General features: G+C 39.7%; 2 protein-coding genes across 3 annotated transcripts; one reads left to right on the top strand and one right to left on the bottom strand.

The window, feature by feature from the left end:
- Positions 1–26553: 26553 nt before the first annotated feature.
- Positions 26554–32538, bottom strand: si:dkey-45d16.4 (uncharacterized). Of its 2 annotated transcripts, XM_052600728.1 has the most exons (5): positions 32390–32538; positions 31636–31721; positions 31457–31551; positions 30665–30864; positions 26554–30488 (listed from the first exon to the last, which is right to left on the bottom strand). In XM_052600728.1, the coding sequence occupies exons 1-5, from the start codon at positions 32397–32399 to the stop codon at positions 30154–30156; spliced, it is 726 nt and encodes a 241-aa protein (XP_052456688.1). In that variant the 5' UTR covers positions 32400–32538; the 3' UTR covers positions 26554–30153. The 2 variants fall into 2 exon arrangements, with proteins under 2 accessions (XP_052456688.1, XP_052456686.1); XM_052600726.1 differs by having other exon boundaries at positions 31457–31721.
- Positions 32539–60340: 27802 nt separating this feature from the next.
- On the top strand, positions 60341–119300 carry cygb2 (cytoglobin 2). The gene is made up of 3 exons (XM_052600730.1): positions 60341–60813; positions 90038–90269; positions 116194–119300. Exons 1-3 carry the CDS (start codon positions 60533–60535, stop codon positions 116356–116358), a joined length of 678 nt encoding a protein of 225 aa, XP_052456690.1. The 5' UTR covers positions 60341–60532; the 3' UTR covers positions 116359–119300.
- The last annotated feature ends 7117 nt before the right edge of the window (positions 119301–126417 follow it).

The following is a 126417-nucleotide window of genomic DNA, read 5'->3' as shown; positions in this document are numbered from 1 at the left end:
TCTTACAATTTGATTAAATGCTTTAAAATACTTCTGATACAATGCATGGGGCAGGTGTGTTTTTTATTTGTTTCATTGCTTGATAGCCTCAGTCCCTTTCTACCTACATTGTACATGGGGGGGAAAGGAAACTGCTAGCACCATATCTGTTTATGGTTCAAGACGTAGAGCCTTCACTTTAACATAAACCACATGAGGGCAGTTTGTGGATTACCTCCTCCCTTTCCATTGCTAGGAATAGGTGCAGGAGAGATCTGCAAAAGATACCTGCCTTAACATAAATCAGGTAGATTATGCCATCATCAAGTCTGGAAGCAGATGCAGCCAACATGGGACTGGTACATGACCACAACTAGAACAAAATCCTCATTTTGAGGCACTGTCCAGTGTCCTGGTAATGGCTGGTTGACGGGGTTGAGTAGGAAGTCTATATACAGGCAAAGGTGATTGGTTGGATTGCTTTGATTTGGGAGTATTGTTGGAGTTTCTGGAATTTTGGAAAGTGTGACTAAGTAAGCCATTTAAAGGATACCAGGACTCAGATTTAGACAGATTTATCTTTGTCTAAATGTTGCAGTTGAAAGTTACAAATTTCAGATTGGAAATCCAGTTCACCTTAAACACAGCCAAACAACTTAAAAACATTTAATATGAAGTTAGATAAACACTTCACAATTTTATGTTCATTTGCAGTTGTTACCTGTCAGACTATTTAATATGATCTCAGTGAGATCTTTGGTAAAAGCCATGGGATACTGCACAATTGCAACAAAATTTCTTGAATCATAAGATTTATCATAAGCCAACTATGAGTACAGTCTTACTTCGAAAAACCAGAAGTTGGAAAGTGTGAAGGTAAAAAAAAAAAAAGTTTCTAACATCGTAATAGTTATCATTGTACAGAACACAAAAAGCTGAATACCCTCTGAGCTGATAATATATTTAGACAGAGAAAGGCATGTAAAGGCAACATAATCAGCTATCAAAGAACATGTCCTATTAAGTAATTACAGACTGGTGAGACTTTTATAAAATGGCAAAAGTGTTGGAAAACTAAAACTTTAACTAGTGGCAGAAAGAAAGTAGCTGAAATGTTCAAGCCCAATAACCTGTTAATCAAACTAACTGTATGATACAGGTCCGTTTTATGTTGGTGTTCAACCCAATGCTAATTTACATGCACTACTGTGTATACTCAGACACCTGTCTAAATACAGTGTTTTTTCCATGTGCAAAAGTCCATAATCCGTTACTTTGTCAGTGACCTTTTTCAGGAAATTCAACCAATAAATGTTGTTTTACTCTTTGATGTGGCATGACATATCGTAAATACGCCTCAGTTCATAAGGCAGTGCTTCCTCTTTACTACTAATTTTAGCACAAATTAAACATGAATGATCATTTCTTGCCTCATGTAATCACTTAATCAGCATTTCATCCATAGAAAGATGGCAATAAAACTGCTTGCAAACAAAATGTTGTAGCATTTAATTTACCTCAAGCCCGGCTCACACTGTGGGATCTCAGTTGTCAATAATGTCAGACTGCATGACAGTCAAGACGTGTTAAAAGCGGGTGTGTGCAAGAAAACTTATCTGGAGTTCTACATTATCAACCCATACACGTTAAGTGACTGCGACCTGCATTGCACACGGGTCTGTAATGATGGCTATCAATAAAAGTATATGAATGGCGGCAATACCAGCATATTTATGGGTGTTTCTTCAACTAGGGGCACTTTTAGCCTTGTGTAGTTGAATAAAAAAAACTTGTTCAAAAGTCATGTTTTTAGGTCTGTAAGAGGACAAACTTCAAATGGTCAAATGGACTGTAAGGGTTATATCTCCACTTAACATCTAGTTTGGGGTATTTTGACCCAACTGGTTTATTTGTTTTTCCTCTTCATCGAACTTTCTGGATTCTCGTCTCGTTGTGGTCAGACGGTCATGCACATCGTTGCAAGAAGCATTATAGGGCAAATTAATATGATGATATGATTATTTACCTCTGTTTTTAATAAGTTGTGGTAAGAGCACACTGATTTCACAGTTTTATACAATATTTGATCTATCGCTGTGCAGGATTAGCATTATTTTGTGAATGATTATGTAGCCGCCTCGCTACAAAAATAGCCTCAACCTTCTGGAGTACCTAATAAATTCAACCTAAAAATCCTTTAATAGATTTGGATATTAGAGGCGTATCACTGTGTTATGTGTAAGCCAGGTTAAAGAAGTGGGTTTTTAATCTTGATTTAAACTGACAGTGTGTCTGCCTTCCAAACAATTTTAAGTAGTTTATTCCGGAGTTTGGGCACTAAATAGGAAAAGGATCTGTCATGCGCAGTTGATTTTGATATTCTAGGTATTATCAAATTGCCAACACAGCAGACGTGGAGGACTATAATGTAACAAGAGCTTGTTCAAGAGCTTGCTCAAATACTGAGGTGCTAAACCATTCAGGGCTTTATAAATAATAAGCAATATTTTAAAATCTATACAATGTTTAATTGGTAGCCAGTGCAGTGTTGACAGAACTGGGCTAATATGGTCATACTTCCTGGTTCTAGTAAGAACTCTAGCTGCTCTATTTTGGACTAGCTGGAGTATGTTTAAGTGTGCATATAATCTAACCTTGAGGTCATAAACGCATGGGCTTATGTGGATATGAAGAAGCAATACAGGAGACCTATATTTCCTGTATATGCAAATATATGCACCTCAATTTTGCCTATATGTGGCATATATACACATATATGCAGCATATGCATGTATGCAGTATATATATACGCATATATGCAGTATATATACAGCATATATGCAACATATATGCAGTATATATATATGGCATACAGCAGCATATATGCAGTATATATACGCATATATGCAACATATATGTGCATATACACTGCATATAGGTTTCATATATGCGCATATATCCACATATAGGTTCTTTCCATGTGGGACGTGTTGTCTAACCCCAGTAGAGTTCAAAATGTCTATACATGCTGATCCCAGTGCATATTTTTCATTATCAACATGGATATTAAAATCACCAAGAATTAAAAAATCTTTATCTGTAGCCAGCATTAACGCTGATATAAAATGAGCAAATTCTTTAATAAAGTCTGTATGGTGCCTTTGTGGCCTGTATAAAGTAGCCAGTATAAACATCATAGGGGATTTATCATTAACACTTGTTTCTCTGAATAATGTTATATGAAGCACCATTACTTCAAACCAGTTATACTTGAGTTATACTTCTCCCACACAATTTTCCACTCCAAATTCAACATCCTAGTTGAAAATGTCTTTGCCATGCATGCTACACGATGAGACATTTTGCTGCAGCATTAAAGGCCTTCCCGTTCATCCATGAAATCAAGTATCTGGAGGGAAAAATGTTCAACCAAGTAATGACTGGATGAGGACAGACCAGGGCCCAGTTCCCCAAAATGTTCTTAACGCTAAGTAGTTCTTAACCTATTCCTTAACCTCTCTCTTAACGTTATGTCACGATTCCCGACACGTTCGTAATCTACGTATATCTTCTGTAAGTCACACTTTTGTAAGGTTGGTCTGCACCATTCGTAAGCTCTCTCTTAGCGTTGATTGAGCTCAAGACATAGTCACAGCCTCTGTGCAGCAGTCTTTAGAAATCAGCGCAGCGCAGTACAAGTCAAACTATGGTATGACAACAATGATTTTATGTTATGGACATTTTAAGAATAATAATAAAATATGTTCTTCATGGATACAGGCCTATTTATGAAGCTGACTTTATGTGGTATCAGAACTAATATGGTGATAATTAGCCTAGGGTATTTTGTAATGTCATTAAAGCGTTTAAATTGGCAATCACTTTTGATAATTAAAATCTGGCAAACAATTTGGCTCTAAATGGCTAAGATCTATAAATGGGTAAGCATGGTGGTGTCCAGTAAGCGACCAACTATGACTGGTCTACATCCACCTCTGAAAAGGAGGTTGCCTGGGCCACTAGCTAAGTCTTCACGGTTTTGATTGTTTGCAACAATACTGGAATGCTGTGGAAATACGCATGTACAACATATTTTCCATGTCAATAAAGCACCTAAAAATTGAAACATAGAAACATAAAAACTGAAACATAGAATTAAAGAGTTCACCAAGGACATTACCCATCACACTTTCTATACCCTTATGAAACAAAAATATATTGCAGTATATTGGAAAATATCATGTAATATATTAGGCATATATTCTTATATATATTTATTTTTTCCAATATATTGAAAGCGGCAATCATTTGTATATTTTGCAATATATTATATAATATATGTATCATCAATATATTATTAAATGTATTCAAACATAAAATATTAGAAAATAAAAAGGGAAAATAATATATTACAATATATTTTAAGAAATATATTGGTAAATATATTTTTCTTTCGTAAGGGTATGCTTCTGAAAAGGTGTTATGTTTGGGCCATGTTCTTTCTACCTCATCTGTATGTGTGTATGCTAACACCTCTGTAGGATCAGTACAACCTGATCTGTAGGTTGAACAGATAAACTTATGAGGAGTCTTAAGTTAAAAATGATTCAACATCCATGCTCATCGTCCCTATCCACCAAATCCACCTCACTGAACAATTTACTTCTGACTGTGAAGGAGGTTGTGGGGTCTAACTGACAGTGGATGTGAGTATCATCTATGTGCTTGTGTTAAAGGCTTTACAACATCCACCTTATATTATATGCACAGAATCATTCTTTAGTTCAGTTCATAAAGCACAATAAAACAATAATTGTTGACCATGATGCTGAACAATATTGCTTAAAATAAAAGTACATGACATCCTGTATCATTCGCATGCTGACTGCATGAATGTCCACCAGAGCTGTTGCCAGTGAATTTAATATACATTTTTCTAAGTCTTCCAAAGGCGTTTCAGAGAATTTGGCAGTACATCCAATGGGCCTCACAACCGCAGACCATGTGTAGCCACACCAGCCCAGGACCTCCACATCCAGCATCTTCGCCTCCAAAATTGTCTGAGACCATCCACCCAGCTGCAACAATCGGTTTGCATAACCAAATAATTTCTGCACAAACGGTTAGAAACAGTCTCAGGGAAGCTCACCTGCATGCTCTTCGTCCTCATCGGGGTCTCGACCTGACTGCAGTTCATCGTTGTAACTGACTTGAGTGGGCAAATGCTCACATTCGATGGCGTCTGGCACTTTGGAGAGGTGTTCTTTTCACGGATGAATCCCGGTTTTCACTGTACAGGGCAGATGGCAGACAGCGTGTATGGAATTGTGTGGGTGAATGGTTTGCTGATTTAAATGTGGTAGTGGGGTTATGGTATGGGCAGGCGTATGTTATGGACAAACACAGTTGCATTTTATTGAGATACCGTAATGAGATACTGAGGCCCATTGTTGTGCCATTCATTCACGACCATCACCTCATGTTGCAGCATGAAAATGTAAAGGCCCATGTTGTATGTACAAATTCTGACAGCTGAAAACATCCCAGTTCTTGCATGGACAGCATACTCACCAGACATGTCACCCTTTGAGCATGTTTGGGATGACCTGGATCGACGTATACGACCGGTGTTCCAGTTCCTACCATGATCCAGCAACTTCACACAGCCATTGAAGAGGAGTGGACCAACATTCCACAGGCCACAATCAACAACCTGATCAACTATATGCGAAAGAGATGTGTTGCACTGTGTGAGGCAAATGGTGGTCACACCAGATACTGACTGGTATTTGGACCCCCCATTACAGTAAAACTGCACATTTTAGAGTGGCCTTTTATTGTGGCTAGCCTAAGGCACACCTGTGCCATAATAATGCTGTCTTATCAGCATCTTGATGTGCCACACCTGTGAGGTGGATGGATTATTTCGTCAAAGTGCTCCCCAACAAATTTAGACAGATTTGTGTACGATAATTAAGAGAAAAATAGGCCTTTAGTGTACATAGAAAGAGACCTTTTGTGTACATAGAAAAAGCCTTAGATCTTGGAGTTCATTTTGTGAAAAATTTGGGCAAAACAAAAGTGTTGCATTATTATAATTATAATTTTGTTCAGTACACACACACACACATCCGGAAAGTTTTCACAGCACTTCACTCTTTCCACATTTTGTTATATTACCTACCATGTCTACCTACCCGCCTTATTCCAAAATTGATTAAATTCATTATTTTCTTCAAAATTCTACAAACAGTGCCCCATAATGACAATGTGAAAGTTTGTTTGAAATATTTGGAAATTTATTATTAGAAATATAATGTACATACTGTAAGTATTCACAGCCTTTGCCATGACACTCAAATTTGAGCTCAGGTGCATCCCGTTTCCACTGATCATTCTTGAGAAGTTTCTGCAACTTGATTGGAGTCCACCTGTGGTACACAGTTAACAGTTCATGTCAGAGCACAAACCAAGCCATGAAGTCTAAGGAATTGTGTGTAGACCTCAGAGACAGGATTGAATCGAGGCACAGATCTGGGGAAGGGTAAAGAAAAATTTCTGCAGCATTGAAGGTTCAAAGAAGCATGTAGCCTCTTTTACCCGTAATTGAAGTTTGGAAAAAACAGGACTCTTCCTAGAGCTGGCCTCCTGGCCAAACTGAGCAATTGATGGAGAAGAGCCTTGTCTAAACTGTTTCCAATAATCTGATGATCACTGTAGTTGAGCTCCATGATCATATGCAGATAGGAGAAACCTACAGATGGACAAACATCACTGCAACACTCCACTGATCTGGGATTTATGACAGTGTTTGCCAATCCTTTCCTCAGTGAATACACATGAAAACACACTTGGAATTTGCAAAAAAAAAAAAAAAAAAAAACACCTAAAAGACCTTCAGTCTGTGAGAAGATTCTCTGGTCTGATGAACCTAAATTCTGAGCATCATGTTTGAAGGAAACAAGTTCTGCTAATCACCTGCAGAATAGCATCCCAAAAGTAAAGTATGCTGGAAGCGGCATTATGCTGTGGGGCTATTTTTCAATGGCAGGGACTGAGGGGACTCAGTAGGATGAGTCGGACTCAGTTGCTTTATTTTATCTCTATATGTCATGCATTTTATTTTGTACAGCACTTTGGTCAGTCGGGTGACTGTGTTAAGTGGTGCTTTATAAATAAACAAACTTGAACTTGAACTATGAGGAAAGCTCAATGCACCAAAATATTGAGATTTATTGGAAACACAGTCCAAAGCATTCAGAACCTCAGACTGTGCAGAAGACTCACCTTCCAACAGAACATTGACCCTAACCACCAAGCAAGAGTGGCTTATAGACAACTGTGTCTTTGAATGGCCCAGCCACAGCCTGGGATTGAACCCAATCAAATATTTCAGGAGAAACCTGAAAATGTGCATCTGCCCCCATCCAACCTGACAGAGCTTAAAAAGTGGAGAGGCGAGGAGAAGAATGGCAGATAATTGCAAAATGATCAAAGCATGTCCCATCATACCCGCATTCCCATTGGACCAACCCACTGCTCAATATCCTTCAGCTGCTCTATCCGTCACCCTCACAACACCAGAACCTATGCAAGTGGACTCTCTCCATCTTTCCCGTGAGGAGAGTCAATGTTGCATCCAAAATCATCTGTGCCTATTTTGTGGGTATGAGGGACATCTGATGGGTTTGCATCTTTGACTTGCACAACTGTACCACTAACTACCTCCAAATGCTCATAAGACCTCATAGAGATAGTGGATCAGCTGGCAATTTCATCTCACTTGAACTCCTGCACAATCTATCACTCCGAAAAAGACCTGGTTAGATAAGAATCTACACTCAATCCTGGGAACACTGCTTGGCCATGGCTATTAGGAAATGCACAACCACCATGATGCTCCGCATCGGCTGCATACATCTATAAAAGAGCTTGTTTCTGCTGTTGGAGGGTTTCACTGCAGACATCTTTGGACACCCGTGGATGAACTTATACTCTCTATAAGTTAACTGAAAGAATGGGGAAATCACTCAGTGAGTGAGCACTATCATAAGACTTGTCTTCCTTCCATCAAGAAAATAAAATCTTCAAGAGTCTCACATCAACACCCACCCTCATCTATCACGAACACTGTAGTCAACAACTTGTCAAGAGTCCAGAGTCAACCAATAATACTGACAAAAACATAAATGGACTTAAATGGATTTAACCGAAACTGCCCTGTTCTTGGTTGTTAAAGCCCTATAGACTTCTACTACTGTGCAATTTCAACAATCTTATAAGATCATTACAAATCACACTGTGTGACATGGATCTAATACAATTGGGTACAACATGTATGCAGACTGTACGATAATGACACCTAGTGACTTGTAGGCTACAACGCAAGTTATTATTAAAGAATAAAAGGTCATCAGCATACACTAGTGGTAAACAAAAAGAGCATGATGAATCACAGTTTGGTAGTAATTTTTTTGTGTGTGCTGAAAAAGAGGAAGCTGTGAAACAGCAATGGAAAGGAGTTTTGAGGTAAAGTTTTAGGTTTTAGCATCATGTTACGTTGATTTTAACAACATTAAATGTTGCATTTTTTGGCTGTTTAATAGATGTTAGCAGCAAATGCACTGTACGATGATCATACCGAATTTCTCACACTGTCAGAAAATTATCTCTGGTCACAAGGTCGTGACAATGGCCGTCTTTGAACCTCTCTCACTGTATGATATAGGACCACAATTTCTGTGATCACAATCACAGAAATCACGATTGTTTCACCATGCCAATCTTTTGTCAGAAACAGAAAATCTTAAATACATATCTTGCTGGAACTGTCTGCTGCTTTGACACAGTTAACCAATAGATAGGTCAGAAAAGTCCTTAAAAGTATCTTGGAGAGGTGATGTGTCCAAGTCACAACATCTAGCTAATGTGGTGATTGAGGGCTTAGTTCTTGGACCAGTTTTTTTCTATCTACATTGCATCACTAGGTTCTGTCATTCAGAAACATAGCTTTTCATATGACTGCTATGCTTAGAACACTTAACTCTACCTCTCATTTCATACTGATGTTCCAATAAAAGTTGCTTGCATCTTAACATGTCTATCTTAACTAAAAGACATCTCTTGCTGGATGAAGAACCATCATCTTCAACTCAACCTTGCCAAGCAAAAAATTAAATAAAAACTGCTAGTGGTTTCAGCCAACCCAATACTTAAATCACAAATTCTTCATCTAGCTAGGCACATCAACCATAACGCCTGGACAGGACAGCAAGAAACCTTGGAGTTTTGATTGATGATCAGCTGAATTTCACCACATTGCCTGGTCTTGCAGATTAGGAAGATCAGGCCGTTTCTATCAGAATATGCTACACACAGGGGCACAACTGCCCATTTGCTGAGGGGTATGCAAGATTAGTGTTGCCATCCCCCTGTATTCTAGCCCCTAACACTTTCTGTTAGTCAATAACAAAAATAACATTAACTAGCTTGGGCATGGAAAAATGCAAACTCATCAGGGGTGAAAGATGTGAAAAAGGTTCAAACCCTCTCCCCCATTTTAAATATCATAGGAAAGAAAGGCAAAAAAAAAAAAAAAAAAGTTTTGTATTACATCCCCTTTAACCCCTGATGGTTGACCCCAGACAGTAGAACACATTTTCATTCTTTTTTTAACATTTTCTTCAAACAAATCCAATTATTGCTCACTTTAAGATGTAGTTTTTTGCATAGACATAATTCATGGATTAAGTGGAATAGTTCTAATAGAGTACAATAATACAATTACTGTTAAAATCAATGTAATTATATTTTCATTATGCCCACTAAATGGCAGCAGAGGATCATTCATAGTCTCATTTACGATTTTAACTCTAATATAGCTCTTTTTTTTTTTTTACATGATTTGCTTTAGGGTTTATATTTAAACATTATAAAAACATTATTATAACATTTAACCCTTATGCGTTGTTGGGGACATTTTCGTAACAAATGTTACCTCTTCCCAACAGGGAAAACCACCAACAATCAAGAATCTCTCACACACACACAAACACTATAATGTGCTGTTATACTCATATAACTCCATATACAAGCCAGAAACTAAGCCTTTTTTTGCATAGGCCTATCTAAAGGGTTAATGGTCCCACCTATTGATCAACTGTAAAAATAACAAATTTTACCTTTACCCAAAAGGGAAAACCACAAACAATCAAGAATGATTATATGGTGTCATGGCTTTGCAATCAAAAAATGTTGTTATAATGGAAGTCAATGGGGCAAAAACAGCCACCAACAACAAATGAGGGAGAAAAAATTTAAATCTAATACTGCACAAAATCTAACAATGCATCAAAAACAATGTTGCTACTAATCTTTGACATGCCCAAGACTGTTATAAAAAAAAAAAAAAAAAAAAAAAGCCACAATTACTTTTATATTGAAAATAAGTAATTTAGTTTGTTCAACACCAACATCCCCCCCCCCCCAAAAAAAATCAGTGACATAATTTATGAACTTGGCAATTAAAGAGTTAAAATCTTAAAAAAATAAAACATTTGATAGTTTTCATCAGGACTGAGGTTGATTAAAGGAAAAAAAAATGGAAAAAAAATCTTTATCTGATACATTTTTACAGCAGTTGATGTGGATGTCTTCATCCCGAACATAACAAAAGGGTAGTGAATTTGAACAATGCACAAGGTTTAAAAGTCACTTTGTCAAAGTTCAGGATTGTTTTGGACAAAGTATGAAGTAGCAAGAGTAAAAAAAAAAAAAAACTGATCAGATCTACACAAAATACTGTTTTGAATATAAAAAATTTGCAGAAAACTGGCTTGTTTGTATTGTTAATCTTCTCAGTTCCTCTCAAATTTAAATCAAACTCACATTCACAAAAATAGCATTACTTAGAGCAATAGAGATATTCAGAAATGAACAGGTGTACAGAGAAATTGAAAACCATACTTGAGTAAAAGTACAGATACCTTACAGTGAAAATTACTCTATTACAAGTTAAGACATCGATTTCAATACAACAAGAGTAAATTACTTTGAGTATCTGATTTTAACAGTACTTGAGTATTTTATTCATAAAAACCATGTACTAGTCCTCAACACATAGGACACATACCAATGAAAAAATAAGAAACTGTATATTTGTGAGGACAGTAATTATGTTTATTTTCTAAAATCTAAACACTGAACACCTCAGTGGGTAAAGTGGGCCGTTTAAGCTTGACTGTACTGTGCTCAATGGGTTTACACTTTCAGAGCATAAAAATGGTCTTTAATGCAATGACACTGGTGCAGCGCTCTCAAGTTTTGAACTGAGTTCAGAGTGAGATTTTGGCGGCGGCTGCGATGGCGGCAGGCGGTTGATGGGGAAAGGTGTCTGATTTCATAAATGACACATATTCTTACAAATAAAATAATATTTAATTCAGCATTTGTGTGTGTGTGTGTGAGAGAGAGAGAGAAAATAATCAGTGTTGTTTATTGTAGGTGTTGGTACTTGGTAGCTGGTAGCTGGTTTTGAGGCCAGGGGTTGGTGGCTCCCATTTGAAGCACTGTGGTTCCAGGCCAGCCATGTTTACTATCATGATGGATGACAAGGTTCCATCAAGTGCTAAACTGTTCCTGGTTTTGGTCTTGTTTAATCCCACCATGAAGAAAACCCTCTCAGCGTAGGCATTTGAATGAGGGAGCACTAACACCAATGCAGCTTTTAAGAAATCCTCCCTGCTTGTGTCCCTCACACCTTGATGGACACAGGAGTTCTCTTGTCTGGAGACTAAGCACCAGTAAAAAGAGCTAGTGGTCCCTTTGTGATGAATGGCCATCGGGTTGACCACTCCTTCTTAAAGGAACACCTTTAGGTGGCTGCTCTACTTAACCTTCTCTTTTTCCCTGTTTCCAGTGGGTTCTCCACTGATTCCTCAGTCTCTTCCATGGACCCATCATCTACTGGCACCCTAATTGCCTCCTCCACTGTCTTCTCCACAGTCTCCTCCTCTGACCTAGCCACCTTTTTAGGGAGCTGATCTTAGAGGAAAGCATGAAAGAATCTGTTTTGCGCACGATCCCGTGAAAATCTTACCCAGATACAGCAATGCTATTTTCTGATTGGCTGATCGGTAGCTATATTGTTTTTATTTGATTAGCTGGTGCGTGTCAGGGCCTTCGGGAAACTCACTTGATTTCTCTACCTGTTTCGCTGTTTAAAAAATAGCGCCGCAACTTGGTGGGCATTACTATCCTCGTAATGTCTCTGCGTGAGAAATACAAGGTGTGGCGTGTGAGCGTGTGAACGAGTTAAAATGCGTGGGTCTCACGCCCAATGCGTGAGACTTGAGAGCCCTGCTGGTGGGTGTAGCAACACCATAAAGAAGGACTGCCTCGTGGTGAAAGAAAAAACCCTTTGAAATAAGTGTTTTTATTTATAACTTAAAAGGCTGATCACTGAATTTAAACAAATATTTTGGCTGAATGTGTTAGATAAAATAACCTTTAGTTATTATGCTCAAATTCATTTAATTAACATTCACTGGTTATTTTACAGTTAGGTTTAGGGTTAGAAAACAGAAATAACTCTGCAGTGAGGAAATATAAATCAGAGATGGAAAAAAAAACAAGAGACAATAGAAAGGAAGGTGAGGCATGAAGTTTAATCTGTGAAGTAAAGAAAGGATGAGAGGAGCAAATTGTAGTTGCAAAATATAAAGCTTTAAAATCTGGACAAAATTACAGTTAATTTAAAGCGTTTAGAAAACGCAGACAGATAATTATAGTATATATGTTTTTTAAATGTTCCCTTTGTTGTGGCCAATTTGTTGCATGTGTTATAGTTATAGCCTTATTGACAAGTTTGAGTAAGGTTAAAACGATTTACTGTATATTGAGTAATATTAAAAGATAGTACCTTCAGTGCCCTGTAGATGGCGATCTTTTGTATAGCAGAAATAAACTGCTGCGAAATGTAATTAGTAAATTGCATTAGTCATAACAAATGTAGTGGAGAAAAGAGTACATTTGAACACAATTAAAACGCAAAAAGTGTTTCCTTACATTTAACAACTATGCTTTTGATTATTTATGAATTATTATTAGATAATTTCACAGAATGATTTCGGCAAAATGGCACCTCCCTATGTGTGGTGCACCATGCACTGCATACCCCATTTTTGTGCCACTGGCCACACACACACACACACACACACCTCTTTGTTTAAGCTCTTGTTCTTTCCAGGCTGGACTATTGCAACACTCACTTTACAGGTCTTCCAGGCAATTCTATCTAACCTCTGCAACTAATTCAGAATGCCACAGTAAGAGTACTCTTAACAAGCCAAAAAGTACTCATTTCGCACCTCTGAATTGCAACTGCCCCTTTATAAATAACCAAAAATTGAAATTGAAAATTTCTATAAACCCTGTTGAATTGAAAAGCAAAATAATAAAAAATGCCTATTTCACCTAAAAAGTTCACTACCATCACCTTTATTTATATAGCGCTTTAAACAAAATACATTGCAACAAAGCAACTGAACAACATTCATTTGGAAAACAGTGTCTCAATAATGCAAAATGACAGTTAAAGGCAGTTCATCGTTGAATTCAGTTATGTCATCTGTGTTCAGTTAAATAGTGTATGTGTAATTATTTGCAATCAAGTCAACGATATCGCTGTAGATGAAGTGACCCCAACTAAGCAAGCCAGAGGCGACAGCGGCAAGGAACCGAAACTCCATCGGTGACAGAATGGAGAAAAAAAACCTTGGGAGAAACCAGGCTCATTTGGGGGGCCAGTACTCCTCTGACCAGACAAAACCAGTAGTTCAATTCCAGGCTGCAGTAAAGTCAGATTGTTCAGAAGAATCATCTGTTTCCTGTGGTCTTGTCCTGGTGGTCCTCTGAGACAAAGGTCTTTACAGGGGATCTGTATCTGGGGCTCTAGCCTCCTGAAACCCGAGAGATTGCCTGTTGTGCATTTTATAATTTTTCTTGCTATTTGGGATATGTAGGACCTAATAAGTATAATACCTAAAATTTGTTTTTGTACAGGAAGTAGTTTTCCCAGAAAAAAGATGTCCTCATGTGAGGACAGTGGGTCTATCATGATGTGAAATGCTGCAAAGCAGTTTCATTCACTTTGCAAGCACAGATGCACATTGCATGTCATGCATCGCACACAGGATTTCCCAGTGCAGCCTTGTGCTCTGCATTCATGCATTTCATTTATAAAGTTATGTTATGTCCTCGGCAGAGGACATCGGGACTCAATTTCTAAAAAAAAAATTAAAAGACATGAATGAAAATGCATAGGCAAAAACAATAGATTTTTTTAAATCACCAATAAATTTTTAATGTTCAAGATTTTTTTTTTTTTTTTTACCAAACTTTGTATAAAGATGATTCTCAACTATGGTATAACAGAATAATTCAGTATAACATTTTTCTTTCTGCAAAATGTGTGTAAAATTACCATTAATGGGTTTTCTAATTATATACAATGTATCTATAAACTAAATCTAATTTGCATATAAATGTGTTTTTGGGGCAACATGTAATGAAAAAAGAAGTGTAATAATGTGAGTAATAATTGTCAAGATTTTCATAATAATATATAATATTTCATAGAATATTGAAATATAATTTCTTTCTCTATTCATTTGTTATGTCTCCAAAAATGCGTCATAAGCATGCGTTTAGTCCCGGTGTCCTCATCTGAGGACATGTATGAAATCAATGTCCTGTTTAGTAACAGAAAGTCATATTTTGATTTGAAACCCCATAACATATTTCTGAGATGTTGATTTATGACACAGAATTTAAAAATTAGACAGATTTAAATGATAACTACAATATATTATAGAAATATTATCATATTTCTATAAGAGTGTCACTAAATTAATTTCAGACATTTTGATGACCAAGGAGAGGGAGTGGTCATGTGAAACATCCAATCATTTGGTATCTCTGAAAAGCCCTGAATGTGCTCTGTACAGGACATCCAGATCTAAAACTGTGGCATGAACAGACTCAGAGAAATTCACAAAAATATAATGTCCTCATATGAGGCCACAGGGTCTCAAGAGGCTAGATGACTGCAGTGATCCTCTGATCTGGACACAGACTGGATCTGGTGGCCACAGTGACCTCGGAACAAGAGAGAAACAGACAAATATTAGCGTAGATGCCATTCTTCTAATGATGTAGCAAGTACATAGGGTGTTATGTGAAGTGTTTCAGGTTCCGGTTTACCTAATTAATGAAGCCTAAAAATCCTTTAACGGATTTGGATATTAAAAGCATATTATGATGTTATGTGTATGCCAGGTTAAAGAGATGGGTCTTTAATCTAGATTTAAACTGCAAGAGTGTGTCTGCCTCCCGAACAATGTTAGGTAGGTTATTCCAGAGTTTAGGCGATAGATAGTGAATGACAATATACAAATGACAATTGTAGGCAGGTATATTACAAAATGAAGTTATGTATGTACATATATATTGTGTGCAAAATTTAAGTGTATACTAAGTATGTGTGTTAGATAAATAAAGTGTGTGTGTATATAAATATAAAGTGTAGTGTGTTTGCCGTTATTATCAGCTGTTTATAAGATGGATTGCCTGAGGGAAGAAACTGGTCCTGTGTCTGGTCGTTCTAGTGCTCAGTGCTCTGTAGCGTCGACCAGATGGCAACAGTTCAAAGAGGGAGTGTGCTGGATGTGAGGGGTCCAGAGTGATTTTGACAGCCCTTTTTCTCACTCTGGATAAGTACAGTTCTTGAATAGATGGGAGAGTTGAACCGATGATTCGCTCAGTAGTCCGGACTACTCTCTGTTGTCTTCTGAGGTCAGATTTAGAAGCTGAGCTGAACCAGACAGTTACTGAAGTGCAGAGGATGGATTCAATGAGGGTGGAGTAGAACTGTTTCAGCAGCTCCTGTGGCAGGTTAAACTTCCTCAGCTGGCGGAGGAAGTACAACCTTTGCTGGGCCTTTTTCACAGTGGAGTCAATGTGAATGTCCCACTTCAGGTCCTGAGAGATGGTGGTTCCCAGGAACCTGAATGACTCCACTGCAGTCACAGTGCTGTTCATGATGGTGAGTGGGGGGAGTGCAGAGGGGTCTCTCCTGAAGTCCACGATCATCTCCACTGTTTTGAGCGTGTTAAGCTCCAGGTTGTTGAGACTGCACCAGACAGCCAGCTCTTTTACCTCCTGTCTGTAAGCAGACTCGTCACCGTCCTGAATGAGGCTGATGAGTGTGGTGTCGTCTGCAAACTTCAGGAGCTTGACAGAGGGGTCCTTAGATGTGCAATCGTTGGTGTACAGGGAGAAGAGCAGTGGGGAGAGAACGCAGCCCTGGGGAGCTCCGGTGCTGATTGTACGGGTGCTGGATGTGTATTTTCCCAGCCTCACTAGCTGCTGCCTGTCTGTCAGGAAGCTGTTGATCCACTGACAGATGGAGGTGGGCACGGAGAGCTGATTTAGTTTGGGCAGGAGGAGGTTTGGGATGATCGTGTTGAAGGCCGAGCTGAAGTCCACAAACAGGATCCTCACATAAGTCCCCGGTCTGTCTAGGTGTTGCAGAACATAATGCAGTCCAATGTTTACTGCATCGTCCACAGACCTGTTTGCTCTGTAGGCAAACTGAAGAGGATCCAGCAAGGGCCAAGTGATGTCCTTCAGGTGGGCCAGCACCAGTTTTTCAAATGACTTCATGACTACAGACGTTAGAGCCACAGGCCTGTAGTCATTTAGTCCTGTAATTTTGGGTTTCTTAGGGATGGGGATGATGGTGGAACGTTTGAGGCATGAAGGGACTTCGCACAGCTCCAGCGATCTGTTGAAGATCTGTGTGAAGATTCAAATACTGAGGTGCTAAACCATTCAGGGCTTTATAAGTAATAAGCAATATTTTTAAATCTATACAATGTTTGATAGGGAGCCAGTGCTGCGATGACAGGACCGGGCCATAATTTAGATATATTTTTGAGATGGAAAAATGCAGTGTTACAAATGCTAGAAACGTGGCTTTCTAAGGAAAGATTGCGATCAAATAGAACACCAAGGTTCCTAACTGATGACGAAGAATTGACAGAGCAACCAACAAGTCTTAGACAGTGTTCTAGGTTATTACAAGCAGAGTTTTTCGGTCCTATAATTAACACCTCCGGGCCGCGAAGAAATACAGAGCTTAACCTTCCTTAAGCGTAAAGGAGCAACTGTATTTAAAGTGCTAGAAAAGAGAGCATCATCAAGTTGTTCTGAGGTTTTGGATATGCTAAGGAATTTGGATACATCAGGAAGATAACTTATAAAGCAGTCTTTTGTGGTAGAAGTGATGGTTCTTCCATACTTGTAACAAGAAGTAGAACTTACAATTTTTGCTATATGAAGTTTGCACAGAACTAAATAATGATCTGAGATATCATCACTTGGCTGAATAATTTCATCACTATCAACATCAATTCCATGTGACAGTATTAAATCTAGAGTATGATTTCGACAATGAGTAGGTCCTGAAATGTGTTGTCTAACACCAGTAGAGTTCAGAATGTCTATAAATGCTGATCCCAATGCATCTTTTTCATTATCGACATGGATATTAAAATCACCAACTATTAAAGAGCCAGTAAGATTAAAATTCTAAGCTTCCTATCACAGTTTATAAGTCCTGTACATTAGGTTTAAATCCATCCAAGGTTAAAAAACATTGTCATTTTGTCAAAATATCATTTTAAAATTACCTCAATTCTCAGAGATCCCCAAACGGTTCGCGCGAAGCTGTTCAAAAGATTCAGTTTCCTTAAACCCAACCTTTCGGTAGCATACTGTGTTCTGATTGGTCAACTGACATAGTCTTGATTGGTTGTTCCGCACACAACTTCATGGTAAACAATGCGTTAGCATCTGTTTGGGGTGAATTATGTCTTATTCCTCTCACCGCGAAGCAAACAGTAAAATAAAAAACTTGAACAGTCTCGCTGCTTTTTCTTCTGTGTGGTCGTATTCAAGCCGCGCGCTTCAGTTTGAATCTGAATAGCACGTTCAACGCGGGGGGGTGTGGTCACATTAGATATAATGAAGGGAGACATGAAAAGCAGACATCGCGTTGTTTTCATATGGATTACTTTATCACAGAATATCTGTTTTCTGCAGCACTTGTTTAGTTTTAAAGTAGACATGTCAAGCTTTCTATAGATATCTCTCTCATGTCTCTTCGTTGAGTATTCACAGAGTTACACTTCATTTTAATGACGTGTTTGTAAATGAAGATCAGCGCAGACAGGCTGCAGACAGCACACATACTGATAAGACGCTCGGGAGAAAACAAACACATAACTTCATAATCATACTTCGCGTTGTGATTCGGAGATGCCCGTTGGTCTAAATAAAGTTGGAAATGAACCCTCTTTTATGGCCAAACGCTTTGAAAATCCCGCCTTGTACTCACCGAGATTAGAAAAGCAGTCATCAGTGAAATGTTGTGAACACAACAAGGATTTGTTGTACTTCTCTGGTACTGTGGTAAAAATGAATTTTAGCCATTGGTTCTTCTGATCTTCATTCTTTGGCAGTGAAAATAAAACAAACTTGCCTTTACAATTAAAAACACACTGTCTCCTCGACATGATGCTATCAGACCAACCAGAGCGTCTGTATGGGGGGGTGGGGCAGGTCAGAGTTCCGTTTCTCCCAAGACGGTAGGCGGAGATTATTATGCAAAGTGTTCCTAGTGACTTACATAGAGATGAGCAAAAGATTTGAAATCTATAACGACTCGTTTCAGCGATTCAGAGTCGACTCCTTGCTTTAGAAACCAATAATTTTATAAATTGTGTACTTTTTGGTTTAATTACTTTGCACATTGTTTACACTGATGGACAGCTACATCATACACTGTAATACTCGGATGTAAAATCACCAAACTCTTTAAATAAAGTCTATATGGTGGCCTGGTGGCCTGTATACAGTAGCCACTACAAACATAACAGGGGATTTATCATTAACATTTGTTTCTCTGGATAATGTTATATGTAGCACCATTACTTCAAACGAGTTTTACTTGAAGCCTGCCCTCTGAGAAATCCTGAAAAAGTTGTTATAAATTGAAACAACTCCTCCCCCTTTGCCTTTTAGACGTGACTTGTGTTTATAACAGTAATCTTGGGGGGTGGACTCATTTAAAATAATGTAATCATCAGGTTTTAGCCAGGTTTCTGTCAAACAGAGTACATCTATATTTTAATGAGTGATCATATTATTTACAAAAAGTGTTTTCGTAGAAATGGATCTGATATTCAATAAGCCAAGCTTTATCATTTGTTTATCCATATTGCATTTGTTTTTTATTTGTTGAACCTCAATTAAATTGTTTACCTTAACTTGGTTTGGACGTTTTTTGTATTTTCTAGTTCGGGGAACAGACACAGTCTCTATAGTATACTACCATCCAAGCGTTATCTTGTTACTGAAATTTCATGCAGCTAAAAGTACTTTGTTTCCGCTGCTATATAAGCAACAATGAAAATTGGATTGCCATGCAGACTGCTTGCTAGTATTTGACATTGCATCTGAATTTGTCATGCATGTTGCTGCTATTAAAAATAACTAAATTAACAATATGAATAGCGATGCATGCTGCTGTAAAAATGCACTTAATTGCTATAAGCGTCTTTATTAATCAGTAAACAAAATAAAACGCCCAATTCACCCTGAATTCACAAGATATACTAAGATAAGCAACTAAAGCACTTTTTGCCACTGCTACGTATATTAGCAACAATTTGACTTCCTATGACAGTCCTATATATATATTTATATATATATTATATCTGTATGCCCTGTTAAATGAATAGTAATAGAATCCCATTTCAATTTTAAAGAGTTACTCACCCCATGTGTTATCTATTTCATGAAACCAGGTGTCATGATTCTGCCTTCATGTCCTGACTTTTCTCTAGTCTTGAGGCAGGATCATGACAGACCCGTGTTTTGTGTACAAGCACATGGCCTTGTCTTTGGGCCATGTGCTTGTGTTGTCTCGTTCCCTTGCCCCGCCCCCCTTGTTATCCTAGTGTTATCGTGATTGCCGTATCTGTGTCACCTGTCGTGTCTTGATTAGTTCCCCTATTTAGATCCCCTAGTGTGCTCTGTCTTTTGTCGGTTCATTGTTCCACTGAGATTGTTCCACATTGTGATTGTGATTGTGATTGTGATTGTGATTGTGATTGTTCCTACATGTGAGTGTTTACCATATCGTGAGTGCCTCAATATGTTTCTGAATCCCTGAAGAAGTCTTTGTATTACCGTGAGTGTTTGTATATAGTTGGTGTTTAGAGTTCTTGTTTATCTTGTCAGCCCAGTCCTGTTTGGTTATTTTGTATCTACCCTAGTCAGTGTTTTCCCCTTCGTGGGTTTTGTTTTCCCCTTTTGTGTTAATAAACCCTCTGTGTAACCTGATTCCTGTCTGCACTTGAGTTCCTCCTTTGCCGAACCCTATGACAGAATGAACCGACCAAACCGGAACTCAGCAGACAGGAGGCCGTCCGATCATCAGCAGCAGTGGGAGCCTCTTAGGCGCTGCTGGTGGTCATCCCCGACCGACATGAAGAGGTTTGCCCTCCCATACTCGTCAGAAGGCGAGTGGATCCTGCGGAACTATGCCCAGCTGTGGGAGAAGTTCTCCCAGGAGGAGCCGCAGGTTTCCCCCTCGAGGTCCCCACCTTCGGCCAAGCTGACAGAGATCCCAGAGGGTCGTATCCTGGCCGTGGCCGCTCTGGGGGATCAGGCACATCCCTCACCAAGTCCTGAGGCGCCTCCCACACCCGTCAGTCTCCCCAGGAAGCGAGGGAGACGGTTTTCGTGGGAGTCTGCCTCAGAATCGTCGGCGTCAGAGTCTGCCCTGCCTGAGACCGAACCCCCCCCAACCAGTAGCAGACCCAGCCATGACCTCTGCACCGCGGCCAAGAGCGCTGGCGTGCCCGAGCCAGCAGCGGAGAGCGTTGGCGTGCCCGAGCCAGCAGCGGTGACCCTTGACCCCGAGCCAGCGACTAGGAGAACTGTTTCCAAGTCCGCAGTCATGAGGGCGGAGGAGAGAGCCGCGGCCGACTCTGCAGCAGAAACATTACTGAAGTCTGTCTCATCTCGTAAGGAGATGCCGGTTATTATTGCAGCCAAGACTTTGTCTGATTATTTGTCTCGTCTTGCCCAGATCCTTCAAGTCCCTACCAGTCCTGTCTTGTCCCCAGACCCTGTCCCCAGAGATCCCAAGCCAGCCGCAGTTCCTGACCCAGTTTCTTTCTCCACTGATGTTGTCCCCCCGTGTCCAGTAGATGTTGCCTCCCCGTGTCCAGTCGATGTTGCCCCGTGTCCTGTGACCTCTCCTGCTAAGTCCTCTGTCAGTTGTCCTGAGACCAATCCCCACCCTAGACCACCCAGACCGACCCGTACCCACCGTCGTCAGCCCTCGTCCCGTCCTTCTAAGATTCCTGCCCCACCCACCCACCCTGGTCTGTCCCCCATGAACTTTGTTGTCCCGCCTCCTCCCCTTCCCTGTTTGTTTTTTTTGATTTGCCACCCTAACCCTGCCGTTGTGTCTTCATGTTTGCCTTTGTTGTTGTTTGTCATGTCTTGTTGGTTTTTGTCTCTGTACCAGTCAGTCATGTCCCGTGTCTGATGTTCCCTTGAGGGAGGGGTCCTGTCATGATTCTGCCTTCATGTCCTGACTTTTCTCTAGTCTTGAGGCAGGATCATGACAGACCCGTGTTTTGTGTACAAGCACATGGCTTTGTCTTTGGGCCATGTGCTTGCGTTGTCTCGTTCCCTTGCCCCGCCCCCCTTGTTATCCTAGTGTTATCGTGATTGCCGTATCGGTGTCACCTGTCGTGTCTTGATTAGTTCCCCTATTTAGATCCCCTAGTGTGCTCTGTCTTTTGTCGGTTCATTGTTCCACTGAGATTGTTCCACATTGTGATTGTGATTGTGATTGTTCCTACATGTGAGTGTTTACCATATCGTGAGTGCCTCAATATATTTCTGAATCCCTGAAGAAGTCTTTGTATTACCGTGAGTGTTTGTATATAGTTGGTGTTTAGAGTTCTTGTTTATCTTGTCAGCCCAGTCCTGTTTGGTTATTTTGTATCTACCCTAGTCAGTGTTTTCCCCTTCGTGGGTTTTGTTTTCCCCTTTTGTGTTAATAAACCCTCTGTGTAACCTGATTCCTGTCTGCATTTGAGTTCCTCCTTTGCCGAACCCTATGACAGAATGAACCGACCAAACCGGAACTCAGCAGACAGGAGGCCGTCCGATCATCAGCAGCAGTGGGAGCCTCTTAGGCGCTGCTGGTGGTCATCCCTGACCGACATGAAGAGGGTTGCCCTCCCATACTTGTCAGAAGGCGAGTGGATCCTGCGGAACTATGCCCAGCTGTGGGAGAAGTTCTCCCAGGAGGAGCCGCAGGTTTCCCCCTCGAGGTCCCCACCTTCGGCCAAGCTGACAGAGATCCCAGAGGGTCGTATCCTGGCCGTGGCCGCTCTGGGGGATCAGGCACATCCCTCACCAAGTCCTGAGGCGCCTCCCACACCCGTCAGTCTCCCCAGGAAGCGAGGGAGACAGTTTTCGTGGGAGTCTGCCTCAGAATCGTCGGCGTCAGAGTCTGCCCTGCCTGAGACCGAACCCCCCCAACCAGTAGCAGACCCAGCCATGACCTCTGCACCGTGGCCAAGAGCGCTGGCGTGCCTGAGCCAGCAGCGGAGAGCGTTGGCGTGCCCGAGCCAGCAGCGGTGACCCTTGACCCCGAGCCAACGACTAGGAGAACTGTTTCCAAGTCCGCAGTCATGAGGGCGGAGGAGAGAGCCGCGGCCGACTCTGCAGCAGAAACATCACTGAAGTCTGTCTCATCTCGTAAGGAGATGCCGGTTATTATTGCAGCCAAGACTTTGTCTGATTATTTGTCTCGTCTTGCCCAGATCCTTCAAGTCCCTACCAGTCCTGTCTTGTCCCCAGACCCTGTCCCCAGAGATCCCAAGCCAGCCGCAGTTCCTGACCCAGTTTATTTCTCCACTGATGTTGTCCCCCCGTGTCCAGTAGATGTTGCCTCCCCGTGTCAAGTAGATGTTGCCTCCCCGTGTCCTGTTGTCTCCCTGTGTCCAGTCGATGTTGTCCCGTGTCCTGTGACCTCTCCTGCTAAGTCCTCTGTCAGTTGTCCTGAGACCACTCCCCACCCTAGACCACCCAGACCGACCCGTACCCCCCGTCGTCAGCCCTCGTCCCGTCCTTCTAAGATTCCTGCCCCACCCACCCACCCTGGTCTGTCCCCCATGAACTTTGTTGTCCCGCCTCTTCCCCTTCCCTGTTTGTTTTTTTTGATTTGTCACCCTAACCCTGCCGTTAGGTAATCATGTTTGCCTTTGTTGTTGTTTGTCATGTCTTGTTGGTTTTTGTCTCTGTACCAGTCAGTCATGTCCCGTGTCTGATGTTCCCTTGAGGGAGGGGTCCTGTCATGATTCTGCCTTCATGTCCTGACTTTTCTCTAGTCTTGAGGCAGGATCATGACAGACCCGTGTTTTGTGCACAAGCACATGGCTTTGTCTTTGGGCCATGTACTTGTGTTGTCTCGTTCCCTTGCCCCGCCCCCCTTGTTATCCTAGTGTTATCGTGATTGCCGTATCTGTGTCACCTGTCGTGTCTTGATTAGTTCCCCTATTTAGATCCCCTAGTGTGCTCTGTCTTTTGTCGGTTCATTGTTCCACTGAGATTGTTCCACACTGTAACTGTGATTGTGATTGTTCCTACATGTGAGTGTTTACCATATCGTGAGTGTCTCAATATGTTTCTGAATCCCTGAAGAAGTCTTTGTATTACCGTGAGTGTTTGTTTATAGTTAGTGTTTAGAGTCCTTGTTTATCTTGTCAGCCCAGTCCTGTTTGGTTATTTTGTATCTACCCTAGTCAGTGTTTTCCCCCTCGTGGGTTTTGTTTTCCCCTTTTGTGTTAATAAACCCTCTGTGTAACCTGATTCCTGTCTGCACTTGAGTTCCTCCTTTGCCGAACCCTATGACACCAGGTGCTTTCTGCTGCTGCAATAAACAACAGTGATAATTTGACTTGATTTTCTATGCATACTGCTATTAACAATTCTCTAATAATGCAATCTGGATTCAATGACACTGTTGCTACACTCCATGAAGTACTATAATTGCTGTAAGCCCAAATTAACACACAAATAGTAAATCCCAGTTTAAGTATGTGATCCTATTAGCTACATTGTACATGGCTACTGATTGGAAATTATTATTAGTAGTATCTTTATATTTTAAACAAATTCATGATAACTTTAAACTATCACTAAATATGAATTATAAACTCTTCACGATCACTTAACCAAAGTAGCAAGTGAAATAGAGATATGGCCCCTTTAAGGATGAGCGCTCCCTCTTCTAAATACAGTGCAATGCAGCACAAGTACGAGCAGGTATTTTACTGCCTCATCCAACATCAGAATTGAACTGTTTAATACACAATCCCTCACAAACAAATCTTGCTTTATACATGATCAGATTCAGGAAGAAAAACTGGACATAATGCATCTCACAGAAACCTGGCAACAACAAGATGTTTATAAATGAGACCTGTTCTCCTGGCTTTTATTACCTCCAAAAAGCACTGTGTACTGGACAGGGTGGCGGCCTAGCTGTCATCATCCAGGTGGATGCTGCACACTGGTGGTGGATGAGGAGATACCCCCTGACAAAGTAAAGTGCTTTGAGTGCTTAGAAAAGCGCTATATAAATGTAAGGATTTATTATTATTATTAGTATTAGTATTATTAACCACAGTCATCTATAGCTGTCCCCTTTGACCATCCCTGAGCTGTCTTTCTTTGAATGTCTGGCATTTAGTTGTAAGCCCCCTTCCCAATGACAGTATTACTAATTTGCAGACTTCCCAAAACAAACAAACACAGGTCTCATACAATTATTTGAGTTATACAATGGTCTTTTAACTTTTTATACAACTTCATCAAATATATTAATACTTGGCGATATTGATACTTAGAGATTATAATATAAGTCAACCACCCCACTTGTCACTTTGCCTCAGAATTTCTCATATTAAGGGGAACACTCTCAACTTGGTGATTACTGAATCTGCCTCTCTACAAAGCATCTGGACTTACAGTTCACAAGCTGGCTTATCGGGATCCCCAAAAATCTTACTCAAAGTTCAAAGCTGCACGGTCAGAGCATTATTCACACATCATTCAAAATAGTCATGTAAATTCCAAACAGTTGCTCTCCACCATAAATCATCTTCTCAAACCACAAACTGCTCTGCTCAAAGGAGCTTCAGCCAGCTTCTTCAGCAAATCTTTGTGTCTTACACTCCTTGTGAAGGGTGTCAATGATTGTCTTCTCCATGATTGTGTACCTAGTGAACAAAACTGAGAGACCAATTTAAAGGCTCAGGAAACCTTTGAAGGTCTTTTGAGTTGATTAGCTGATTAGCATGTCACCATATTTTACTTTGTTGAGATTTGTGAATTGGTGGGTTTTTGTTAAATGTGATCCAAAATCATCACAATTAAGAAGGCCTTTACACTGGGTTTTTTAGCTGTGGTCCGAGCTGGAGCGGGATTGTTCCCAGCGCCGCCTGCAGAGTTGGACTGCTTTCATACTCAATAGTTGTATCGAAACCAGGTGCGTTTGCAGTCACCTACCATCATCACAAATGCACACGGAAAATGCATGGAGAACACAACACGACTGAGCATAGTTAAGAATTTTTTTTATTTGTAACATTTTAATTATTCTAATTATTTAATTTTAATTAATTTAATTCTGACTTTTAGGAGTGTGTGGAATCAACCACGGCTCTCTCATGTGTTGAGGAAACAATGATATCGACAGTGTTACGCATACACGGGATACTTTACTTCCTGAACAAGTGTGCACCCGAGTACGTGTTGCGTGAAGTGAAGTGAAAGTGACATTCAGCCAAGTATGGTGACCCATACTCAGAATTTGTGCTCTGCATTTAACCCATCCGAAGTGCACACACACACACGCGCACACGCGCACACACACATCGCACAGCACACACAGCACACACACAGAGCACACACACACAGCACACACACACACACACCCGGAGCAGTGGGCAGCCATTTATGCTGCGGCGCCCGGGGAGCAGTTGGGGGTTCGATGCCTTGCTCAAGGGCACCTAAGTCGTGATATTTATTGAAGGTGGAGAGAGAACTGTACATGCACTCCCCCCACCCACGCACGGCCCGGGGACTCGAACTCACAACCTTTCGATTGGGAGTCCGACTCTCTAACCATTAGGCCACGACTTCCCCACATTGCACATTCAAGCGAACAGTGCCACCGCTTGGGAGCAACCAAACTCAGACCACCTTCTCCAGGTAGTCTCGGGTTTGGTACCCCAGTGCGCACCATGGTCCGATTACAGCGTTCACATTAGCATTTTTTCATGCAAACAGTCCCACGTTCCGCACTAAACTGCCAGTGTGAAAGCCCCCTAAAAGAATCAAAGACTTAAACTACTTCAGTCTGAGTGCATTGAATTTATTTAATAAACAAGTTTCACAATTTGAGTTGTATTAACGAAATAAATTAACTTTTCCAAGACCTTCTAATTTATTGAGAAGCACCTGTATGACATTTATGAAAGGCAGTTATATGGGTTCACCTTTTACTTAAAGTGTAAACAACTGTGAAACGCCAACTGCAAACCGACCCCACTAGTGAGGTTTGCACCTAAAAATGATCCGTTCATGGTAAATGTATAAATGAATGCCTACAGAAGATATCAAAAGCACTGGTGATTTTGGAAAAATAAGATAACCCCCAATTCACTTTACTATTTTAAATCTGTGATGCTTGCTGTTATTTTCTCACATACATAAACTAGAAAAACTGTTTGCTGTTGCTAATGCTATTATATGAACAAGACACGTTTTGTAATTACTCCTCAAGCGAATAACCTGTGTGTAGTTTTACACTTTGTATGTTTTCTAGTTTTCTAGCAAAAATTTACATTTGACGAACCTAATGATCCACTTAATAAAATTGAAGTCCGTTAACTTATTTTGGCTGTTTAGTTTCAGAGAAACTCTGAAAAGTGCTGTAGGAATCTTAGCTACTTAACTCTGAAAAGTGCTGTTGGAATCTTAGCTCGCTAGCCAGCCATGTTACACTTAATGAATAAGACTTATTCTGGTATCATTTACATTACATTTACATTTAGTCATTTAGCAGACACTTTTTATCCAAAGCTACTTACAAATGAGAACAATGGAAGCAGTTAAAATAAACAAAAGAGCAAAGATATGCAAGTGCTATAACAAGTCTCAGTCAGCTTAATGCAGTGCACATAGCAAGGTTTTATTTTTATTATATAATAAATAAAAAGAAAACAGATAGAATAGAAAAAGAACAGAGAATGCTGGTGTTAGAGGGCTTTTTTTCCAAGAAAACAAACACTTAGTAAATGAATAGAAGGGGCTAAAAGGGGCAGTTTTTTTTTTTAAGAATAGAATTAGAATAGAGAGTGCTAAAGTTAGAGGGTCAAATATAGATGGAAGAGATGAAGATGGCCAAGGACTCAGCTGCTCAGATTATGCTTGATTATGCTTGGCAGGTCATTCCACCAGGAAGGAACATTTAATTTATAAGTCAGTGAAAGTGATTTTGTGCCTCTTTGAGATGGCACAATAAGGGCCCTATGATCTCACGATGCAGAAAATGTGGACTGAATTGCGGAATCCAGTCATTAAAAATGGAATTCACAGTTTAACGCGAAATGTCATGGTATTTGTCAAATTTTTAATGAGTTAATAAAAAGTAGGTCATTACATTTAAATCAAATCACGATATGGAGTGGTATCTGTAAATATGAAGCCAGAAAAGTCGATTTAAATATGAATCCTGCATGTTCTGCATGTCTTTGTTAATGAATGGTGCAGAAGCGCAGTCTATTACACACATGGAAGTGCACATGATGCTCGCGGTGATTTCAGCGTCTGCTGTCTCTCTAAATAAGGATATGAACACATGAGGACATCTCCAGAACTTTTCTGAGAGTGACTTCATGAGCATTTGACTGTTTGATTTGAGTAAAACTAGCATCATATCACATACACAGAACTGTAATTGTTTTCACGGCACCCCGTCAAAATAAAGGTCTGGTTTAGTTTAAAGAAAAGTATTTGCCAGAAATGTATTACTATTATTCAGCAGAATCTACATCCTACTACTACTAAAAATAAACAAACATTATTTTTAAGGAAAAATCAATCAACATTTTTTCCATGTTTTAATTTTAATAGTAAATCCCCTTTGTTTACCAAAACATAAAGTTTGCTTAATTTTCAGTATTTAAAATAGAAATTAAATGTTTTATGTCTTCATTTGGAACTAGAAAAATGTAAAAACACAACAGGATTCCTGAGGGGGACAAAAAAAAAAAAAAAAAAACATTTCATAAGGCTACTTTAAGAAAAAATTGAATAAATTAAGTTATGCATTTAAATAATTAGACATGTTAAAACACAGAGTTAGTTAACAATTAAACATGGTGAAGAAAAAACTTTTCATAGGGCTCTAAAAATATAATTTTTGTTAAACTTTTAATAAATTGATGTGAAAATGCATACTTCAAATATTTCCTGATTTTAAAAATAATTAGAGATGCTTTTTGATTACTTACATTTAATTTAACCATTAAAAAAGTCTATTTAATAGAAAAAAAAAAAAAAACGGAATCCAGAAAAATGAAAACAGAAAAAATGGGATTTGGAAAAAACTAAAATGGAATTTGGGAAAAAATTAAACTGATGGTAAAGGGGTGAAAAGTCAGTGGTGGTTTTGTAGGCAATCATTAATGCTTTGAATTTTATGCAAGCAGCTATTGGTAGCCAACAGACGTGTGACGTGCATTCTTTTCGGTTCATTAAAAATGTATCTTGCCTCCACATTCTGGATTCATTGTAAAGGTTTGAGAGAACTGGCTGGAAGACCTGCCAAGAAAGCATTGCAATAGTCCAGCTTGGATAGAACAAGAGCTTGAACAAAAAGTTGTGAATTATGTGCCGAAAGAAAGGACCTGATCTTCTTGATGTTGAATAAAGCAAATCTGAAGGGCCGGGAAGTTTTAGCAATGTGATCTGAGAAAGTCAGCTCATCATCAATCATAACTCTGTTTCTGGCTGTTTTTGAAGGAGTTATGATTGATGTGCATCACTGGATGGTGAAATTGTGATGAAACAAGGGTTTTGATGGAACTACAAGCAGTTCTGTGTTGGCAAGGTTGAGTTGAAGGTGATGACAAGCTGAGATGCGTGCAGCTATTGTCGGATAATCAGGATGGAATGAGAGGTAGAGGTGAGTGTCATCAGCATAGCAGTGATATGAAAAGCCATGTTTCTGAATGACAGAACCTACAGTAGAGATGCCATGCAAACAGAGAAGAGAAGTGCACTTATGGTTTTATAAATGAAGAATGTGGCAAAATTGTCAGCTGTTAAAGCTGATGATGGTGGAGAAGGAGGAAAAAGTTTTAAAGAGCATGCAAGGGTTAGACGAACTGTCAACTTTGTTATTTTCATGTATTGCTATGTTTTATTTATTTACTATCATTTATTTAATTATTGTTCATTAATTATTTTTTGTATCACAGTTATAACAGCTTTCATTACACACAGCTTTCAGTTCAATGCAGTCTGTGTGGGTTTATCCAGAATATTAGTGTGAATGGCTTTCATTCATTTTCAAGCTTAATTTTAAACATACCTGTCATGCTAAAGAAGAAATAATGGCTGTTTATGTAACTCCTAGTACAGCTCTTTAAGGGCACAATAGTGCTACTGGTTTCCAAAATCAGAAAAAGGCAATTGTTCTCGAACATTCAATTATCTCAGGATACCTATACTGCATCAAATCTATTATTTTAGTTACTAAAATTCAGTATTTTACCAGGTGAACTACTGAATGCAAACCTATCACCAGGCATTTAGCTATTTTATTCAATGTTATGACAATCAACTATAATATTATGGGCTTATATTAAAAATTCAAACAGGGAAAGCAGAATATAACATTGGCTGGAATGACAGTTCAACATCAAAGACTGAAACTAAACATTTCTAATTTCAGTCAGAGTTCCGTTCATTTTTTAGGACCTTCTCTTTTAACAAATCCAGTATAACCTGCCTTTCCTGACTCTCCAGCTCAAACCGACGTTCCCGTTCTTTTCTTTCTGCTCCGATACGCTCCCGATCCAGGGCAATCTTACTCCTCTGGACTTCTAGCTCTTCTCTTCTCAGTGCCATCTCCTCCTCTCGCAGACTCTGCTCTGCTTCAAATCGCTTTTCTAGGAAGCTCAGGATCTCTGAGTAAGTCTGGCAGCAGCACTGACATGGCCGTTTGGCTGTGGGAGCTGTGAGCTCAGCCTCCTCCTGCTCCTCAGGTTCTGGGCTGGCTACCACTGATAGAAAAAAAAACAAACAAACACAAATGTCAGAGTATGTAAAATACTATGTTTATGTATCTTAAGAATGTTTATGTAAGATATAATAAAATCTTAACATCTACAATCATGGCTTGTTGTTAAATGATCTATGAAATGTGGTTATAATAATTTCTAAACTAAAGACTCCTTACCAGTGGTGGGAGCTGTTGTTACTGATAGCACAGTGGATTTGTCAGGCTCAGGCGATGATAATTCCTCCAGTGTTCTCTTCCTGAGTTCATCATCTTGGTATTTACTTTCCCCACTCGAAAGGAGATTCTTCTCTGCCTCCAATTCCAGAACTTCATGTAAAAGGTCTTCTTTCTGTGCATACAGGCGTTCCGTACCAAACCTGAACACCAACAACACAGATCTAATAGCTTCTGTATACAGAAAAAGATACTAAACCTGTAACATATTTCTTATTTTAAAAGCATTTTTCGGAGAACATTTAAATGACCAGTGTCAAGACATACTGTTTACCTCTTTTAATTAAGGAACCCTGAAATACAATTAATCATAACATTTATAACCATTTCATGAATAGAAATGTACTAAATAATATTTCTTGTTTTACAGTTTGAAACAGGAGTGTTTAGGACACTTGCAACATCAAGCAACAGCAAATGTTTTCAGTTACAGATACCATTTTAGAAATATTCTATTTAACACTTGTTGTTCTACAAACAAACTGTGTTACCAAGATAACGTGAGTAGTATTTAATTGATCTTCACATGTGATTATAAGAGTAAAGTACTTCACATATTTAAGAGTAAAGAACTGTTCATTTATTTACTTCAATTCACTTATGTATTTACTTTTAATTAATTTATTTATTTTCACTTTATTAAAATTAAAAACTAAATTCACTTATTTAAACTGAAAAAAGGATGTAATGCACTTCAAGGCAAGTAAAAAAAAAAGGAAGTTGACCTCTTCTAACCTGCGTAGACTTGCAAAGTCCTGTTTTTTATAATAATCCAGCAGTAGCATGGTTCTCTCCCTGCATCTGCGTCCATCCACCTCAAAGTTCTCATCCTGTAAGGTCGCAGTAATAATTTCACCCACCCTTGCCCAGATCCGGCCTGACTCTTTAGAAGTGAAGGGGTTCTGTGCTATCACCTCACGGAGGAGCAGGATGTCATGACGTGCTGAAAATCGCACCTGACGTTTACGAGGATTAGAAGAAGGCCCAGCAAGAGAAAAACCTGCACAAGGGCAGAAAGAAGTTAGAGACTGAAAGTAAAATTTGGCAGTGGGTTTTCAAACATGTATGCAAATGTATATCTGTAAATTTTCTTTTTTTAGCAGCATTAATATACATTTATATTTATCAATTTCCACATGGCACCAGTAAAAGTTTATTTGTTATTATTTTAATGATTTAAAGTCAATGCATGTCCATACATTTGTTTCTTTTGCACCCCCACCCCCTTTCCCCCCAGTCCAAATCCAGTCCTATGATCAGGGTCATATGTTGTATTACCCAATTAAAAAGGTTTGTGTGTTTGTGTGTGTGTGTGTATGTGTACTTTCTGAGTTTAGGCAATTGTTTTGACTTTTACACTTCTTAAGACAAATGCACCGTTTTACTGTAACACAGAGCGTGTTGCTTTATTAATTACTGACACAAGTGGACAGTGCAGGCTTTTACAGCGCGTTGACTGTATAATGTCGCTTAGCATTGCAGTGCAATGCAAAAGTACCTCTGCAATAGAGAGAATCTGAATAAAACCGATTTTAATGATATCAGACTCAATATCAGAATCAGTGTGTTTATTCTATTAAAAGGTTGACTAGAATGGATACTATACATTCTGGATTCAAGAATAGATTCCATTTTATTCAAACGTTGCTGTTTTTCGGCAGGTCTTACCGCGTTCCATGTTTTCCCGTCTGTGAATGTGTGTCAGCTGATACGCACAAACTGCTGAGGTCACTGTACACGTCCGCTCACCAGTACAGGTTCCATTCTGACGTGTACCTCAACTTCTCGGGAAATCTGGCATAACTGGGAGAGAAGGGAATGCAGGTGCGCCTTTCATCCTCAAGAGGGCAGAAGATGGTCAAATAAAGTGATTTTAGATTAAAAACGGGGGCTGTTTTTTATTTTTATTTTTTTGTCACCACATCGAAAACACAAACGTGTTTTCAATTCGTATGAATTTACTTATTTATTTAGTATTTAGTTATTTTTCAGTAGAGATGACCATCTCACTAACCAGTAAACACTTCTCAAGTGGGTTAAGTTTATCATGAATATGAAAATGCCTATACAGTCCCATATACAGTCCTTCAAAAAGTACTGATTTTAAAGCTGCTATGTGTAATTGATTCTCCACCACACACACACAGCAAACAATATTGAGCCCGAATGTGGCCTCAAGCTGGCACTTCTGGCCTCCTGTTGGCAATGGCATGTAGGCTACCCTTTCAGCCAGAGCTGGGCCATGTGTGACAATGATGCAACAGTGTGGAACACGGCAAACAATATGTGAGTTGATTGTTATTGGGAGGAGTGTGGCCCAGATAAATTCAGAGATGTCATCCATTCATGTGGCCCAAATAAGGCTTGTGACATGACAGCATATTATGACTCATGGTCAACAAGATAAATAAATTATTGCTTGATAAAGGTTAAATGATCACATGAATTTTAATGAAGTGTAGTATTGTTTAATTTTTTATTTATTTTTTTTATTTTGAAAGGGCAAGTTAAGAATAGAAAGTAATTTACATAATAATAATAATAATAATAATAATAATAATAATACACTAAATTATAAATTACCATGGGGCACAGCATTTTATAAATATGCTGCCATGCACAAACATTCAATGAAATTATAATAAAAGTATTTAAATTTTATCAAAATGTTCCCCACACATTAGTTTTTAGGTTATATTTTTTGTAACCATAAAATAATGTTCCCAGAACGTTGCATGTTGGTTATTTTAAATAACCTAAAAATAACTTATAATGTTCCCTAATGGTTATTTTTAGTTTTTTTTTTTTTTTTTTTTTTTTTTTTTTTTTGCAACCATAAAAAAACGTTCCCAGAACATTGGGGTGGTTATTTTTAAAATAACCTAAAAATAAAGTATAGAGAACGTTCCCTAATGGTTATTCTCAGGTTATTTTTATTACCTTATAAAACTTCTTATGAAAACGTTGCAGATGTTAATGTGTAATGACCTAAACAGAGCCCCGAAATTTGTTTAATGCAGCATTTATTAAAATACAGAAAATAGATAAATCAAAACGTGTTGAGTAATAACAGAAATCAAACATTCGTCTTCTGGCTGGCTGACTCACTCATTTATCGATCTCTTTATTGAATGATTACTTAAAATTAATATATTTATGAGAGTAAATATGATTTCAAAGGGATTTAAAATAACCAAAAACTAACGTTCTGGAAACGTTAAGAAAACTTTCCTGGCTAACCATAAATGAACTATAAAAAATAACATTCTGGGAACCAAAAACTAACGTTCCAGGAATGGTCTGGTAGCCAAAAATCGTTCGCTAGGTGGTATCCATGTGATGCTTTGTGTAAGGAACTGATCCAAATTCATCAATATATTTCTGATCCTCTGTAGCTATACAGTGCGTCCGAAATCGCATACTGCTTACTAGGTACTACATGTGAATTTGAACGTACTACTTGACCATTAAAAAAGTATGTTCTATATAGTATGAATGTGGGAACAGCGTGAAAATTTAAAGAGCCCACTCTACTAAGCGAATATCGGCGATGTTTTTAATTATTCTTACCGCTTTCGTCTGCATTTTACGTCATTTGAATTAACAGTTCAAAGCAGGCATCGGTCAGCTGCTCGCAGATCACGCCTTCGTTGACAGCTTGTAAATATTTTACTAAATATAAATTTACCTCGTAATTTTTAACCTCAGAATAACAGCAGCTACAGCTGTGAAAAAAGTTGATACATTGTACAAATTGTGAGTAAAAAAGAAATGTATATTTTAAAACTTATATTTTATTCACAATAGAATATAGATAACATATCAAATGTTGAATGTGAGACATTTTGAAATTTCATGACAAATATTGGCTCATTTTGGATTTCATGAGAGTAGGGACAGGTAGCGATAAGAGACCGGAAAACCTAAATGTACATATAAGGAACAGCTGGAGGACCAATTTGCAACTTATTAGGACAACTGGCAACATGATTGGGTATAAAAAGAGCCTCTCAGAGTGGCAGTGTCTCTCAGAAGTCAAGATGGGCAGAGGATCACCAATTTCCCCAATGCTGTGGCGAAAATAGTTTCTTGGAGAAAAATTGCAAAGAGTTTGAAGTTATCATCATCTACAGTGCATAATATCGTCCAAAGATTCAGAGAATCTGGAACAATCTCTGTGCGTAAGGGTCAAGGACAGAAAATCACACTGGATGCCCGTGATCAACAACATGGGCTCAGGAAAACTTTCAGAAAACATTGTCGGTGAGCACAATCCACCGTGGCATTTGACATTGCTGGATAAAACTATATAGGTAAAAAAGAAGCCATATTTAAACATGATCCAGAAGCGAAAAGGCATTTTCTTTAGGCCATGGCTCATTTAAAATGGACTGTGGCGAAGTGGAAAACTGTTTTGTGGTCAGACGAATCAAAATTTGAACTTCTTTTTGGAAAAGTGGGATGCCATGTCATTTGGACTAAAGAGGACAAGGACAACCCAAGTTGTTATCAGCACTCAGTTCAGAAGCCTGCATCTCTGATGGTATGGGGTTGCATAAGTGTGTGTGGCATGGGCAGCTTACACATCTGGGGTCTCATTTATAAACATTGCGTATGCACAAAATATTCCGCAATTTTTTACACACATATCGGGATTTATAAAAAATAAACGTAAATATGAAATATGCACCACACGGACATTATAAACCATGCATATGAACTCTATGAGTGAGAAAATTAATGAAGTAAACAATGACTTCAAACTCTGTTTTCATGTCAATGTACACATTTACATTAAATATTCCACTCGCATTAAAAAAGAATAACAATAAAATTACATAATTTTACAAACAAAATAATTTTCCTGTGACAAGTTATTTTTTTTAAAGCGAGTAGTGCTATAGGTGCACAATAATTAATCTTTAAACTAAACTACAGACCACATGTTATGAGAAATATTTTAGCGAGAACAATGATCAATGATGCATACTTACTGCGATATTATGGCGTACACTGCTGGATTACTGTACAACCACAGCTGCACGGTGTTAATGTTGTGTAAAGTCATCTCTACAACATTATGAAAAAATCTACTATATTTGAAGGACATAACTAGGAGAAAACAGTAAGATTTGCATGTTTCCTTGTGAGGCACTGAATCAGACAATACACTGCAATAAATATGCGTTTATCTGTTTCCACTAAAATAGCTAAAATATGTTTATTTTATCAGCAAAACAGCATTCATTTCATTTGAAATAATAAAAATTCTATTTGGCCAGTGTAAAAGAACTATTTGAAACCATTTTGTTTTTATGGATATTTTCATGTATTTATTCTAAAATATAGCAGGGATACGATTTCCCTACTGTTTCTGTGTTAAACTTATTAAATCATCTAAACCAACAACATGTATGTTAGACCCTATACTATCTAAGCTCTTAAAAGAGGTGCTTCCAGAAGTCATAGGTCCTCTTCTGACTATTATTAATTCCTCATTGTTATTAGGACATGTCCCCAAAACCTTCAAACTGGCTGTTATTAAGCCTCTCATAAAAAAGCCACAACTTGACCCCAGAGAACTAGTTAATTATAGACCAATCTCGAATCTCCCTTTTCCGTCCAAGATACTAGAAAAGGTGGTATCCTCACAATTATATTCCTTCTTAGAGAAAAATGATATATGTGAGGATTTCCAGTCAGGATTTAGACCGTATCATAGTACTGAAACTGCTCTCCTTAGAGTTACAAATGATCTGCTCTTATCATCTGATCGTGGGTGTATCTCTCTATTAGTTTTATTGGATCTTAGTGCTGCGTTTGACACAATTGACCACAACATTCTTTTGCATAGACTTGAACACTTTGTTGGCATCAGTGGAAGTGCATTAGCATGGTTTAAATCGTACTTATATGACCGCCATCAGTTCGTAGCAGTGAATGAAGATGTATCATATCGATCACAAGTGCAGTATGGAGTACCTCAAGGCTCAGTTCTAGGGCCGCTACTCTTCACGCTTTATATGTTACCCTTGGGAGATATCATCAGGAAACATGGTGTTAGCTTTCACTGTTATGCTGATGATACGAAGCTCTATATTTCCTCGCAGCCCGGTGAAACACACCAATTTGAAAAACTAATGGAATGCATAGTCGATATAAAAAATTGGATGACGAGTAATTTCTTACTGCTAAATTCAGAAAAAACAGAGGTGTTAATCATAGGGCCTAAAAACTCTACTTGTAATAACCTAGAACACTGTCTAAGACTTGATGGTTGCTCTGTCAATTCTTCGTCATCAGTTAGGAACCTAGGTGTGCTACTTGATCGCAATCTTTCCTTAGAAAGCCACGTTTCTAGCATTTGTAAAACTGCATTTTTCCATCTCAAAAATATATCTAAATTACGGCCTATGCTCTCAATGTCAAATGCAGAAATGTTAATCCATGCATTTATGACTTCAAGGTTAGACTATTGTAATGCTTTATTGGGTGGTTGTTCTGCACGCTTGGTAAACAAACTACAGCTAGTCCAAAATGCAGCAGCAAGAGTTCTTACTAGAACCAGGAAGTATGACCATATTAGCCCGGTCCTGTCCACACTGCACTGGCTCCCTATCAAACATCGTATAGATTTTAAAATATTGCTTATTACTTATAAAGCCCTGAATGGTTTAGCACCTCAGTATTTGAATGAGCTCCTTTTACATTATACTCCTCTACGTCCGCTACGTTCTCAAAACTCAGGCAATTTGATAATACATAGAATTTCAAAATCAACTGCGGGCGGCAGATCCTTTTCCTATTTGTCGCCTAAACTCTGGAATAACCTACCTAACATTGATCGGGAGGCAGACACACTCTTGCAGTTTAAATCTAGATTAAAGACCCATCTCTTTAACCTGGCATACACATAACATACTAATATGCTTTTAATATCCAAATCCGTTAAAGGATTTTTAGGCTGCATTAATTAGGTGAACCGGAAACACTTCACATAACACCGTACTTTCTACATCATTAGAAGAATGGCATCTACGCTAATATTTGTCTGTTTCTCTCTTGTTCCGAGGTCACCGTGGCCACCAGATCCAGTCTGTATCCAGACCAGATGGTGGATCAGCACCTAGAAAGGACCTCTACTGCCCTGAAAGACAGCGGAGACCAGGACAACTAGAGCCCCAGATACAGATCCCCTGTAAAGACCTTGTCTCAGATGACCACCAGGACAAGACCACAGGAAACAGATGATTCTTCTGCACAATCTGACTTTGCTGCAATCTGGAATTGAACTACTGGTTTCGTCTGGTCAGAGGAGAACTGGCCCCCCAACTGAGCCTGGTTTCTCCCAAGGTTTTTTTCTCCATTCTGTCACCGATGGAGTTTCGGTTCCTTGCCGCTGTCACCTATGGCTTGCTTAGTTGGGGTCACTTCATCTACAGCGATATCATTGACTTGATTGCAAATAAAAACAGACACTATTTCAACTGAACAGAGATGACATAACTGAATTCAATGATGAACTGCCTTTAACTATCATTTTGCATTATTGAGACACAGTTTTCCAAATGAATTTTGTTCAGTGCTTTGATGCAATGTATTTTGTTTAAAGCACTATATGAATAAAGGTGATTGATTGATTAAACATGGTGTCACGTGCATGGGAATTTGCATGTAAATTATATGCATATGAGGTTATGCATAGTAAAACAAGGCATTCTAAGCTCCATATATGGTGATTTCGGGGAGGAGATGAGGTGTAAATGCACGTACACACAATCTTCCCCTGACTGGGATTTATAAAGAGATTTTTGCACATAGTTCTATAAATCTGAAAACTTTTGGGCGTACGTAAAATCTGGCTTTTGTGCTTACGTAAAATTTTTGGATGAAATCTTCTGAGAGTTTTACAAATGAGATCGCTGGAAAGGCACAATCAATGCCAAAAGGTATATCCAAGTTCTAGAACAACATTTGCTCCCATCCAGACATCGTCTCTTTCAGGGAAGACCTTGCATTTTCCAACATAACAATGCCAGACCACATACTGCAACAATTACAACATCATGACTACGTAGAAGGAGGACCCGGGTACAGAAATGGCCAGCCTGCAGTCCAGATCTTTCACCCATAGAAAACATTTGGCACATCATAAAGAGGAAGATGTAACAAAGGAGACCTAAGATAGTTGAACAACTAGAAGCCAAGAATGGACAAGAATGGGACAGCATTCCTATTCCTAAACTTGAGCAACTTGTCCCCTCAGTCCCCAGACGTTTGCAGACTGTTATAAAAAGAAGAGGGGATGCCACACAGTGGTAAACATGGCCTTGTCTCAACTTTTTTGAGAAGTGTTGATGCCATGAAATTTTAAATAAACTTATTTTCCCCTTAAAATTATAAATGTTCTCAGTCTAAACATTTGATATGTCATCTATGTGGTATTCTAAACAAAATAATAAAATTTGAAACTTCCACATCATTGCATTGTTTTTATTCACAATTTGTACAGTGTCCCAACTTTTTTGGAATGGGATATCTATCTATCTATCTATCTATCTGTTCAGAATCAGAATTAGCTTTATTCGCCAGGTGTGTGCAAAAACACAATTAATTTGTTGTGTGTGTGTTTTTTTAAGGTGCTGCTGGTACATACAAACATGCATACATACACATCTGACATGAGAACAAAAAATTAAAATACATTTAGGAAGACTAAGCAATAAATAATGTGAAAGAATCTGGAACAGTATTTTGATTTATGTACACATTTGTTACAGATGTGAATTTTTGCTCTATATAGATCTGAATAAATAATATAGATATCCATATGTATTTACATAATACTTGAGAAGACAGTAATTAAAGATGTAGAATGATTTACGGAAATGAATTACAGAACACAGAATTACAGAACACAAGTAATGATTCATATGCTAACCTTTTAACCTTTTAAGCTGGAGATGTCATGGGGGAAAAAAACAGTTTTTAAGTCTAGATGTTCTAGTGCCCTATCTAGATGTTCTAGAGATCTATAGCATCTGCCTTAGGCGAGAAGTGCAGACAGGTTGTATCCAGGGTGTGAGGAGTCTTTGATGATGTTACCTGCCCGTTTCTTCACTCTGGAGCTATACAAGTCTTGAAGACTGGGCAGGTGCACACCAATGATCCCTCTGCAGTCCTAACAATCCATTGCAGTCTTCTTAAATGTCATTTTCTGGCTGACCCAAACCAGACAGTTACAGAAGAGCTAAGAACAGACTCAGTAATTGCAGAGTAAAACTGTGTCATCTGTGCCTGTGGCATATTGAACTTTTTCAGCTGATAAAGGAAGTACAACCTCTGCTGGACCTTTTTCACAATGGAATCAATGTAAATGTCCCACTTCAGGTCCAGAGAGATGGTTGTGCCCAGGAACCTGAATGACTCCACTGCAGCCACAGTGGTGATTGGGGGGAGAGCAGGGGGGTTTTCCTGATGCCCACAATGATTTTAACAGTTTTAAGCATGTTGAGCTCCAGGTTGTTGAGACTACACCAGACAGCCAGCTGCTTAACCTCTTTTCTGTAAGCAGACTCCTCACTGTCCTGAATGAGGCCAATGACTGTGGTGTCATCTGCAAACTTCAGCAGCTCAACAGAGGGCTATTTAGAGGTGAGTTCATTGTGTAAAGGGAGAATAGCAGTGGGGAGAGAACGTAGCCCTGGGGAGCTCTGGTGCTGATGGTGCGGGTGTTGGATGTGATTTTTCCCAGTCTCACTAGCTGCTGCCTGTCTGTCAGGAAGCTGGTGATCCACCGACAGATGGAGGTGAGTACAGAGAGCTGTGTGAGTTTATTCTGAAGGGTGTCCAGGATGATGGTGTTGAAAGTGGAGCTGAAGTCCACAAACAAGATCCCTGCATAGTCCCTGGTTTGTCCAGATGTTGGAGGATATAGTGCAATCCCATATTGACTGCATCATCCACAGACCTGTTCGCTCAGTAAGCAAACTGCAGGGGGTCCAGCAAGGGCCCAATATTGCCCTTCAAATAGCCCAGCATCAGTCTCAGCACATTACTTCTTGTCCACAGATGTTAAAGCAACAAGTCTGTAGTCATTAAGTCCTGTGATTTTTGGTTTCTTGGGTAAGGGGATGATGGTGGAGCATTTTAAGCAAGAGGGGACTTAACACAGCTCCAGGAATCTGTTGAAGATCAGTGCAAAGATCGGTGATAGCTGGACAGCACAGGCTTTGAGGCAGGCTGGAGAGACACCGTCTAGGCCTTTGGCTTTCCTTATCTTCTGCTTTCTGAAGATGTTGCACACATCCTCATCGAAGATCTTGAGTACAGGCTGAGAAACAAGAGCGGGGAGGGAGGGTGAGGGTGTTGATGGCTGTGGTGTCAGACCGTCAGAGCGGGTGTGGTGTGTCAGACAAGGCTTTTGCTTTTCAAACCTGCAGTAAAACTCATTCAAGTCTTCTGCCTGGTGTTGATTGGCCTCAGTGCTGGGGGATGGGGTCTTTTAGCTGGTGATGGCTTTCCGGGCGTTCCACACTGATTTAGAGTCTTTACTTAAAAGCTGTTGTTTTAGCTTTTCAGAGTAGTTTAAATTTGCCCCTCTTGTCTCCCTATTCAGTGTGTATTTGGTCTGTTTGTACAAGTCTTTGACCCTACTCCTGTAGGCGTCCTCTTTGGCCTGGCGAAGCTGTTTGAGTTTTGCACTGAACCAAGGTTTGTCATTGTTAAAAGATAAATAAGTCAAACACATCACTTTGGGAAAACACATGCTCTTACAGAAACTGATGTAAGATGTCACGGTGTCAGTAAGCTAATCTGCAGAATTAAAAACACTCCGATCAGTAAGTTCAAAGCAGGCCTGTAAATCTTGCTCTGCTTCAGCAGTCCATCTCTTTATAGTTTCAACTATAGGGGTCCCACTTTATATTAGGTGGCCTTAACTACTATGTACTTACATAAAAAATAAGTACAATGTACTTATTGTGTTCATATTGTAGGACCTCGGTGAACAGTCACGTAAATAACTGCAGAATCGGCTGCTTCGGCCAAAGTAATTATAAGAGCCTACTTCCTCCAATCTGTGATCTGAACACAGTTAATGATTAGCTGAGGAAAACAATGCTCAAGATTGTCTGGACCCCTTTTTGTCAGGGTAACAAATGGCTAAAGGACACTGCGACATTAAGCGAAGTGATAACGTGATAAAACAACAGAGGAAAGGTCTGTTGCAAAATGCACCCGCTCATGAGGAAACTAATGGTACATTGACATCCTGAGTCCCTAAAAAGGAGCTGATGTAATTAACTCTTTTAACAAGATACAAGGACCCTGTGTGTCACAGCATCACATGATCCCAATGTATGGAAACGCCCCAGGAATTGTTAATAATTAGTGGACCTCAACACAAAGAACCAATACAGGATCATCCCATGACTTTGCTTCCTGCTTGCATGAGAATCTTTCTACGAACTGTAATTTTCAACAAACTATCTCAAAAGAACAACCATTAAGAAATCTGAAGGTTTAACTAGAGTCACAAATAATGTTTTATGCCTTTTATATATGTTTGATGTGCTCAAGGTAATTGGTGCAACTTTCACCAATGTTTTATGTATGGTTTTTATAACTTTAACAGAGAGTGCTATTAAATGTGTGTAAGATATGGAAAGTTTAGTATTGAATGAAAGCTCACATTATTTATCTAAACTTGGAGTAAATGAAATTTCCAGATTCTGTATTGTCAATCAATCAATCAATCAATCACCTTTATTTATATAGTGCTTTAAACAAAATACATTGCGCCAAAGCACTGAACAACAGTATTGTGTGCATATTATGACACTTTATAAGGTATTAACTCAAAGATCCATCACACATGACAATGCCACATGATGTTTAATCGAGAAACAGTACAGGGCGTGTCTAAGCTCTGCAACAGCATCCCATTGGGAGATCGCACAGTGGGATGGACCAAATCTGCTTTGATAAAACCCCAATGCTCCAGTCTAGTCTCGAGTCTAGTCTCCAAGTGTGTCATCTCTTGTCGAGGGTGATGTCGTGTATCGTGTCGCTTAAATGCGGTGCGGTGCGCTACGCTGCTCTTCCATCTAGACCATGGCTTGAACTACCTACACGCTGCTAGCGTTCTTGCCATCCAGAACTCAAAACCACTCCGTTGAAACTTCGTGACAGTGAAACCATGTTTGCTTGCCCCTCTTCAACCCTGGCTTCTAGCCATCAGCGTGCTTGCAAGTCATAAAAAGCTTCAACTTTCCGTGACAGAATCTTCAAAGCTCACGCTGCACAAACGAGAGGACTCGGAAGAAACTTTGTCCACCGTCAAGGCAAGAGCTGTTGAATCTCTCAAAATCGCCGGGCAGTCAACCAACCAATCAAGGCAAAGGGCATCCCCAGACGTCATCTACGCAACCGCGAATCCCAGCCGGGATTCCCCATTCAGATCAACGCGAGCCAAGGAGACGAAACGACACCGCGGCCAGCAGCACAACCACAAGTAAAGGCAAACAAACCTCTATCTATTGCTGAAATGGTGCAAGGTCGTTATTAAGTTGTAAAGATAAACTAGGGCTCTGCTTTTATTGATTCTTGATACGCCTGTGAGTTTGGTAGAGATTTTCTCATTAACTCACCTCTGTTGCAACTGTGTGTGTATGTATGTTTGTGTGTGTGTGTTCATTTAGTTTAGATCCATATAATCTATAGAATAGCTCAATAAATTCTTGTTTCATTTATAAAGAAGTATTGTCTTGTGTGATGTATTTTAAGATTAAACTTTGCCCAGATCCTGTGCTACCTAGCCTGTAGCGTATAAATTTTCTTTCTGTTTGTATTATCTTGTTCATGAAGTAAACTCAAACAGATTTTAAGGATATACTGAATTTTAAGTTCGCTGGACGAACCGTTGATGAAGTATAAACCAAATCAATTTGGACTCAGTTCAAGGAAAGCAATTCGAATCTTTAGATCTGATTCTTCTCAGAATAAATGAGCTAATATTTCCTTACATATGGTTACATATGAAAGCGGGCAAATTTGACCTAAAAATACATAATACCAAAACATTTTGCATTGTATTTGTTCTATTTTATCCGGAAGAATAGATCAAAGACAGAAAAACAGTTTGTTGTGCTATTATAGGTACTTTATTATGGCATGCCAGTGTGTGAATGAATGACTCGAGTTGATGTTTGAATCTGAACTGCAGTAAAGCATTTAATTGTCCTCCGAGACAAAATAAGTCGCCCTAAAAGCGCATAAGAAAGAAGCAAGGGTGCTCCTTGTTTTCCTTTCTTTTAAGATAAAGGCCTCCATAGTTCGATTTGTTTGTGCGTGTCCCACATCAAATTCGTCTATGTTATCTCCCCGGTTAGAGAGATTAATCTAGCTAATTAATGTTCTCTTGCCAGTTAATTCACTAAAAATAGTGAATTTGGGAACGCGGTGCTCAGAGAGAGTGTCTGAATGTTATGTTATGGGAGAATTATGAAATCTTGATCAAGTAAATCATTGTGGTTAAATCCATGTGTTTTTGTCTGTGGACTTAAACAAATGCTGAGAACCGCCGAGATCTTAATAACGTATTTTATTAATTACAGTAAATCTGTAGATTAGTTTATCTCACTTTAAAGAGCTGAGATGGTTCAGCGCTCAGTATACATTGCCATAGTAACAGCCGTAACCCGGAAGTTCTAAGAAACTTTTACCGGGGCAGTTTGAGCTATTTTTAAAGAAATAGCATAGCATGAGCTAAGCTATCCGAAGCTAGAGCCTTTGTATTGAAGCATATGCAAACGTAAATAGCCTTAAAGGCTAGCAGTTAGTACATAGCATTTTTGTGGGTTTAAATGCAGTGTGTTTCGCAGTGTTTGAAGTGTTGAAGTGACTTTACATCTGAACTTTAACTCATTTTCACCTCATTCTTTCTCTTTTACCTTCATTAATCTCCCTTCTCCTCTCCTCCCACTGGAAAGAACATTGACAGATACAAAATTAATGAACGCTAGTTTGTTTACTCTTATCAATTGAAACGCTGTTGTTTTATTGATAATTAATGATGGTTCTCATCCCCATAACTTTAATGATGCGTTGTGATTAATTCAGCTATAACATTTATAATTTAAATGACATCAGCAGATATTATGAAGCTAAGCAATTATGGTTTTGAAATTTTAATTTAATTTCATATTTAATTACAGATTTGGAATTTTTATTTAATTTCATAAATTAATTTCAGTTCCGGCTTTGACATAGTAACAATATTTGCTGATAATTGAATTATAATTGCTCTTATAATCTAATGAAAACAACATTAAAGATTTTTAAATACTTAAACTGTCATTATTGCTCTCAAATTTTAATTTCTTCTGCAATTTATTAGAGTTTGGGCTACCCTGTTCCAAGATACTTATTGAGTAATTTAATTTGAACTTCTCTTAGCAGTTGTTAAGAATTTAATTAATCAAATGTTAATCAGGAAATACCTTTACTAATTTGAAATTTGAATTTAATTTGCAAGTTAGTTTTGGGTCTATCTGCTTGGACTTCTTTTCCCTTTCAGTTATTTAATTTCTATATAAAATTTTCATAGGTTTGCCCATTTGGCTTAAGCCTATTAGTGGCAAAACCCAAAAAAGGAAAATTTGGATTTTCCTCAATACTTAGGTTAGTTAGTGTTATCCCTGCTAACACAGTAAAACCAACCTCTAGGTGTATCGACTCAACAGCGCTACCACCCTGTCATCTTTCCTAAACATTGGGAGCAAAAACGTTCTTCTCTTTCTCTCTCAGCTATCCTCTTCTGATTTGACTACCGTTGCCATTTTGGGTTGTACCTGTGAGAATCATAAAAGCAGAGAACTATAGAAACATTTAATCAAAATTTTTTGTAAAATTGAACACTTCATTTCAGAATTGTCTGACTCTCACCGTACCTTCCCTTCTCACCCTGGGAGCCCTACCCAGCCAAGGCTAACGTAGGTCAACAAGAGAACCGATAGGCGTCCGCCAAATATTGAACACGCAGCTAGAAACGCTCTGATTTATGTTTGGTTGTCAATCCTACTTGCTGAGAAACCAAAACGGTCATTGCTATTGTTCTCTTCCGCACTGAGGAATTTTAATATCAATTTAGAAATCCCCATTTCAAAAGCCCTGTCTAGAAGCATCCTTCTAAATCAAACTTAAATTTTTTTTATTTGTCCTCATTCGGTGTTGTCTTCCTCATTCTTATCTTACCATTGGCTCTTATCTTTCTTTACAAGAAAAAGAAAACCCTTTCTTTTATAGGCAAATTGGAAGCTGACAAAAGATATTTTGTTCCTTGCTCTTTTTTCCCCTCTTCTTTTATCTCTCTGTTCTCTAGCTGTTCTATCTTTGTGTGCTCATTTATTTTCCCCACAGAAATTACAAATTAGAAGCACACCCACCAGAGATTCACAGTCACTGAGAACTAATCTTGCCTGCCCATTACACACCCCACATCAACCAACACGTGACATTGCACCTTTACACCTCTGTTGTCTTTGTTTTGTTTTCTCCTCTTCAAGTTCTGTGTCAGTCTAGGTTCTAGATCTCCCTAAAAGCGGCAAAACATGTCTTGCACAACAGACCCTGTTGGCCACTGGGAGGACCTCGAGACTTGGCTAAGTGTCACAACAGACAGCCTCCTACCTAAGGCTGCTGAAACACTGAAACATCAGACACAGGACCAGCTGGATGACAACATAACAAACCTCATGAGACAAGACCCAAGTCAAAGCTACAGTCACAAAGAACTAGCCAAGATCACTGGCTCCTTAAGCCACACACTCATCGCCACCCTCAAGCTGAGCGACAGGCATGCTGCCCATCTCCAGCAGGAGCTAACACGCGCACAACGACGCATCTCGCAGCTAGAACTGGAGGCTCAGGAATAACGGGAAGAACCAGATGAAGTGGAACAAGGCACAGAGGAGGAGATCACCAGGCTAAAAGAGACACTCGTAGCTACTACAAAAGAAATGGAACAAGTCAAGGAAGACTACGCTGATCTCTCCAACAAGCTACAGTATGCGGAGCAGCTCCTGGAAAAGACCAAGGCCGACTTCAGAGACAAGAACGGCAGAATTAAAGCCCTTGAAACTCACTTGGATGAGTCAAGAAAGGAGATCAGCCACCTAACACGACAGCTGGACTACATCAAAGAGGAGTCAGTCAGCTTCAGAGAGGAACTCAGACATGCCTACGCGCTGCGTTCTGAACCTCCAAGGACACAGTGGGCACCAGTCTCACCCCTGCCAAGCAGGCCAGGGTCCCCTGTTCCTGGACTGACATGTGATAAAAAGGGGGAGGGGGCAGTGCCGAAACACTCACCAGCTCCCTCTGAAGAACTTCACGTAACGTCAAAGCTGAAAGAAATGGCTCCAGCCAGCCATAGATCATCACGTGGCTTGGACCTCAAGGACCTCGACAAACTCGCCAGGAACATTGGCAAGTTTACCCCAAATGGGCCAGGCAGTCAGGGGATCAAAGGATATCTGCAAGATGTCGACTTTCATCTGGAAATGAGACCCAGCGTCACCGACAAAGATAGACTTTATTTGATCCGAGCAACATCCAGCTCAGAGGTTCGCAGTTTCCTGGACCGCCAGCCGGCCCACATAAAGACTGATTACCAGCTGCTCCGAGAAGCCCTCATCAAAGAATTTGCTGACCCTGAGTCGGAACAAGGACTAGTGGCTGCCCTGGAGACAAAACAAGGTCGTCAGGAGCCATCCCAATTGTTCTACGGCCGACTCAGACAAGCTTACTTCGGGACTCGCAATGAACAGAATATGGAGGAGGATGAAAATTTTAAAACCCTCTTCCTGAGGAATCTTCATCCCGGGGTAAGCCACCATCTTGGCGTCCTTGCATGTCCACGCACAATGAGTGCTCAACAACTGCGAGACTTGGCACATAAGGCCTACGCTAAACAGAAGATGACTTCAGAAAAGAGCAATAAAACCATGGCAGTTCTCGACTTCAACACTCAGAGTCAAGGGCTGGCCCTAGAGGGCATCCAACATCAAGATCATGCCAAGGCAACACCCAGAGAGTGGAATGCACCCTCGTCCAACAGAGAACGGGACTCCCACACCGGTACACAACCTAGACAAAGGAACAACCACTGGGGTGGACCGCATTTGCGACAACGCTCACCTGGACGTCACTGGGAAAACTCATGGGACCAAACAAGACCTCATGAGAGACATAGGGAAAGATCGTGGAACCAGCCAAGCTCATTTGGAAACTCAAGAGATAAAAACTCATGGGAATTCAACGAAAACTCCAAGGGAAACCAGCTCAACCTGAATCCACACAAGAACAAAAGACTTCACCGTGCTTTGACTCCCAAGAGCTGATGAAGATGATGATGAAAGAGTTCTTCCATCGAAAGGAGGAAGACCGAAAGTGGGAAAAGAAAGAGAAACCAGATACAGCCTGACTAACAGCCGGACGAGAAGACAGCGACCACCTGACCCAACAAACCACAGAGAACAGCACTCCTTCACCTCACTCTCAAGGAACTATAACTACCCTAACTTCAGATGGACAAGCAATCGTACCTGAAAACCCAGCCACAGAGTTAGTCCCTAACTCAACACCTGATGCTCCAGATCATAGCAGAGCTACCCAATCAGTCCTGACATCTTACCTGTTTCCTCCCAAACTCCAGTCCCTCAACTCCTAGGCGACCTCATTGAGAAAGGTATAGCAAGAAAGTTTTACCTCTCCATCATCATCGAACGCCACATCAAAGTCGAAGCCCTTCTCGACACGGGAGCCGACATCACTCTAATGTCGTCAGAACTCCTTGAAGAAGTCCAAGAAAGAACAAAGAGGTCTAGTAGCACCCTCAAACTTCAAAGGTGTGAACTGAACCTCCAGGCATATTCCCACACGGGCCTAAAACTAAAACATGTGGCCCCAATTAACCTAACTGTGGGACCAATGAATCTCGTCCACCCAGTGTACGTTTCACCACTCCACACCTATCCACTCCTCATCGGGAAAGACCTGCTTAATCGCTTTGAACCTTTGATAGACTTCAAGCACCTGAAGATCTGGACTCAAGTCCACAAGCCTCTGCCCTTCCAGTCGGTAAACCCCAACGAGTCACAGTTTCAAGCCACGGACACCGCCCCCCATTCACTGACTGACGATGCAAAGTCAAAGCCAAGAGCAAGCTCAACTCTGAGTAGCAAGAACCAAAACCCTTTCCTCTGCCCATTGCAAGCATCTGACTCAGACTCAGGTTCTCTTCAAATCATGACTGCCATAAACGTTCAAGACACACCAGTGTCTGATGCAGCACTAGCCCTGTAGTCTGAAAACTCAGCCATCAGCCTAAAGCTTTTCAAAACATTAAAGCAGAGACATCAGAGCCTACCACATGTCTCAAAGCACAGCCGCTTCTCTCTCAGTCCATGGTCAACAACCATGGCTACCTCAAAGATTGTCTGCGCTGTAGACCTACGCTGGAACAACAGACTCTTGAGTCACTACTTCCTCGTTGTCCCCAACCTACATCATGACATCTACATAGGAGCAGACATCATGGTTCGTCTCAATGCCTACATTGACACAGTGAATGACGTCATATGGGCTCCCCCATCACAGCAACGGACCACTTCAGTCAATCTCAAGAACCTTCGATCTGGCCAAACAATCCCAGATGCGTGTGCAATGATCAGTGAGCAAGAGGTCACAATACCTGCCTACAGCAAGAGTGTCAGCATACGCCTCAACATGCAACCTGGCCAAACTCTCAACAGTAAGCTAGGTTTCTTCCAACCTTCCAGGACCTACCTAAGACTAGGACTGACCTTGGAGGCCACACCTCTCATGGAAGTATCATCTCGTGCCATGTATGTGTTGATCAACAACTGTACGGCCAAGGACATCAACATTCCCAAAGCCAGTCACCTGGGATGGCTCATCAACCAAGCATTTCATGACTTTGAGCTAGCAGTACCTATCATTGGTCTCATACCAGCCGAACTAATGTCAGATGAATGCGATGACACTGTAACATTCACAAAGCCCCACGAAGTCATTGCCATCACTTGTGTTCTGCCAGTGTCCAAAGAAAGCGTCTGTCGATCAGAACTAACAGACGACACTCATCTTGCTGTCTATGCTGTCTCAACGCAGTCTGTGACAGAATCAACTGAACGGCAGATCACTGTGGCCCAGAGTACCTCAATTGATTTGACAAAGGAACCCTACACCGGGTTCAATGCACAAGACCAACAAATCCTGAGTGAGGCGGATGCCCTCCACAGTGAAATGGATCGCCAAGGACTTCGAGAGGTTCTATGCAAATACAAGGACTCCTTCGCAAAGGATTCCCTGGACTGTGGCTTGACCGATATCCACATAGTGCGCATCCCAACACATCCAAATGCACCACCCACATTTGTGCGGCAATACAAAATTCCGATAGCGTCCTACGAATCGGTCCAGGAGATCATTGACTCCATGTTGGAAAAGGGGGTTATCCGGCCTTGTAACAGCACCTACTCTGCCCCAATATGGCCATTCCTAAAGCCCAACGGCAAATGGCGGCCCACCATAGACTATCGCAAGTTGAACCTACAAGTTCCCTTATCGCGATGGCCCATGACTCAGTTGGACCAAGAGATTCCCAAAATTAAAGGCTCAACGATCCTGTCCACACTGGACGTTGCTTCCGGATTTTGGACAATCCCTGTCCACCCTGATGACCAACACAAACTGGCATTCACTTTTGGCAATCGACAGTACACCTTCACACGGTGCCCTTTCGGCTATGCCAACTCACCAGCTGAATTTAACATCTTCCTAAACAAAGCATGCCCTGATGCCAGAGCCAGAGGTAACCTTGTTTACGTGGATGATGTCCTTATGAAGAGCTCAAATGTGGCAGACCACCTCAAAGAAATTGACCACGTCCTGAACCAGCTGACAACAGCAGGAGCAAAAATTGTCCTACACAAAGGACAGTGGTGCAAAACTAAGGTAAATTATGTTGGCTTGCTCATCGGACATGATGGCATCGAACCACAGTCCAGCCGTACACAAGCTATCCAAAACATAAAGACACCCACTAACATATCTGAGCTACGAAGCTTTCTTGGAGTATGCAATTACCCACGACAGTTCATCGAGAACTACGCTGACATCGCAAGACCACTAACTTCCCTCCTGAAAAAGGATGAACCCTTTGCTTGGTTGGAAGCTCAGGACACAGCTATGAGCAAGCTCAAAGAACGCCTATGCTTTGCACCTTGCCTGGCCTACCCCGACCCAGAAAAGGAATTCTGGAGCGCAAAAGGTCATCATAGAAACGTGTCACCAGCCAGTGACCTTCCTTAACAACCAACGAATCAGGGATGGCGTGGTAACCAACGCACGCATAGCTACATGGCTAATTACGCTCCAAGGACGGGACGTCGAGGCAAGATATGCCCAAAACCACAAGTCATCTCTGGGCAATGGGCTAGTAGCCTGCCAAAACTGTTCAATGGACATGCCGCACAATTCAATGGAAATTAAAGAACTGTCACAACCACAGGTGACAAACTATAGGTACTTTGAGGAGAATGTGTGTGAAGGCATGCCCACAGCATATGTCGATGGCTGTTATTACAATCAACAGGGCAACTTGAAGGCTGGAGCTGGTGTGGTCTGGCTCAACAATGACCCTTGCCCACCACAACAATTCAGACTGGGCCCTCAATCATCACAATATGCTGAAATAGCAGCCATCCTCATCACACTACAACTTGCTGCATCCCACAACATCAGAGAACTCCTCATCTGTACCGACTCCAACTATGCCCGTCTAAGCTTCACATGCCATCTATCTGGATGGAAACAGAATGGATTCAAGACAACTAACAACAAGCCAGTCAAACATCAGGAACTCTTCCATGCATGCGATACCATTGTCACCGACCATGACATGATCGTTTATTGGAAAAAGGTCAGAGGTCACTCACTTCAACCAGGACAAGACAAAGATCTCAATGACCAAACTGATGCCCTCGCCAAAGCAGATGTATTACATGGAGAGTCCTGGACATTTTCTGCCCTCCCACCCACCCCATCAGTGGCGGCCATAACCCGCCACGAGCACGCCACTGGTGCGCAAACCCCCACCTCCTCCCAAATTGAACTCTCACCTCAATTCACTTCTGATGATCTCCTCACCCTTCAAGCATTGGATCCAATCCTACAAACCATTGCCACTCACATTTCTGACCCACTAACTCATCCTATTTCCTCCTCCGACCTATCCACTTCATCCGATCTCCGCCAACTTCACTCGATCAAGCACATGTTGCATCTCAAAGACGGCGTTCTCACATATGTCCCTGAGCCCCTAACTTCGCCAAAGCTCGTAGTTCCTCAAGGCCAAAGGGGGATGATGCTGGCACACGCCCACGATGCACCATGCGATGGACACCACGGTGCCAAGGCCACCTACGAAACGCTCAAGCAAGTGGCGTACTGGCCTAGCATGCAGCAAGACGTGGCGGAATATGTTAAAGGATGCCTGCTGTGTTGCCAGTTCCAACCGGCAAATCCAAACCACCGAGCGCCACTACAACGGAAGGGAATGACGTACCCATGGTCAGACCTCCAAATAGATTGGGTAGGACCCCTACTACGGTCAACACGAGGTAACAAATATTTCCTCACTGTGGTTTGCGAATTCACAAAGTGGGTAGAGTGTCTCCCAGCTCCTAATGACACAGCAGAAACAACAGCCTGCCTGTTAATGAACCACATCTTCCCAAGATTTGGACTGCCTTTAAGAGTCAACTCCGACCGAGGAACCCACTTCACCGCCGAAGTTATGCAGGAAGTATGGAAACTCCTGGGCATACAGGCCAGGCTTCATATAAGCCATCACCCAATTTCCTCAGGTCAGGTCGAACGAGTCAACAGGAAGGTGGAAAGCATGCTGAAGAAGTATGTGTCCGCCAATCAAAAGGATTGGGATGTCAAGCTTCCTCTTGTACTGATGGCCATCAGGGCCACCCCTCATCGGTCTACTGGAGTACCCCCATTCGAAATGATGACGGGACGGCAAATGACACTACCGTTACACCTGCTGTACCAACCTGGTGACATGAACCTCATCACCGCCTACACCACTCACCAGTACCTGGAAGAGTTGCATCAGCGCCTGAGAGCGACTTTCGCCTTCGCACAACAAAACCTCATGAAGCGCGGAAGGTCGAAAAGCCTACTATGACCAAAAGGCCTCTCACCAGGAACTCTGTGTCGGAGACCGAGTGTGGTACTACAGGTTCGCCCAACCAAGGCACAATGCTCCTCATCGCCTGTCAAAGAAATTCCTACCTCACTGGACAGGACCCCACAAGATTGTAGACAAGCTCTCACCTGTTGCCTATCGGATCAAAATCAGACAAGGGCGCAGTGAGCCAGTCCTTCGATGGGTCCATCGAAACCAGATAAAGAGGCACCAGGGCTCCAACCGACAGGAAAAGGGGGAGATCAAACCAACTGACATAGACTAACAATCTATACCCCCTATACAACATGCTCTATACCCCCTAGTTATAACTATCCTTTTAAAGAAACATATAGTTTCATTTTACACAAAACCTACACACTCCTCCACAGCACTGCTAGAACCAACTCCTAGTGGAGAGGAGTCGCTCCACACATGTGACACTCCGTGTACATTCTTAACCTAACTCAGTGTCCTTGTGTCCCTCTTTGGTTTATTTTTATATTTTTTTATTTTTTCTCCTTCTCTGTGTGTTTCTCCTTTTATTTTCTTACTATAACTTCCTTTCCTTTCAGTCCCCTTCAGGAAATCCCTTAGATGGTCCAGATCTAGAGATTACAGGATTGACTCCTTTCACCCAAATTTCTTTTTTTTACTAAATCATTGTGAAAAGCTGTCTGCATCTAAATTAAGGTAACCCAAACCAAAATTGTCGGAAAACGATGGCTAGTCAACACCTCAGTGTGTACAGCTACCGTCATCTACGAGCAATTATCTCGCCTAACCTAAACTATATGGATCAATGTCACTAAGGGCTCGATCCACTATATCAATGATCTAGCATTATATCACCTCAACGACGATGAGTATTAGGCTGAACTCGAAATCTCAATGTTCTTCAAACCGCATTCCTTTGTCCTTGATCCATAATTGGGAAAAGGATCAGGTAGGAAGGAACACAACTGATTGATTTGACTCATGCGGATGCAGCCTTAGAAGCTATATCGTGCTTTCCGCCCACTGGTGAGCCAATCGTTCGGTCTTTGTCTGTTGCTGACACAGCGCTTCGCATCTCTACTATCGTAGGATGTATTGTGACCTTGATAATAGGCTTCCTCCCGCACAAGAGAGTGAATGCCTTACAAGTGTCTCTCAGTTAACGCACGTCTGGCGTCCTAAGAATTTTCTTTTTTCGACCTGTTAAAACTGACCAGGAACCCGTATTGAAGAACCCAACCAACCTGATTGAGATTACGCCCATACCGCTTTGTCGAACCACTGACAGTTAGATCGATTGAAAACCCAATTATAACTAATCCTGAACAATGCACCCCTATGTCACTTGAAGTGTTCTTAACCCATCTATCCCAAGTTACCCAAGTCCAGCACCAGAATTCAGCAAGTCATGGAGATTGTTTGTTGTTTGTGTGTTGTGCGTGTGTGTGCCTGTTCTCTCTGTCTCTTGTTCTAGTGCCCGTCGATGTTCGCACCAGGAACATCACCGCGCAAATGGGGGACTGTAGGACCTCGGTGAACAGTCACGTAAATAACTGCAGAATCGGCTGCTTCGGCCAAAGTAATTATAAGAGCCTACTTCCTCCAATCTGTGATCTGAACACAGTTAATGATTAGCTGAGGAAAACAATGCTCAAGATTGTCTGGACCCCTTTTTGTCAGGGTAACAAATGGCTAAAGGAGGAGAATCTTTCTACGAACTGAACTTTTCAACAAACTATCTCAAAAGAACAACCATTAAGAAATCTGAAGGTTTAACTAGTCACAAATAATGTTTTATGCCTTTTATATATGTTTGATGTGCTCAAGGTAATTGGTGCAACTTTCACCAATGTTTTATGTATGGTTTTTATAACTTTAACAGAGAGTGTTATTAAATGTGTGTAAGATATGAAAAGTTTAGTATTGAATGAAAGCTCACATTATTTATCTAAACTTGGAGTAAATGAAATTTCCAGATTCTGTATTGTGTGCATATTATGACACTTTATAAGGTATTAACTCAAAGATCCATCACAAATGACAATGCCACATGATGTTTAATCGAGAAACAGTACGGGGCGTGTCTAAGCTCTGCAACAGCATCCCATTGGGAGATCGCACAGTGGGATGGACCAAATCTGCTTTGATAAAACCCCAATGCTCCAGTCTAGTCTCGAGTCTAGTCTCCAAGTGTGTCATCTCTTGTCGAGGGTGATGTTGTGTATCGTGTCGCTTAAATGCGGTGCGCTACGCTGCTCTTCCATCTAGGCCATGGCTTGAACTACCTACACGCTGCTAGCGTTCTTGCCATCCAGAACTCAAAACCACTCCGTTGAAACTTCGTGACAGTGAAACCAAGCTTGCTTGCCCCTCTTCAACCCTGGCTTCTAGCCATCAGCATGCTTGCAAGTCATAAAGAGCTTCAACTTTTCGTGACAGAATCTTCAAAGCTCACGCCGCACAAACGAGAGGACTCGGAAGAAACTATGTCCACCGTCAAGGCAAGAGCTGTTGAATCTCTCAAAATCGCCGGGCAGTCAACCAACCAATCAAGGCAAAGGGCATCCCCAGACGTCATCTACGCAACCGCGAATCCCAGCCGGGATTCCCCATTCAGATCAACGCGAGCCAAGGAGACGAAACGACACCGCGGCCAGCAGCACAACCACAAGTAAAGGCAAACAAACCTCTATCTATTGCTGAAATGGTGCAAGGTCGTTATTAAGTTGTAAAGATAAACTAGGGCTCTGCTTTTATTGATTCTTGATACGCCTGTGAATTTGGTAGATATTTTCTCATTAACTCACCTCATAAATCCGTTGCAACTGTGTGTGTATGTATGTTTGTGTGTGTGTGTTCATTTAGTTTAGATCCATATAATCTATAGAATAGCTCAATAAATTCTTGTTTCATTTATAAAGAAGTATTGTCTTGTGTGGTGTATTTTAAGATTAAACTTTGCCCAGATCCTGTGCTACCTAGCCTGTAGCGTATAAATTTTCTTTCTGTTTGTATTATCTTGTTCATGAAGTAAACTCAAACAGATTTTAAGGATATACTGAATTTTAAGTTCGCTGGACGAACCGTTGATGAAGTATAAACCAAATCAATTTGGACTCAGTTCAAGGAAAGCAATTCGAATCTTTAGATCTGATTCTTCTCAGAATAAATGAGCTAATATTTCCTAACAATATTGTATTGTAAAACACTTTTGCTGCTATTGAGGTGGGATAGGGGTAAGGTTAGGGAGAGGGTTGGAGGTATGGGTAAGTTTAAGGGTGGGTTAAGGTGTAAAGTATGGGTCAACAATGTAATTATAAATTTAATTACAGAAATTTAATACAGATGTAATAACATGTAGTTTTTTTTAAAATATAAGTACAATGTAAAAACATGTATGTACAAAATAAGTACATTGTACTAAAGTATTAATTAAAATGTAAGTACATAGTAGTTAAGGCCACTCAATATAAAGTGGGTCCACTATAGGCTTAGCAGATTTGAGTTTCTTATTGATATTGATATCTTATTGATATGACACTTTGTGACATCATGCACTTGCTGTTCTTTATACTTTAGTACAGTAAAAGTACCAAAATCAGTTATAATAGTCATTTGAAAATAAATCCAAATGCAAGACACGTGAAAAGAACTATGGTGGGGGAAATGGCAACTGAGCCAATGAGTTATCCTCTGCTCTCATCTACTATTTATAATGGCAATTTTGTGTCATTTCTTTTCCAAAGTTTTTCAGCAGTTTCTACTTACCTTCTTTAAAGTGAATTTTACTACACAACTGTAGAGTTAAAACAATTAATAAAGGGTTTCTAAAATATTACATGCATTTAAAAAATGTGCATCTTAGATATATAGCCCTCAGAGGGTTAAAATAAATTTGCATCCCTGAACCCTGAACCTTCTTAATGTCACAACTTCACCGACTCTGTTTATGTTTTGTATTGTTTCCCACTCATTTATAGCTTATAGTCATGATTATTCATTTGATTTCATTATTACATTCACGGGTGTGTGTGTCTGTTATCTTCACTATTTAAGATATGTTTCAGGACTGGTTCTCTTTGTGGATTCTGCCTTGTGGATTATTAAAACCTATTGGAACTTAATCTTCTCCATCATGGGTTTGACTACCAAACAAACTTGTGACAGAAGACCCAACCTTAATAAACTTAAAATTAAGTGGATTTTATTATTGGTTTGTCAGTGTTTTTCTTTTTTGTCATGGATCATTTTGTTGCCTTCACTCTATTTTTGGCACAGAAAATCGCTCCCCCGAGAAACACCTTGAGGAATTTTTCCAACTTGACCAGCTGATGGTCAAAGCTTTCCCACCACTGAAATTTAACTGTTTGCTGGACTTAGACTTTACTTTTCAATTTGGAGAGTCAGAGACTTTACATCCCCTAAGCCTGTCAGAATCTGTTAATCAGTCTGATTCACTGGACCCGCCCAGCCTCCCTCTCCCACCTCCTCTCCAAACTGCTATAAGACACTTTTTTTTTTTGGTTGGATTTTGGATGACTGTCCAATCATCTTCATCTCCTGTCAGTCCTATGTCACCTCCTCTTAATGGTGGGGCTCCATCTCAGGCCAGCCTTGAGTCCAAGGGTTCTCCTCAATTATTATTTGTGCATTTGTTTCCTTTCCTCGCTTCCTTTCCTCACATCCTAGCTCCATCCCTTGAGGTTGCGAGGGAAGGACATAAGTAAAAGACGCGAGGATGGAAGAATTTATTTATTAAATGACATATTCTCACTCCCTTTAGCGTCACTTTAAAGCATCATCAGCTGGGCTAAAGTGATCTGCCCTCATGTTGTTAAAGTTTGGTATTTAAGATATTAATAATAAATATTAATAAAGCAAGGTGCCCTGTTTGAAATATGATATGTATGGTTTATTTAAACTGCAAATAAAAAAATTATAAATTAAAATAATTACAACAGATGTGAAGTGGGAGGAGAATTTATACATGCCTCAGGTTTTTCGATGAAGAACACTTCCACAAAGGATACACCTGTTTATCTCAAAGGTCTTCTGGAAGCTTCCTCACTCCTCGATCATTGTCTCCTGTGGTGAAGTTAGAGAATTTAGATTTCTTATAATATGGCTGAGCTCGATTGGTTTCTGGATCATAGGATGGAGGACGGAGGAGCTAGAAAACAAGGAGACATATTGAAGAGCACCCACAGTCTCCCGGACCTGAGGAGCCTGTGGCCTTGCCTCTGGCCTCAGATGGCTCCGGCCCACCTCGTCCCGCCATCCTGACTCCTGGTACCTGCTCTCCTCCCACCCTCAATTCCAGCGTGGGCCACTGGCCAATCGACCTCGTAGGGCTCCCTCGGTCAGTCGGCCACACCTGGGTGGGACATTGCCATGTCATCACTGTGGACATGCATGCAATGTGCTACTCTCTGGCCCTCTATCCTTTGGCTCCGCCAAGCTCTACCTCCTCCCTCATTCTCTTCAGCTTGCCCTCTGGCCTCTGGATCCCAAACTCCATCTCTGGCACTTGTTGCTATGGCTCCGTCATGGCTGTGTGGATCCTGGACAATGCTACAGCTCCTGGCTGTGGCCTGGGCACCTGCTAACATGGCCCTTCTTAAGGCACCTACCTGGCTCCAACCTCCATCGTCTTCACCCTGAAATCTGTTTGTTGTCCATCTCCTGGTCGTCCATCCTACTCTTGAACCTCCACCAGTTTTATCCGGCGGCCACCTGCCATTCAACATACCTTTTCGCCATCCCTCCGCTGTCTCCTGCCCCTTTCTTTCTTTGCAGCGTGAGGTTGCAACTTCTGAGAGGGGGATCTGTCACACCCTCATTGACTCTTTTTATGATTTGCACTGTTACCCACTCCTTTTTAGTTGTCATATTTATTCATTTGATTTCATCATTATGTTCAGTTGTGTGTCTCATTATCTTTTAAATTTCTGTTCAGTTTGAGTTCAGTGTTGGGGCTTAAATTAATGTAGAGTTGTGTTGGACTGGCATACACATAACATACTAATATGCTTTTAATATCCAAATCCGTTAAAGGATTTTTAGGCTGCATTAATTAGGTAAACCGGAACCGGAAACACTTCACATAACACCCTATGTACTTTCTACATCATTAGAAGAATGGCATCTACGCTAATATTTGTCTGTTTCTCTCTTGTTCCGAGGTCACCGTGGCCACCAGATCCAGTCTGTATCCAGATCAGAGGGTCACGGCAGTCACCTGGATCGAGTACGTATCCAGACATGATGGTGGATCAGCACCTAGAAAGGACCTCTACTGCCCTGAAAGACAGCGGAGACCAGGACAACTAGAGCCCCAGATACAGATCCCCTGTAAATACCTTGTCTCAGAGGACCACTAGGACAAAACCACATGAAACAGATGATTCTTCTGCACAATCTGACTTTGCTGCAGCCTGGAATTGAACTACTGGTTTCGTCTGGTCAGAGGAGAACGATGGAGTTTTGGTTTGTTGCCGCTGTCACCTCTGGCTTGCTTAGTTGGGGTCACTTCATCTACAGCGATATCGTTGACTTGATTGCAAATAAATGCACAGACACTAATTAAACTGAACAGAGATGACATAACTGAATTCAATGATGAACTGCCTTTAACTATCATTTTGCATTATTGAGACACTGTTTTCCAAATGAATGTAGTTCAGTGCTTTGACGCAATGTATTTTGTATTTTGAGCGATATATTAAATAAAGGTGATTGATTGATTGGACTGGTTCTCTTTGTGGATTCTACCTTGTGGATTATTAAAGCCTTTTTATATTATCTAGAAAATTCTATTCTTGTTTTAGTTAAGGACAAATTTCAAGCTTGTGTATGTTTTTAGAATTATGGCCTGGGCGTTAGTTTAATCCTTTTCGTTCTTTAGGACTAGACTATTTTCTTCTTCTTGAAAGCTGAACTTGAAAAATGACTGCATGATTGACAAACTTGCATTATTTTCCTGTTGGCCACTGTAAAGCTGCTTTGACACAATCTGTGTCATAAAATAAAAAAAGGTGACTTGACTTCTTTGTAAATGCCTTAATGAACAATGGGGGGTGGGTGACATTAGTATCACATTGCAATCACAGTGTATACTGAAATTATATATATATTATTTTGTTTTATAGAATTCGTATTACATTTTCTTATTATACCTGTCATGTGTGCCTATATGTATCTGGATTCTCTGTGAGTAAAGGCACAGGAAATTACCCCCTCCTACTCTCTCTCTCTCTCTCTCTCTCTCTCTCCCCCTCCCTTCAGCTCCCTCCCTCTCTTCCCTACGTTCCATATCTGAGGTCATTATAAATCCAGAAGTTCCAAGCGTTGAGAACATCTGTGTTAGAGGCTAGACAAAGACCTGAGCAGCTCGGAAGACAAGCAACGGAAAAAGCTAATTTTAGGAGAGAGAGAACAGTGACAGCAGATATATTCATCGAACGATTGTCAGAAGTGAAATAATCCTGCCTGCTCAAGGTAGTGAGGGGCACAGAGTGAGAGGTGGGCGGATGCACACTCTCTACTCTCTTGCCCTGCGTTTTTGTTGCCCCTTCAGCCAACTTCGTCGCTCCTCTCCACCACCACAACCTCTCATTCCACCATCTGTGCCTGCTTCAGGCGCAAGTACCCCGTGGTGCGTGTGTGGCATGGAGAAGGAGAGGGAGGATGAAGAGACGGAGGGGAGGGAGAGACCAGAGCCGCTGACGGATGTGGAGCGGGGCATCATTCAGGACACCTGGGCGCGTGTTTACGAGAGCTGTGAGGATGTGGGCATCACTATACTAATAAGGTGCAGTATATTTACTAAAGAAACAACCAATAGGATACTTATAAAAGAAATTTTTTTTGACAATTTATTTGTATTATTATTATTATTTTTTTAAATGGATCTTTCTGTCAAAATCTTTGTAGTCTTTAATGTGTTTTTGGAATCGTGAGGCTTGCAGTTATCAAAATCAGCATTTTTCAAAAGCATTAAAGACATTTTTCCAGTTCTTACAATCATTTCATTTTATAATGATGTCTTTTTTTCTGTTATCTTTTACATTTGCAAATACAGCATTTGAAGCTGTATGGTAGGCAAGCAAATTCATTGTGCATGATGGTTATTCTAGCATACAAGGAAAAGCCACTGGCATAAAAACACTATACAGTAAACACATACAGGTGGGAAAAAACAGGAAAAAGCATAAATAACGTGATTTTACATGAAATACATGATTTGGGGAAAAATTAGCATTTTTTTTTTTTTTTGCTCTCACAGCTGCCATTCCCAAATTTAGATTGATAATGGATGGATATTCCATGACATCTTTTTCTGCATTTTTATTCTCATTGTGAAAGCTTCTCCGACATGCACACCATCGATAAAATCTATTCTTCTTTAAAGCTATTTTTAACACTCACCTAACTGAATATAGCAGGTGCAATCATATACCTGCTATAGTATTTTCTAAACCCTATAATACCGCTGTATGGTTTCAGGGGCAATTCTATAGATTCTGGCAGAATCCTGTACATGCCAGTGTAGAACAAACTCCAGTGGCAGATTTGACAAAAATATATATTAAATACACATAGATATAACTGAGCACATACTTATATGAACATAAATTTTAAGTAGGCAATGCCTACAGGACTCATTAAAATAGAATGCTTTAGGTTGCCAGGACAACTGTCAGAGATAATTTTGTGATTTTAGGTCATTAGACTGTGTGTGTGTATGAGTGTGTGTGTGCGTGTGTGTGTGTGTGTGTGTGTGTGTGTGTGTGTGAGTTTCTTATCTGTGTATTTCAGCAGCCAGTTTTTGCACTCTCTAATGTCTCTAATCCTCTTTTTGGCCTCATGGAAATTGTTTTCCTTGGAAACTTCGTTATGCATCATTCAGCTCTCTCTATGTTAACTTTATAAAAACTGTAGAGTAGTTTATGAACTGTTCAAATATATGCACCAGATCTGATTTAAATGTTTATATTTGAACAACTATAATGCAATAAACATGTTAGATTGCGATGAGAATTTTAACACCCTATGAAATACATTTATAATCAACATTTATGCACATGTAGCTGATTCTATTCATTTAACCCTCAATATTCACACTGTTCTGGGTCTGTACTCCTTCAGTCTCTCAAGACAATTTTTTCTTGAAAGCACTTGACAGTAAATATAAAACACTAAAGAAAAAAAAAAATTTGTGGCTGTTTTAAAAATGTAGGCATAATTGTGTAACAACATGCAGTTTTCACATACTTTTACACACATTATAAAATGTATTTATTCATATTATGTAAGTTACACATTATCATTTATGAAGTGAGGAAAAACACTTGTCTTTACTGTGCTGAAGTGTTCGAGAATATGTCCCAAAGACAATTTTTTTTCTTCTTGTTTTCTTCTTCTGTTCTTGTTTCTTGTGAATAGACTGTTGTTTTCAAATCTTAAGATAAGGCCATAACATTGTCTAACAATAATCTATGAACATCATCTCAAAATAAAGCAATTAACCATGAAGAATTTGACATATTGTTTATAACTAGTCCATACCATGGCATCCAGCACATACCTTTAAATTATATGTAAAACTTTTCAGCTATGATTTGTTTTTTAAACGTTATTTCTAATATGGATTATATTAATAAGAATTTAGATAACCATCTTCATGAATTCATTCAGATTCCAGAGGCAGAGTTACACAAGCATAAGACGTTATCCTCCAGCTGCACACTTAAGGGCTGTCAAGTATGTAAAGTGTTGCCTACTATTCAAGGAGGGAGGCCACAATACACTGGGTTTAACAGCTAAAACTTTCATTATTCTGACATGGTAGCACAGTGCTCATATCTTTCAGCTTAAATGTGCAGCTTGCATTAACCATGTTAAATCTCACTGAACAGTGCAGCATTTGTTATACTCTTGAGCACACTGTTGTGCTCAATGTCTTTCTAAAAGATCAAAGTGACAGCTGCGGAGGTTACGCATGGTCAGCTATGAGCTGTCACACATTTTCATCTCCAGTGATTGGATACAGGATGCCCTTTAGTGTATTGGCCAAAGGCTACAACTATTAATGTCTCCAGTTTTTCCTATTGACATAAATGAGCATCCAGAGAAGTGAATCAAGGTCAACATGAAGTGAACAGTATATTGTGGGACTCTGAGAAAATAATTACTAGGTTAATAGATGTATTCATGGGAAAAAAACATCAGTTGTCAGCAGAAGGACTCATAATAAACACATCAGTTAAACCAAGTTAAAGTCACATCACATGCACAGAGATGCTATGCCATGATGCGTGTTTCTAGGTTAAAAATCTCCTGCAATCAGAATAAGACAAATCTAGATGCTGATCTTAAAAAAAATGTCATTGAAAAGGGTCACAATGACAACCATGGGGAATACATACTTTGATTAATACTGTGTTAATAACATATCCATCACAACAAGATTGCAAACATCTATCAGATTCACCTCATGCTCAGAAAATAACAGAGACCATAGTAAAGTCAAGTCAAGTAACCTTTATCTATATAGCACTTTAAACAAAATACATTGCGTCAAAGCAACTGAACAACATTCATTAGGAAAACAGTGTGTCAATAATGTTAATCATTGAATTCAGTGATGTCATCTCTGTTCAGTTTAAATAGTGTCCTAGTGTCCTAGTTGTCCTGGTCTCCACTGTATTTCAGGGCTGTAGAGGTCCTTTCTTGGTGCCAATCCACCATCTGGTCTGGATACGTGCTGGATCCGGGTTACTGCAGTGACCCTCTGATCTGGATACAGACTGGATCTGGTGGCTACAGTGACCTCGGAATAAGAGAGAAACAGACTAATATTAGCGTAGATGCCATTCTTCTAATCATGTAGCAAGTACATCGGGTGTTATGGGAAGGGTTCCCAGCTCCGGTTTACCTAATTAATGCAGCCTAAAAATCCTTCAATGGATTTGGATATTAGAAGCATATTAGTATGTTATGTGTAAGCCAGGTTAAAGAGATGGGTTTTTAATCTAGATTTAAACTGCAAGAGTGTGTCTGCCTCCCGAACAATGTTAGGTAGGTTATTCCAGAGTTTAGGCGCCAAATAGGAAAAAGATCTGCTGCCCGCAGCTGATTTTGATATTCTAGGTATTATCAAATTGCCTGAGTTTTGAGAACGCAGCGGACGTGGAGGATCATAATGTAACAGGAGCTCATTCAAATACTGAGGTGATAAACCATTCAGGGTTTTATAAGTAATAAGCAATATTTTAAAATCTATACAATGTTTGATAGGGAGCCAGTGCAGTGTTGACAGGACCGGGCTAATATGGTCATACTTCTAGGCTCTAGTAAGAACTCTTGCTGATGCATTTTGGACGTACTGTAGTTTGTTTACTAAGCGTGCAGAACAACCTGCCAATATCTAACCTTGAGGTCATAAATGCATGGATTAATATTTCTGCATTTGACATTGAGAGCATAGGCCGTAATTTAGATATATTTTTGAGATGGAAAAATGCAGTTTTACAAATGCTAGAGACGTGGCTTTCTAAGGAAAGATTGAAATCAAATAGCACACCAAGGTTCCTAACTGATGGCGATGAATTGACAGAGCAGCCATCAAGTCTTAGACAGTGTTCTATGTTAATACATGCAGAGTTTTTAGGTCCTTTAATTAACACCTCTGTTTTTTTCAGAGTTTAGCAGTAATAAATTACTCGTCATCCAGTTTTTTATATCAACTATGCATTCCATTAGTTTTTTTTTTTTAATTGGTGTGTTTCACCAAGCTGCGAAGAAATATAGAGCTGAGTATCATCAGCATAAAAGTGTAAACTAACACCATGTTTCCTGATGATCTCTCCCAAGGGTAACATATAAAGCATGAAGAGTAGTGGCCCTAGTACTGAGTCTTGAGGTACTCCATACTGCACTTGTGATTGATATGATACATCTTCATTCCCTGCTACTTATTCATGGCGGTCATATAAGTATGATTTAAACAATGCTAATGCAATTCCATTAATGCCAACAAAGTGTTCAAGTCTATGCAAAAGAATGTTGTGGTCAATAGTGTCAAACACAGCACTAAGATCCAATAGAACTAATAGAGAGATACAACCACGATCAGATGATAAGAGCAGGTCTCAGTACTATGATACGGTCTAAATCCTCACAGGTTCCATTTTTCTCTAAGAAGGAATATAATTGTGAGGATACTACCTTTTTTAGTATCTTAGACAGAATACACATTTAGTTATCCAAATGAAATGGGTGTTGCTGACCTCAAGATGGCGCCAGTGTCAGTGGCATGCTGTCAGTCTTGTGGAGTAATCTACAGTTTGTTTGTTTTATTTTCTTTTATATCTTGTTTTATACAATGCGCCTTGTCATCATTTGTCTATGACAAATTAATGCTTTTAAGCCTACAATTTAGCGCAAACGAAGTATTATCTCAAACACGATATGTTTCATATCAATTACCTCCTCCATTTCTGGTCTCAATACCTGGCTACCTTCACCGTTGGCCAAGATCCCTACCACCGAGAATTCTCGGTGTCTGAGAATTTGCCTCGGCTTAGAATGGCATTGTTAATGTGCATTCACACCAGACGCGACTTGTGCAAATAAATTGCGCTATTCGGGCATAGTTGGGCGGTTGAACATTTTGAGTTTATTCGCTTCATTCGCACGTGAAATTAAACATCACAACAGACGCGAATTCACATCATGGGACGGGCTTCTGCCAGCATTGTGATTTCAACCACCATTTATTCTGATAATTTTCTAAATATTACTGTTGTGGTGTCATGAAATGTAGTTTTAAAAATATTTCAGGTGAGAATGTAGTTAGTCAAAGTCAAAGTCAAAGTCACCTTTATTTATATAGCGCTTTAAACAAAATACATTGCGTCAAAGCAACTGAACAACATTCATTTGGAAAACAGTGTCTCAATAATGCAAAATGATAGTTAAAGGCAGTTCATCATTGAATTCAGTTATGTCATCTCTGTTCAGTTTAAATAGTGTCTGTGCATTCATTTGCAATCAAGTCAATGATATCGCTATAGATGAAGTGATCCCAACTAAGCAAGCCAGAGGCGAGAGCGGCAAGGAACCGAAACTCCATCGATGGCAGAATTGAGAAAAAAACCTTGGGAGAAACCAGGCTCAATTGGGGGGCCAGTTCTCCTCTGACCAGACGAAACCAGTAGTTCAATTCCAGGCTGCAGCAAAGTCAGATTGTGCAGAAGAGTCATCTGTTTCCTGTGGTCTTGTCCTGGTGGTCCTCTGAGACAAGGTCTTTACAGGGGATCAAAAGAAGATATTTTGAAGAATCTGGATAACCTACAGAGAGTAGGCAGGGTTTATTGAATGAACTAAGAAGAGGGGTGAATGGTAGGTGAGAATCAAAGAAGGGGAAACAGTCCACAGGACAAAAACTGGTGGTGGAGAATGGTACTGGTAGCAGGAGCCAGAGACGGGAACCAGGAGACTGGGAGGACTATGAGGGAGAAACACAGGAGTATTGTCAGAGGTTCAGGATGTAAAGTAAACACAGGTTAATACACAAGTATTAGGAGTCTGGGTACTGTTTGGAGTAGTGAACGGTATACCGGACACCAGAGCATTGATGTGAGGGTGACTTTATGCTAGGTTGGGTTATTGAGTGCAGGTGCAGGTGATCAGTACTCTGGCAATTGGGATCAGGTTTGAATGGAACCAGGTGACTGTGATGATGGAGGTGTGTAAGGGTGATGATTCCGTGACACTTGGGCTAGTTTAGAACATGCAACCCTAATTATGGGAAAGACTACTGATTTGACAGTTGTCCAGAAGACAATCATCAACTCCCTGAACAGAAGCCACAGAAGGTCATTGCTGAAAGGTCTTGCTGTTCACAGAGTGCTTTAACAAAATATATTCATAGAAAGTTGACTGGTAGGAAAAAGTGTTGTAGGAAAAGGTGCACAAGCAGCAGAGATGACCACAGCCTTGGGAAGATTGTCAACAAAAGCAGATTCAAGAACTTGGGAGAGCTTCACAAGGAGTGGACTGAAAGCTGGAGTCAGTGCATCAAGAGTCACCACGCTCAGACGTCTTCAAGAAAAGGTCAACAGCTGTCACATTTCTAGAACCAAGCCACTCCTGAATCAGAAAGAAAAAAAAAAACAAAACATCAGAAGCATTTCCCCTGGGGTAAGGAGAAAAAGAACTGGACTATTGCTCAGTGGTCCACAATCCTCTTTTCAGATTAAAGTAAATTTAGCATTTCATTTGGAAATCAAGGTCTGGAGTCTGGAGGAAGACTGTAGAGGAACAGAATCCAAACAGCTTGAAGTCCAGTGTGAAGTTTCTGAAGTCAGTGATGATTTGGGGTGCTGCGACATCTGCTGGTGTTGGTCCATTGTATTTTAGCAAGTCAAAAGTCAATGCTGACACATACCAGTAGATTTTAGAGTAATTTATGCTACCATCTGCTGACAAGCTTTATGGAGATGCTGATTTCATTTTTCAGCAGGACTTTAGCACCTGGTCATAGTGCCAAAACCACTTCCAAGTGGTTTGCGGACCATTACATTACCGTGCTTGACTGGCCAGCCAGCTCACCTGGCCTGAACCTCACAGAGAATCCATTGGGTATTGTGAAGAGGAAGATAAGTAACTTCTGACAAACAATACAGAGCAGCTGAAGGCCGCTATCAAAGCACCCCGGGCTTCAATAACACCTCAGCAGTGCCACAGGCAAATTGCCTCCATGCCACGCCGCACTGAAGCAGTCATTTTTGCAAAAGGAGCCCCAACCAAGTATTGAATGAATAATTAAACCTGCTTTGGAGATCTTGCACATTTCTTTTTTTTATTGATTTTTGAGAATGTTTGTTGAGATACTGAATTTTTTATTTTCCTAAGCTGTAAGTCATAACCATCAGAATAAAGACAACAAACTCTTGAAATATTTCAGTTTGTGTGAAATGAATCCGGATGGCATTCCTGGACGTGTGCTTAGCTCATGTGCAGAGCAGCTTCCAGGGGTCTTCAAAGACATTTTCAACCTGTCCCTCAGCCAAGCAACTGTGCCAACTTGCTTTAAGTCCACATCCATTGTGCCAGTGCCGAAACACTCCTCCCCAATGTGCTTAAATGTATACCTTCCCTTAGCACTCACACCCATCATAATGAAGTGCTTCGAGCGACTGCCTCCCACCCACACTGGACCCTCAGAAATTTGCCTACCATAAAAAGAGAAGCACAGAGGATGCAGTATGCATATTGCTGCACTCTGCACTCACACACTTCAACAATAACAACACATATGTACAGATGTTGTTTGTTGATTTCAGCTCAGCATTTAACCCTGATCACAAAACTTGGAGACCTGGACATTAACACCCCCTCTGCAACTGAATTATGGACTTTCTGACCAGCAGACCTCAGCATGTTAGGTCAGGCCACACCTGCTCAACCACCATCACACTCAACACCGGCGTACCACATGACTGTGTGCTGAGCCCATTCTTTTACTCCCTTTACACCCATGACTGCAAGCCTATGTGGATCCAACTCCATCATTAAGTTTGCAGACACCACGGTGATAGGCCTCATTAGTGACAATGATGAGACTGCCTACAGGGAGGAGATACAGCTCCTGGCCACATGGTGCGCTGACAATAACCTGCTCCTTAACACCAGCCATACAAAGGAGCTCATTGTGGACTTCAGGAAGAAGAAAGGAAGCACGCATGACCCCATTTACATTAACGGAATGCTTGTTGAACGTTTCTCAAGCTTCAAGTTCCTGGGAACCACCAACTCGGATGACCTGTCCTGGACTACAAACACCTCCAGCCTGGTCAAGAAGGCTCATCAGCACCTCTTCTTCCTCAGGACACTGAAGGAGAACCAGCTCTCTTCAGCCGTCATGGTGAACTTCAGCCGGTGTGCGATCGAGAGCATCCTGACCAGTTGCATCACAGTCTGGTATGGGAACTACTCAGCTGCTGACCACAAGGCACTGCAGAGGGTGGTGAAAACTGCCCAACACATCACAGGGACAACACTTTTGAGGACATCCAGAGGAAACGCTGTCTACGTTGAGCTCACAGCATTCTCAAGGACTCCTCTCACCTTGACCACAGACTGTTTAACCTTCTGCCCTCCGGGAGGCGCTTCAGGAGCCTCTGGACAAGGACCATCAGATTCAGGAACAGCTTTTTCCCTATAGCTGTCTCCTTGCTGACCTCTGCCCTCTTATTGCACTTCTGGTTAGAGGCTAGGTCGCAGAAGTCATTGGCCTAGTGGTTAGAGAGTTTGACTCCTAACCCTAGGGTTGTGGGTTAGAATCTCAGGCTGGCAATACCATGACTGAGGTGCCCCTGAGCGAAACCCTGACTGCTGCCCGGGTGCCGCAGCATAAATGGCTGCCCACTGCTCTGGGTGTGTGTTCACTGCTGTGTACATGCACTTTGGATGGGTTAAATGCAGAGCATGAATTCTGAGTATGGGTCACCATACTTTGCTGAATGGCACTCTCACTAACTGCATTTTGTAGCCTTGTACCTTACATGTGCAATGACAATAAAGCTAAATCTAATCTAATCTAAAGAGTCCTGATGCACTTTGGGGCTCCAGTTGGTCTCTGCTGAAGTGAAATGATGAGACCAGTTCGAATCAGAGGATCTTGATGAATGAATAGTCAAGGCCGCAGCCTGGCACAAGCTTAGTGTGGTTATTAAGGCACTTAGCTCAGCAATCTTCTCCTGGAATTTCTGAATCTAGAAGATGGTTTGGTGATCAGTGACCTATATAGGGGGTGATGTCACACCCTTAGGATTTGAGTGAGCCAATGAGGATAGGTACCTTTTGGAGGTAAGTTTTACAGCTCTTTGTTCCTAGTACGGTGTCTTGCATATCAAATTAGATTTAGATTCTTTTGGTTTCAAGAGAAGAATCTTTAGGATTCTTATAAAACTAATGTGTTGCATAGGCATCAACATATAATATACACTCTCATTTAGATCATGAAAATACAAACTCATAGATACCAAACATCATATAGATGAGGTTATATTAACTAGTGATCAATCATAAGCATGTATAAAATATATACAATACATAAAACACAATATACAAGAACATTAACAGCATACACAATGCCCTAAAGTATATGTGAATTAATTAAAAAAGATTTTCTACGAATTAATTAAAGAAAAGTCCCTTTTTATGTGCATTATGTGTCTGTTTTTTGAGAGACTTGAGTTAAGGAGTAGCTTAGTCACATTCTTGAGCATCGTAAACCTATTGTTATCAGATAGTGTGCCTATGGTTGCTAGGGAACCAGAGGCCTGTTCTGTCCTTTTTGAGGCGATAGCTTCCTTTTGGGGGAAGGGTCCATAGAACCTTTGGTTAGATGAGGAGGCATTAGATATTATTTGTTAAAAGTAACAAATAGTTGTGTGTCAAAGCACACAGAAGAAGTTTAAGCCTTTAGTTTTTTTAATTGTGGTGATTTTCGCTACCATTTAACAAAAACCCTGCAAAGGTTTCCTGAGCATTCAAAATGGTCTCTCAGTTTTGCTCACTAGGCTACACAATCATGGGGATGATGGCGGATCTGACAATTTTCCAGAAGACAATCATTGACACCCTTCACAAGGAGGGAAAGCCACAAACATTCATTGACAAAGAAAATGGCTGTTCACAGAGTGCTGTATCCAAGAATGTTAACAGAAAGTTGAATGGAAGGTAAAATTCTGGAAGAAAGAGATGCACAACCAACCGAGAGAACCACAGCCTTATGAGGATTGTCAAGCAAAAACGATTCAAGAATTTGAGGGAACTTCACAAGGGATGGACTGAGGCTGGGGTCAAGGCACCAAGAGCCACCACACACAGACATGTCAAGGAATTTGCTGAACCGAGGACAAAGTCAGAGGCGTCTTACCTGGGCTAAGGAGAAGAAGTACTGGACTGGTCAAAAGTCCTCTTTACAGATGAGAGCAAGTTTTGTATTTCATTTGGAAACCAAGGTCCTGGACTTTGGAGGAAGGGTGGAGAAGCAAATAGCCCAAGTTGCTTGAAGTCCAGTGTTAAGTTTCCACAGTCTGTGATGATTTGGGGTTCAATGTTATCTACTGGTGTTGGTCCATTGTGTTTTTTGAAAACCACACTGCCAAAAGCACCAAAAGTTGGTTAAATGCTTGACTGGCCAGAAAACTCACCAGACCTGAACCCCATAGAGAATCTATGGTGTATTGTCTAGAAGAAAATGAGAAACAATACACCAAAAAAATTTAGATGAGCTGAAGGCTCATAAATTAACATACATTCCAGAAGGCCAATTTTTTTTATTGTTCTTATGAAATATTTGCTGTGACCAAAGACTTAACCTACTTCAGTACTGGATTTATTTAAAACAAGAGTTTACTGAATTACCGAAATAAATTAACTTTTCGATGACATTCTAATTTGAGATGCACCTTTACATATATGTTCATACTCTGCTTGAGTAGCAAGATTGTGTTCAGTTCATACACTTTTTTTATCAACTGATTCGTTTGAAAATCTGATTTATTCAATAAGTAAACACTGTCCATAGCTCAGATATGTAAAACATGTATTTTTGTCAGCAAAATTGAGCAAAAACAAGCAATATTATGTCTAAAATGTAAGTCACTTATTTTTTTTATGAACTTAAAATTATTATTAAATGTGTTCATGCTGTTATCTGCAAAAAAAAACAACAACAATACTCTTTGTGTGATAAAGATTAAGTGTATTATATTATATAAATATAAAAAGGATGCAGAAATATTTTTTCTGTCTACAGTTTAGAATGCAATTTAGAGTTTTAATAGACTAATAAATGAACATTTGTGTGCCTGTGTGATTTGGTGATGTAACCTACTTTGATAATGTCAGATCACACATTATTCCAACAACACTTACCATATTATAGCAGACAATGTTGTATCGCAAAAGCCAAGACTCGTCTTGGGTAGAAAAGTTATTATTCATGGTTGCGCGCACACTTGTATGCACACGAGCAAAAGGTGTTTGTCTAACTTGCAGATGCCAGACCACTGATTCATCAAACCCGCTTTCCTGCAGTCTGTGTTCTTCTGACTATTTTGTAAACAAGTAATGAATATGCTTCAAGGATATGTATAGAAGCAAAAATATAAATTTTATGTTACGTTACACCACTGAAATTAACACTACCAAGAAGCCAAAGCCAACATAATTGTTTTGGTTCTATTGTTAATATGAATGTGTATTTAATTAATATAGCTGCATATGAGGGGTTCCATAATATTTATTTAAATCACAACACAATTAATCAGCCTCATTCACACCATGGACACAAAAAAATCTAGCAAACTGTTTTTACTGAAGATAGAACTGAACTATCCATGTAAACATTCAGAGAATGAGCGTTACACCACTGAAATTAACACTACCAAGAAGCCAATGCCAACATAATTGTGTTGGTTCTAATGTTAATATGAATGTGTATTTAATTAATATAACTGCATATAAGGGGTTCCATAATATTTATTTAAATCACAACAAAATGAATCAGCCTCATTCACACCATGGACACAAAAAAATCTAGCAAACTGTTTTTACTGAAGATAGAACTGAACTATCCATGTAAACATTCAGAGAATGAGCTATAGGACCAGGGTGAGCGTGATTTCACCAAGTACAACATGTTCCTGGATCAACATCCTTGTTGATCCTGAAACAACATTCCAATCATCCAATCAAAATTGAGATATAACTTTTCAAGAAACAACTGTTTTAGGCTTAACATCAGGGTTAAGTGCTTCTACACCCATGTTAATCAGCTATAATTTCCCACTGATTTTAGGAATAAATTATGGGTACAGTTAGGTTTAGGGGTAGGGATTGGGTTAAGTTTATATTTTTGGACAATAATGTTGATCCAGGATCATCAAAAGATTTTGATCCAGGAACATGTCTTACTTTGCAAAATCATGGCGACCATAGGACCATCTCTCAGTGACTGAAATAAGTATGCCTTTACTGAGATTTCACAGGAACATCCCCATTGCCTAGTTTCAGGGTCTTATAACAAATTTATAAACAGTAGTTTATGCTAAATTAAGAACTCTACTGGCTAAAAGTTTTGTAAAAGTTTTCAATCATTGCAAATATGAATGTTCTGTACTAACATTTTTGTATGTTGCTCCTAAATATCAAATAGCATGAAGCAAGTTTGAAAATCCATTTTTGGTTTAACAGGATTCTGTCAGGCAGAAAGCTGACAATTTTAACACCTAATGTGGAACTGAAAACAGAACCAGAGTAGCAATTTGTCATTTATGTCAGACTTGCACTCTGATTATTAGGGTTTGTTCATTATCAGTGCTGAGGCTCTTAAACCAACAGAGCTGAAGCTCTGGTTGTGTTTGAACTCTCTCCCTCTCTGTCTTTGCACCTGCCTCTCATTTTCCATGCTGTGACTTAATGACATCCTTTTCATCAGAGCCACTTCAGCTCTGCACTGCAGTCATACACCACACTGCCTTTCATTGCCCCGAATTGATTTCTCTCTCTCTTAATTCCTTCTTCCTAGTTTTCCAGTTTTTCATTTTTCATAATTTACATTTATTGACTTGTATAATTTATGCAGCTTGTGCTCTATGGATTTCAAAGGCATAAATATTCTATTTCTACTCAGCTGCGAAGGTTACCCATGGGCAAAATGTTAACAAAGAGTGATGGGTTTGGTTATCATGGGCCTTAGAAACATGTTGTGTCTTGCTGAGGGTAGTATTTTAGTAGTTTATGAATTTAAACATTCTAACACTACTACAAATACTAAAAATGTATATTCATAATATTCTACATATAATTAAAACACAAATGTAATGCATAAAATAATCTTATTGTTATTGTAATCGTATTATGATTTAAAATTATCTTCAGCTCACTGTACTCATCCACCAAATTTTTTCTGGAAATAACCCTTTGATTTGCGACACCTTCCTCATGTTATGTCATCAGCTGGGCGACTTGTCGAAGGTATGTCTAGGTTTTTAGTAATTCCATGGGCAAGTGTGGATCATCTTAGTCCCCTTTCTTGTCCCATACTACAGTATACAATGATCTTGCCTCGAGTTGTATAAGGAACTAACAGTGTCATGAGCTGGGTTTGATTATTCCCATCATTTCCCTCTCTCCTCTCGTTATTGCTACTTAGGCTCAGGTGTTCACTACTGTGTTCAGCACTAACATTGATTGTCCCATACCTGTTTTCACATTACCATAATTTTCTTTGCTATTTGCTGTTTTTCTAGGTTCTTTGCAACATTATTGTTGGTTTTCCTGTCCATTGAATGACACCAAGTGTCTCAGTTATCCGTCGTTTTGTCAAGTCTTGTATAGTCAAAGTCATGCCTGGTGCTTACTTACCTGTTCTCTGCCCAGTCATCCTGTGGTCCGTGTGTTTGTAAAGTAAATTCAAGTCACCTTTATTTATATAATGCTTTGAATGACAGATTGTATCAAAGCAACTGAACAACACTGGAAAACAGTATGTCAATAATGCAAAATGACAGTTAAAGGCAGTTCATCATTGAATTAAGTGATGTCATCATCCAGCTCAGTTCAGTTTAAATAGTATCTTGCAATCATTTGCACTCAAGTCAACGGTATCGCTGTAAATAAAGTGTCCACAACTAAGCAAGCCGGAGGCGACAGTGGCAAAAAACCAAAACTCCATCGGTGACAGAATGAAGAAAAATCCTTGGGAGAAACCAGGCTCAGTCCGGGGGGCAGTTCTCCTTTTGCCAGACGAAATCAGCAGTCCAGGCTGCAGCAAAGTAAGATTGTGCAGAAGAATAATTTGTTTCCTATGGTCTTGTCCCTGTGCTCATCTGAGACAAGGTTTTTTACAGGGGATCTGTATCTGGGGCTCATCTAGTTGTCCTGGTCTTCGCTGTCTTTCAGGGCTGTATACATCCTCTCTGGATGCTATTCCATCATCTGTGCTAGACACGTACTGGATCCGAGTGACTGCAGTGACCATCTGATCCGGATGCAGACTGGATCTGGTGGCTACGGTGACCTCAGAATAAGAAAGGAACAGATTAATATTAGCGTAGATGCCATTCTTCCAACAATGTAGCAAGTACACCGGGTGTTGTGGGAAGTGTTCCCGGTTCTGATCTACCTAATAATGCAGCCCAAAAAATATTTTAATGGATTTGGATATTAGAAGCGTATTAGTGTGTTCTGTGTAAACCAGGTTAAAGAGATAGGTCTTTAATCTAGATTTAAACTGCAAGATTGTGTCTGCCTCCCAAACAATGTTAGGTAGGTTATGCCAGAGTTTAGGTGCTAAATAGGAAAAGGATCTACCACCCGCAGCTGTTTTTGATAGTCTACACTGTAAAAAATTTCTTGTTGTTTTTACAAAAACTTTTTGGCAGCTGTGGTTGCCAGAATAATTTTGTAAAAATACAGAAAACTGTAAACACATTTACGTCAAAAACTGTTAATTTTACAATATAAAGCTGTAATTTACAAACAAGAAAATTTGAATATAAACCAGTAAATTCAACAACACACAAAATTAAATCTGTTTTGTACCTTGAAAATACTGACAACCACCATAATAATAAAGATGGTACTGTATAAAAGAAAGCCACATGAAGTATCAAAGCTCATCACAAGTAGCTTCACCACAAGCAGAAGTATATATTAACATATAGAAGGTGCACATTTATGGAAACACAAAACACCATCATGGTAACACACGTGATACTTAAATAATGCAAAAAACTTTCATTAAGCAACAGAAGATGTAACATAAAGCTCAAATGTACATAACTGATAACAAGAACTATTTAAAAACATGATTATTTAAACAAAATACTTTCAAACGTGGAGTGTCACGCAGGGAATTCTGGGAATATCAGTTTACAGTTTTAGACTGTAAATTATACATTGATTTGTTCTTTTTTTACTTCTAAAAGCTGTATAATTAACATAATTTTACTGTAAATTTACATTAAATGCTTTGTTAGATCTTTTACAGTTTTTCCCTGTATATAGTACGAGAACTTACTGTTAACCTATTATCAGTTTTTTTTCCGTAGCGTTTTTACAAAATTTTACAGTTAAAATTACACTTATTTTTTACAGTGTAGGTATTATCAAATTGACAGCGTTTTGAGAATGCAGCAGACGTGGAGGTCTATAATGTAACAAGAACTTGTTCAAATACTGAGGTGCTAAACCATTCAGGGCATTATAAGTAATAAGCAAGATATTAAAATCCATATGATGTTTAATAGGTAGCCAGTATAGTGTTGTCAGAACTAATATGGCCATACCTCCTGGTTCTAGTAAGAACTCTTGGACCCACTTTATATTAAGTGGCTTTAACTACTATGTACTTACATTTTAATTAATAATTTAGTACAATGTACTTATTGTGTACATACATGTTTTTACATTATACTTATATTTTAAAAAAACTACATATAATTACATCTTTATTTAATTTCTGTAATTACATTTATAATTACAGTGTTGACCCATACTTTACACCTTAACCCACCCTTACACTTACCCATACCTCCAACCCATTTCTCTAACCTTACCCTATCCCACCTCAATAGCAGCAAAAGTGTTTTACAATACAATATGAACACAATAAGTACATTGTACTTATTTTTTATGTAAGTAAATAGTAGTTAAAGCCACCTAATATAAAGTGGGACTGAACTCTTAACTGCTGCAGTTTGGACTAGCTGGAGTTTGTTTATTAAGCATGCAGAACATCCACCCAATAAAGAATTACAATAATCTAACATTGTGGCCATTTCTGCATTTGACATTGAAATCATATGTCAACATTTTGATATATTTTTGAGATGGAAATATTTAGTTTTACAAATGCTAGAAATTTGTCTTTCTAAGCAAAGATTGCTATCAAATAGCAAACCTAGGTTACTAACTGATGACGAAGAGTTGACAGAGCAGCCATCAAGTCTTAGACAGCTTTCATTGAATTTTTATGTCCTATAATTAACACTGAATTTTGTAGTAAGAAATAACTCGTCATCCAGTTTTTTTTTTATTAACTATGCATTCCATTAGCTCAAATTGGTATATTTCGCCAGGCCACAAAGAAATATAGTGCTGAGTGTCATCAGCATAACAATGAAAGCTAACACTGTGTTTCCTGATGATATCTCCCAAGGGTAACATGTAAAGCATGAAGAGTAACGGTCCATATTGCACTTGGGATCGATATGATACCTCTTTGTTCACTGATAAAAATTGATGGCAGTCATATAAATGTGATTTAAACAATGCTAATGCACTTCCATTAATGCCAACAAAGTCTTCTAGTATATGCTAAAGAATGTTGTGGTCAATAGTGTTGAACGCAGTGCTAAGATCCAATAACACTAATTAAGAGATACAACCACAATCGGATGATAAGAGCCGGTCATTTGTAACTCTAAGGAGAGCAGTCTCAGTACTATGATACAGTCTAAATCCTGACTGGAAATCCTCACAGATTCCATTTTTCTCTAAGAAGGAATATAATTGTGAAGATACTACCTTTTATAGTATCTTGGACAGAAAAGAGAGATTCAAGATCATTAACTATTTCAGACAGGAACCACTTTGGAAAGTTTGCTTGAGTTTATTGAACACAATTTATCTTTGGAGGTATGGTTCCTTATGGGGGTTCTTGCTCCCAGAATAATTGAACATACAAGAGATTTAGCATTAACACCCTGGAACCATGAATTTATAAATACATAACAATTAAGATTTTTTATAAAGTTTTTAAAACAAACAGTGATAATCATGTAGATGTGGCAGTGGGACATCTATCCTGTAGCCTGGTTGTGAAGATGGTTGTCTCTCAGCATTGAGGTCCATACCAGCTAAGATTTTGGAAGCCTTAGCGATCTGAAACGAAGAAGACGACAGTCAGAAGGTGCGCAGTAATGTGCTCATGCTTATAATGGGGAGGGAGGGTTGCGAGCCGTTTAGCATACTTACAGAGCAGTAGTGCCACGTATGTATATATCCTGTGTCTAATAGGAGAGAAGTGGTGATTGGAGTGATTTGACAGCTGACCGCATCAGCTGTTCACAGCCTTGTCTCCGTGGCCTGCCTGAACTAATGCTGCGCTCGATTTCAGACAGGAAACACTTTGGCAAGTTTACTTGAGTTTATTGAACACAATTTATCTTTGGCGGTATGGTTCTTTATGGGGGTTCTTGCTCCCAGAATAATTGAACATACAAGAGCTTTAACATCAACCCCCAAAAAATAATGAGAGGTATTACTGCCTGAAGAAGAACCCGCCAAAACCTACCTTGTTCCAATCCTGCAAAGAGAAAAGAGGGTGTTACTGAGATATCCCTTAATGTAGCCTACTGGCTAGGGAAGGGGTATTCTCCCTTCTATTGAGGCAGAAAAAAGCTGGCCTCTCTATAATTAAGATAGCTGGTAATAGCAGTGAAGGGTATTTTCTCCAGCGGGAGAACCGCAAATGAGCAGCATGTCCCTGAGCTTGGTATGAGTTGTATGAGTAGCGTGAAGACCCCCTGAAATTTTCCTTGTTTCCTTCCTGCAAAAGAGAAAAAAAATTTTATAGAGATGTCCTTAATGCAGCCTATGGTAGGAGAGGGGTATTCTCCCCTCTAAAACGTGAGTGAGAGAATAGCAAGTCCCCTCCTATTTTAAGTAGCAGGGGTGGTCAGCCTCTGCTAAAGGTCCCCTGCAGCTATAGCAGCAAAGGGTGTTCTCTCCAGCTGGAAAGAACAGCAGTCCCTTACTTCTGAGGGGGAGTTCGTCCCTTGCTTGCAGGATAACAGCAGCCCGCTCAGGTATTGTGGCAAGAGGTGATCTCCCAGCGGGAGAAAACAGCAGTCCCTTTTTCTTTATAATTTTTTTTCTCTCTCATCTCCTCATTCAAGTTCGCCTTCTCCATCTCCATTTTAGTAGCAGGGGTGTTCATCCTCTGCTGAAGGATGAACAGCAGTCCCCTGCAGCTATATCAGCAAAGGGTGTTCTCTCCAGCTGGAGAGAACAGCAGTCCCTTTCTTCTGAGGGGGAGTTAGTCCCTCACTTCAGGGATATACAGCGGCCCCCTCTGGTATCGTGGCAAGAGGTGATCTCCCAGTGAGAGAAAACAGCAGCCCCTTTTAATGTATATATTTCTTTCCCTTTTCATTCTCCTCCACATTCAACTTCTCCATCTCCATTTAAGTAGCAGGGGTGTTCATCCTCTGCTGAAGGATGAACAGCAGTCAACTGCAGCTATAGCAGCAAAGGATGTTCTCTCCAGCTGGATGGTCTCTCCAGCTTTCTTCTGAGGACAAGTTCGTCCCTCACTTGAGGGATAACAGTGTCCCCCTCAGGTATCGCGGCAAGGGGTGATATCCCAGCGGGAGAAGACAGCAGCCCATTTTCCTTTATAATTTTTTTCCTCATATCCTCATTCAACTTCGCCTACTCCATCTCCATTATCAAAACAGCACCCCCTCCCCTTTTTTATATAGCATCAAGGGTTTTCTCTCCAGCTGAAGAAAATAGCAGTTCCTTCCTCGTTCTTCTCATTCTCCATCTCCTTCTCCATTCCTTCTCATTCTCCTCCTCATTCTTCTTATTCTCCTCATCATTCTTCTTTTCATTCTTTTCCTCATCCTCCATCTCCTTCTCCATTTACTTCTTCTCATCCTCCTCATCCTCATCCTTCTTATCCTCCTCCTCATTCTCCATTTCCTTCTCATCCTCCTCTTCATTCTTCATCTCCTCTATTTCCTTCTCATCCTCCTCCTCATTCTCCTCCTCCTCCTCCTCCTCATTCTTCTCCTCCTCCTCCTCATTCTCCTCTTTCCCTTGGGTTCAGTGTTGTATTTTATTATTATTAAATGTACATAGTACGAAATATTCACTGGTTATAACCAGCGGTTCTATATTTAGCTGTAGACCATTACCCTAACTCTGCTTCAGAAGCAAAAATTGGTTCATGAGGAGAAACAGACATGTCAGCCAGACACTCTGCTTCTGTTAATGGCACTCAAGCGTTGCTCGCATACTTATCACTATGAAGTAAATAAAATGCAGAATTGTCAAATACACAGGCGTTTCAGAACAGGCACGATGTCAGACACTGTAGTATGCTCTGGTCCTCTCCGTGCTTACCGTAGTGATGAGATGCATAGCAGATTGTCATCACTCAATGGCTGGATGTCTAAGTGGTGCCCACAGAATAACATAGGTTTCATAGACAATTGGACAAGCTTTTGGGGCAGACCTGACCTGTTGAAAAGAGATGGTCTTCATCCCTCCTGGGATGGCGCCACTCTTCTCTCTAGAAATATGGCAAATAGTCTTAAATACTTGACTAACTGGGGCCCAGGTCAGGAAGCAGACAGACTGGCTAAACAGACCGTCTGCTAGCTGCCTCACGTCACAGAGGTCAGTTAATTTTCAGCACATAGAGACTCTTTCACCTAGATATCACACTATAGAGACTGTACAAAATACAAAAAATGTCCAAAGCAAGTTAAGATTAACAATTTAATTGAGGTTCAACAAATAAAAAAACAGATGCAATACGGATACACAAATGATAAAGCTTGGCTTAATGAATATCAGATCCCTTTCTACGAAAACACTTTTTGTAAATAATGCAGTAATCAGATCTAGCAGTTTTTAATGCTTTTCTGTAGGATAGGTTACTTTCCCGCCAAGCAATACGAAATACATCTAGTTTTGTTTTCCTCCAGCTGCGCTCCATTTTTCGGGCGGCTCTCTTTAGGGTGCAATATGCTCATTACTCCATGGTGTCATACTGGTTTCCTTAACCTTCCTTAAGCGTAAAGGATATGCATATCGTTTTGGATATGCTAAGGAATTTGGATACATCAGGAAGATAACTTAAAAACCAGTCTCATCATATCACACTATAGTGGCTGTGTCTGTTCCCCGAACTAGAAAATACAAAAAATGTCCAAACTAAGTTAAGATTAACAATTAATTGAGGTTCAACAAATAAAAAACAGATGCAATACCGATAAACAAATGATAAAGCTTGGCTTATTGAATATCAGATCTCTTTCTACGAAAACACTTTTTGTAAATAATATGATCACTGGTCATAATCTAGATGTGCTCTTTTTGACAGAAACATGGCTAAAACCTGATGATTACATAATTTTAAATGAGTCCACCCCCCAAGATTACTGTTATAAACATGAGCCGCGTCTAAAAGGTAAAGGGGAGATGTTTTGCTTCAATTTATAACAACATTTTCAGGATTTCTCAGAGGGCATGCTTCAAGTATAACTCGTTTGAAGTAATGGTGCTTCATATAACATTATTCAGAGAAACAAATGTTAATGATAAATCCCCTGTTATGTTTGTACTGGCTACTGTATACAGGCCACCAGGGCACCATACAGACTTTATTAAAGAGTTTGGTCATTTTACATCCGAGTTAGTTCTGGCTGCAGATAAAGTTTTAATAGTTGGTGATTTTAATATCCATGTTGATAATGAAAAAGATGCATTGCGATCAGCATTTATAGACATTCTGAACTATATTGGGGTTAAGACAACACATTTTATGACCTACTCATTGTCGAAATCATACTCTAGATTTAATACTGTCACATGGAATTGATGTTGATAGTGTTGAAATTACGCAGACAAGTGATGATATCTCAGATCATTATTTCGTTTTGTGCAAACTTCATAAAGCCAAAATTGTAAATTCTACTTCTTGTTACAAGTATGGAAGAACCATCACTTCTACCACAAAAGACTGCTTTTTAAGTTATCTTACTTATTACTATTAGAGATAAAATTGTAACCATTCAGCCGTCAGCTACAGTATCTCATCAGACAGTGCACTGTAGACCCCCTGAGGACCAGTTCCACTCATTCTCTACTATAGGAGAGGAAGAATTGTATAAACTTGTTAAATCATATAAACCAACAACATGTATGTTAGACCCTATACCATCTAAGCTCCTAAAAGAGGTGCTTCCAGAAGTAATAGATCCTCTTCTGACTATTATTAATTCCTCATTGGCAATAGGATATGTCCCCAAAACATTCAAACTGGCTGTTATTAAGCCTCTCATCAAAAAAACACAACTTGACCCCAAAGAACTAGTTAATTATAAACCAATCTCAAATCTCACTTTTCTGTCCAAGATACTGGAAAAGGTGGTATCCTCACAAGTATATTCCTTCTTAGAGAAAAATTGTATATGTGAGGATTTCCAGTCAGGATTTAGACCATATCATAGTACTGAGACTGCTCTGCTTAGAGTTACAAATGACCTGCTCTTATCATCTGATCGTGGTTGTATCTCTCTATTTGTTTTATTGGATCTTAGTGCTGCGTTTGACACAATTGACGACAACATTCTTTTGCATAGACTTGAACACTTTGTTGGCATTAATGGAAGTGAATTAGCATGGTTTAAATCGTACTTATATGACCACCATCAGTTCGTAGCAGTGAATGAAGATGTATCATATCGATACAGTATGTGCAGTATGGAGTACCTCAAGGCTCAGTACTAGGGCCGCTAAATGGTAAATGGACTGCATTTATATAGCGCTTTCAACAGACCACATGGCCATCCAAAGCGCTTTACAATTTGCCTCACATTCACCTATTCTCTCACTCATTCAAGGCGCCATCCAGCTCGTCGGGAGCAGCTGGGGTTAGGTGTCTTGCTCAAGGTAGACAACCTACATGAACCACTGAGCCACTGCCGCCCACAAGCTACTATTCGCGCTTTATATGTTACCCTTGGGAGATATCACCAAGGAAACATGGTGTTAGCTTTCACTGTTATGCTGATGATATTCAGCTCTATATTTCTTCGCGGCCCGGCGAAACACCCCAACTGAGCCAGGTTTCTCCCAAGGTTATTTTCTCCATTCTGTCACCGATGGAGTTTCGGTTCCTTGCCGCTGTCGCCTCTGGCTTGCTTAGTTGGGGTCACTTCATCTACAGCGATATCGTTGACTTGATTGCAAATAAATGCACAGACACTATTTAAACTGCACAGAGATGACATCACTGAATTCAATGATGAACTGCCTTTAACTATCATTTTGCATTATTTACACACTGTTTTCCTAATGAATGTTGTTCAGTTGCTTTGACGCAATGTATTTTGTTTAAAGCGCTATATAAATAAAGGTGACTTGACTTGACTTGACTTGGTGAATCTGGCCAATCGTGAACAGCTGTGTCGTCATCAGCGCTCCATCTGTCACTCTGGAGAAACTGCAGGCTAAATCAGCCGACTGCTATTGAAACACTCTCGCGATACCTGATGCCACACGTGACAGTCATATACGTCGTCATAGTCTCAGTCGGAAAATATTCTACCCGGTATGCACTGCTTCAGTCAGATTGCGATCAGCTGTTCACAGCCTTGCCTCCGTGGCCTGACTGAATTAACGTTGCGCTCGATTTCATTGTGGAAAAGTTTTTTTTTTTTTTAACTGAGTCCTTTTAACTGGTCCTTTAACTGAGAACATCACTCGCCTCTCTTCCCCTGTCCACTGCTTGAACTGCCGTTGCTGCACCCAAGGAATATGCAGACATTCCTTTGCCTCAACCATCACGCCCATGGACTGTTGGCTAAACGTCTGATGCATATTGGACACAAAAGTGGAAACACTTTAGGAGTTTCGAAGTCATCATTGGATTGGTTGAATTCGACAGGATTTCCGTAAGATGTGTGTCACGTTCTTTAACATTCTTCCTGGAAACAAAGTTACTGTGGCACCAAACCCCCTCACAAAATAAGAAAGCAGCTGTGTTTACAACTGTGACGACGAGTGCTGATCAGGAGCAACTAAACACTGGATTTTCAAAAGTATGTGAAATATTTAAAGTTTGCTGCATATAATTTTTTTTTACATGTCAGAGAGTTTAACATTGTTTAACAGAGAGTCTGTTATTGTGGTGACATTTCCACGCCTTGAAATGTGATTCGATCCTGAAACGATTCTGTGATTGGTTGTTTGACATGACCTCATGGATGGACCTTGGCCAATGAAATCTGCCATGAATTCCAGACATTCAGTCTGAAGGTCTATCTATGCAAGATTATCATCCTCGTCGCAAACGGTTATGAATCCACATGATGTGAGATGCAGCAGAAGTAGGAAGGGCTGTCTCAAAATTCTGTTGCAGTTTCGTAACACTGTCTGCTCATTTCAGATTTGAAATCTCAGCATTGTACGCTTCTGCTTATTGTGGGGTTTTGGCCAGTCTCCTTTTAGTGGCTGTAAGGAGCAATAACACTGCCTTTTTAGGTGCTCTGAGGTCTGTAATGCTCTTGGCACAAAAATGAGGATATACACCATAAAGTCCAGGAGAATAACATTCATGGTGATAAGCAGAAAGGAATGTTATCCTGAAATGTCCTCTTTAACCTCAGATGGGCACACTAAGTGGATGTGCAAACTCCCAAAACTCTGATCTCAGGTCATGAGGCAGTTTCCCTAGCAGCTGAGAGACAGTAGATCCACACTGTAAATGAAAAGTTACAAAAGTTAATTAGTTCTGAAAAAAGTTGTAGAGCGAACTAGTGAGACTGGCCATGTTGCTGATCTAATGCAGCCATTTTCCTTGTGAAAGGGTGTTACAAATGGTTAAATGAATCTGCAGTAAGTAATGCATCCTCTAATTTCATATGTTCCATAAGTATCTGGGCCCGTATTCATGAAGATTCTAAGAATCCTCTCAGAAAACTCTTAATTTAGCTTACAAAACTTTTACGTAGAAGTCTTAGTTTAAGAGCGATTCGGGAATGATCTGGGAGCAACTCTGAGTAAGGAAAAGACAAAAACTTTCATCTTAGTGAGGAGGCGGGGTTGACCCCGTTGCTATGTATGACATAATCTTTTGAAGACTGTGATTGGTTGGTTGTTCAAGAAGGAAAAAAAGAGTGATTTTAAGTATAGCATCTATTCTACCGTATTTTTCGGACTATAAGTCGCACCTGAGTAGAAGTCACATCAGTCCAAAAATACGTCATGATGAAGACAAACAAAAATATAAGTCGCACTGGACTATAAGTCGCATTTATTTAGAACCAAGAACCAAGAGAAAACATTACCGTCTACAGCCGCAAGAGGGCGCTCTATGCTGCTCATTGTAGACTACAGGAGCACTGAGCAGCATCTCTGGCAGCATAGAGCGCCCTCTCGTGTCTGTAGATGGTAATGTTTTACTCTTGTTTAATTTCTCTCGGTTCATGTCAAATTAATTTTGATAAATAAGCCACACCTGACTATAAGTCGCAGGACCAGCCAAACTATGAAAAAAAGTGTGACTTATAGTCCGGAAAATACGGTAATTGTCACTTTGAATTTACATGCGTGATTTTTCCTATTTGACCGTTCTCTCTCACACACACACAGCTATGTGTGTAAATAAATCCTTTTTTTTATTTACCATGCTTTAAATTTCCTATTTTAACTTTTTTTAATTTTTATTTTTATTTAAATTTGTATTTGATTGGCTTAGAATGATAAAAATTGTTCCACTCTTTCCAATTACAGTGATTGCTGTCCTATTTAAGTGGCGGTTTGAATGTTGGTTTTAATGTATCAAACATGGAATCAAAACCAAGAAGGGCGAGAAAGCCAAACTGGACAGAGGAACAGTGTTTACTGTTAGCCCAGTTAGTGGATGAACACAAGGCCATTCTTAAAGGAAAATTCGGGTCGGGTGTTACAGCAAGGGACAAGAAGCAGACATGGGAGCGTATAGCACAAACTATTATTGGTTCATTCCCCCTCCATTTATCTTCGGAACACAGTTTAAGGTATTTTAGATTTAGTCCGAGAGCTCTCAGTCCCTCCATTGAAACTGTGTGTACGGTATACTGTCCATGTCCAGACAAGTAAGAAAAACATCATCAAAGTAGTCAATGTGACATCAGAGGGTCAGTTAGAAATTTTTGAAGGTTCGAAAATACATTTTGGACCAAAAATAGCAAAATCTACGACTTTATTCTGCATTGTCTTCTCTTCTGTGTCTGTTTTAAGACAGTTCAAAACAAAGCAGTCTGTCATATCCGGTTCGCAAACGAATCATTTGATGTAACTGGATCTTTTTGAAATAGTTCACCAAATCGAACTGAATCATTTTAAACGGTTCTCGTCTCCAATATGCATTAATCCACAAATGACTTAAGCTGTTTACTTTTTTAATGTGGTTGACACTCCCTCTGAGTTAAAACAAACCAATATCCCGGAGTAATTCATGTTCTCAAACAGTACACTGACTGAACTGCTGTGAAGAGAGAGATGAACACCGAGCCGGTTCTTTTGTTTCTTTTGCGCTCAACGTAATGCCTTCATTGGCGATGACTGCAAGCCTTCGGTTTACCTGGGCTCATAACATTAGCACAGAAACAGTTCAGAAACAATCACCAAAAGAATCAGTTCAGTTCAGACACTCTGTGTGTCGGTTTGCTTCAAGCTGAATCACACATGCGCAGTATCATCAGCTCCTTGGTTCTCGAATCGGACGCGTCTGACAGAAACGATTCTTGACTCGTGAAAGAGTCATTATCTGGCTCGGCTCGGTGTTCATCTTCAGTTCTCTCTTCACAGCAGTTCAGTCAGTGTACTGAGTAAATGAATTACTCTGGGATATTGGTTTGTTTGAACTCAGAGGAAGTGTCAGCCACATTAAAAAAGTTAACAGCTTAAGTCATTTGCGGATTAATGCGTATTGGAGACGCGAACCGTTTAAAACGATTCAGTTCGATTTGGTGAACTGTTTCAAAAAGATCCGGTTACATCGAATGATTCATTCGCGAACCGGATATGACAAACTGCTTTGTTTTGAACGCAGAAGCTGATTTGACCATGTTCCTGGGACAAGATCTTTGATGACCCTGGAACAACATTGTGATTAACCAATCAGATTTGAAGAACCAGTTTATAGATTTTGTGAAGTTTACACTTAAAATCACTGTTTGGTGCTTGTACATCAGTGCCATTCATCTATCATTTCCTCTGATTTTAGGGATTACTCATGGTTAAGGTTAGGTTTAGGTGTAGGGATATATATATATATAATATATTTTTGGAGTAAAATGTTGTTCCAGGGTCAACAAAATATGTTGACCAAGGAACATCTAACTCAGCAAAATTAGGACGTGCGTTTTGAACTGTCTTAATAAAGTCGTAGTTTTTGCTATTTTTGGACCAAAATGTATTTTCGATGCTTCAAAAAATTGTAACTGACCCTCTGATGTCACATGGACTACTTTGATGATGTTTTTCTTACCTTTCTGGACATGGACAGTATACTTTACACACAGCTTCAATGGAAGGACTAAGAGCTCTCGGACTAAATCTAAAATATCTTAAACTGTGTTCCAAAAATAAACGGAGGTCTTAAGGGTTTGGAACAACATGAGGGTAAGTTATTAATGACATAATTTTGCAAATTGGGCAGAACTAACCCTTAAAGTTAGTATTGTAAGTTAATTTCAATTAGGCCGGTCTGGGGCCCCCTGGGGCTGCTCTTTGCTCTTTCCTAAATCATTGCTTTACTGGAAAAAATATTTAGTGCCATACATGGTCCACATGCAAATAGTAAGAACAATAGGTGAACTGGCATACATAAACACATTTAGACAGCCAATCCTACAGTGTTTCCTCTACGTTCTCAGTGTCCCCACAGGATTTTGTAAGACTGTGGTGGGTACACACTCGTTCCTCTAGGGGTTCCAGGGGTATGCCCCCCATAAGAAAATGTTTTTAATTTTTTTATTTACATGCATAAATCTAATGCATTTTGATAGCAGAATCAAGTGACTAGATCAATTAAGAAATATGTGCTTTTTTTAAACAATTTCATGTTGTAGTGGTAATTAATTTATTTTTTGCATTGATGTAAATGTGATGGTCGGGCACAATTTTCACTATATACATTCTTATTAAAGCTACAAATGCTATTTTGTCAAGAGTGATTTTCTCCTCGATTTGTTATTTGATTATCATTAAGGCTGACACATAACTCAAGAGGTGAGATGAGAGAAAAGATTGGGTTCACGAGAATGAGATGAGGCGAGAAATTTGCACATAGATTTTTTTTTTTATTCTCAGTGACCAAATACATGACTGGAAAAATAGTCTGCAGGTGTTTTTTGAATTGTTTTAACTAATAATCTTTTCAGTTCTTTCAGTTCAGTTCTACTTTCTGAGGATGAATATGGCAACAACACTTAAGCACTGTAAAAGGTTTTGCCACAAACTCAACTGACTGGCTTCTCTTCTGTATGATTTAATGTGAGTCTCTTCAGAACTTAGAACTGTATATTAATTTTGAGCTTTTAGAACATTTGACCTTCTAAATTAACAAATGTTCACAAATTGAGTGAAAAATAAAAGTGCAACTATGATCAAAGTAGGCCTTAATTAAATTAAATTAATTTAATTGAATGCACGTGTGTTTTACTTTAGGTTATGATTTAACAATCTCAGGGGTGTTGAGTGTGCATTCTACAATAAAATACATTGATTTTGTCAAACGCTCTGCAACAAATCCTCATTTAAAGTTTCTTATAGCCAATGAGGTTTTTTTTTTTTTTTTTGCACTGAAGTAAATTTAAAATAATAAAAGAAATAGTCTGGCCAATCCGAGGCCCTTGTACCCGTGCGTTATGGCATGCTTGACGATGGTGATAAATCTGCTTACAAAGCCGTGGTTGAGCAGCTGGCTGTCTGGTGCAGTCTTTACTCCGAGGTCCGAGTCTGAGATCACTGTAGGCACCGGATCCAGTCAGTATCCAGATCAGATGGTCACTGCAGTAACCAAGATCCAGAACATCTCCAGCCCGTACAGTGGATCAGCACCCTGAGATGACCTCTACAGCCCTGAATGTCAGCAGAGACTAGGACAACTAGATGAGCCCCAGAGACAGATCCCCAGTAAAGACCCTGTCTGCTAGACAGCCACCAGGACAAGACCATAGGAACCAGATCATTCTTCGGCATAATATGACGTTTCTGCAGCCTGGAATTAAACTGCTGGTTTTGCTTGGCCAGATTAGAACTGCCCCCACGACTAAGCCTGGTTTCTCTTAAGGTTTTTCTCCATTCTGTCACCAATGGAGTTTTGGTCCCTTGCTGCTGTTGCTTGATTAGTTGGGGACACTTAATTTAATCATCATTCAATCCGTCCTCTGCATTTCAATAAAGGTCTGATTCAGCTCGGCTACAAAATCAGACCTTAGAAGATTGCAGCAGATAGTCCGTTCTGCTGAGCAAATCACTGGTACAACCCTCCTCAATTTTCCAAGAAATGTACTCATCCAGAGTAAAAGGGCTGACAAAACCAGGTCAATCATGTGGGAAGGGCAGTCTTCCTCCTGAGTTGCACAGTTGCCTCATTCTCTGCATGGTGTGAAATCTCCTTTGCCTTTGTAACAAATGTAAAATAATTTGCTAGTTCATGGTACTGACCCACCAAAGGATTTGCAGTTAGAGACGGCAAGAAAACTGTCGTAATATCTGGAAATAACTCTAATATAGTACCATTCACATTGTAGATTTATTGATGTGTGTGTGTGTGTGTGTGTGTGTGTGAGTGAGTGTGCTGCTGAAATCTTTTGCATTAGTCTCCAAATCCTGATTAACTTGCCTACAGTCTCTGTGAGTGATGAGAGATGGCTTGTGTGGTGATTTCTGAATGCTGATTTGGTTTGTTGGTGTACTTCATCTAATTTTAGATATTTAGGAGAGCTAGGATAGCGAATCAGTAAACACCAGTCCTTTCACAGGCATAATATTAAAGCAATTATAAAGCATTTTGTATTTGATGAAAGTTATGTAAGCCACAGTTTCTAATACTCCTGGATAAGAAGACTCCACTGAAATCGTTCCACTGAAATGTTCACTTGGACGTTCACTAAACTCTGGTTACAATATTAGCTGTTTTCTTTTTCTGTATTCTTCAGGTTCTTTGTGAACTTCCCCTCAGCAAAGCAGTACTTCAGTCAGTTCCAGGACATGGAAGATCCAGAGGAAATGGAGAAGAGCTCTCAGTTGAGGAAACATGCCCGCCGTGTCATGAACGCCATCAACACAGTTGTGGAGAACCTTCATGACCCAGAGAAAGTTTCATCTGTTCTGGGGCTAGTGGGAAAAGCACATGCACTCAAATACAAAGTGGAGCCAATGTACTTCAAAGTAAGAAAGATAAGCTTAAGATAAGGATTTTGTACACTGGCATAAAGTTTTAGGACTGCAGTAGCCTAATGATTAAATATTTGGGATGCTAAAACAAGGTCAGAATTTTGTTTTAATAAATGAGAACTCATTTAAAAAATGTATAAAAAAATATAAATTATAAGATTAAATACCATTTCCCCAATATATCACTACTGAGCAAGTTACGCCAACACTCTTTGTCCTGAGTTTCCTGTAAGTTGCTCTGGATACTGCATGTCTGCTAGTGGCTAAAATAGACCTGTAATTACTATTGTCATGCCACTTTTTAAAATGAATTTATTTGCTTCTTTATTTACTTACTTCCACAACTATTCTACTTGTTGTGAAAAAATAAACAAGCATTTTCATTTTCAATGTGCATTAAGGTGATTAATTTTTCCAGGCTCCGGGAAATATTGGATTCATATAGCAAATTAAATACAACTTCAGAACTGATGTCAAGTCAAGTCACCATTATTTATATAGTGTTTTATACCATACATGTTGTGTCAAAGCAGATTTACAGGAAAAAGGTGTGTTGATAATGCAAGAAAACAATAGAAAATATTTGCGACTATACCCACACTTGATAATTATACATTAATCATAGGTGGGGATTTTAACTGTGTTTTGAATGCATCTTTTGAGAGATCCTCAAGTAAAGCTGTACAGCCCTCTTAGGCCACTCAAAACATCACAAATCTTTGTGAGCAGTATGCACAGTTAAATCTTTGGAGATTTTCCCCTCTACAGTGTTTTCCCTTTTTCACCTGTGCATCTATACCATATAAATTATTTCTTAATAGATAAGAGTCTTATATCCTTTATTACAAAAAAGTACAAAACATAGCATTGTTATTTCCAATCATGGAAATATAAATTATATTCTTCTTTTTTACTTAGTTTGCCTGTCCAGCATTCATCCTTTAGGCCCTGGAGACTGAAACCTCTGCTCTTGGCAAATGGAGAATTTGTTACTTATCTAAATAAAGGGATAGAGTTGTACCTAGAAATAAATAATCAACCTTATATTTCAAAATCTACTTTATTATATTACATATATGATTATTATAGTGACTATTTGCGTATAACTGTTCAGTAGTAGTTATTCCATAGTCATATTTCTTGAAACGTAACTAGTAAATCATTAATAGTAGTTTTTCAGGAGGTATGACAGAATATATTAGTTATTGATTAGCTAACAGTTACTTAACACAATTATTAAATTGTATTATATACTGATTAGTTAACACATTTTCCTTAGTAGTTAACAGTAGTGAGTTAACCCTTTAACTGTCACCCCGTCACGTATATGGGACGCCTACATTTACTTCACTATATTACAATTAAATCTAATCTAATCTTGATAAACTATATATCATTGGAAAGGTCTAAGACTCCCAATATATTTTACCAATGTTGTTTTGTTAAAAATTATGTAGATCAAAATTATTTTTTTTGTCAAAAATTATGTCTATCAAGCAGTCTTTATGTTGATTAGGTTTGGCCTCCTCTCGCTTAAGAGAGTCATTCTGCTGAGGCTTCGCTCATTAGAGCTCCAATTAGACAGTGTAATCAAGTGTTCGGCCCTCTGTGGGTCGCCTTGATAGACTGTCTTTGTGTTGAGAATGTCTGGCCTTCTCTCGCTTAAAAGAGTCATTCTGCTGAGGCCTCCGCTCATCAGAGCTCCAATTAGACAGTGTAATCAAGTGTTCGGCCCTCTGTGAGTCCACCTTGATAGACAGTCTTTATGTTGTGTAGGTTTTGCCTCCTCTAGCTTAATAGAGTCATTCTGCTGAGGCCTCTGCTCACCTGAGTTCCAGCTAAACTTGGAATCGAGTGTTCAGCCCTCTGTATGGCTGCCTGGATAGACAGTCTTTATGTTCAGTAGGTTTGGATTTCTCTTGCTTAAGAGAGTCATTCTGCTGATGCCTCCGCACTCCAGAGTTCCGCGTAGGGATAATTTACATGTAGGCTCTTTTCTTTGAGCCTCTCTAACTGTTTAGTGTTGAGTGTAGCCAGGTCAAGTCAAGTCAAGTCAAATTTATTGATATAGCGCTTTAAACAAAATACATTGCATCAAAGCAACTGAACGACATTCATTAGGAAAACAGTGTGTCAATAATGCAAAATGACAGTTAAAGGCAGTTCATCATTGAATTCAGTCATGTCATCTCTGTTCAGTTTAAATAGTGTCTGTGCATTTATTTGCAATCAAGTCAACGATATCACTGTAGATGAAGAGACCCCAATTAAGCAAGCCACAGGCGACAGCGGCAAGGAACCGAAACTCCATCGGTGACAGAATGGAGAAAAAAACCTTGGGAGAAACCAAGCTCAGTTGGGGGGCCAGTTCTCCTCTGACCAGACAAAACCAGTAGTTCAATTGCAGGGTGCAGCAAAGTCAGATTGTGCAGAAGAATCATCTGTTTCCTTTGGTCTTGGTCCTGGTGGTCATCTGAGACAGGGGATCTATATCTGGGGCTCTAGTTGTCCTGGTCTCCGCAGTCTTTCAAGGATGTAGAGGTCCTTTCTAGGTGCTGATCCACCATCTGGTCTGGATACATACTGGATCCGGGTGACTGCAGTGACCCTCTGATCTGGATACAGACTGGATCTGGTGGCTACGGTGACCTCGGAATAAGAGAGAAACAGACTAATATTAGCGTAGATGCCATTCTTTTAATGATGTAGCAAGTACATCGGGTGGTATGGGAAGTGTTCCCGGTTCCGGTTTACCTAATTAATGCAGCCTAAAAATCCTTTGGATTTGGATTTTAAAAGCATATTAGTATGTTATGTGTAAGCCAGGTTAAAGAGATGGGTCTTTAATCTAGATTTAAACTGCAAGAGTGTGTCTGCCTCCCGAACAATGTTAGGTAGGTTATTCCAGAGTTTAGGTGCCAAATAGCAGTTGTTTTTGATATTCTGGGTATTATCAAATTGCCTGAGTTTTGAGAACGTAGCGGACGTAGATGATTATAATGTAAAAGGAGCTCATTCAAATACTGAGGTGCTAAACCATTCAGGGCTTTATAAGTAATAAGCAATATTTTAAAATCTATACGATGTTTGATAGGGAGCCAGTGCAGTTTTGACAGGACCGGGCTAATATGGTCATACTTCCTGGTTCTAATAAGAACTCTTGCTGCTGCATTTTGGACTATCTGTAGTTTGTTTACTAAGCTTGCAGAACAATCACCTAATAAAGTATTACAATAATCTAACCTTGAGGTCATAAATGCATGGATTAACATTCCTGCATTTTACATTGAGAGCATAGGCCGTAATTTAGATATATTTTTGAGATGGAATAATGACAGTAGCTAAGAAGAAAACGGACCCATCAATGCTTCTTAGTCTTGATGCTGAGAAAGCATTCGATAGAGTGGACTGGTTATTTTTAGAGTATACTTTAAAGAAATTGGGATTTCATTCTAAATTTATTAATTGGATTGGGGTGATGTATTTGAATCCTACCTCCAAAGTTAGTTTAAATGGCTTTATCTCTGACGAATTTGCGCTCAAAAGAGGAAGCAGACAGGGTTGTCCCCTCAGCCCCCTGTTGTTTGCAATTAGTATAGAACCATTAGCAGAGTTGATTAGGGAAGATAATAGAGTACAAGGAGTAACTGTTGGAGACAAAGAGTTCAAACTGTCACTGTATGCCGATGATGTTAATCTATATATTTCTATCCCATTGACTTCGGTTCCTGCATTGTTAGAGTGCCTGAGAGAATTTGGACTAGTTTCGGGCTATAAGGTCAATGAGACCAAATAACAAGCTTTGTGGTTGGTAGGGAACAAATCAAATCAATTGGACAAAATAGCTTCATTTAATTGGCCCACTCAGGGATTTAGATATTTGGGGGTGGTTATAACACCTCTTGCTTCCCAAATGTATAATGAGAATTATGGTAAACTTATGTCCAAAATCAAAGCAGATGTAGGGCGTTGGGATATTCTCCCCCTATCTTTAATAGGCAGAATAGAAGTTGTAAAAATGAACATTCTTCCTCGTCTTTTGTATCTTTTTCAGGCCTTACCTATATGGATACCTCCATCTATGTTTAAATCTCTGGAAAAGATGATTTCTACATTTGTGTGGCAGCGGAAAAAAGCTAGGATCCGGAAGAGATTATTGTGTAGCTCTAAGGGAGCTGGTGGCTTGAGTTAACCCAATTTTAAGCTGTATTATTGGGCAGCACAATTACGAGGAATAGTGGAATGGGTGATTCAGGACATGGATACAAATTGGTTATGGTTGGAGAATATCTCAAGCCCATTGGTTACCTTGGAGACAGCATTATTTTTGGAACAAAAGAAATGGAGAGAACTTAAAATACAAAATGAATGGATCACCTGTACTCATCGCATATGGTCAGTGCTGAGGAGGAGACTGGGTATTCCTCTAACAACTTCACGTGCACTCCAAATAGCTAAATTGAGTGATTTTCTTCCAAGTAAAATAGATCCTGGTTTTTCGAATTGGTTCTTTAGGACTCCATCAATTATATGTAGTTTTGACGAAAGTAAATAAAAGTTGTGCTTGATAAATTGTAGCCAAATTGGAGATCATAATCATATTTTTTTGGGATTGCCCTATCCTGAAGCCCTTCTGGCAGGGAGTTATACGGGAAATCGAAGTTATGTTAAAATGTAACTTGTCATTAGAATTTGTTCACTGTGTAATAGGAGTAGCCCCAAAAGAGGGTTTTGGTAAAAAAGTATATTAATTGATTCAGATATTACTCTTAGTTGCAACAAAAATGATTACTATGTCCTGGCTCAAGGTCAAACCCCCTACACTTGAACAATGGCAGTTGAACAATTGAAGGAGATATATTGTATGGAGAAGATCACAGCCCTTCACTTGAAAAGTGATCAGTTTAAGAATCTTTGGGACCCAGTTATTCAATATTTGGGCTGGACACAATAAAATATGAGTGAAGGGGGGACTTTCTTGCCTATTCCTCTTGCATTTATCTTGCATTTTTATTTTTATTTATTTATTTTATTTTTTAAAGCAGAAAAATGCAGTTGAAGAATATTGTACTATAATTGTGATGGCTCGTAAAAGAGGAGGAAGCAAATGCAGGCAATCAGAAGAAGTTTATTGATAACTGAGTCCAGAATGTAGGCAATGGTGAAAGAAGGTCTACGGTGGCGTGAGAAGTGCTGGATGGTGAAGTCGGTGGTGAATGTGAAGACGGTCAATGGATGAAACCAGGAACAGACCGGAACACTCACACGAAGATGACAACACGAACACAATCCAGAACACGAACACGGGAGACGGTAATCCAACTTGGGAAGCTATGACATGAATGAGGATCTGACAACAGACAGAGAGATGGGTGAGTATTTGTAGCTGAGTGGAGATGAGGATCAGCTGGAGCGAGACAATCAACACACAGGTGACAACAATCAACCAAACGAGCACATGGAGACTACGAGAGTACAAATACAAACGCAAAACATGACACGGAGAAAACAATGGATTTCCTACCAAGACAGTACCCCCTCCCCTAGGACGTCACCTGACGTTCCCAGCCTGCTTTACCTGTAGATTGTAATCATCAATAAGGCGGTGATCCAGTATGTCCTGAGCAGGAACCCACCTTCTCTCCTCCGGACCGTAACCTTCCCAATCCACCAAGTACTGAAATCCGCGTCCCCTCCGTCTAGAGTCCAGAATACGATTAACCAAATATGTGGTTTCCCCATTAACGATACGAGGCGGGGGGGGGGACCGGGGCAGGCGGGTTAAGACGGGAAAAAATCACCGGTTTAATTTTGGACACATGGAACACGGGATGAACCCTCCTGTACGCCGGAGGAAGGCTAAGACGCACTGTTAACGGATTAATGATTTTGGTAACAGAAAACGGGCCAATAAATTTGGGAGCAAGCTTATTCGAAACGGAACGCATAGGAATATTCTGGGTTGAAAGCCACACTCTTTGACCGACGACGTAACAGGGAGGCTTCGACCGGTGGCGATCGGCTTTAGCCTTGGTGCGCGACCTAGCCCTAGGTGTGGTGACACCTCTGGACTAGTGCGTGTGCGGAGGGGACTGAAACCTCGGATTCCGTACTGACAAAATTAGGTGGTTGGTACCCTAAACTACACTTAAATGGAGACATGCCCATAGATGACACTGGCAAAGAATTGTGTGCGTACTCCACAATAGAGAGTTGCTGACACCAGGACGAAGGGTTATTGGAAGCCAAACATCGCAAAACCCTTTCGACATCCTGATTGGCTCGCTCGGTTTGACCATTGCTCTGGGGATGGAACCCAGAAGAAAGACTAAGAGTCGCTCCTAACAATTTACAGAATTCTCGCCAAAATTTGGACACAAATTGGGGACCCCTGTCAGAAACCACGTCTGTCGGAAGGCCATGTATACAGAAGACGTGGTCAATGACAGCTACCGCTGTTTCCTTGGCTGATGGTAATTTGGGCAAGGGAATAAAATGAGTCGCCTTCGAGAACCGGTCCACTACGTTTAAAATCACCGTATTGCCCTTAGAGGGCGGGAGGGCGGTAATGAAATCTAGCGAAATGTGGGACCAGGGTCTCAAAGGGACAGACAGCGGTAAGAGTAACCCATCTGGAGGTCGATTGGAAGTCTTACCAATAGCGCAAACTGAACAAGCCAAGACGAAGTCGTGGACGTCACGAGCCATACCAGGCCACCAAAATCGTTGCTTGACTAGAAACCTAGTTCTACTAACCCCTGGGTGACAAGCAACACTGGAACAATGACCCCACTGGAGAACGTCTGACCGTAACCCCTCCGGCACAAACAATCGGTTCGGTGGGCAACGAGCCGGGGGCGTTACCCCTTCTAAGGCAGTCAACACCTTCGATTCGACCTCCCATCTGAGCGCGGAGATAATGATGGTCCCCGGTAAAATGGGCTCGGGAGTAGCAGTACGATCGGAACGCTCAAAAAGACGGGATAAAGCATCGGGTTTGATGTTTTTGGAACCCGGCCGGTAAGAAAGTGTAAAATCGAAACGACCGAAAAACAATGCCCACGAGCCTGCCTGGAGTTAAGTCTTTTGGCGGTTCTAATGTATTCGAGATTCTTATGGTCCGTCCATACAATGAAAGGTACACCCGACCCTTCAAGCCAGTGACGCCATTCTTCCAGTGCAAGTTTGACTGCCAATAACTCTCGATTGCCAATGTCATAATTAACTTCCGGAGGAGATAAACGGTGAGAATAATACGCGCAAGGATGCACCTTTCCGTCTGAGGATGCGCGCTGGGACAACACTGCTCCTACCCCCACCTCTGACACGTCGACCTCCACTATGAATTGACGTGAGCGATCAGGGGTGACGAGAATGGGAGCTGAAACAAAGCAGCTTTTCAGTTTGGCAAATGCAGCCTCGGCTGCGTTTGACCACCTGAACGTCAAACTAGGGGAGGTCAAGGCGGTCAGAGGAGCGGCTAGTTGGCTGAAATTGCAAATGAAACACTGGTAAAAATTGGCAAACCCCAGAAATCTCTGCAGGGCCTTGCGAGACTCTGGGGATGGCCAATTTACCACAGCCTTAACCTTCTCAGGATCCATGCGAACACCCTCAGTCGAAATGATGTGTCCTAGAAAAGAAACAGACTGTGCATGAAAAACGCATTTCTCCGCCTTGACAAACAATACATTCTCTAGCAACCGCAGAAGCACTCGTCGTACGTGTTGCACGTGTTCCTGGAGAGACGAAGAAAAAAATCAATATGTCATCCAGGAAAACATATATGAACATATCGACCATGTCTCGCAACACGTCATTAACGAGTGCTTGGAAGACTGCCGGCGAGTTCGTTAGCCCGAAAGGCATCACGCAGTACTCAAAATGGCCTCTAGGGGTGTTAAAGGCAGTCTTCCACTCATCCCCCTCCCTGATGCGGAACCAAATGATAAGCATTACGTAAGTCCAATTTAGTGAAAACGGACACTCCCTGCAACCTCTCAAAAGCTGAAGACATAAGCGGCAAAGGATAGGTATTCTTTACCGTTATGTTGTTCAGCCCTTGGTAGTCAATGCAAGGTCGCAAGGATCCGTCCTTCTTTCCCACAAAAAAGAACCCCGCCCCCGGAGAAAAAGAAGGGTGGATGAACCCCGTTGCTAGAGAACTGGATATATATTTCTCCATGGCCGCCGTCTCTGGAATAGACAAAGAATATAACTTGCCCTTAGGCGGAGAAGTACCTGGCAATAACTCAATCGCACAGTCATAGGGACGATGAGGAGGAAGAGAATCAGCACGAGACTTACTGAACACCTCCTTCAGGTCGTGGTACTCCGCGGGCACGTTAGCCAAATCCACTGCTTCCCCCTGAAACACAGACTCAGAAACATTAACACCAGCAGACAAAAGACAAGACAAATGACACTCCTCGCTCCAGCTAACCACAGATCCGAGGCGCCAATCGATCCTGGGGTTGTGTTTCTGGAGCCAGGTGTGACCGAGAACAATGGGAGATTGAGGTGAGTCCGTGATGAAAAATGAAATCTCCTCCGTATGGTTGCCAGATGTGATGAGAGAAACAGGTAAAGTGGTCTGTGTGATGACTGGCAGTCTGTGTCCGTTGAGTGCAAAAGGTGCAATGGGGTGTTTGAGGGAGGTGAGAGGAATGTTGAGCTTCCTAGCAAACTTAAAGTCCATGAAACTACCCTCGGCCCCAGAATCCAACAAAGCGTGATGATCGAGTGCGTGGGTGGACCACCGTAGACTCACTGGAAGGAGTGTCGATGTAGATGAGGTCTTCCTGGCAGAGATCCCACCCGATAGTAGCCTCCGTTTTACTATCGGGCTTGGTCTTTTACCGGACAGCGCTGGATGTGATGTTCTTGGCTGCCGCAGTATAAACACAATCCCATGGATCTCCGCCTTATCCTCTCCTCCCGGGAGAGCCGAGCTCGCCCCACCTGCATGGGTTCAAGATCTTCAGGTGGGCTGACCGCAACCTCTGAGCGCTGACGCTGAGCCTCCGGTCTGGTCGCGAGAACTGCTCTCCCCCTCCGTCTGGCGGCTTGGTCGAGTCGGTTGTCTACTCTGATGGTGAGGTCAAGCAGGCCATTGAGAGAAGTGGGGAGCTCAACGGCACGGATCTCCTGTTGGATGTGGTCAGCCAACCCATGCAGGAAGTGATCCCACTGCGCCTCTTCGTTCCACTTACACTCCGCCGCCAGGGTGCGGAACTCAATAGAATAGTCGGATACGGACCTGTCTTCCTGACGTAGGTCCGTGAGAAGTCTAGCCGCCTCCCTCCCGGCGACGGAGCGTTCGAAGACCCGTCTCATCTCCTCCGAAAGTGCGTGGAACGAGGCACAGCAGCTGTCTTGGTTCTCCCACACCGCCGTCCCCCAGAGGGCAGCCCTCCCCGTCAGTAGTGACAAGACGAATGCCACCAATGAGACAGAAATGATCGACAAATCTTTGGCTCACCCGCATATTTCTCAGGGATGGGGAGGCGTGGTTCGGACTGGGAAATCCCCCCGGAGACGATCGGCGGTGTGGGTGGCGTGGGAGGCGCAGCGGGTGGCGGTTGTTGTTGTTGTTGAGCCTGGAGAGCGAGCTCGGACACCTTCGTCACCATTGCTTGGAAAGCTCGACCCATCTCATCTATCGCCTTGTCTTGGCGATCCATACGACCAACGGCTCTCTGCAGAAACTCCTCCAGATGAGATGGGGAGCGATCGCCTGCTGCTTCCATGATGGTCAGATCCTACTGTGATGGCTCGTAAAAGAGGAGGAAGCAAATGCAGGCAATCAGAAGAAGTTTATTGATAACTGAGTCCAGAATGTAGGCAATGGTGAAAGAAGGTCTACGGTGGCGTGAGAAGTGCTGGATGGTGAAGTCGGTGGTGAATGTGAAGACGGTCAATGGATGAAACCAGGAACAGACCGGAACACTCACACGAAGACGACAACACGAACACAATCCAGAACACGAACACGGGAGACGGTAATCCAACTTGGGAAGGTATGACATGAATGAGGATCTGACAACAGACAGAGAGATGGGTGAGTATTTGTAGCTGAGTGGAGATGAGGATCAGCTGGAGCGAGACAATCAACACACAGGTGACAACAATCAACCAAACGAACACATGGAGACTACGAGAGTACAAATACAAACACAAAACATGACACGGAGAAAACAATGGATTTCCTACCTTGACAATAATTGTATGCTATGGGAATATCTAACTGAAAAAAATGTATCTGTTATTTTGGATACAAATTAAATTTTACTATGACCTTAATTTGTATTTTTTTATTTTATTTTATTTTTTTGTGTGTGTGTGTGTGTGGGAGTGTGGTACACTGCCGAGTTTGCCGTTGTTCTTCTGTGTTTGTAAAAAAAGAAAAGAAAAGTAAATTAAGATGTGCATTTACTTAAATAAAAACTTTCAAAAAAAGAGAAAAATGCAGTTTTACAAATGCTAGAAACGTGGCTTTCTAAGGAATGATTGCGATCAAATAGCACACCTAGGTTCCTAACTGATGACGAAGAATTGACAGAGCAGCCATCAAGTCTTAGACAGTGTTCTAGGTTAATACTGTGACGATCGTGCACCAGAGAGACACAGGGAGATAGAGAGATCCAATTGCAGGTATTTTAATATATGGTAATCGTAGTCGAATACAACCAAGGTCAAAACCAAAAAGACAGTCCAAACAAAAGAAACAAAGGAAAGGGACAGGAAAAGGGAACTCGGAATGCGAGATGACTCGGAGGACGAGCAGACAGAAAGAATCTCGGGGAACGAGAAAGCTTGACACACGAAGGGTAAGGAATCCATACAAACAACAGGGACAGACTGGTATTTATCCCTATAATATATCCTATATATATCCTATCCTATAAATATAATTATCCCTATATTGGCTAATGACAATAAAGTGACTGCACCTGGTGCAATTAACAGGAGTGCAATTACTGTAAAGACAGGACCAGACTAGAGGAATTCTAGTGCCTACGGTGAAGTGCCTAAGGGGAAGTGAGCCCACTAGTGGACACCCAGGGAAACAGAAACTAGATAGCCTGACAAATACATGCAGAGTTTTTTTAAAAGAGTCATTCTACTGAGGCCTCCTTCTGCCAGGTCTCTTCTTGTTTTGTGAGCCGTTTGCTAGACCTCAACTCTAGAGCTCAGAATTTGGTAGGTGACTTAGTCTAAGAGGCACTCATCCCTCAGCATGGTGGCATTGGTATTCTTTTCCCCTAGCGCCCTTTAGAGGACGCAGTGTGGAGTTCCCTTTTGAAAGGGAATGTCTCAGGTTACACATGTAACCATGATTCCCTGAGAATAGGGAATTAGACATTGCATCTTTCTGCCATGCCTCGGACACTTCTGCATCCTTCAAACAAAGAAGTGGATGCTGTATTCCACAGGTGCCCTTTTATACCCTGAGTAGCATTACTGATTGCGTCATGGGCTACACCCCACATGGAAAGAACCTATATGTGGATATATGTGCATATATGAAACCTATATGCAGTGTATATGCACATATATCCTGCATATATGCACATATATAAAATATATTTTGCAAATATGCATATATATACTGCATATATGCTGCATATATGCCATATATTTATATACAGCATATATGCGTATATATATTGCATAAATGCTGCATATATGCGTATATACTGTTTGCCACATATAGGCAAAATTGAGGTGCATATATGTGCATATACAGGAAATATAGGTCTCCTGTATTGCTTCTTCATATCCACATATAAGCCCTATACATACAAGATATGTCTTCTATATAGCTAATGGCATGATCTGGTCATTTTGTAGCTCAAATCCCGTTTTTCACTGTCATACATGATGCCTAGCTCATATTTTCTATTATCAATGCAAAAACTAAGAATTTACAAAAAAAAAAATTATGCAAGAACTTCTGTATGTGCGAACATGTGAAATTGGTATCACATGTAATTGGCATGTAATGGAATTTAACTATGGCAATATATTAACATAATATACAGAGCCGGACAGTAACGGACTACATTTACTTGAGTACAGTACTTAAATACAATTTTGAGGGATCTGTACTTTACTCGAGTATCATTTTTGGGGAGTACTCATGACTTTACTCAACTACATTTGAGAGGCAAATATTGTACTCTTTACTCCGCTACATTTCTATCCATAACCGTAAGTACCCTTTACTTCTTCGGCCCCGTCCACACGGAGACGGACCCCCAAATTTTTTTCCCTCGTCTCAAGAAATATCCGCGTCCACATGAAACCGATGTAGTATACATGTCAGACCAGCACGTGGCGCTGTAATTCTGCCACAGAGATACACTTAAGACAGGGAATAAGACATGGATTTGCTGCGCGTGGTACACAAACTAACATGGAACAATACATTTATTAATCTGTGTTAATGTTAGCGTTCAGTGTTTGCTCATGTTTTTGTTGCTGTTACGTGATAGTGTAGTGTAGTGGTGTTTGACTAGGGGTGAGACATGGGCTGATGACGCCATATTTTCAGAAAATGTACGAATTTGCCGTTTTGTGTATGGATTCGAAACGCAAAGGCGGCGTTTTCAAATATATCCACTCTGGGACCCGGTTTCAAAACATCGGTTTCACTCTTCAAAACATTGGTTTCACTCACGCCAGATCCGTGAGGACGAAAACGCCTATCCGCTAAAAAATTTGTGCGCTGAAAAAAAAGAGGAAAAAATAAAAATCTCGGACACCCAATCAAACGTCATTGGATAGTGCAGGAAGGAAGAGGAAGAGAGGAAGAGGCGGCGGAGGAGGAGGAGGATGATGAGGCGTGTCATGACAGACCTTCAAAGAATAATAAAGATTAAAAAAAAATCTGATCAGTATTTTGTCTCATTTTTGTTCTTGTAATATTTGATTGTTCTTGTAAATACATAATGTACATTTCTATATTTTGGACTTTTATTTATGTTGCCTAGCAGGTTTTTTGTCTTATTTTTGTTCTTGTACTATATTTTTTGTTTTGTACTATTTGATTGATCTTGAGTAAATAAATAATGTTAATTTCTACATTTTGGACTTTTATTTATGTTGCCTAGCAGCTATGGATTTAAATTTTACTATTATAGGTGAACATATACAGGAAGGTACATATATTCGTGCATATATATGTACCTATACAGGTATATGTATGCACATATATGTGTGTACATATATGTGTAAACATATGCGTGCATATATGTACATTTTTGTATAAATATATATGTGCATATATGTACATATATGTACATATAATATAGAAAAACGGCCAATTTTATATATGGCACATATATTTAAAACCTATATCAAAACCTATATTGAAACATATAAGGTTGTTTCCATGTGGGACCTTCCGAAGTCAAGTTCATTGTCATTTTTTCATTCATGCTTCAGACACCGGTCACGCTGACAGCGTTCCCGAAGCACCCTCTAGAGGATGCAGCATCTAGTTCCCTATTCTCTGGGAACCATGGTTACATGCATAACCTGAGAAGTTATTTTCCAGTGCTACCCCCTTCCTCACCCATTGAAATGCTACTTGATCTAAAACTAAACAGAAAGGGGCTTATTTGATCTATATATTCTATTGTATCCTGTATAGATCCACACAATTTAGACAGTATTAGAGTGTCCGCAGAGTGACTTGGGCATAGAATTTACAGAAAGAGAGTGGGCTGATATCCCTGGCCAGGTGCACTCTTCATCTCCTTGTGGCAGACAATGACTTGTTCAATGTGAGATACTTCATAGACTTCATTTTACTAATTCAAAGTTAGCTAATATTTATTCTAACATTAGCTCTGCATGTTATAAGTGTTTACATTCGCCTGCAACAACAGCTCACATGTTTTGGTTTTGTCCTTGGTTGGAAGAACTCTGAAAATATATTTTTGAAACTTATGATAATATCTATGGAATCCATATTTATCCAACCCTTTAATAGCTATATTTGGCACTAAGCCTGAGGGAGTTAGGAATGATATACAAACAGTTATGGCCTTTACTTCACTTTTGGCTAGGTGTTTAATCTTATTACACTGGAAAATCCCAGACTCTCTATAGTACAATAAATTGATTAATGAGATAATTAATTACATTCAACTTAAAAAGATAAAATTTACAATTTAGAGGTACAAAGTGTAAGTTTGATAAAACATGATCCCCCTTTCTTTGAAGAACTAAACTTGTCTGAAGAGTGAAACACCCCCCCCCACCCCACCCCTACTTTATTTTTATTAGTGATGTTGGAAACACTGTCCTGTGATAGTGTATCTAGTGTAGTGTAGTGTAGACTTAAAAATTAAGGGTTACATAAGCAATATATATGATACAATATATTGCCCTCAACTAAGCAAGCCACAGGCGGCAGTGGCAAGCTACCAAAACTCCATTGATGACAAAAATTGAGAAAATAACTTGGTAGAGACCAGGCTCATTCAGGGGGCCAGTGTATTTAATTCCTGGCTGCAACACAATATAGACTGAGCAGAGGATTCAATAGTTGACAAGGTCTTTGCTGTGGATCTGTCCCTAGGGATCATCTAGTTCACATGGTCTCCTCTGACATTCTGGGCTATAGTAGTTGCCAGGTGCTGATCCTCCAACTAGATGAGATATAAACTGGATCCAGGTGACTGCAGTGACCATCTGATCTGGATATGGACTGGATCTGGGTGGCTATGGTGACCTCAGAATAAGAATGAAAGAGACTGCTTCTTAAAATGTTGCAAGTACATCGGGTGTAATAGGAAGTCTTGTGGTTGACCTAAGTAATACAGTCTAACAATCCTTCAAAAGGTTTTGAATTATAGAAATGTGATAGGGTGTGATTTTAATGCAAGGTTTGAGAGATTTAAACTGACAGAGTTTGCCTGCCTCCTGAACAATGCTAGGTAGATTGTTTCACGGTTTGGGCTTTAATAGTAAAAAGAATCTGCCGCCCATAGTTGATTTTGATATTCTGGGTATTATCAAATGGCAGAGTTTTGAGATTGTAGTTGTTGTGGTCTAGAGGATTTTCTAGTTACAAACATTCTGCCACTTAAGAGATGAGTTTAGAACCCATGCTCTGACTTCATCTTGAAATCTGCAAACATAATAAATTGGCAATGAGGCAAAATGAGGCAAAATTGCTGCAAATTTTGGCATCTTTTACACTAATTCTGAACTTTTTCTTAGCTGCTCCGTGTGACCTTGTGATTCCCATCAAAATGTGGGAAATTATGCTGATACAGTCATTTACATAACTGATTTTTTAGGGTGTGATTTAATCTTTGAATTAAACCATTTCCTCAAAGGATAAAAACTAAAAGTCCTAGTTTTGGTGACATCCAAGACAACTCCTTGATTAAATCTACCTCCAACTGATGGCTTTGATCTGTATGAAGGCATTCAGGAACACCATTCCATGTAAAAATACATTGACAACCTTTACAGTTTTTTTGGTGTATCATAGGGTACAAATATATACACACACACACACATGTATATAAGATAAGATCAGCATTTATACACTATAATAAACACAAAAATCATCTGCTTGATGACATGGTTATTTTTATTATTGTGAAATGAGATGAATGAAGAGTGTGTCAGGAAAAGGAAAGTTACCTTACAATCGGTCACGTTCTATGTTACGTCAGAAAAAGACCTTGGTCTGCGGAATTTGCATCGTGACCTCCGCCCCACAGAGTGGGTATATAAGGAGCAGCGCAAGCAACTCGCATTCAAACTTTCGCTTCGGAGCCGAGCACATAATTTGTTGCTTCACAGGAGTGTTACAAACGAATCAACTGGTGATGGTGTGACGGCGCAATTCAGAGGTTCGTCTGGGTTTCCTGTGTCAGCTCCAGAATTCTCCTGAGCGCTTCAGCACCTAAAAGAGCTATTTCCATTTAGCTAAAAGAGAACAGGCTTAGTTTGCGTCTTTTTAAAGATGTCATTTTGCCCGTGTGTTTCTGGGTGCGGTCAAAATATCGCTCCTCGTGATGCCCACAATCGCTGTGTCACATGTCTGGGCCTCCTTGGGCCACACCCCCCTCACAAACTCTGCATCCGGTTGATTTTCCGGATGAGTTTGCTGGACCCTCTCAGGCTCCTGACATCTCATTCAGGGCTTGGGAGGAGGACCTTATGTCAATTGCCTCATCACAAGGTGGGCTTGAGTCCTCGAGAGATGAGGATTTTGCTGCGTTGCCTCCTTCAGGAGTGCCAGCGTTGCCCGAGTCAGAACCCGAGCTGACGGCCGTGCTTTCCCGGGCATCTGAGCGCATCGGGCTTGAGTGGAATCCTCCACCATGTCCCGAGTGCTCGAGGCTGGATGATTGGTTCCTGGGGGCTGCTCGTGCTATTCGCCCCTCTGGTTCCTTTCTTTCGGGAAGTGCACCAGAAAGTGACCAATTCATGGAAGACACCTTTAACTGGCCGAAACTGTTCTGGTACTTCCTCTGCCTTCACTGTCCTCGATGGCGGAGCAGCCAAGGGGTATGCTGGGATTCCCCCAGTGGAGCATTTTGTTGCGAGGCAACTGTGTCCGCAGAGCGCCTCTGCATGGCGTGGTGGTCCCAAGCTGCCCTCCAAGGCCTGCAAGTTCTCATCCACGCTTATGGCATAGATCTGTGATCGCTGTGTCACATGTCTGGAGTTCCGGCACGCAGAGACTTCATTTATGGATGGCTCATGTTCTCATTCCGGGGACATGACAATCTCGACGTTGAGATCGAGACTCGATTACCTTAAAAGGTATAGAGTCCCCTCTGCCACACCCCATTCCAGCTCTTCTCATAAGAGGGCTACTTCGGCTGGTGGCCAGGGTGATCTGAGGGTTACTCTGTGGGCTTCCCCGACGAGCCAACCTCCTCGGGCCACACCCCCCTCACATACGACGCAGCCGGTTGAGTTTCCGGATGAGTTTGCTGGACCCTCTCAGGCTCCTGACATCTCATTCGTGGCTCGCGAAGAGGACTGTATGTCGATCACAGCATCACAAGGCAGACCTGAGTCCTCGGGAGATGACGATTCGGCTGAGTTGACTCCCTCAGGAGTGCCAGCGTTGTCCTAGTCCGATCCCGAGCTGATGGCCGTGCTTTCCCGGGCAACAGAGAGCATCGGGCTTGATTGGAATCATCCTCCCTGTCCCGAGTGCTCGAGGCTGGATGATAGGTTCCTGGGGGCTGCTCATGCGGGCTGCCCCCTCTGGTTCCTTTCTTCCCAGAAGTGCACCAGGAAGTAACCAGTTCATGGAAGGCACCTGTAACTGCCCAAAACTGCTCTGGTACTTCCTCCTCCTTCACTGGCGGGGCGGCCATTATCATGTATAGTAAAATAATATATAAAAGAATTAATACAAATGTGTGTTTTTTCCTATTCTCTGGTTTATGTTACACCTTTTTTCTTTTAGATCCTGTCCATTTTACACTAAGCAACCAGTAGCAACTGAATTCATTCCAGCTGGAGGGGGTTGGGGTTTGGGGGTAGTAATAGTGTAACGATTGGGACACAGGAGACGAGAGATCCAAGAGCAGTGTGTGTTCCCATGAAGATAGTCGTTTACTTGACTTTTCCCATGAAGAACACTGATGACTTGAGGGTCAAAAGGAACCTGACTTGGCTCTGGAATGTCAACGGGAACCTGACTCAACTCTGGAGGGTCAACATGAACCTTTCTTGACTCTGGAGGGTCAACGGGAACCTGACTTGACTCTGGAGGGGCAACGGGAACCTGACTCGACTCTGGAGGGTCAGCAGGAACCTGACTCGTCTCTGGATGGTCACCTGTGGCTATCATCTTGTGCAGTGGCGCTGGACTGTCTTACACATAACATACTAATATGCTTTTAATATCCAAATCCGTTAATGGATTTTTACTCTGCATTAATAAGGTAAACCGGAACCGGGAACACTTCCAATAACACCGAATGTACTTGCTACATCATTAGAAGGATGGCATCTATGGTAATATTAGTCTGTTTCTCTCTTATTGCGAGGTCACTGTAGCCACCAGAACCAATCTGTATCCAGATCAGAGGGTCACTGCAGTCATCCAGATCCAATACGTATCCAGACCAGATGGTGGATCAGCACCTAGAAAGGACCTCTACATCCCTGAAAGACAAGGACAATTAGAGCCCCATATACAGATCCCCTGTAAAGACCTTTTCTCAGATGACCACCAGGACAAGACCACAGGAAACAGATGATTCTTCTGCACAGTCTGACTTTGCTGCACCCGGCAACTGAACTGCCGGTTTTGTCTGGTCAGAGGAGAACTGGCCCCCCAACTGAGCCTGGTTTCTCCCAAGGTTTTTTTCTCCATTCTGTCACCGATGGAGTTTCAGTTCCTTGCCGCTGTTGCCTCTGCCTCTACAGCGATATTGTTGACTTGATTGCAAATAAATGCACAGACACTATTTAAACTGAACAGATATGACATCAATGAATTTAATGATGAACTGCCTTTAACTATCATTTTGCATTATTGACACACTGTTTTCCTAACATAAATAAAGGTGACTTGACTTGACTTGACTGGTGGCCATCTTGTGCTGTGGCGCTGGGCTGGCATCCATCTTGCACCATGGCGCTGGGCTGGTGGCCATCTTGCGCAGTGGCGCTGGGCCGGCATGTGTGTGCCCCAATCCTAAAGCCAAAGTCCGGAACTCTTGTGCCACACCACCCACCTCATTCCCCCTTTGACGGAGGGTGGTTAATTTAATTAATCTTCTCCTCCACTCCTCCATGCTGGCTGGGGAACGGAGACAAAATCCCACACCGCTGGATCTGATCTGATGGAGTCCTTCTGTAATGATCGTGTGTGTTTATTGAGTAATCCAAAAATCAGAATCAAAACAAGCAGGGGGTCATAACCAAAAATCAGTCCAGAAACAAACAAACAAATAAACAGGAACAATAAACTCGAAACACAAGGAATGCGAGGAAACCAGGTGACGGAAAATAAGGACTCCATCACACAGAGAGAAAACAGACAGGTTTAAATAGACAGGATGATGATGATGAAAGTGAAGACAGCTGAGTGCAATTAGCAGGTATGCAATTTCAGTGATGAAGGGACAAGGCTTTGTGGGAAATTTAGTGCCTGCAGTGAGGTGCCTATGGGGAAGTGAGACCACTAGTGGACACCCAGGGAAACAAACCAGACACCGTGACAAATAGCTTGTGGGGGGTGAAAATTAAAGGTGTGAATATCTTGCTCTTTCATATGGACAGTGTCTGACGAGTATTTCAAACTTGCAGAGCAGGTTTAGGCAAAGTGTCTTAGTGTTTTAGGTTGTATCAAAATTGCCTTGTTTGGTTTGGCTTTGCAACTGCATAGGCCTACAGAATATTACATACAATATTTTCTGGTTTTGCTTTTTTCTCAGGAGAGATGATGCACTTCTAAGAGAGACAAAGAAACTGGTGAAAGAGACACATATCTGCCAGAGAGACAAAAACTTTTGTTCTTAACCCTCTGATTGTCTTCCACACGTTTCCTGTCCACACTCGTGTTTTTTGGGGTCTGAACATTTGTGCAGTTTTTGGAGGATTTATGATATCTTTTAAATTTCTATAAATAAATAAATATTTATTTATTTAAATAGGCTTTTTACAAAAAAAAAACAGCATTTTGTGTAAAATTCACTTTATAAAAGACCCAGATTTCTAACTTTCATTCATGGGGATAAAATGGATAATTTTAAATGATTTAATGTAACATACCCATTTTTTAGAAAATGCAGTTTAAAAAAACAAAATCCCTTTAACCACTAGATGGCTATAGAGCTCCACTATATGCTATTTGCTATTTGACTACCTGAAAGATATCTTTTCACAAGTTCGATTCAGTTGGATTCATATCTAAATATTATAAAATCACAATTATAACAAAAATAAAATATTTTTTGTCAAAGTTTAGTATTACTTTTCAATAATGTTACATTACAATGCATTGCAGGCAGTAAGCATGGTAAACCGCATGACTTCTGTAGACGGGGTTGGAGCAGGTTTGTGTGTGTGTGCGTGCTAAATTGTTTTGTCTCATCCTATCATCTCTCTCTAACTCTCTCTCCCTCTTTGGTGGTTCTGCATTTTGCATGATTTTTTTTTTTAATAATTATAAGAGAGCAGTTGTTTTATATCCTCATAAGTGTGTGTGTTTGTGTGTGTGTGTGCACATTGTCGGTGGCAGTGTCACCCCTTTATATTTGTGTTGGTTCTGCATTTTGGATGATTTTATTTGACAAATGATAAGAGAACATTTTTTATAGTCATTTTTAAAATGTATTCCTCTGTGTGTGGGGGGGTACGTGTGTTGTGAGCAATATAATTTAGCATTGTGGATGTTTTTTGCATTGGTGGAAGTGTGCCACTTTATTTGTGCCATTTCTGTCGATGTGTTCTGCGTTGTTTCTGATTTTGATGATGGATTTAGTCTTATTTTGATTGCCACGAGTGTCACAAATTTTGTCACGCTAACATAAAATCAGATATCATTCCAATTTTTTTTTTTTTTTTTTTTTTTTTTTTTTTTTTGTAGATCTAGAAAGTGTTGAGAGCCGTAGAAGGTTTCATACCATTTGGACAAAGGGAAATTTTTTTTTTTAATTTGAGCATTTGGGGTCAAAAAGACCCCGAAAACCATCTGAGGGTTAAAGTATAGCCTATGCTGCTTTTTACTATTTTCAGTTTTAATTGTACGTGGCAACGCTGCAGTCGTTTTGGCAATACAAATGTTGTATTTCAGCAATAAGAAACTCACCCAAGACATTATGTAGGCCTAATTATAATTAGTTTCATTAATGGGCAATTCCAGAATTACTGAGGTGACACTCGCAGTCAAAATCTGAAATATAAATTTTCACAGAATGTAGTCCAGACATCAGAAAAGTATCCATATATGAACATGTTTTATAGGCTATTTTAGATTTGGGAAATACATATGCACTACGGACATGACAAAAAAGACCTCCGTTTTTGGGAGACATCATATTTTGTAGACTTTCTGTGATATACAATGCACAAACCATAAGCAACAATATCTGCGGAATGCAGAAGGGTTGACCATCCACTAAGCATAAAATATATATTTTATTAACATTTTTGTTTTTGTGTTTCAGAGGATAATCAATGTTAAGACATCTCTCCATTACAGACAGTTCTGAAAGTAGAATTTATGCACACATGTATAAAATGCTTTAAAAACATTAACAGAGATGTCTAGAGGGTATTTAATAGGTCTGCCTCCATGAAAGATTTTTCTAGTAGTCATACACTTGTCATTATTCAATTAATTGCACATTTATATTAAATTAACACAGTCTAATCCATAATGAGCCTTAATATGCTCAAGCACATGCATTAAGTTTGCCACAAAGCACAGGCAGAAGTAGCCTAATAATTGTGAAAAAGGAGACATTTGAATGATTTATTAATAAACTAATATTTTCTTGTCGGCTGCAAGATGAAATTCACGGTGCTGATTCTCAACTCCACAGGATGCGCATAATCAGAGTATTTGCTTTTATTTTGAATTGGTTCATTTAAAAGTAGACATTTCAAACTTCATGTAGATATATTTCTCATGTATGTAAGGCACCCCAATTTTAAGTTATTTCATTATCAGGGAAAACAAAAAGTGATTGCAAGGGCACCTCCCTGTCATGCATGCACATTATTAATTTTCCGCACAAGCACTTGAATATGAATAGTAATAGAGCACATCTCTTTTAGATTACAGTTTGGGATCCGCATTAAAAATAAATACACACAAGTGTACAACAGAGATAGATGCAGTTATAACCTATAAATTAAAGGCTTTTTGACATTTTAAAATGATCTAACGGCTGATGCCGCTCCAATTCGCTGATTTTGATTGTTTTAATAAATCTCTTTTACATTAAATAATAAAGATACAAAGAAGGTTAAGTAAGATATTATTATGTGCCGCAAATCTTACACGCTGATATTTTAAGGAATAGAATACACTCCTGCATTTAAATGAGGCTGCAATTTTTTATTTATTTATCTTTTGAGTTTTACTTGAATTGTATGAAAGATAGTAAAGCGGCTCCTTTTAAAATCACAGAAATTGTCAATTAATGAAGCTCTTTTTTTACATTGTGTGTACTTTGTTGATTATAATGGTAGAACTTGATTTTAAACGTGAGGACATTTTATTAATCCATCCAATCTTTTCAGTTTCAATGATTTTGCTAAATTGTGGCCAGGTTTAGTTTATTCATTTCTTGTTTTAGTTTGGCCTAAATAATAGGAGCGGAATTATTCAGTACCTCACATTTTACTAAAATAATGGAAATAATTTTTAAAATATGCAACAATTTCTTAATCACTGTACAGACAGATATCTTTTCCCTAAGTAGTTTTCTGTCAAAATAAAGGACAGGTAATAAATAACAAAGTACGTGGGTGTAATAATAAATGTGCTTTGATGTATTTGTTTGATAACTTGTGGTTAAAGCACCACTCAATGGTCAAAAGCTGCAAATGCACTTTGCAGACCAGTGATGCGCGGGTCAATGTATTATTACCCGCAACCGACCAATGTTTTCAAATAACCCACCCTCAACTCTGACCGCAAAAAAAGGAAAATAAAATATTGTACCCGACCCGCTTCCTGACCCACATTTTTTAAAAGTAGTAAATGCTCATCATAGCCTCGTTGGGCCATAGACGTAGGAACTAGGCAAAAAAAAACAAACTCCTTACTATATTTTAATTTTGTCAAGAATTATAAAAAAATATCATCAATAAGCTCATAATTTGTTAAAAAATAGTATAGTCTGGCTATGTCTATTTTGATGTTTCTGTTCAGCAGACAGTGAGGCTCGGGTTTGTTCCGATCAGACCTCGTGAGTGGAGAGCACATTTCTCCATATATTCCGCTCTGCTCGCTCATTCCGTGGGGTCTCGCCTCAACCCAGAATGGCCTGCTGGTTTGAAAATATGCAAGGAGACATTTAATTGTTTAGTAATAAACATTGTTTAGTAATTGACGATGCGGACTCGCCACGCCAGAGAGAAATGCACATTTCATATGCATTACATAATCAGAGGGTAGCCTATTAATTTTGGTTTTAATATTTTCGTTTAAAAGTAGACATTTCAAGGTTTATGTAATATATAGCCTATATTTCTTAAATTTGTGAGGCACAAGCTGAGTTTCCACACCCTCCAGTGATTGTGCCAGCGCCTCATTACATTGTCTGGTATATATTTGCTTCTTATTTATAAAATACGGGCAATTGATTGATAAAACATTGATCAAAATTAAGATATAATTTATACAAAACGAAAATGTTTTAAAAAGAGTTTTCTATAAAACAAAACTTAATGAAGTCCCACGTAGGAGATGGAAGGATATAAAACTGGAGCGACTATAGTGAAGGACGAGAGAGGACCAGGCCTGGGACATTATTTTATGTGTTTGCTTTTATTTATGCGCACCAGTCGTCCGCGAGGGGCTGGTGCGCTGTTTTGTATTTATTTTTCAATTATTAAAATTATGTTTTGATTATGTTTGGTTCCAGCCTCCTTCTTCCCGATGAGTACAAAGGTTATATCGTTACACATGTTTTACCAAAAACAGCGTATTCACCTTTTCTCTTGCTGCCTCCAGACTGAGCTTGTGCCTCATCTTCGCGCCAGTTAATTGTGCAGGCCTATTTCAAAATTGTGTCCAGTACTATATAAATTACAAAGGTTTAATTGGCATCTTTATTTCAAAATTATTTTATTTTCAAACCCGACTGATCGCGACCCGAATATCATTAAAAATATTTTTGGATGACTCGTTACCGAAAGGCAACCTCGGGTTACCGCAGGCACCCGCTCATTTTGGATAAACCTGAGCATCACTGTTGTAGACGCTGCAGTAGAAAGCACACTCTGGTTGGCCACCTACTGTACTTCTTAGAGAATGAGGACATATTTATGGCCTGATGGTGACACAGGAAGCTCAGTAATGTCAACTGGCATGAATAGTCTACAGGGGAGCTAAATGATGTGGTACTGGCATAGATTTAGACTGTCATGGAACACACTGTTGGCAGTAGTTATTTATGTCTCTAGCCATGTATGGCCAGTAGAAATACTCTCCATCTCTTGCAAGTGTGTTTTTATGACCAAAGTGACCTACAGTGGAATGTCCATTTTTAAAACTGTAACACCTGGGGAACAGCTTTGCTGGGAATGACTACATCACAAGTAGGTGATTCTTTTTGTTTGTTACAGGCAAAACAGTAGATTTTCCCATCCTGCAAATGTAGTCTATCAAATTGTCACCAGTACACTTTGAGCTCTGCTGAACCTTTTTTTTACCCAAGCTGGAGGTCTCCTTTCATCTTCCAACCACTCAATGTCTTTTTTGGCACTGTGCAATTCTGGCTTGCCTGACAATGAGGGATCAGATGTAGGCTGAGCAGTGGTATCACTTTGAGTTGGGCATCTAGATAGTGAGTTGCATTTGTGTCTCTTGCACAATTCCTGTGTTTGATGACCAATTGTACACACCAAGCTCCAGTACCCAACATGCCCTACGTCCTGTTGGATCTCAATCAATAGTTTTTGTTTTGTTTTGTTTTTTAAACCTAACAAGGATGATCTGTAACAATCACCTTTACCTTGCAAGTAGTGTGAAAAATGTCTAACGGACCAAACAATAGCCCACCATTCTCTGTCAAAGGTGGACCAGTTGTGCTCTTTTGCACATGACTGGCATAGGCTACCAACTTTGCAACAACCTGTTGTTGTTGTGCAAAAATGGAGCCAATTGCATGGTGAGATTCATCCATGTATAGAATAAAAGACTTGCTGAAACCAGGATAAGGGTGTGGACAAGAGGGGAATTTGGTATGTTTCTTAATCAGGTTGTGTAAATACGCTGCCTTTTCTGCAAAGTCTTTGATAAAACGGTGATAGGAAGAACAGTGTCCTACAAAGTGTCTAACCTCTGTAGGTCTAGTTGGACGAGGCCAATTCAACGCTTAGCCACTTTGGGGTTCAACAATCACTGAAAAGTTTAAGGTGGGGGGCATTACTCATCATCATCGACAAATAGAGGGTCGAGAGGAAATTTAAATCTCAATAAATTAGAATGTCGTGGAAAGTACTTTTATTTCAGTAATTCAACTCCAATTGTGAAAATCATGGATTAAATAAATGCAATGCACACAGACTGAAGTACTTTAAGTCTTTTGGTTATTTTAATTGTGATGATTTTGGCTCACAAACCCACCAATTCATCTCAACAAATAATAATACTTAATATGAAGATTAATTTTTTTTTTTTTTTTTTTTTTTTTGTGAATTGTTGGCCTTATGGAAAGTATGTTAATTAATTTACTGTACATGTACTCATCACTTGGTAGGGTTAGGGCATGGCATGGAGGTGATCAGTTTGTGGCACTGCTGAGGTGGTATGGAAGCCCAGGTTTTTTTTTTTTTTTTTTGACAGTGGCCTTAATCTCATCTGCATTTTTTGGTCTTTTGTTTCTCATTTTACTCTTGCAAATGACCCATAGATTTTCTATGGTGTTCAGGTCTGGTGAGTTTGCTGGCCAGTCAAGCACACCATCACCTAACTGATCGGTAACTGGAAGTAGTACTGACTGAAGTCATAAGGGTAGAGAGGTAGAAAAAGAATGGAGAGCATGAGTTTGTAAGCATGCTAAGAGTTATTCAAATAAATAACCAATTCACTTTGGTCTGGCTTAATTTTAAATCCTTCAAATATAACACACTGTAAGCCATAAGAAAGTTACTGGTCCCTTACTTAAAGCCTGCTAATGATTTATTTGATCTGTCTATTATGTTAATTTTTTTTTCACTTTATTTCTTTTGACAACAGATCTTAAGTGGGGTTATTCTGGAGATACTTGCGGAGGATTTCGGAGAGTGCTTTACCCCAGAAGTGCAGACATCCTGGACCAAACTGATGGCAGCATTGTACTGGTATATCACAGGGGCTTATACTGAGGTGGGATGGCTCAAACTATCCAGCTCAGCGGTCTGAGATTAGGCATTCATTCCTACTGTACATGAACACTGGTTGTAACTCATCAGCTTGGCTAGTCAAAGGACTGACTTAAGAGGATAAAGATCAATAGAATAGAATTAGAAATATGTTTTCCATCATATACATCATTTTCTTTCACCTTGTTTTATACATTTTTAGTATATACAACTCGAACCTCTAAGATGTTGTCTGTGCTGTGTAGTGTAATTTGCTTGTGTATCTTTTAGGCTTGTGTTTCAATGTGTATATCAAAACAGATCACATTTTATTATAATGCCACAGCAGAATTATAATACATACTAACGCATAAATAGAAAATAAATAGCATAAACCTGCTGTTCATTTGTTAACTTTGTCAAGACAATAGTGTTCTCCAAAATACAAACCACACACAAGTCTTCATTGTTCAGTACTTTACTCATGGTGAATCTAACCTTATTGGTGCTTCTCACATGAGAGGCATAAATGAATAAAATAACTCATTCAAGAAGTGACCCAGTATTCTCAGATCTGACGTTTATCCTTCTGTTAATGTTCATTTGGGAGTCACACTTGTGTTTTTCACGGTCAAAATTGACCGGACACCTGAAATGACACTTTTTTAAATTTCTGTGAAATTAATGTAATATAATTTTGTTCGATAATATTTTTCTTTTTCATTTTGTATTTTGAAAGAATTTCATGGTACTGTTTAATATTTATGCAATAATTATGATCAATTTATGATTAATCAAACAATTTTTCTAATATTTTTTTAGCACTTTCTAATATTTTCTAATATATATTTTTTTTCAATTATGGCAGTATTTTGGGTTAAAATAGAGACAATGCATTTAAATTGTAAATTCATTTTCAAGGCAAATTAATTCCATATGGTGGGAGTAAAAACAAGATAAAAACATCCAAACTTTAATGGTTTAGCCACTAGATTTCTATAGAGCTCTATATAAAAGATTTATAAATAATTATCTAGTTGTTTTTTTAAATAAATACAGCCACACCAGTTAATTTGTGTGTGTCTAATAGTGTGTTGTGTGTCTGTGAGTGTGTGTGTCCAATTTGTACTAAGTGTCACCGCTTCCTTGGTGGCTAAATTATGGATTTTATTTCAGGTATTTGCAAAAACATGTTGTGTGTTACAGTCACACTAGTTCATATATGTGCATATGTGGGGGGAGTGTGTCTGTTTTGCACTCTTAATATTTTAAAGTATCACCCCTTAATTGCTTTTTTCTGCATTGCGAATGATTTGTAGATAACACACACACACACACCCACACACACACACACACACACACACACACACACACACACACACACACAAATATAATAGTCTCTGTATTTTCACATTTTTGCATATTTTTTATTAATTTCCAATGCCAGTCATATTTGACCGCGAACAACAAAAGTGTGACTATTTTTAAATGACCATTTAGCCTTCTTGAATCAAGTCCACAATTATTAGTATTATTTTTATTTTATTTTTCTGCCATAAAAGTCAATGAGTTTCATACCACTCCAGTGAAGCAGTGATTTCTTATATATATGCAGGTTCAGGTCCGGTGACTGTGGAGGCCAGGTCATCTGGCGCAGCACCCCATCACTCTCCTTCTTGGTCAAATAGCCCTTGATGCCTTCAGTGTGAATCTAAAATTTTCATAGTCATGAAAATAAAGAAAACTCTTTGAATGAGAAGGTGTGTCCAAACGTTTGGTCTGCACTGTGTATATATAAAAAAAATCACTGCTTCACTGGAATGGTATAAAACCCACTGACCTTTATGGCAGAAAAATTATAATAATAATTGTAGATACATATATATCTTTTTTTCATTTTCTTTTTTCTAAATATGTTTTATTCCAGTCTAATGCTATATCAGACCCCACTGAGCACAATTACTCAATTAAGTCTAACTTGTTAAAAAAAACACACATTTCATTATGTACATGAATTTGTTGCTGATTAAATAAATAGAATAGATACAAAAAAGTCTAAGAAACACACCATTCCAAAAAGTGATGCAATGATACACAGACATAAAAACATGATTGATTATGATTTATTCCACCAAAGTCTTGCATTACATGTCCTTTAAGTACAAAGTATTTTTATTATATAGTGTGTGTTTGTGGTTATTTTGTTATTTTGATTTTTTTTATCTACTTTATCCTAGCATCCATCCTTATACATGGCTTACAATGTTCTTCCATGTATACCTCACTCCATATCCAGCAAAACAATCATCACTTTCTTTCTAAAATAGGCTCCTTAATTTTACCAGCTTTTCCTTCACTCTTCTTCTCCTGTTCTTTGTATTCACTCAGTCTTTTTCATCTCTTTCTTTATTAACATGGCATATTCTTCCATTATCTAGCTAATTCCACCTTTTGGCAGTGAGCCTGTCTCTGTGCAATGGCCTGTGCCAGGTTTCCCTTGAATCATACACATCCTCAAATGCAGACAAACAATGGTTCAGCTGTATAATATTACTGAAAAATGCTTTACCATTTACTAAGACTGCAGACTGTTAAAAACCTGTTATTTCTGGGTTCGTGCTCAGCATATTATTAAAATATTTCCCAAAATGCAAATTAAAAAAACAGCATACATGAACATGAATATTAAGTGGTAAACTTTTATTTTTATTACAGTTTCTGTATTTGAGTTTATTACACTGTCTCATTATCAAAAGACTGCTTTTTTTCTTTTGGTACATAATACTAATCTTGGTGGAGTCATACTACTTCATAAATATAAACTAAATATAAGAGATGAATATGAATATAATAAATACTATCTACAAGCATGTGATGCATCATCTGTTATTACTCTTATACTGCCTTTGAATCGTTGCTTTCAGAAGTCTCTCTTTGTTTGACCATTGCCACTTGATGAACTCCCTGTCATTTATATTTTAGAGATTAAAACTGTCCAGACAAAAATAATGTTTGGCTGCATTATTTTTGCAACTCACAAATTTGTTTTTGAAGTTTACACAGAGAAAATAATGCCATCGTTTACAAAAACTTGCGCTTTGAAACCCTTTTTTAGAGGTTTAAATATTTCCTGTTATCACAGGATATCTGCTTACAATTGTTTTTACATATGAATTTGTGAATCACACAAAATGTCAAATATACATTTTTTTAGCTGGTCAAAAAAACACTTTATAGCTACCTACCTATCTGAGTTCAGTTCATCACTGTCCCAGCACACTCCAGCACACAAATGCTCCTGAAGATCTTAATTACTCGGTTCAGGTGTGTTTGATCAGGGTTTCAACTGAACTTTGTAGGAAGGTAAATCTCCAGGAACAGGAGTTGGCACCCCTGCTATAAAGTGTTTTTAGACTAGTAAATAATCTGCTGAAAACTGACACAAACAAATATCAAATGAAAATATCAAGCATTGTGTTCAGAAGACAAAGTTGTTAACAACACAAATACTTTATTTTAATAAATTAATAAATAAATTAAATAAGAAATAAATGTCTTAAGCTGTCCTTTGCCCAATTTTAGTAAATGCTAACACCGTATGTTTTACAAGGGAGTTGTGGAGGTAAGTTAATATTCATGTCCTTTTTTTTTTTTTTTTTTTGTCTATATTTAATCTTGAAGAAATGTGGATGGTTAACAATGGTTACATTTATGGTGCTGAGTGAGAAGCCTATGTGTAACATGGGAGTATCTGAATATTTTGGATATGCTTGAAGAGATGTGTGGAACGTACAGAAGCTGTCAAACAGTGAGTAGCAGCAGTCCAAGTTAAGTATTGAGATGAATGAATTAAATTAGATGAAGATATTCTTAAGAAAAGAGGTGGTCATATATGCACCAGTATTTGTATGCATATCCCTTACAAAGAAAAGTACTGTGGTAATACCATAGTACAGTGATGTTTGATATGCTAATACTTTTTAGTTGGCCATGGAGCAGGAACTGTATGAGGCAAGTTGAAACTGTTTTCATTTTTTCACACTGTTCTTAAAGTTATAGCCTTTCAAAACTCATTACTCTGGGTAAAGAAATGTTTCACACCTGCAGTTTTAAAAAGAAGTTTAAAAGCATTGCTTTTGCAGACACTGTGAGACAAGCCATGTTTTGAGTATGTTTAGTCAATGGTACTGACATGCCAAGTCGTTACACTTTATTTTGATAGTTCACTTTAGACATTCTACAAATTCTACTTTAAAATTATTCACCCCCTTGACCTGCAAGACATTTTGCTACCAAGAACGAAATTAAAAAAAAAATTCAAGTTGCCAAAAAATAAAAAATAAAAATACAAAATTATTTAACCACCCAAAATTCAAATTTTTTAAGAAAGGGATAACAGCTGTATGTGCATTAAACAATTTTAGTGTATGATATGGAGGCAACGAACAACCCAATACGAAGCAACCACCCTGGTCATGGTCATTTGCCAGAACTGACAAGTTAAAGCTGTTAATAATGTTGGAGCACAATATTTGACCATAAGGGTAAAAAATTCGGTTATTTTAATCCTTTACTGCTTGTTAGATAGCATTTTGCCTGCTTTAAATCAGACATAGAGATGTCCTGATACGAAGGTTTTGCATGCTCAGTATTCTTATGCTCTTCATTGAAATGTTGAATTCTTTCATCAGTCATCTAGCAAGTCTTTGGCAGTAAATTGAGTTATTTTTTTCTTTCTCTCAGTTGTTCTAATGAAGCATTTTATTCCTCTTGATGATATTGTGCTTTTTTTCTTTAATGCTCTCAAAGGTTTTTCGGTAACACTTTATAATAACTTTAATTAATAAATAATTAACAAGCATTTTAAAATGCTGAACAGATAATTAGTAAATATAAATTCACATAGCTAGAAATGTGAGATAACATGCTTGTTAATGCTTACTAATGTACTTATTAAAATTACCTAATGATTAACAGATCAGTATTTAATGTAATTTGAAATGCCTACAAATGTCATTAAACGTTCAATTCACATGATCACATACTTTTTTTTTCTTAAATCTACAAATTATTTTCTTAGAAATTATACAATAATTACAAACTTACTATTTCATGTACTTTTCATACGATGTGCCCTAATGCCCTTTTTACATTTACAAATAAAGAAATGGATGGATGGAAGAGTGTGATGAGTGCAATCTAGTATAAACTATTCATCATTCATAAATGTTTATAAATGTTTACTAAAAATAAGTACCTTGATGAGCTGCCATCTCGATGGCAAAATGTGCCCCAAAGGTCCTGAATTCACCTTATTTATACATCTTAATAAATAATATATTAATAATTTGTGCATGTTTTTGCAGTACCCAATCTAAAGTTGAAACTATTGATAATTTGGAAAAGTTTATTGTTTATTAATCTTTTAGTATCTTTGTGGACACTGGACTTTTAGCTGCTGTAACAACCTTTGTGTAAAGAGTGGTAAGTTAAGTTTAGACAAATGCTTGCTAAAAACATCACACACATTGTAATTGTGCAAAACACTTATATTAGTGTACTATTTATCATTAAACATGATATTCCCTTTATCAAATATTAACAAGACAAAACTAATTTATTTTTCAAGAAAATACTTGTTAATTTATCAAAACAGTGTAATTTAAACAGATTAATTTGACCCTGTACACTTTTGACCCCATAAAAAAACACTGTTTAAATGTTCAAGCAAAGAAAGAAGGCGTAAATTTTATTTTCACTATTGTCACTGCCGCCATGTTGTGGAAATGCTGTGTGTTTCGTTGTGACAGCAAAACTACTTTGTTTGGCCTTCCAAAAGAGGATGATATCAGCTTCTTCATGGCTAGACCTGATCCGTGCTGGTCACATAGGAAATACATCAACTTCGCACAGTGGATTGCTGAATTGGCTTTCACCGTGGACAAAGCAGATTCTAGCCCGGGGTCATCACATGGGATTGCCACAAGCCTGGCGGCTGCTGCTTGTTTGAATACGCCGGCCGCATTATTCTCAAGTCTGCTGGCCATTCCTTACTCAAGCATTCATTAGGTGATGCTGTGTGATGCATTTTATGGAGGACTGTTTCCTGAACCTGCAGACTAGCCTACAATGGGTCTGTGATCAAAGGCTGTTCTATAAAGTGGGGCAGTTCCAACTTACATATAAAGAATTTGCCATTGATGATTCAAGCGCAAGTTTTAGGCAGTGTAGAGTAGCGCTTGTTGTTTGTTGTTTCTCCGATCAAAAATGCAGACATGGTTTTATATTTATGCAGTGCCACATGCAACGAGATGCATAAAAAAACAGTATAAGTCACTTGATGCAACAAATGCCTCGTTGGTAATGGAATTTATTAATTTTGTCTGGACGTGTCGGGAGGCGGCATCACAATATGTTAAGGGGTGTAACATTTCAGTCACATGTGCTTGAGGTATTCAGCCAATCACAATGCACTAAATAGGTGGCCAATCAGCATACACCTCGCTTTTCAGCAATGTCATATGATACTACAATACTAAAGCAAAAATAAAAGTTACACCTTTTTTCTTTGCGTGAACATTTGGGTGGTGTTATGCAAATCTTCTCTAACAGAGGGGCTGTTTAAAAAAGGCATTTTAGAATGGCGTGGACAAGTCTTTACAACTTTACAGATCTTCTTTATGCACAAAGAGCTTGTAACACTCCAAAGAGAAAGGAAAAATATAAATTGCATCATTTGATCCCTTTAAAGGAATTCCATCAGTGAATTCAGTGAGATCATCATCCAGTTCAGTTCAGTTTAAATAGTATCGGTGCAATCAAGTCATTGATATCACTGGATATTAAATGTCCTCATCTAAGCAAGCCAGAGGTGACAGCAGCAAGAAACCAATACTCCATTGGTGACAGAATGGAGACAAAACCTTGGGAGAAATCAGGCTCAGTCGGGGGGCCAGTTCTCCTCTGGCCAGACGAAACCAGCAGTTCAATTCCAGGCTGCAGCAAAGTCACATTGTGCAGAGGATTCATCTGGTTCTTGTGGAGTTACAGACTGGATCTGGTGGCTACGGTGACCTTGGAATAAGAAAGAAACAGACTAATATTAGCTTAGATCCCATTCTTCTAACAATGTAGCAAGTACATCAGGTGTTATGGGAGGTGTTCCCTGCTCCGGTTGTCCTATTTAATGCAGCCTAAAATCCTTTAATGGAATGGAATTTTAGAAATGTCTTACTGTGTTAGCCAAGTTAAAGAGATTGGTCTTTAATCTATATTTAAACTGACAGAGTGTGTCTGCCTCCCGAACAATGTTAGGTAAGTTATTCCAATAAGTTATTCATATAAGTTTGGGTGCTAAATATGAAAATGATCTGCCGCCTGCAGTTGAGTTTTATATTCTAGGTCAGTGGTTCCCAACCTTTTTCAACTCGCGGCCCACACAACCAAACACATATGTTTGCGCGGCCCACTTCAAAAAAATTAACTGACCCCGCTATTGTTGGGTTAATAACGTAATACTCAGAAGCTAGATTTTAAAATATATTTATTGAATAAACTAGGGCTGTGCGATATGGACAAAAAAAAAAAAAAAACTATCGCGATTTTTTTGATCAATTTTGCAATTTTGCTTTTACAGTCATAAATGCGTTCAGGATTAATTTGAAACATATTTCCAAAAGAAAACCAATCAGAGCTTTATCAAAAAGTTGTAACATCTCTAGAACAGACATAAGTCAAAATTATCACTATAGTGAAGATGTAAAAAAATGTATAGACTTGTGGCAAAATAAATACATAAATAAAAAAAATCCTGTATACAGGGACTTTTTTTTTCTTTTTTGCCATGCATTGTTCATAGAGCTCATTAATTGTAGCGGTGCCTCAGGTGTTTGCAGTGTGTATACAGTATGTGTATGCGGTCAGCAGTGAGAGCGCATAAATATAACACGAAAGCACATTAAAATAATGCACGAATGCGAATCTCTCTGTTCGCAGCAGATTTCCTTTGCTCTGTCACAAAACCGGTCGTGCTTGCTCAGATACATGCTGCTTTGCGAGGAGAGAGTGTGCACACTTAAAACGTGTCTCCTCTCACTTAAACTGCACCCTGTTCACTAACAAATTCACTCTATGCTCATGTGTTAGACATTAATTATTTTCGCACGTTTTTATTTCTAGCCTTTTACCACAGTGAGAACGCTCTGATCCGTCAACATTTGCTCAAAAAAAAAAAAGGCGCATCACAGACAGTGTGTGAACCTGAAGTTAGGCATATGTGCACGCTCAAATCGTTGATTTTAGGACGTTTCCTTTTAATCGCACAGCCCTAGAATGGACTGGAAATGAACAGAAAATAATTGGCGGCCCACCTGCAATACCACCGCGGACCACAGGTTGAAAACCACTGTTCTAGGTATTATCAAATTGCCAGAGTTTTGAGAGCTCAGCAGACATGGAAGTCAGTAATATGATAATTGTCTCACATATACACAGCCGTTCAAAAATGTGGGTTCCATATGATTTATTATTATTATTATTATTATTATTATTATTAAGACATGAATACTTTTATTTAGCAAGGATGCTTTACATTGATCAAAAGTGAAAGCAAAGACCTTTACATTTTTACAAAAAAGGGACAGGGTGGCAGGAGATAAAAAAATCAATTTAATAATAAGTATAATAATTAATAATAATAATAAGCAGCACCATATTAGCATATTATAATTATTCCTAAAATATATAACACAATATATATATATATATATATATATATATATATATATATATATATATATATATATATATATATATATATATAGTAGGGTAGCTGAATGTTAAGGCGTCTCATGACAGGAAGAAGCAAAAGAGTTTCATTTTCAAAAGCTGACATCTCAACATCCAGAGTTCTCCCAGCTGGGATGAAATTCTCATTGCTGACATAAAGGGAGCAGCCTCTCAGCATGCCTCTTGCATTTCTGATGATATACTGGGGATGCACATTCAGCCCTCTGACAGATTATCATCAAGAGCCTTTTTTGTAAGAGGCGGTACCAGAATCCATTTCAGATAATTTCAACCAAACACCAGCCAGAGAAATCACACTACTTTGGTTTATGTGGTAATAAAATAAACAAATAAATATATAAATAAAATGCATTTATAACAAATATATAAAATTCTAAACTAAATAAAATGTATATGATATACTTCAACAAAGGTTCATCATTGTCAATGGCTTGTTTCATAAACCTGCACAAAAATATTCACAAAGCTGTTAAAACTTTACAGCAGTTTACACCAAAATCACTTAAACTCAGAAGATTCACTTAATACTCATGAATAAACATTTTGTCACCCTTGAGCTCTGAGGATAAGACACACACAGTGGTTCCACACATGGTGGTATGGGATTGGTTAATTATGCAGTCCTTACACTTATATGCACTGCTGATTCATTGCAACACAGAAAAAAAAATCTCCCTTTATATCTCTCTGCTGGGTATAAAATGTAAATTTTCAATCAAAGTGTTGATTTGGCTATAGTCAAAACTAAGTCAGTGATCATTATTTAAAATTAAATAAATAAACCATCATTAATTAATTAAAAAATAAACTGCAATTCATCCTCCATGTGGATGTGTGTTTGCATTACAGTTTATTCTCTCTTGATGTTTGCCACTCTGAGCTGAAATATCACACTTCCAATGGACTCCTATGGTCCTCTGTGGGTTTGTATTATTGTCCATAATACAATCTCATTAGATTACAAGACTGACAAAATGGAAGTGTATTTGTTTTCATGAGCTTGTGACTGTGTGAACATGATGGTTGCCAGATATGAGCAACCACTAAAATTGTTGCTGCCTAAACCAAAACAATACAGGTAAAAATAGTGTACAGGTTAAAACATAAAACACATTTTACGATGTAGGTAATTTGAGAGGAATATTTAATGTGTGAAATCCCCTTAATTTCCAAGTATCTTGTGGTTATATATTCAAGTGCAGAATCAGATATCTTGACACCAATAAGAGTCATCATACCTCAGGGGTGTCAGGGAGGCCCTCCATCTTGAGTCATGTTAGAATCGCCCTGATTTGTAATGTAAAGTAAAAGA

Source organism: Carassius gibelio, chromosome A6 (assembly GCF_023724105.1).
Source record: "Carassius gibelio isolate Cgi1373 ecotype wild population from Czech Republic chromosome A6, carGib1.2-hapl.c, whole genome shotgun sequence".
Classification (NCBI taxonomy): domain Eukaryota; kingdom Metazoa; phylum Chordata; class Actinopteri; order Cypriniformes; family Cyprinidae; genus Carassius; species Carassius gibelio.
This window is presented reverse-complemented; position numbering and strand designations above follow the sequence as displayed.

Coding starts and splice junctions, on each gene's coding strand:
- cygb2 (XM_052600730.1), top strand. CDS start 60,533: ATGCACACTCTCTACTCTCTTGCCCTGCGTTTTTGTTGCCCCTTCAGC. Junction 60,814..90,037: donor GGCATCACTATACTAATAAG/GTGCAGTATATT, acceptor TGTATTCTTCAG/GTTCTTTGTGAACTTCCCCT. Junction 90,270..116,193: donor TGGAGCCAATGTACTTCAAA/GTAAGAAAGATA, acceptor TTTTGACAACAG/ATCTTAAGTGGGGTTATTCT.
- si:dkey-45d16.4 (XM_052600726.1), bottom strand. Junction 30,865..31,456: donor GACTTTGCAAGTCTACGCAG/GTTAGAAGAGGT, acceptor GTTGGTGTTCAG/GTTTGGTACGGAACGCCTGT. Junction 30,489..30,664: donor AACAACAGCTCCCACCACTG/GTAAGGAGTCTT, acceptor TTTTTCTATCAG/TGGTAGCCAGCCCAGAACCT.